At 41.4% G+C, this 144,179-nt stretch overlaps 3 protein-coding genes across 4 annotated transcripts; 2 read left to right on the top strand and 1 right to left on the bottom strand.

The window, feature by feature from the left end:
- Positions 1-41,340: 41,340 nt before the first annotated feature.
- LOC144608512 (torsin-1A-like) lies at positions 41,341-50,113 on the top strand. The gene is made up of 5 exons (XM_078426369.1): positions 41,341-41,583; positions 44,093-44,358; positions 46,580-46,755; positions 48,320-48,447; positions 49,794-50,113. Exons 1-5 carry the CDS (start codon positions 41,391-41,393, stop codon positions 50,036-50,038), a joined length of 1,008 nt encoding a protein of 335 aa, XP_078282495.1. The 5' UTR covers positions 41,341-41,390; the 3' UTR covers positions 50,039-50,113.
- A 5,318-nt stretch (positions 50,114-55,431) lies between these two features.
- On the bottom strand, positions 55,432-71,469 carry c31h9orf78 (chromosome 31 C9orf78 homolog). Its single transcript, XM_078426177.1, has 9 exons — positions 71,287-71,469; positions 69,388-69,447; positions 68,387-68,438; positions 67,349-67,419; positions 64,389-64,469; positions 63,027-63,224; positions 61,401-61,537; positions 56,921-57,019; positions 55,432-56,211 (listed from the first exon to the last, which is right to left on the bottom strand). The coding sequence occupies exons 1-9, from the start codon at positions 71,364-71,366 to the stop codon at positions 56,120-56,122; spliced, it is 870 nt and encodes a 289-aa protein (XP_078282303.1). The 5' UTR covers positions 71,367-71,469; the 3' UTR covers positions 55,432-56,119.
- A 2,716-nt stretch (positions 71,470-74,185) lies between these two features.
- usp20 (ubiquitin specific peptidase 20) lies at positions 74,186-121,448 on the top strand. Of its 2 annotated transcripts, XM_078426235.1 has the most exons (26): positions 74,186-74,278; positions 76,666-76,763; positions 83,471-83,524; positions 83,910-83,972; positions 86,709-86,840; positions 87,123-87,225; positions 87,423-87,492; positions 88,423-88,536; positions 89,727-89,805; positions 89,900-90,335; positions 90,967-91,104; positions 92,652-92,764; positions 93,010-93,099; positions 93,313-93,485; positions 94,648-94,742; positions 95,192-95,225; positions 95,412-95,457; positions 101,158-101,338; positions 102,739-102,865; positions 103,616-103,785; positions 104,563-104,644; positions 105,541-105,649; positions 108,321-108,423; positions 111,986-112,054; positions 112,646-112,836; positions 114,322-121,448. In XM_078426235.1, the coding sequence occupies exons 2-25, from the start codon at positions 76,683-76,685 to the stop codon at positions 112,801-112,803; spliced, it is 2,820 nt and encodes a 939-aa protein (XP_078282361.1). In that variant the 5' UTR covers positions 74,186-74,278; positions 76,666-76,682; the 3' UTR covers positions 112,804-112,836; positions 114,322-121,448. The 2 variants fall into 2 exon arrangements, with proteins under 2 accessions (XP_078282361.1, XP_078282362.1); XM_078426236.1 differs by lacking the exon at positions 93,010-93,099.
- Positions 121,449-144,179: the final 22,731 nt, after the last annotated feature.

Raw genomic sequence — 144,179 nt, 5'->3', positions numbered from 1 at the left:
CTAGGCTACATCTACTACTCTCTGTAATTTCTAGCGGTCTTGGGCAGAGCTGTTCCCAAACCAAGCTGCAATGCAACCCTACAATAAGCTTTCTATGGCGCATCTGTAGAGGTTTGAAAGAGATATGCTGAATTTGTTCAGACTCCTCAGGCAGTAGAGAAGTTGAGGTACCTTCTTAGTTCTTGCATTAATGGGGTTGGTCCACGTCATCATTGACTATATTAATGCCAAAGAACTTGAAGCTCTCAACCATTTCCACTTCCGCACAATTGATGCTGATTGGAACATGTGCTTCACCATGCTTCCTAATGTCAATTACTAACTCCTTCATCTTGCAAACATTGAGGGACAGGTTATTGTCCTGACACCATGTCACTAAGTTCTCTATATCCTTCCTGAACATCATCTTGTCATTGTTTGTGATTCGGCCCACCACACTGATGTCATCTGCAAATTTGTGGAAGGAATTAGAGCAGAATTTGGCCATACAGTCATGAGTGCATAATATAGTAGGGGATTGTGAATGCATCCTTGCGGGGCACCGATGTTGAGAATTATTGTGGAGAAGATGTCACCTATCCTCACTGGTTGTGATCTGTAGGTCAGAAAGTTGAGAATCCAGTGGCAGAGGGGAGAGCTAATTCTTACGTCCAGGAGTTTGGAGATGAGTTTGGATAGGATTATGGTGTTAAAGGAGGAGCTGTAGTCGATAAATAGGAATCTAACGAAGGAGTCCTTGTTGTCTAAGTGTTCCAGAGATGAGTTTAGGGTCAGGCAGATAGTGTCTGTTGTGGACCTATTGCAATGGTAAGCAAACTGCAATGGAATAAGGCTGGTTGGGAAGCTGAAGTTAATGTATGTCAAAGCACATCATGATGGTGGATGTCAGAGCCGCTGGATGGTAATCATTAAGGCACACCGCCTTCGATTTTGTTGGCACCGGTCTTTTTTTAAGCAGGTGGGGAGCTCAGAATTGAGTTGTGAGAGGTTAAAGATGTCTGTGAATACTTCTACCGGCAGATTCACACAGGTCCTGAGGACATGACCAGGGTCTCCATCCAGATCAGTTGCTTATTTTATCAAGCCACTTACATAACATGCTTTAGAGAAGAGGTTGTGAAAAAGCACTTCCTTTAGTCCCTTCTATACAGACTGCTGTGGGCCTCAGCTGGATGGATGTCAATGGGTGGATGGCCTAAATACTTATCTATTGTCCCGCCCCCCTGACATTAGTCTGAAGAAGGGTCTCGACCCGAAAAGTCGCCCATTCCTTCTCTCCTGAGATGCTGCCTGACCTGCTGAGTTACTCCAGCATTTTGTGAATAAATACCTTTGAATTGTACCAGCATCTGCAGTTATTTTCTTACACTATCTAATACAGGGAAGTAAGTTGAATTTGTGACAAAAGAGCAGAATCTTGTAGGGATTTCATCTCCCTTTGTCACCCAATCCCCTCTTAGTTTAATCTGGAAATTTCACTCTCCTCTCACAGCACACAACTTCCAATCTTTTGCCCCACACAAATGTGTAGCAAATTTAAAATTCAAGCATTTATCCAGTTTATTTGTTGAGTTACTGTTGAATTTACTTTCACTGCTCATTATAACAGGTAATAACAATTTACTGCATCAAACTTGATCCTTATCCGGCTTGCATTTTTTTAACAAATTATTTTAATTACATTTCCCCTGGTTATTGATCCTTCTGTCACTGGAACCACCTTTTGCCCTATTTATTCTGTTAAATCTCTTCATGGTTTTCAACATCATAATGAAATCTCCTTGGACCTTCCCTGCTTTAAAGAAAAGAAAATTGAATCATGCAGCACCAGAATACAAATTGTTCCCATTTGATGTTTAAAAGCTTATTTATTCCCAGAAGTGTCCTGGCTTTTGAGCTGGAAGGATAATTTTCACATCAGAGAAGGCAGCAGGCCAAGTGTTGTTGGCACTTCCTTGTGTGTGTGAAGCCCACTAATTCATCATCATATCATCATATATATACAGCCGGAAACAGGCCTTTTCGGCCCTCCAAGTCCGTGCCGCCCAACGATCCCCGTACATTAACACTATCCTACACCCACTAGGGACAATTTTTACATTTACCCAGCCAATTAACCTACATACCTGTACGTCTTTGGATTATGTGCAGTGGTATGGAATACTGTAAAATGTTTGTATAAAATTATTTCTCTGTGCAGAAGACCCATGGACAGCACAGCTTCAAATACTTGAGCAAGTCTTATCTCATGGAATAATGCCTAATTAGATGTCAGAGGTCTACATGCATCCCAATCTGAGCTGCTATTGCTTGTATCCTGGTGTCAATACAACAACCTTTCTCTCAACGCCAGCAAGACAAAGGAAACAGTGATTGACTTCAGGAAGCAAGTGGTACACATACCCTGGCATACATTGAAGGTGTTGAAGTAGAGATGGTTGAAAGCTTCAAGTTCGTAGGAGGAAATATCACTAGCAATTTGTCCTGGACTAGTCATATCGAAGCAATGGCCAAGAAAGCACACCAACGCCTCTACTTCCTTAGAAGGCTTAGGAAGTTTGGCATGTTCCCAACAACTCTCACCAACCTTTATAGATGAGACGTAGAATGCATTTTATCAGGATGCATCACAGCATGGTTTGGGGACAACTCTATCCAAGACCACAAGGAATTGCAGAGAATTGTGGACACAGCCCTGACCATCACACAAACCAACCTCCCTTCCATGGACTATATCTACATTTCACACTGCCTCAGTGAGGCCACCAGCATAATCAATGACAAGTTTCACCCCGGACACTCCCTCCACTCCCCTCTCCCATCAGGTAAGAGGTACAAAAGTGTGAAATGCACACCTCCAGATTCAGAGACAGTTTCTTCCCAGCTGTTATCAGGCAACTGAACCATCCTATCACCAACCAGAGAGCTATCCTGAGCTGCCATCTACCTCATTGGAGACCATCTTTACTCTTACTTTACTGGACTTTATCTTGCACTAAATGTTTTCCCTTTATCCGATATATTTATACTGTGGATGGCTCAAAAGTAATCATCTATAGTCTTTCTGCTGACTGGTAGCACGCAGCAAAAAGCTGTTCACTGTACCTCAGTAAATGTGGCAATAAACTAAACTAAACTAAGATAGGGTGTTTTCTTTAAACTTTCCACTGTTACTGGCCATCCTCACCAACTGCCTCTAAGTATCCAAATCCAGCCTCAGTCAACTGCTTGATCACCCATACCCATCACAAAGACATCACCAAGGAGGCGTTTCTTTCATGTCAGTCTGCAGTGCTTTGTGGAATACAGGAGGCCTTCCAGTGGAGCAATCTAGAGCATTGTTTGTCATTCCTGCCCTTTAGGCCTAACCTGACAGTTGGCAAGAAGTAGCACGGGAGAATATCTGAATACAGTCTACAGTTGCTCCCCGCATATGTAACAATGCTGGCGAATTTCTTGAGAAAAACACAAAGTGCTGGAGGAACTCAGTGGGTCAGGCAGCATCTCTGTTTCTTATGTGCTGTAGCTTTCTTTTTTTGAGTAATGAGTTAGTTGTTATCTTTGGAACAATGACCTTTTAAGAAACTAATTAATATCTTAATGCAAGAATAAGTTTCAATAAAAATGAGCACATTTCCATTCCCTTATAGAGTAAAACTCACATTAATGCCAACTCCAGCATATGGTAAACATTCCAAAACACATATAAAATCCAAATCTCTGGGTGAGATTTGATGTCCTTCAATCTCAAAACTTCCCAAAAAAAAAGTTTTTCCAATAACTGATCTCCTGCAGAGAGATGTTGTTATTCTTCCCACTATCACAGTGATTTGGGAAGATGTGTCAGCATTTGTTTAACAAGTGGGATTCTCAACTGCACAGGCTTCATAATCCAATATGGAGTTGAAGAGCTTATTAAGGGCTGCCGCATTGTCAGAGATATGATCCTTTGGATAAGATCTTAAACCAAAGCTCAGCCAGCAATGCCGTGACATTATTCCAAGTAAGGCGTGCATGTTCTCAACAGTTCCCTGGCCGATATTCACCCGTCATGTGATTTTACTAAATGATTATTGGGTTGTTCTGCTTCTTTATGGGAGTTTGTTGTGCATAGAGTGGCTGTGGTATTTTCCCACAATACATCGGTTGCTTCAGTTGAAAAATGTTTCAGAAATGATTTCTTGGAAACAGAATTAGCGAAATGGAAGGAAACTGGATGGTGACAGGTTGTTTTTTGGACTGGAGGTCTGGTGTGCCTCAGCGATTGGTGTGCCTCAGTGATTGGTGTTGGGCCCATTGCTGTTTATGGTTTATGTCAACAATTTAGATGGGAATGTACAAGGCATGATTAGTAGGTTTACAGATGACCACAAAGTAGGTAGTAGACATTGAAGATGGGTTATCAAAAATTACTGCAGCAGGATCTTGATTAGTTGGCAAGTGGACTGAGGAATGGCTAATGGAGTTTAATGCAGATAAGTACATGGTGTTGCATTTTGGGAAATTAAACCACAGCAGGACCTTGACAGCGAATGGTAGAGCCCTGCGGAGTGCTATAGAGCAGAGGGATCTTGGAGTACAGGTATATTGTTCCCTGAAAGTGGCATCTTAGGTAGATAGGGTGGTAAAGAAGGCATTTGACAAAATGGCCTTCATCACTCAGGGTGCTGAGTATAGAAGTTGGGACGTTACGTTACAATTGGACAAGATGTTGGTGAGGCAGCATTTGAAGAACTGTAGAAAACAGAGATGTTAGTTTACAAAAATAGACCCAAAGTGCTGGAGTAACTCTGCATGTCAGGCCGCATCTCTGGTGAACGTGAATAGATGACGTTTCGGATGGGACCCTTCTTCAGACTGATTGTGTGGGGTTGAGGGAAGAAAGCTGGAAAAGTGGAGGGGCTTGACAAAGCCTGGAGAGTGAAATGGTCATAGAGTAGGAGAGCAACAGGAATCACTGAGGGAGAGCAATGAGATAGGGTCTCACAGAACACCCATTGGCGGGAGGAGGAGAACATCTCCAAAGTAGGTATATCTTGAGGATATTTTGCTGTGGAACAGTAAAATGTAGAAATAAGGAACTGCAGATGCTGGTTTATCAAAAAGTGCTGGAGTAACTCAGTGGGTTGGGTGTTCAGTTTTGGCCACCCTCCGATTGGGAGGATGTCATTAAGCTGGAAAGAGTCCCAAGAAGATTTACGAGAATGTAGCCAGGTCTTGAGGGCCATTCCTCAGTCCACTTGCCAGGACTTTATTCCATGGCTTGCAGGAGGACGAGGGATAATCTAATAGATGTGTCAAGTCTTGAGGGAGTAGATAGGGAGAATACTCCAAAGATAGATACAAAATGCTGGGGTAGCTTAGCAGGACAGGCAGCATTTCTGGAGAAAAGGAATAGGTGACGTTTTGGGTCGAGACTCTTCTTCAGACTGAGAGTCAGGGGAGAGGGAAACTAGAGGTATGAAAAGGTACACAACAAATCAGAGCCAGCACCGATGACCAAGGAGCCCACAATGGTCCATTGTTGGCTGTGGAGGAGGTGATAATGAAGGGAAACACACGTGGCTGAGGTAGCGAGTCCACGTTAAAATGTGGTCGTAGTGTTGGAGAGCAGGAGGAATCACAGAGGGGGAGCAGCGAGAGAGGGTGTTGCAAAACACCCGATGGAGGCATACCTTGAAGAGATTTTGCAGTGGAGCAGACAAAATGTGTAGGATGGACCTGCAGATGCTGGTTTACACTGAAGATAGACACAAAATGCTGGAGTAACTCAGCGGGTCAGGCAGCATCTATGGGGGAAAGGAATAGGTGACATTTTCAGAGAATCAAAAACTAGAGGAGAGGGGCAAGATGTATTAGGAACCTGAGAGGCAGCTTTTTCACTCACAGGAGTAATTAAGTAACTACAGGTGTTGTCTGTACGGAGTTTTTTCGTTCTCCCCGTGACCTGCGTGAGTTTTCTCCGAGATCTTCGGTTTCCTCCCACACTCCAAAGACGTACAGGTATGTAGGTTAATTGGCTTGGTTGGCTTGGTGAATGTGTAAATTGTCCCCAATGTGTGTAGGATAGTGTTAATGTGCGGGGATCGCTGGTCAGCGCGGACTCGGTGGCAAAAGGCCCGTTTTCACACTGTATCTCTAAAACTAATAAAACTGAAACTAAAAGAAAAAGTGTTGAATTGCTGATACTCACATAACATTTAGTTAACCATCTTTAGCAGCATTGGAAATTTTGGTATATTTACAGCTATCTGGTGTTTGCTTAAACATTCGAATTAAGTGAGATTGATTAAAACTATTCATCAAGGATCCATACTCCAATCAAGCACAACTAACCATCTGCAAAATGTCAGGCTTATTGAGGGTCAGCAATAAACAAAAACCCACTGTTGAAAGTGTAAAGGTTTTGGATTCTGCTTTTGCAAAATGTTGAAGAGAATTCACTTAATCTAAACAAAGCTAACTCTATAAATTACTTGGATTTGAATTTATGCAAACATTTACTTACTGCGAACATACAGTTCAGGCTATTTGAACCACTATTAAAAGAGTCACAGAGAATATTTAGCAAGGCACGCTACATATATTAAAAAAATATTTGAAGGAAAGATACACAACTTGGGGCAGAGAGTGTAAATACCTTGCAAGATGGTTCCAAACTTGCAAGTGGCAAGGATTGAGTAAGGAAGAGAACATAAAAAAACATCGGAAAGAAGACTGTGCATAGAATTGAAGAGGAATGTGATGAAAAGGAGAGAACTGGTCTGGAAGAAGATAAACAATATACATTCAACTGCCTATGTTTGGTGATTTAAAGTGCTTTCCCAGAAAAGCATTAAGTGAACTGGCAAATGCACACTGGTGCTCCAACGCAATTAAGACCAAGAGAAATTAATGACTAGTCAATGCATCATCACTTGAATAATGTAGGCACATTTAATTCACATCTGTGTGCACTTAGCCAAAGTACAATCAGAGCTTTAATGTTCGGTATTTTGGCCTGGGAAAGGAAGCTGACATCGGTTTGTTTATTCGGCCCAGGGTGTTGGAGGATTTTGTTGAAATGGCGTTGGCTGTACCTCTCCAGTACTTTGAGGTTACCACTATAGGCAGTCAATGTCTCCAAAGCACATACTCGGGCAGGAATCATTGCCACCAGTAGATCAACTTAAGTCAGGTTTGCAATCTTGATCATCAAAAACATTTTGCCTCAAATGGCTGAAAGTTGTGCTGCTGCACTGAAGGCAATGGTGAGTTTCATCATCAATACCATCTTTACTTCAGAGAAGGCTCCCAAAAGATAGGAGATGGTCCATATTTTCATTGTGTATCATTATTGCCTGGTGGAAGAGTTGTGTAACTGGGGCAGATTGGTACTTTTTTTATTATTGGTCAGTGAAGTGAAGTGAAGCATGGTGCTTGGCTTCTGAATTTGTCAATACAAATATTGTCTGTGTTATGTCCAAAGTTGAGAGTAGTCACAGTTCTGGAGTGAAGATGATATATAGAAACATAGAAAAATAGGTACAGGAGTAGGCCATTTGACCTTTCGAGCCAGCACCTTCAATATGATCATGGCTGATCATCTAAAAACAGTACCCCGTTCCTGCTTTTTCCCCATATCCCTTGATTCCTTTAGCCCTAAGAGCTAAATCCAACTCTTTCTTGAAAACATCCAGTGAATTGGCCTTCATTGCCTTCTGTGACAGAGAATTCCACAGATTCACAACTCTCTGGGTGAAAAGGTGTTTCCTCGTCTCAGTCCTAAATTGCCCACCCCTTATTCTTAAACTGTGACCCGTGGTTCTGGACTCCTCCAACATCGGGAACATTTTTCCTGCATCTAGCCTGTCCAATCCTTTAAGAATTTTATATGTTTCTATAAGAACCCCTCTCATCCTTCTAAATTCCAGTGAATACAAGCCCAGTTGACCCATTCTTTCATCATATGTTAGTCCCACCATCCCGGGAATTAACCTGGTGAACCTATGCTGCACTCCCTCAATAGCAATAATGTCTTTCCTCAAATTAGACGACCAAAATTGCACACAATACTCCAGGTGCGGTCTCACCAGGGCCCTGTACAACTGCAGTAGGACCTCCTTGCTCCTAAACTCAAATCCTCTCGCAATGAAGAGGAACATGCAATTAGCTTTCTTCACTGCCTTCTCTACCTGCATGCTTACTTTCAGTTGCTGATGTACAAGCACACCCAGGTCTTGTTGCACCTCCCCTTTTCCTAATCTGACACCATTCAGATAATAATCAGGCTTCCTGTTCTTGCCACCAAAGTGGATAACTGTGCATTTATCCACATTATACTGCATCTGCCCATGATCTGCCCACTCACCCAACCTATCCAAGTCACCCTGCAGCCTCATAGCATCCTCATCGCAGCTCACACTGCCACCCAGCTTTGTGGGGTCATCCGCAAACTTGGAGATGTCACATTTAACTCCCGCGTCTAAATCGTTACTAAAAATTATAAATAACTGGGGTCCCAGCACCGAACCTAGGCAAAGATGTAAAGACCGTATGGATGAACTCCAAAAATTGTTCACCCCTGTCTGGCGAAAAAATAGAACGGGGAAGGTGGCTCAACTGTAGCTAACGAGGAAAATCAAGGATAGTGTTAAATCCAAGGAAAAAGCATATGAATTGGCCAGAGGAAGCAGCAAACCGGAAAACTGGGAGAAATTTAAAACTCAACAGAGGAAGACAGGGGGGTGAAAAAAGAGCATGAAAGAAAGCTTGCGGGGAATATAAAAACGGACTCTAAAAGCTTCCAATTAAGGTGCAACCCGTCCCTTTTGTACAGGTCACCCCTGCTCCAGAAGAGATTCCAGTGATCTAGAAATCTAAATCCCTGCACTAACTCCTCAGCCACACATTCAGATCCCCTGTTTCTACCCTCACTAGCATGAGGTATTGGAAGCAACCCAGAGATAACCACCCTAGCTCGGCCGCGGGATTTAACATCGCCGGTGCGGCTCGGCCGCGGGGACTTCCATCCCCTTGCGGGGGCTGAGCGGGTCGGTCGCCTCGGTAGGGGTCGAGGGCTGTCCGTGGGCATGGGGGAAGAGAGAGGAAGTTTTGTTGCCTTCCATCACAGTGAAGGGGTGTTTGGAGTCACTGTGATGGATGTTTGTGTTGGGGTCGTGTGTCTTGTGTTCTTTTTTTTTTGTGTTCTGTGACTGCTGGAAATGTAATTTCGTTCGGTATCTCGGTATCGAATGACAATAAAGCTCTGTATTCCTGTAGAAGTCCTACTTTTCAACCTCCTGCCTAGTTCTCTATATTCATGTCATTTGTGCCTACATGCACAACTACTTCCGGCTGATCACCTTCCCTCTCGAGGATGTTCTGAAGTCGGTCTGAGACGTCTTTAAATCTTTGCCTTTACATCTCCACTGTTAACCCTTTAAGTATAATTTGCCAGTCTATCCTAGCCAATTCATGTCTGATACCTTCAAAGTCTTTAAGTTCAGGACCCTAGTTTCTGAATTAACCGTGTCACTCTCCATCCTAATGCAGAATTCCACCATATTATGGTCACTGTTGCCCAAGGGTCTTTGCACAATAAGATCGCTAACTAATCCTTCCTCATTACACAATACCCAGTATAGGATGGCTTGCCTTCTAGTCAGTTCCTCTACATATTGGTTTGAAAACTCATCCCGTATATATTCCAGGAAATCCTTCTCCTCCGCACTGTTACCAATTTTGTTGGCCCAATCTATATGTAGATTAAAGTCACCCATGATAACTGCTGTACCTTTGCTACACGCATCCCTAATTCCCTGCTTGATGCTATCCCCAACCTTCCTACTGCTGTTTGGTGGTCTGTATACAACTCCAACAAGCGTTTTATGCCCTTGGTTATTTCGCAGTTCTACCCATACCGATTCTACAGCATCCAAGCTAATGTCTCTCCTCTTTAACCAGCAATGCAACCCCACCTCCTCTTCCTTGTTGTTTATCCTTCCTGAATATTTTTTAGATTTAGATTTAGAGATACAGCACAGAAACAGGCCCTTCAGCCCACCGGGTCCGCGCCGCCCTGCGATCCCCGCACATTAACACTATCCTACATACACTAGGGACAATTTTTACATTTGCCCAGCCAATTAACCTACATACCCGTACGTCTTTGGAGTGTGGGAGGAAACCGAAGATCTCGGAGAAAACCCACGCAGGTCACAGGGAGAACGTACAAACTCCGTACAGACGGCGCACGTAGTCAGGATCGAACCTGAGTCTCCGGCACTGCATTCGCTGTAAGGCAGCAACTCTACCGCTGCGCCACCGTTGCGCCACTATTGAATGTAGGTTGAATAGTTTCTATCTATCCTGCATGCTAGTTTCACTCCAATTGAAAGTTTTTGGAGGAGAGAGGCAGTGTTAAGGCAAGAGAGATGGAGCAAAGCATTGGAACAATGACACATCTTACTTGTCATTTGTCCCACCGAGATTATATCTGATATGGATTAGTTGATAAAAATCATGACTTGCATGCTGTCATGCTGCAATTGTAGGGTGGAGATGAACTTCTAACATTGTCTACACTGAGTAAGGATACTTCACAGTATCCTTTCAATTGACAAAGTCAAAGACTTTAGTACACGTGGGAAGTGCAGCTTCCTACATTGCTCATGGAGTTATGCACACAGAAAATCATGTCCTTTGTGCCTGTGGATGGATGGAATCTGCACTATGATTCTGAGTAACTTTCCGGCTACCCAGAGGAGATTGTTGAGCTGGGCCCCTGCCATGACATTCTCTGGAGCAACAGCAGGGGGGCACTTCAGTAGAATCATTTCTGGAAGATGGTGACAATTACAGAATCTGTAATGTCCTCTTTTTTCCAGATAGGTGTAACAAAGCTGTGAATTTGTCACTAAATTTCCTCTCCAACAAGTTTCATGTCCTCAGCGGAATATTGTATGGTCCAGAGATCTTGTGTTTGAGTTAGTCCATAACCTTATCAACTTCTTATCAATTTGGAGTGGTAACAAAACTGGAGCATAGAGTTTGTTGTGAAATAGAGTTTAAAGACACCAGTATCATGGAGAACATCAGGGTTGAGGAATTCTTTAAAGTGCTTCTTCCAACAGGTACTGATTGCTTTTACATCTTGATATGTACTTCTCCATTCTTGACTCTTGGTGAGATGCGCCCTTGGGTATTTGGGTTAATGAACAAGACCATAATAATCAAATATTTTGCTTTAGCACCATTTTCCAAGCTTTTGATTCACCTTTTGGCCAAAAAAACTGTCTTGGTCTATAATATGATTAATGGCTTTACCACAAAGCATACAAACACAATCTACAAACCCCAACCCCCACATTTTCATCCTTGTATCTTTGGCTCCCATCCAAGATCCTCAATTTGCTGTGTACAGAATTGATACTAACCCCCAACAAAATATCAAATGTGCATTGTGTAGTATGTAGAAAGATAATTACAGTACATTTTTTTGTGATTTTAAACAGTTGAATTGGATTGTTATATATAGTCATTATTATTTGGCCTTCAATAAATGTACAAACCATGCAGTCTTCAATTTCCCCCCCAAAAATGTCACGGGAAAACATTCCTAACTTATGTAAGATTTTAAATTCATTCTCTGAAAAGGGGCCTCACTGGTCGAGCTGGCACTTACGTTACTTCTTAGCTGCTACAAGAGTTTACACAACATGTGACCTCATCATCTATTTCAGAGGTCAGTTAAGAGCTTTCTTGGTGTTACATTAAAGGCGTCTCAACCAGGAAAGCACTGGAGATTTCACTCTCTCTAAAAATAAAATCACAAATCAGCTGGGCTTTTATTACATTCTGACAGCTTTGTGGTCATCTTTACCATTTCCAGATTTTTAATAATGAATTCAAATTTCCAAACTGGCATTATGGGATTGAAGTCAAGTTCTCTGAACTGTTAATCCCTAGATTTCTAGTCCAGTAACATGACTGCTACACTTTTCTACCCATATTATTCTATATTAATATCATATGTGATGATTTCACAACATTTTGTTATTTGTCGAGTTAACACCACATCTGCAGGTTTTTTTACATAGATCTTTTTATTCCTTTTGAAATATATTGCCTGTACCTTAAGAAAAGAAAATCTACTTTCAATTGCATTGGGAAATAAATGATCAAGGAAGATGGGTTAATGTTTGAAAGCCCATTAAACCACTCAGTGAGGGGCATGGAAAACAAATGTAGGAGCCAACCTTTGTCCTGGTGACGTTCCTCCTTCATAGAACATCAGGAAGGTTTTCTCCATCTCTCTGAAAAAGCTGAAGAACTCACTGGGTTTTACTTTCTCAACTTCAGCAAATCTCCTCGGTTTGCTGCATTTGTAGCCCATCCTAACTTTCCATATCTTAGTTCTGGTGTGAATGAGGCATTGGTGTATTCAACACGATCAACCTTTTATCATAAGCAACTTGTCCCAGTAGCAATCATGAAATCTGATATTGACAAAAGATTGGTCAAAGAGGTCTTAAGGAGGGTCTCTGGAGATAGAAAGAGAACTGTAAAAGTGATGGGAGATTGGAAATTCAGGGTTTGCTGGCATGGTTGACAATGGTAATAAAATGAAAATCAGGAATGCACAAGAAGCTAGGCCTGTAGATCATGGAAGATTGTCGGGACGGAGTGGGTAAGCTGGTTGAGTACCATATCTCATGTACTTAATCTTCTATGATGTCTAAAGGTTTTTCAGAAGCTCCATCTTCATGCAAGAACAGAATAAAACGGTTGCAGTAGAAGTCCTCAGTAGTGCTTGATACCTGTCTTTTCTCAGCTTGCTCCCAATTACGTTAGGCAAGAGGGCATCAAAATAAGAGCTGTTCACCAGGTTTAATAGAAAGAAGGATTCTACATGTTAAGGCAAATAGCTGCACAGTGATGTTAGCACTGTGATTTTGTAGCATTCATTATATAGAAATTCCATGTGCTCATTACTTGTAATAACCATTCTTTCCATTATTTATTTCCAAATTAATGAGGCCCCATTCTGAGAGTTACATGACCCAGACGTTCTGCCACTACACACACGATTTTTAAACTTTTACCCAATTCTTTGCTGGATTAACCTTGCAGCAAATGACATAAATAGGATGCATATTGAAAACACTTGAACTTGTCTACTGAAAATGTTCAGTTCAGTCTACATGTGGAGAAATTAAATCAAATCATGTATATATAAATGAATTAATCAGTTATCCAAAACTATTGCAGGAGAGTATGTTAAAATGTATTTTACATGACTGCCTAATGCTTTACAGTTCTAAAAAACGGTGTATGGAACTACAAAACACAATCCATCTTTTCAATCCAAAGTGAGAAATGTTATTTTTGTATTCAACCCAATAAAATTCAAGTAATAATAATAGCATTGAAAAAATGTTTCTGTGTCAGCCCATGTTTGTGCTGAGTAAATATACAATAGAAGGTTGCCAGGAAGTGTCAAGGTAGTAATTTAATATCAAATGGTTTTAATGGCGTTGTACACTGAAAAGCTGTTTCTCATTAGCGTTTCTGCTGGTGGCCCCTGTGCTGCTGAGCTCTTGTAGTTAGCAGCCACATTAACACTAGACAACTCATAGTGACACCACAAGTCCTTGGCCACAATAAAGATGGTTGGGTAATTCTCCTCCCTTACCACCTCAACTCCCATGCACCCAAATTCATTAAACATGTTTGGAGCCCACACTGCTTTAAGTAACTGCTTTGGGATTTATGTACAATTATTATGTAATTTTCTCAACTCATACCATTCTGTTGGAGAAATAATCCCACTTTTATTGGGAAACATTTCCATTTTTACACAAATTTTATTTGTAACTCTGTGTTGCTGTAATGGTAGTGATTCTGTTTGCCATTAAACCCTGCCGTGGTTCCATCTCGCTGCATAAATGGACTGTTGGTGAGACTGCAGCCGGAATATTATGTATAATTAAGGACGGATATACTAATATTGGGGTAGTTCTGAGATGATTCATGGGACTGATTCCTGGGAATTAAGTTCTGTCGAGAATGAGGAATCAGTGAGTACAACACAATTAACCTTTTACATAAGCACCTGTCCCAAGAGGTTTCACGGTGATGACTATGAAACAGAGTCTGGTACTCCATCACATAGGGAATTATTAGGGCACATGATACATGACCAATTATTAGGACAGATGACAGAGCTTGGTCAAAGAAGTCTCAAGAATGAGAAAGAGGGAGCATAGAAGGGCCGATGCTCGGAGGATCTATTCCTTTGGGTTTACGTAGAAATGGGGTATGTTATCAAAGTAAACAACTGCCCATTAAGGATGAAGATGACGACTTTGGTTTTCTCTCTGACGGATACGAATCTTTGTAGTTCTCTACCCCAGACAGTTGTAGAAACTGAGTAATTGACTATATTTTTAAACTTTAGAAAGTGTTTTGTTTACTCATTGGGGAGTGAAAGGTTGCAGAAACGAGCAATAAGTAGAGGTCAAGATCACATCAACCATGACCTTGTTGACTGCTAGAACAGGCTCGACAGGCTGAAAGGCCTCCTCCTCTCTTGTTCCTGATAAATCTGTGGGTTTGTGCATAGAGCCGCAGAATGAAGGGCATGTTTTCCTCTGTTGCTACCTTCTACCTGCCAAAGTGGATTTCAGTGATGGCCTGCCATGACGTGATTGTGCAAATACATTCCAATTGCAAGAGCTTTAGAACCAGTGCAAAGCCAGTGCCAATGGGAATGTGCTGTTAAAACATAAGAGTGCTCCCGGTTTGCTTGTTTCACAGTTATTATATTTGACGAACACTGTGACTGGTGATTTTTATTTGAAATGGACATTTCCAAGCCATAGAGAGGAGGTACAGGTATTGGAGCAAATTGCTCCCTCACACATTGACATCACTGGAAAACTAGTGCAATCTAACTGGCATTTCCTAGTCTCTCTCTGTCTTCCGGTCTATAATTACTCTAATGTTGTGCACTCTGGGCCTGCTTGGATCAAATCAATCTTAAACAAATCTAAAAATATCTCAGCACAGCTGATACCCTTTTTCAGGCCTCACAAATATAAGAAACATATACTCCAATCAAACTAGAAGCAGCACAGCTCAATTGCAGCAAGGGAAGAGAGGCCCTCCAAACTTAACAGCGTTACCCTTATTCACAAGGTATCTTGCACCACCCCTCGCAACAAAAGCTTCAAGTCATCAGCCAACATCTGTTTACTCTCTAAGGCCATGCAGAGAACATTATAGGAGGGAATCAAACTGGCAATCTCCTGAACACCGCCCAGAGACCTTGTTCATCACATCAGTCCACCTCAGAACCCTAGATATTTGCTCTTCACTAAATGAATACTTACCTTGATGAGTTGAGATAGTGGATGGAGGTACAATAAACATTTAAAAGCCATCAGGACAGATAGGTGGATAGGAAAGGTTTTGAGGGATATGGGCCAAACACAGGCAAATTAGATAAGCTTAGATGGGGCATTATGGTTGACATGGATAAGTTGGGCCGAAGGGCCTGTTCCCATGCTGTATGACTCCATGACAAAACTCTGGTGTCCCACATTCCAATTTACACCGCACCTCATTTACCCATAATGCCTAGATACTAACCTGCAACAACTCTTGATGCGCCAATTCTCAATCTTGTTTCCAAAATCCTCAATGGATTCTCCTGTCACTTCCTCAGTTGCACCCCCTGCATCCACTACTTTTTTTGTGATTGCTCCAATTGTATATCCCTAGTTTTCTTTGCTACTAAATTAATGGATGCTGTTTTGTTGGCACTAAGCTATATCCTATGTAGTCCTTCAATGCCTCTGCTTCGCTCTCCTTCTCCAAAACACTGCCTAAAAGCTATCTCCTTTGACAATCGCTCCCATCTTAAGGATTCTATTTGAGGGCAGATTTTTTGGTGTGAGAAAATTCAATGTAAAATTTTACTACCAGTGCAGCCCAGCATAAAAAGGCCCATTTCCACATGGCAACATTGCCTGGGCAAAAAGCTGTGCCACATAGGAGAGCTGCAGAAGCTCAATCAGATGCACACTAGACTATCCCCGTGTACTTATTTCAATAATAATTTAGACCATTGCTGACCTATACCCAACTGATTTTTATTGCATCCAGGATATTTTTTTAACATAAAATTTGCCATAATTAAGTGGCAACTTGCCCCAGAAATGTGTTGAAATTAACAGATTTGTCATGGGGCACATTGCCTCATTGCAGCAAATCACTTCACCGATCCCATTGAAATACAATTCTCTTTAATAACCTGCTGGATCTGCAGACAATGGATATTGGTAGACTGATGAATTAAAAGTCTATAATTTCTACAGTTCTTTCATTTAAAGGAATTCAGTAAGGGCTAATTTCTGGTCTCCAAATGAAGATCTGAAAGCAGGAGATATGGACTTTTGAACCTGGATAACCAATCCAGAGGTTGGGAGTTCAAATCCCAACATGTTGGGAATTTAAATACAGTAAATCTGGTCATCTCTGAGCTGCCACTAAATAGAATGTAAAGTAAAAGTCTCTTTAATTTAAGGTTTTTAAATCTGTAAAAAAAAAAAATCACTAAATAACTGCAAAGAAGTGTATCTGTCAGGATTAACCCAGATATTAATCTATTTGTTGCTCCAGTACCGCAGAGTTCTCCCCAAATATACATAGTGCACTTGGAATAGGCAGCAAGTGTGATACTGCCAGCAGAAGCCACATCCTGGGATGAAACATCTTTTAATAAAGTACAAGCTGAATTTAAACTACCATGTGTAGGAAAGAACTGCAGATGCTGGTTTAAATCGAAGGTAGACACAAAATGCTGGAGTAACTCAGCGAGACAGGCATCATCTCTGGAGAGAAGGAATGGGTGATGTTTCGGGTCGAGACCCTTCTTCAGACTGTGTTTACTCACCATGTTTACTCACAGAAGCAAATTATCTGTTACTGAGGGAATAGGTAATGTCAAACTGGAGAGTTGAGAAAGATTCGTTCTGTTGTGTAATTAAAGTTTATTGCGAGGATAATTGGAAAGAATGTCACCACGATTCTTGCCCATATTACATCAGATTGGGGAAGGTCAATATTGTGTGATAAAACATGTTTTCAAAAATAGTCACTTTGTGACCCACTTCTTCTTCTTTCGTATGTCAACTACAACAGTCAAAAGTGGCAATTGGTGCTTCAGAGTGCCGTCGTTGACGCTTTGCTGCAAATTTTGCCAGTTCCGTAGAACTACCCAGGGTGGACGATGAGGACGTAAAGCAGCTCCCACCCCTGTGACCCACTGCCCCAGCACAACTGAACTCTGTGACATTTGTGAACTTGATAAAATGGCATGTACTGATTGTTGATCACACAGACCAGACTTCCCCATCTATATTTCACGCTTCAGAAAAACAGCCAACATAATCAAAGATTTGTCCCACTCTGGTTATTCCTTCTTCTACTACCGTCCTGCAAAAGGTACAGAATCTTGAAAACGCACACAACCAGAGTCAGAAACAGCTTCTTCCCCTCTGTTCTCAGGCTTATGGACATTGGACTTTGTCTCAGGAACTGATGTACTACTATGTGCTACAATGCTGAAAACTATATTCTGCATTCTGAATCTTCCACTTTGCTCTATCTATTTCACTTCAGTTTGACTTGATTGTTTTCATGCATGATATATTTGATCTGTTTGGATAGCAAAACAAAGCTTTTCACTGTACCTCGGCAAGCATGACAATAATAAACTTAAACCTAAATCTTGCAGTTATAAGGGAAGTAGGCATTAAACACTGAAGTCGATTACACTTTCCAGAAAATCAATCAATGAATGTGCAAACATAATTAAACAACTGAACTTTTGCCCCTTATCAACACTTATTTCATTTTCCAGATATAATCCACATATGCCAGTATATTTAAAAACAAAAAAACTCACTTCAACCAAACTTAAAACAAAAACAATGCCGTCTCAATGGTACAAAAATGGTTTTCAGTACTAATTTAGAATAATTTCAACAGTTTTCAAAGAAATAAGTACAACATATTAAGCACAGTGCCTTGTGAATTTGGATCTTTGGTAGGTGAATGACTGACCATATCATTCCTTGAATTGTGATTTTGAAGTTAAAGGGTGTAGACTGAAAATGATTAATTCAACCTTGATGGAACGTACCCTGCTAAATCTACAGCCTAATTAATCAAAGCTGTTGCACAGACTGAAACTCCTTGGCAAACTGTCCGTTCAGGAGCAATCTTGGCACTGAGGAAATTGGCTCAATTACCTGGAACACGGCCACCAACAACAATATAAATAAACAATCACCTGTGTTTACTCATTCGATCTCTTACAATTCAACCACATACCTAGCCATAGAATAACACGAGATTTAAGAAAGGCTTCTCTCACTCGTTATGGTAATATTTTCTCAAACACATTCCTCACCGACAGCTTTCCTGCTGCCAACAAACTGCCCATTTCAGAACTTAGCAGATATTGTTAGTCGGAATATCAATAAAATAAACTGGACTAACTGCTTGCCATTTTATTAAATGCATCTACTGTAATCGCATTTCCAGGACAGCAGCCCAAGTTATTTTTGCACAGAGAAAAGGCTCTTTAATGCCTGTGAGTCGCAAATCAAGCACTAACTTAATTGAACGGGGACAGATTAAGGGGGAATTGAGATGGAGATAAAAAGTTTCAGAGTAGTCAAAATGAATAATAATTGCTTGTCGTGTGTCAGTCGAAGAGCATGGGGAAGAGGGGTGTGGGGGGGAATGAATTATACTGCCACTTACAGAGATTTCATAATTTATCTAGTGCATGGTTTTCAACTAAGTCCTCCTTCTCTGATCAGTTCCCTGTTGATTAAAGGGTTGACATTATGATTTCTCTTTTCCACGCAAGAGCTCTGTGGGGAAAATGAAGCTGCTGCAGATTTAAGAGCTACTGCTTTCCCCCTGAAATTTTGTTTCCCTGATTAAAAAAACACTCTAGAATTTTAACTGATGGGGACTAGGATTCAGCACAGGAAGTTGAAGTCCCCAGTTACATAATTTACCTGCCGTTCCTGGAGGAAAAACGATGTCAAGCAGCCTAAATAGGTTAGCACTGAGTATAGTGGAACAAGAAACAGCTGAGAAACATTCAGTAGAGGGAAGAGTGAGTAATATAATGACTTCACCAGTGGGATTTCACTCCGAAACTGTGGGAAGAATTTCACACAAGCAAAATATTTAATGAATACAAATATGAGACTGTTCGGAAAAAAAATGTGAACCTCCTTCAGGTCTTCCATTCGTCCTACTTTCCATGGGTTTTTAAAACTCAATGAATACCACTTTGATTCACCTTGCCTTTTTATATGTTTTTCATATTAAGCTGTAAACTCTTGCCAATGTGCAGGTTTTTCAGTGTCAGGTAAGTCATGGGACTGAGTCCTTTTCCACTGATCAGCATGTATTTCAGGCTGACTATGGTTGAGGATAATGCCTTTACTGAGGAAGAACTGCTCTGTCGGAGGTTTGTTGGATGAATTAAACTGAGTGCTTCCCTCTTGTTGAGCACAAAAGACCCCATGCACTGCTGGTTTATTTTGTCCCACCGCAAACATCACCAAAACAAGTGACCAGACCTCAGTTCCCAGCACATTCCTGTGTATCACGTTTGCTGCATTAAAACAGTAACTACATTTCACCTAATTAGATGTATATTAGGGGCTGAGGTTCGATTTTGACTTCATGGGTTTTCAAGTGGAGTTTGCACATAGAAAATAGGTGCAGGAGTAGGCCTTTCAGCCCTTCGAGCCAGCGCCGCCATATAATATGATCATGGCTGATCATCCAAAATCAGTACCTCGTTCCTCCTTTCTCCCCATATTCCTTGATTCCGTTGGCCCTAAGAGCTAGATCTAACTCTCTTGAATACATTTTCCCTGTGATGTTGTAGGTAGTTATCTGGATTCTCCCACAATCCAGTTATACTGGGAGGTTACTATTCCTTAGTGTAGGTTACCAGTTGAAAAGTTGAAGAGGAGTTAATTGGCGTGTGAGAGAAAATATGAAATAAGTTGCAGCACTACAAGGAAATAATGAGATGAGGAATGGGATTGCTCAGTTGAGAGCTGGAAAGGATCCAAATGGCTAAGCGTCCTCTTTCTGGCTTCTAATAAATTAATCCAAGTGCATAGCTCCATGAAAATGGCAACACAAGTAGACAGAGCGGTAAAGAAGGCGTATGGTATGCTTGCTTTATTGGTCGCACAATTGAGTATAAGAGTCAGGTAGTTACGTTGCAATTTTATAGGACATTGGATAGACTGCGTTTAGAGTATTGTATGCAGTTCTGGACGCCCTATTACAGGAAAGATGTAGAGGGTTTTGGGAGGGTGCAGAAGAGACATACGAGAATGCTGCCTGGATTTGAGGACAGGTTGGAGAAACTTGGATTGTTTTATCTGGAGCGTCGGAGGTTGAGGAAAGACCGGATAAAATTATGAAAGGCATATGACAGTCAGGATCTTTTTCCTAAGGTGGAAATGTCAAAGACTTGACGTTATAGCTTTAAGGTGGCATTTTACAGGAGATGTGCAGGGCCTGCTGTACTGTTCTACGTCCTGTCCATGAATAGTGGTTGAAGTCTAATTGTCCTTTGACAAGCCATTCACTGCAGGTGAGATTAGTGATGGCCGATCCGTATTAGCCTTAACAGCAGCATCCACATCTTGTGGGTGAATAAATAAAAGAGAATCACTGACATTTCCATTTACCAGCTAGGGTTCGTGTAATTTGGTTCAGCAAGGAGAAATTAAGAGTGAATCTTAAACACTTGTGCTTCTCCAGTACCAGCTGCTGCCCTGCTCGGAGTGGTTTGGGGTTTTTATGCATTTAAAGCTTTCTTCCTGTTTCTTGGACTTGTGCTGAAACCCTTTAGGAACTGCTTCACAGTTCAGTATTATGCTCGACCGAGAGTTTATCACTCAGCTGTAACAAAATAATCAAGAATATAAAAGCAACTCTGTAAAACAAAAATCTAAAAAGAGTGTATTACAGTGGCTGCCAGTCTTTAATGCCAGAAGCAATATTTTCACACGAAATGTTGGAAAATTGCACCCATTTCTTTATTGCTTCCTTTGTCTGCTGTTAGCTACCAGGACTTGAACACAGTGTTACACTCATCCCAGTGAATGCTTACATTAACTCCATCCTGTTATGTTGATGTGGGAGTGCCGGATTAAGTCACATGCTACAGCTGCTGATACAAAACAAGGCCGAGCTTATAGCTCCTGTACCACAGAGTCCTGGCTCACAGATCTTGCTGAACAAACATGCCTGAGAATGTTTGGATTTTTTCTGACCTTGATACCGTTCAGCCTTCAGGCCCATCCACTGCATCACATCAACTTGCACCTTGATGCGTAATGAAGCAAAACTTTCCAAACAACAACCACTAACTGATGCGAAGGCACATATTAAGAGAGACCACCAAACCTTTGGTAAAAGCAATAGGTTATAAGGAGCAGGTGAGTGGGGTATAGGGGCAAATGTCAATGCTTAATTTCCTTCCATCTATAATCTGAGCTGCAAAATGGTGAAGAGATTAAAGTTGGCCAAGAGGCCAGTCATAGAAGTGCAAATTAGAGGAGTACAGAGGTCAAAACTGGCAAGGAGATATCCTGGAAGATGAGATAATAATAATAATAATAATAATGCATTACATTTATATAGCGCTTTTCAAACACTCAAAGACGCTTTACAGGGATTACTAGAACATAGAGAAGTAAATAAATAGATAAATAAACGAATAGAAAAAGGAGACAGAAGGTGAGGTGACGGTCAGTGGTTGAAGGCAGTGCTGAACAGGTGAGACTTCAATGATGTTTTGAATGTGGTGAGTGAGGAGGAGTCTCTGACGGTTTGGGGTAGTGAGTTCCATAGGGTGGGAGCAGCGATGGAGAAAGCCCTGTCCCCCCAGGATCTGAGTTTGGTCCGGATGGGGGGGACGACAGGAGATTGGCAGCAGCAGAGCGGAGGGTGCAGGTGGGAGTGTGCCTGTGGAGGAGGTCAGTGAGGTAGGATGGGGCCAGGTTATGGAGGGCTTTGTAGGTCATGAGGAGGATTTTGTATTGGATTCTCTGGGGGATGGGGAGCCAGTGGAGCTTGTAAAGGACGGGGGTGATATGGTCACGGATCGGGGAGTGGGTGAGTAGACGGGCAGCGGAGTTTTGAATGTATTGAAGTTTACTGATGATTTTTGAGGGTGAGCCATAGAGGAGGCTGTTGCATTAGTCCAGACGGGAGGTGATGAAGGCGTGGATGAGGGTTTCTGCAGCTGTGGAGGAGAGGGATGGACGGAGACGGGCGATGTTTTTGAGGTGGAAGAAGGCTGTCTTTGTGATGTGTTTGATGTGTTTGTCGAAGGAGAGGGTTTGATCAAAGATGATTCCAAGATTCCGGATGTGAGGGGAGGTGGATACTGGAAGACCATCAATATTGAGGATGAAGTTTTGGGTGGATTTGGTGAGCGTTTTTGGACCAATGATGATGATTTCAGATTTGTTGCAGTTGAGTTTGAGGAAATTTGATTGAAGCCAAGATTTTATTTCAGTGATGCAGTTTGTCAGTGTAGAGTGTGTGGTGGTGGAGATTGACTTGGTGGAGATGAAGAGCTGGATATCATCGGCGAAGCAGTGGAAGTTGAGACCATGACGGCGGATTAATTGACCAAGGAGGAACAGGTAGAGGATGAAGAGGAGGGGGCCAAGGACTGAGCCTTGGGGGACACCTTGGGGGATTTACAGTTGTTAATGGAGATGAACTGGTGCCTGATGGCTAGGGGAAGATGAAGAGATGGGGTGGGGGAAGAGTGCGGTGAGTTTGGATAAGGAGTCACTCAGGTTTGAGCCAACATAGGTTTAGCAAGCACGTCAACCCTTTTCAATGCCAATCAGAAGGGTAGCTGGGCTATGGCGGGATCAAAGATTACAGAGGAAATCGGCACAGATGAGTAGTGGCCCCACAGCGCCAGAGAGCTGGGTTCGATCCTGACCTCGGGTGCTGTCTGTGTGGAGTTTGCAGGTTCTCTCTGTGACTGTGTGGTTCGTTTTCCTCCACATCCCAAAGACATGCTGGTTTGTTGATTAATTGGCCTCTGTAAATTGGCCCAGTATACAGGAGGTGGATGCAATGGTGGGATAACATATAACAAGTGTGTGTAGGGGTGATCAATGGTCAGCATGGACTCGGTGGGCCGAAGGGCCTGCTTCCATGTTGTGTGTATCTCTAAACTAAACAATACATAAGGTCTGAAGAAGGGTCTCGACCCAAAACGTCACCCATTCCTTCTCTCCAGAGATGCTGCCTGTCCCACTGAGTTACTCCAGCATTTTGTGTCTCACTGGCAAATAAATGCCCTTGATGGATGAAGCAGAACAGACACAATGGGCTGAACAGCTTCCTTCAGAACTGTATCACCTTAGCAGATGGTGTACTTAACTGCAGTTTCCTTCCAGTACAGGATACTAATTTGGGTTGATCGGGTCACTGTCAAAAGCAATAAAGTTTGGACTAGTTTGCCTGCTAGACAACATTTCCACATGTGAAAATGCAAAGCTTATCCATAATACTAAGGTGATAAATCTGCAATCACTATCTTCTGACCCAAATACAAGTAAAGACTCTCATCAGCCTAATGATGTTTTCTGTACAATTTAAATTTGAGGTTGTCTGCACCAAGGAAGAAATTGCTGCTTAGACTTTGTTTCAAAATCCAGCCTCTTATCACTGCCCTATTCCAAACAATATAGTCCAACTCCCCAAATCTTAATAAAAACTCTTCTTTTAACCTTCCGATCCTTTTCTCCTTTAAACAACAGTTTCTCTCATCCAATTGCTTTTAACACAACTCTCTCTTTTAATTCCACTCTAAATGCCATATTTTATCTTTCTTCACTCTTAACCTTTCTTAAACTTATCTCTCTATATCCTCCATCTCTCAATTCCAGTTCTTCCTTGCACACTGTCCTCAACCTCCTCAGGTTGCCAGGTCCACTACTCAACCCTCTATCTCTCTAGTTTTCTCATAATCTCGTAAAATACAAAGTGCTGGATTAACTCAGTACATGCGGCAGCAATTGTGGAGGGAATGGATAGGCAAAATTTTGGTTTGGAACCCTTTTTCAGAGCGATTGTAGTTGAGGGATGATAGCTGGAAAAGAGAGGTTGGGGCAGGACAAAGCCCGGCAAGTGATAGGTGGATACAGGTGAGTCAGGATTGATAAGCTGATAGGTGTAGTAAATGCTAAAGGCTAGAGATGAAAAGGAGACAAAAGGATGTCAGATAACGAGCGAAGAGGAGTGAAATATAAAGTAAGAGGGAGGCATATATCTCTGAATCTCAGTTCTCTCATGTTTTCCGTGCAGTTTAATTAATTTCAATATGAGATTATTATAAAAGCAAATTAAAATAAGAATATCTTTGCTCTGCTTGCACCTTCCAATCTAACTCTTTCCTTGTCTTGGACGTTTAAACATGGTGCACTCCACTGTTACCACTGACCCTTTTTTCTGTCAACAGAAACTGGTTCCACTGACTAGTTGGCTTCAGAATTTAATAATAATAATAATAATACATTTTATTTATATAGCGCTTTTCATATACTCAAAGACGCTTTACAGAGATTTTGAGAACATAGGGGAAATGAATAAATAGATAAATAAGTAAATAAATAAATGAACAGAGAAAGGAGACAGAAGGTGAGGTGACCTTCAGTGGTTGAAGGCAGTACTGAACAGGTGAGACTTCAGCGATGTTTTGAATGTGGTGAGTGTGGGGGAGTCTCTAACGGTTTGGGGTAGTGAGTTCCATAGGGTGGGAGCAGCGATGGAGAAAGCCCTGTCCCCCCAGGATCTGAGTTTAGTCCGGATGTGGGGGGATAGGAGATTGGCAGCGGCAGAGCGGAGGGTGCAGGTGGGAGTGTGCCTGTGGAGGAGGTCGGTCAGGTAGGATGGGGCCAGGTTATGGAGGGCTTTGTAGGTTATGAGGAGGATTTTGTACTGGATTCTCTGGGGGATGGGGAGCCAGTGGAGTTTATAAAGGACGGGGGTGATATGGTCACGGATCGAGGTGTGTGTGAGTAGACGGGCAGCGGAGTTTTGAATGTATTGAAGTTTATTGATGATTTTTGAGGGTGCGCCATAGAGGAGGCGGTTGCAGTAGTCCAGACGGGAGGTGATGAAGGCGTGGATGAGGGTTTCTGCAGCTGTGGAGGAGAGGGATGGACGGAGACGGGCAATGTTTTTGAGGTGGAAGAAGGCTGTCTTTGTGATGTGTTTAACTTCTTTTGTACACCAAACATGTGTTGAAAGATACTCTCTCACCTTCCTCAGCCTTCTCACTGAATCTCCCTCTCACCTCCTGCTCTTCTCTCACTATATCTCTCTCTTGCAGCTCTCTCGCTCTCACTGTACCTCTCTCGCCACCTCTCTACCTGCCAGTTTAACATTATTGCTGAAGTTTTTTTAGAAATTTCAAAATAACTACTGGAGTGACGAACACCCTATGTTTTCTCCCTCATTTACACACAAGATCAATGATTGTTGGGGAAAAAAACAGACATCACGAATTTCACTAAAATCAAACTTCTAATTTGTGGGCTTTTGTTTTCCAAATGAGTGACTGAAGATAGCCAAATAAGCAGGAAGTTGAAGAAAGGAATTACACACTACTGATAGATGTGATGCACTCAATTTCCCCCACTTGCAGAGTGCAGGACCCAATAACTCGTGCTCTTGCATATCTAAATGAAATATCAACTGCAAGCCCAAATTATTGCTTGAGGCTAAAATCTTTGTGAAAAAATTAATGCAAATGTTAAAACAGAATGGATCATTGGGTCATTTTAGATCGCCAAGAATTTAAACCACTGGGATGTTCAAACTATTAGCTACAGGGGGAAACGATGGGTTCTGATTAAAGCTTTTGGGAAGCAATTTGAGAAAAGTAGGGAAACCACTGTCTAACCTGCTGAGTTACTCCAACACTTTGTGTTTTGCTCAAGATTCCAGTATTTGCAGTTTCTTGGGTGTGGGAATATGTGTGCATTCCCATTGGAAAGGTGAAAGCAAATTTTCACAGAAAAAAACAAACTGTCACCTAGACAATGAGAAAAACGTGATGAAGTGTGAAGAGATACAGCATGAACATGGATGTAGGCATGAGTGTTTTTTTAAGGCAGAGAGAGGTTTCACTAAACCAGCTGCTAATGCAGATCAGCAACAAAACTAGTCAAGAGATACTCTGCCTAGAACTACCTCATTAACAACCAGACACTCACCCTCACCCCACTGATCACACTCTCTCTTGCTCTCCCACCTCCATTAATTCAAATGAAAAATACCAGTGCTTTAGGGTTTGCAAAACGTGCTATATTTCCATGACTGGATGAGAAATAATACCCAGATAGTTTGAGTTTTACCAGATCACCGCTAAGCTCTTTAAGTGCGAAGATTTGCAACAATGGTAAACAATTTCAGTTCTGTCAAATTAACCTAATCCCCCAAACTGAAGATAAACAATGCTATTATGTGTTATTGCACAAGCATCATCACTTGGCCCACTCCTCATTCCTGCAGTGTAGGTCAAAATTTTCCACAAGGCGCCCAGGCCTTGATCATAGCAGTTACCATCTAACCTATTTTAGAATCAAGACCTCTGCTTTGCTGGCAACTACAGCCCAGTCACTGTATTTTATATTGCCAATATTGCTGCTTGCCATTTAGCCTTTGTGAATACGTTAGGTTTAGAAAGTTACAAATTAAGACTTTTCATATAATTTTAACTGTCACCCAAAGAAATATGCGTGTGTGTGCGTCAGAAGGTCCGAGTGCAATCTCCACAATACAAAGCAGCTAAGGCACATAATCCAGGTTTATGTCTTTTGGATGAGTTGTTAAACCTGTCTTCTTAAGTGGATACAAAGTGTTTGTGGCACGATTTCAAAAGGCAGGGGAGCTTTGAGTGATGATTATTTCTTAACTAATATAATTTTTAAATGGTTAACTAGTCATTCTCTCATCGCTGTTAGTGGGAGCTTGCTATTTGGAAAGTGACTGGTGCATTTCCAATATTACAACTGATAAAAAACATACTTTGGTCCAAGCTTCATAGCACCCAGTGTCCTAGAAGTGAAAATGTCACTATAATTGTCCTTATTTATTCACTGTAACTGTCCACGTTGTGTCAAAACAATCAACTGAAAAAGAACCCTTAGTTTTTCTTTCAAGTAATCACTTTTGCCAGGAACTCAATAGAGAACTATGCAGACCTAGTGGGCTGTTCACTCTTTGTGTCTGATGCAAAGTGTTTGTGGCACGATTTCAAAGGGCAGGGGAGCTTTGAGTGATGATTATTTCTGAACTAATATAATTTTTAAATGGTTAACTAGTCATTCTCTCATTGCTGTTAGTGGGAGCTCGCTATTTGGAAAGCGATTGGTGCATTTCCAATATCACAACTGATAAAAAAACAACTTTGGTCTAAGCTTCATAGCACTCAGTGTCCTAGAAGTGAAAATGTCACTAATTGTCCTTATTTATTCACTGTAACTGTCCACGTTGTGTCAAAACAATCAACTCCCACAAGATATTGCTAATTTACTGCAACCTTTCCCATGGCGGTTTAGGTTTACGCTTATTATTATCATGTGCACCAAAGTAAGTGAAAAGCTTCTGTTTGTGTGCTATCCAATCAAATCAGATAATGCTGTACAAAGCAATTCACAAAATGTTTCTTCTATGACCAAGTTCTGGAATAAAGTGTAAATTCAAGTCTAAACTACTGTTCCAATGAGCAAGTTATGTGATAATTTGGGGAAATGCAAACCAATAATTTAAAGTAAAGTATCTGAGGCCCTCTAGTGACGCTAAATAAGAAAACTTTCCACACACAAAATGAGCTCCTCTCCAAAGCCAAAGTGCAGAAATGCAGAACTCAAAACTAAGTCTACAGGAAATCAAAGGGTCTTTCACTTTTAACAACACACTAAGCACACTGTTATGAAAAAACTTGATCTTGGTGCCACTTACAGATTTCAATCAATGCACAAGAACAAATTGTCTATCCTCTGCATCTGCGGGGGTCATCAGAACATTCGGGAGGGTCACTAATCTTGTTTGTCAAAAAGCCTTTATTGTCTTGATAACGGAAAGGGTCAGGGCACCTTAACTGCTCCAGTCTTATGTGTTTCTGTGCTGCCCCAATTTATGATGAGTAATGCTCTGTTTAATAAAACAACTGAAAAAGCACCCTTAGTTTTTCTTTCAAGTAATCCCTTTTGCCAGGAACTCAATAGAGAACTATGCAGACCTATTGGACTGTTCCCCCTTTGTGTCTTCTACTTAAGGGATTAGTGATTAAGAACTGCAGTATTTAAAAAAGCAAAGATTTCAGGGCAGATGTTGCCTATTCTGCCGCACTGCTGTCACTCCATGCAACCCTTCGCTGTCTTCAGAGCCATGAATGAAAGGGAGGCATTGAGTAGCTTTCAGTACTAAAACCCAGAGCAGTCCAAAGTAAACCCCACAGGGAATCAATGTCTTCTCCAAGTTTGAAGGGAGAAAAATAACCCCTGCTCAATGATTTCAGTGATTAGGAATATTAAGAAGAGTCGCCACCCAGTAAGCCAGCTTTGCCATTCAAGTGGATTCTTGTTGATCTATGCTTCACCTCTATTCATCGGATGTGCCCAGTACTCATTCATACAAAAGCTGACAAAAATCTATTAAACTTGGTCTTTAAATCTTCAAAAATGACCCAAGCATGCAAGCTTTTAGAGAAGACATAAAGAACTCCAGATGCTGGAATCTTGAGCAAAATACAAGTGCTGGAAGAACTCACCATTGTGAGGCAGCATCTGTGGAAGGAATGGACAAGCAGCGTTTTGGGTCAGTACCCTTCTTCAGAATGATTGTAGCAGGAGATAGCTGGAAAAGAATTGGGAGCAGGACAAGGCTTGCGGGTGATAGGTGAATAGAGACGAGAGGGGATTTGATTGGCAAATGGGTAGGCAAAGGCTAGAGATGAAAAGGTAGTATAGGAGTGTCAGATATGGAGACAAGAAAGATGAAATGTAAAACCAGAGGGGAGGGATATAGTGGAAGATGGGCAAGATAGTGAGAGATGTTGATGCATACTGGGGTGTGTAGAGATAGGAAAGAGAGGAGGGAGGGGGGGAGGGGGGAAGGGGGTCGTTATTTAAAAGGTCCAAATTTTCGCCTTTTGTTTTCTGAAAACAAATCAGAAAGAAAAAAAAATCTGGATATTAAACGAGTCTCCTTCCCTGACTGAGAAACAATCTGAGATAGTAGATGTCTTTGGCAGATGTTACATCCCATATCAGTAATAAGCTCTCCCAGTTTAAGTACATCCCCTGCAAATGACGGCACCGTCCAGAAAATCTTCCCTCGCAAGCAGTCAAATTCTATACAAGCCCTCCCCAAGTCATTAACAACAGACTTATGGACATCCGTACATATGAATAAGGTGACTTACTAATCTATTAAACTTTTTGAAGAGTTTCCAATGAATTTTTAAACAAGTTCTGAACCAAATTAAGCTTCCCTAACTTTACAGTAGAGCCTCACAGGTGAGTGTGAGGAAAATCAAGCAATTTGCAGTTAGCCAGTGTGGTCGGAGCATGAGGCAGAGGAGATATTTTCAATGGGAATTAGTGCTTTGAGCTGCTGTGCCGGCTGTTCAAAGGTCTACAGAATGGATTGAGCAGCACTTTGGGAGTTTGCAGTCTTTCTCGGGGTCGAGCGGGGTATTTTCCTGGGCATTTGGGAGACTGGTGGGATGGATGGGGGCGGATTTGCCAGCTGTCTGTGGTTGTAGGCATTTTCCCATAATGTTTGGGACAAAGACCCATCATTTATTTATTTGCCTCTGTACTCCACAATTTGAGATTTGTAATAGAAAAAAATCACATGAGGTTAAAGGGCACATTGTCAGATTTTATTAAGGGTCATTTTTATACATTTTGGTTTCACCATGTAGAAATTACAGCTGTGTTTATACATTTCAGGGTACCATAATGTTTGGGACACATGGCTTCACAGGCGTTTGTAATTGCTCAGGTGTGTTTAAATACCTCATTAATGCAGGTATAAGAGAACTCTCAGCACCTAGTCTTTCCTCCAGTCTTTCCATCACCTTTGGAAACTTTTATTGCTGTTTATCAACATGAGGACCAAAGTTGTGCCAATGAAAGTCAAAGAAGCCATTATGAGACTGAGAAACTGGAATAAAACTGTTAGAGACATCAGCCAAATCTTAGGCTTACCAAAATTAACTGTTTGGAACATCATTAAGAGCTTAATAATTGCAAAGGGACTGGTGAGCTTAATAATTGCAAAGGGACTGGCAGGCCAAAAAAGACCTCCACAGCTGATGACAGAAGAATTCACTCTATAATAAAGAAAAATCCCCAAACTCCTGTCCGACAGATCAGAAACACTCTTCAGGAGTCAGATGTGAATTTGTCAATGATCACTGTCCGCAGAAGACTTCATGAACAGAAATACAGAGGCTACACTACAAGATGCAAACCACTGGTTAGCCGTAAAAATAGGATGGCCAGGTTACAGTTTGCCAAGAAGTACTTAAAAGAGCAACAACAGTTCTGGAAAAAGGTCTTGTGGACAGATGAGATGAAGATTAACTTATATCAGAGTAATGGCAAAAGCAAAGTATGGAGGAGAGAAGGAACTGCCCAAGATCCAAATCATACCACCTCATCTGTGAAACATGGTGGTGGGGGTGTTATGGCCTGGGCATGTATGGTTGCTGAAGGTACTGGCTCACCTACCTTCATTGATGATACAACTGCTGATGGTAGTAGCATAATGAATTCTGAAGGGTATAGACACATCCTATCTACTCAAGTTCAAACAAATGCCTCAAAACTCATTGGCCGGCGGTTCATTCTACAGCAAGACAATGATCCCAAACATACTGCTAAAGCAACAAAGGAGTTTTTCAAAGCTAAAAAATGGTCAATTCTTGAGAGGCCAAATCAATCACCCAATCTGAACCCAACTGAGCATGCCTTTTATATGCTGAAAAGAAAACTGAAGGGGACCAGCCCCCAAAACAAGCATAAGCTAAAGATGGCTGCAATACAGCCTGGCAGAGCATCACCAGAGACGACACCCAGCAACTGGTGATGTCCATGAATCATAGACTTCAAGCAGTCATTGCATGCAAAGGATATGCAACAAAATACTAAACATGACTACTTTCATTTACATGATATTGCTGTGTCCCAAACATGCCCTGAAATGGGGGACAATGTATAAACACTGCTGTAATTTCTATATGGTGAAACCAAAATGTGTAAAAATGTCCTTTATTAAAATCTGACAATGTGCACTTTAACCACATGTGATTTTTTCTCATGTGAGTTCAAGTTCAACCCTTCGTGTGTGCTGATTCCAGTGACAGCCTCCCAATACCCTGCGCGGCAAGCTCTGACACACTTTATTTCTAAGAAGAAACAAAGTTCTGGAGTAACTTAGCAGGTCAGGCAGAATTTCTGGAGAATATGGAGAGGTGACGTTTCGTGTCAGGACTCATCTTCAGGTCGGAGAGAAAAGAACAATTTCTGCAAAGTAAGTATACATTGAGGACATTTTGCAGTGGAGCAGTAAGATGTATAAACAGAGAACTGCAGACACTGGTTGTCGGAGTACAAAAGATGTTATTTTTCTAAAAACCATTAAAGGTGATCACAATTATTTGTTTCAACATTTATATTCATTACTTCTCTATTATTCTCATCCAGGTGGGGTTTGGCAGACTTGCCTCATTCATGCCATTCTCTCTTTCTACTCTGGTAGTTTAAACATGTAGTTTAAACATGAGATGTTTGGGAGCCGAACTTGTATCCAGAGGTATAAAAAACAAGATTGTCCTCTGAATAATAAGCCAAATGGTGTGCATTCCAAAAGAGGAAAAGCTTTAATTTATGAAAGGCTGTAAGACCGTGGCTTCCAAACTGAACTTTTTAAAGAACATGATGCCAAATTAAACCAATTTCTTCTATCTGCAAGTGATCCATATTCCTCCATTCCCAGCATATTCATGTACCTATCTAAAAAACTCTTAAAAACCTAAACGTCACTATCGCATCTATTTCCACCACCATCCTAGGTGGCACCCACTTTTCTGTGCAAAAGAAAATTGTCCCGCTCATCTTCTTTAAACTTTGTCCTTCTCACCTTAAACCTATGCCCTTTAGTTTCTGCCATTTCCATCCTGGGAAAAAGGTTCTGACCATCTACCCTATCTAATGCCTCTCATAATTTAATGTACATCTATCAGGTCTCCCCTCAGCCTCCGATGCTCCAGAAAAAGCAATCCATGTTTGTCCAACTTCTCCTTATAGATAACTAGTAAAGGGTGTACCCGTTGGGCCCAAACCTCATTGGGTTCCCATTGTGATGTGGGAAAATCAAGTTTTTTCTTTAAAATAAATGGCGTTTAAAAAAAAAATCTCACTGAAAATCGCGTTTTTCCTTTAAAATAAATGGCGGGGTTTTTTTTGCATTTGTCCAGCACCCTCACCTCCCCTCTTCACCTTCCCCCCCCACTCACCCACGCCATCCCCCCTCAACCCGGGCATCAGTCAGACCCCCCACATCCCCCCCCCCCGCAAGGGATTAATATATATTAAAAGACATACAATATAACATTTTATATTCTTACATTATTATATTTTAAGTATTATTATTATTATATTATATCATTATTACTTTTATTATTACCCTGGAGGTGTGTGTGTGTGTGTGTGTGTGTGTGTGTATGTGTGTGTGCCCTGCTGCCCGCTGCCTGCTGGGGGTTGTAGTCCGATGATGGTCCGGGGCACTGGGGCCGGGCAGAAGCGGGGACGCTAAGACACCATTGGTTTAAGCGTGTGCTGGAGGAGATGGAGAGGAACCATGAGACGATGGGGACGACGACCATCTGCCTCCTGTTCGGAGTCTCCCCCGGGGCTGGGGGCGGGCGGCCGTTGGTTTAAGCAGGCGCTGGAGCAGACGCAGGAGAAGGAGGAGAAGTTGCCCGCTGGGGGGTTGTAGTCCGGTGGTGGTCCGTGGCGCTGGGCGGGAGCGGGGACTCGACGACACCGTCAGTTGAAGCGGGCGCTGGAGGAGACGGAGGGGAACAATGAGACGACGACCATCTTCCTCCTGCTCGGAGTCTCCCCCGGGGGTAGGCGAGGGGGGAGAGGAAAGGGGAGAGGGAGCCACTAACCTTGGCCCCCAGCCGCAATCACAGCGGCCTGCAGCATGAGTGGCCTGCCAGCGGCCATTTTCTTTCGCCTTCTCTTTGATGCCGCGCTGCAACACGGAAGGAAGGTCCACGCTGCACCACAGGAGGAAGGTCAACCTCCCCCAACTGCGCATGCGCAGAACCGGCGGCCATCTTACCGTTGTGACGCAAGATGAACACGTAAGTATTGGATCAACGGGCCTCAACTGCGCAGGCGTGGATGCGTTGCGTTCCCATTGTGACGTCAAACATGCGGACCCGTTGGGTTCCCATTATGACGTCGAACACGGCTGATGGGCAGGGCAGGTGCAAAAGGGACTTTTAAAGTTTAAAGAGGTGATTTTTATAGTTTAAAAAGTGAAAATCTTTTAAAATATAACAAACATTTGAACCCCAGGACAATGGTGAATAAGACGGGCCTAAAATTGTCGCGCTTTTTTTGTGTTTTGTTTTTAATTTAGTGTACCGTTTTGGCTGTATTTCAAAAACAAATATATCCATATATTCATATACCCACAAACCAGATGAGAGTCTTAGTAATATAAAGATAGATAACCTCTAATCCAGGCAGCATTTTGGTGAACTGCTTTCACACTCTCTCCCACATCCTTCCTGTAATGGACGACCAGAACTGTACACAAACTTTCAAATGCAGATTAACCAAAGTTTTATAAAGCTGCAACGTGACTTGTAAATTGAACAGTTTACAAAATTAAGGCTTCATTTGTTTTTAGTGTGCGTAAAACACCTGGGACTGGTTGATGAGCTATGAGGGTTTTGTTATCTGGATGCGAATATATTTTTTCTTTGGAAATCACAATAAACTACTTATTTTGTATTTAATGTCTCAGTCATGCATATGTTAAATAGTTAATAACTTGGTCGATATGGCCAAGGTGGGCCAAAGGGCCTGTCTCCAAGCTGTTCAGCTTCATGGCTCTCTGACTCTCAATGGATTCTGTGCTTCTTTCATGAAAAAGGATCAGCAATACTGACACTGGAATTGTTAAATAGCTCATGGTTATTTCAGAAGAAACAGCCTAATTCATGTTATATGAAAAGATTTTTTTTGTGTTTTGTTTTTAATTTACAGAGGAGAGGTGTTAGACCTTTGTGTTCAAATTTCAAACTGAGATTTGGTTTTAAATCTTGTGAAAGCAAATATCTAATTGAAACACTTGGCCCAAGTGGAGGTGTTGCTTTTACTTAAGCAGTCCCTCAGGTTTGGGGATAACTTGCATCCATGCCACTTCTTTGGATTCTGATGAGATGGATGAGGAACCACAGATATTTGCTTGTATACACTGGAATTTAGAAGGATGAGAGGAGATCTTATCGAAACGTATAAGATTATTAAGGGGTTGGACACGTTAGAGGCAGGAAACATGTTCCCAATGTTGGGGGAGTCCAGAACAAGGGGCCACAGTTTAAGAATAAGGGGTAGGCCATTTAGAACTGAGATGAGGAAAAACTTTTTCAGTCAGAGAGTTGTGAATCTGTGGAATTCCCTGCCTCAGAAGGCAGTGGAGGCCAATTCTCTGAATGCATTCAAGAGAGAGCTGGATAGAGCTCTTAAGGATAGCGGAGTCAGGGGGTATGGGGAGAAGGCAGGAACGGGGTACTGATTGAGAATGATCAGCCATGATCACATTGAATGGCGGTGCTGGCTCGAATGGCCGAATGGCCTCCTCCTGCACCTATTGTCTATTGTCTATTTCCGTAGATGGGACAGGAGGTGCTTGACAAATCCAGAATACACAGTCCCTGTAAATCCATATTTGAGTGTTTTAAAGAACAGCAATGATGAAGAACTCGGGTAAGTGCAGACTTTGTACTGAAATGGGACTAGAGTACACAAATGTAGCAAAGAAAAACAATGCAGCAGACTCATTGCAAAGAAAGAAGAAGACATGCATATATGTAATACCTTTTGCCACCCTTTAGGCCCCGTAACACTTTACTGAAGTGTTTTTGAAGTCTAACTACTGTGGTAATACAGTGGGCGAAAACCATTCTCCAGTATATTTCAATTGTGTATTTGCGATCTTGAGACTCTTACCAATTTATATAAATGCACCACAGAAAGCATCCTATCTGGGTGCATCACAACTTGGAATGGTAATTACTCTGCCCAAGACTGCAAGAAATTGCAGGGAACTGTGAATGTTGCCCAAACCATCATAAGAACCAGACTCTCTCCACCATCCTGTCCTCATTGACTCCATCTATACTTTCACATCCTGGTCATTCTCTCTACTCCCTTCTCTCATTGAACAGAAGATACAAAAGCTTGAGAGCATGTACCGCCAAATTCAACAACAGCTTCTTCCCCACTGTTCTCAGACTCTTGAACGATCAAATGTTAGGGATAAATTCCAGATCTTCCAATCTATCTCCTTAATGCCCTTAAACTTTTTTAAAAATCTGCTCTTTCTCTATAGCTGTCACCCTACATTCTGCACTGTGTTTATTTTCTCTTTTGCACTACATGATGTACTCATGTATGGTATGATTTGTCCAGATAGCACGCAACCCAAACGTTTGCACTCTATATCAGTGCCGTGACAATAATTTTAACTTCAAACCAAAAGCGATCGCTTTGGTGAGGTCCTGGCATTTTGGCATTGAGCGGATGTCCAGGTTTGGAAAATCTTTACACAATTGTGTTTACCTTCCTCTATTTGCCTTCTCCCCACCCCCAATTTATTTTATGAATGCTCTGCTGATTTAAGTGGTTATATAATTGAATTCCCAGATACAACACTGATTTGATGAAGTATGATTCTAGTTATGTAAAAGACTTCACCCTATGAGGATACCTTCAATCAGTGCCAGATGTGCAGATTCTATTGCCTAATGGGACGTAGCGCTCACAGTTTTTTGGGCTTGATGGATAGTCTGGACATTTTAGTGCTACATCGTGGCTTTTGCACCGTATAGCTGCCTTGACTAAGAACCTGGTTGACTGCTTAAATTGAAAAATATGTTCCGAACTGTCTGAGACAAGAGTTTCCTATATGGACTGTTGGGAATCGGAAATGATTTAATTGTTCCCTTGGCTCAGTCAATAGTACCTCAGTCGTTTAAGTCAGAAAGTCATAGGTCAGAGACTTAAGCATATCATCTAGGTTGACATCTCAGAGGTCGAAGGGATGAAAAAAATCTCACTGTGCCATTTCCAGTGAAGCAGGTAAAGTCCTTCATGCCTCCCAACATTTATCCCTTACCACTAAAACCAGATGATCGGTATTTATCTTAATTCTATTTTAGGATTCTAGTGTGCACAAATTCACTGCTGCGTAGAAACAGATTTGACCTCTAACTTATTTGAAATACTGTCAAAATCTTGAGTGCATTACTGGTGCCAAAAATGTTTCAGTTTTCATTTTGCTCATTAAAGTTAATAATTTTATACGCAGGGATGAAATGGAATGCATCAATGTGGAATACTGTAAGTGACTGGTGCTACACTCTTTGTCTGTGCGCTAGAAATGAAGGATCTGGAGACTAAGAACCTGCAAATTTACTTAAAGTTAAATGAAGTATTAAGAGAGGAATGTACTTAAAAATCACATAAGTTTTCCTGGGTAGGATCTTGGTTAGACCACGCTTAGAAAGGCACGGTTACAAAGTCCTCCTCACAAACATCTGGGAACACAAAACCATTTGTTACAGCGAACATGGCAAATTCTTTCATCAAATTCCTTGGATACCAAATATAAAAGTGTATCACCACCCCTAGCTGAGCTGGCTCAATCATATGTTAGGACCAGGCATCCTGAAATCTGTTCCACCATTTAATAAGATCATGGCCACTGATTGTAACCTTGACTCTGTATGCCTGTCTATCTCCAGTTACCTTTTACCATGCATTCCTGCCCCTTCTGCACTGTATAATAAGAATCTATCTATTTATGCCTTAAAATATTCAAAAGCACAGCTTCCATTATCCTTTTTAAGGAGTTCCGAAACATAACCTTCTGGGAAAAAGTAAAATTGCCTCATCTCTTTTTCAAAAGGGTGACCCTCATGTTTTTAATCAGGATCTTCTCTAGGTCTGAATTCTCCCTCACAAGGGTGTATCCTCTCCACATCCACTCTGGCAGATCCCCTCAGGGCTCCATGGGTTTCAATAAGTACCTCTCATGCTTCTGAACTGAAATGAATACTATCCAAACTTGTTCAACGTTTTCATATAAGAACCATGCCCATTCAAGAGTCAAGAGTGTTAAATTGCTATTTGTACTGACAACGGAAGAGTGACTTTCTCAGTGGCAGCTTAACATGCCGTTAATGCAATGACACACAGATAGTGTATTGGTAATCAATATTTACCTAAATCAATGTTATCGAAAATTGGAGATTATTCATATCATTCTATCATTATTCATATCGTTGAGTTGTATGCTAAATAACATCTTACAAATGCGATTGTTTAACTTTCTCTTTACTTTCAAAATAGCTTGAAGAGTGGAGATGGGGAGTAAACTGTTTTGGCAACACATTGCAATGGATGCAATTCTGAACTTTATTGAAGTCGTCTTGAATAATTCAGAAGCAACAAAGCCTCTTGCCTTATCTCTACATAGCTCGCATTAAAAAAATATTGTCACTAAAATAACAGCTGAAAGTCTTTATAAACACAGACTGCACAGCAAAAATGTTCATCAGTTTATACATTTTCTGCATTTTCTCATTGCTAATCACCTCCATCAGTACAAGGTAATTGTCATGTTTTTACATTTTCTTTGTGGTTACGGTAGTGGTGGTTGTGTTTTTGCAACATTTAAGTCATTTAGACAGACACATGAACAGGTAGGGAACAGACGAATATGCTGACCCTTGTCACAAGGGGAATTGAATACAAAATTAGGAAATTCATGCTGCAGTTACCCGCATGTCTTTGAGGTGCCTGAGGAAACTTCCACCCTCCCACCTTAAAGCTCTTTCATCTAGTCTTTGATATTCCCACCCTGAGAAAAAGGTTCTGTCCACCCTTTCTGTGCCTCTCATAAGTTATATACTTCTGTCAGGTCTCCCTTCAAACTCTTATATTCCAGAGAAAACAATCCAAGTTTGTCCAACCTTATAGCAAATACCCTCTATAATGCAAGCAAAATTGTGGTGAACCTCTATTGTACCTTCAAAATGTTAGTGGAGCAGCCTAGGCAAGTGCTGTGCATTGTATAGATAGCACATACAGGTAGTGAGGAAATTAGTATTTAGGTAATGGATGGAATTTAAGAGCTGCACTGATTTCAGGCAAGTAGAGAGTATTTCATCATGCTCCTGACTTGCGCCTTATTTTTATTCCAACGTGTTCATGCTGTCTCTTGTAGTATCTCTTTTCAGCTTCTTCCACACATTTTTCCTTCACAGACCTATGTAATCTTTTGTATCAAGTACTGAACCAATTCACTTTTGAAAATCATTGAACACTGCCCAGTTTTTTATAACATATAATAGGTTTTATATTTCTATTTCCAGATTTTGCCAAAAAGATGAGTATTAAAATGCTTTTGAGGAATTTGTGCATCCTCTGGATTTTCTTTCCTCTGAGATCATATTTCAAGTCCAACAAAATTGTTTTATTCACAAAATGCTGGAGTAACTCAGCAGGTCAAGCAGCATCTCGGGAGAGAAGGAATGGGTGACGTTTCGGGTCGAGACCCTTCTTCAGACTGATGTCGGGGGTGGGACAAAGGAAGGATATAGGTGGAGACAGGAAGATAGAGGGAGATCTGGGAAGGAGGAGGGGAAGGGAGGGACAGAGGAGCTATCTGAAGTTGGAGAAGTCGAAGTTCATACCACCGGGCCGCTAACTGCCCAGGCGAAATATGAGGTGCTGCTCCTCCAATTTCCGGCGGGCCTCACTATGGCACTGGAGGAGGCCCATGACAGAGAGGTCAGACTGGGAATGGGAGGGGGAGTTAAAGTGCTGGGCCACCGGGAGATCAGTTGCGTTAATGCGGACCGAGCGCAGGTGTTCAGCGAAGCGATCGCCGAGCCTGCGCTTGGTTTCGCCGATATAGATAAGTTGACATCTAGAGCAGCGGATGCAATAGATGAGGTTGGAGGAGGTGCAGGTGAACCTCTGTCTCACCTGGAAAGAATGTTTGGGTCCTTTGATGGAGTTGAGGGGGGAGGTAAAGGGACAGGTGTTGCATCTCGTGCGGTTGCAAGGGAAAGTGCCCGGGGTTAGGGTGGTTTGGGTAGGAAGGGACGAGTGGACCAGGGAGTTGCGGAGGGAACGGTCTCTGCGGAATGCAGAGAGGGGAGGGGATGGGAAGATATGGCCAGTGGTGGGGTCCTGTTGTAGGTGAAATGTTGGTGGATGATATGTTGGATCCGCTGGCTGGTGGGGTGGAAGGTGAGAACGAGGGGGATCCTGTCCTTGTTGCGAGTGTGGGGATGGGGAGCAAGAGCGGAGCTGCGGGATGTAGAAGAGACCCTAGTGAGAGCCTCATCTATAATGGAGGAGGGGAAGCCCCGTTTTCTGAAAAACGAGGACATCTCGGAAGCCCTAGTCTGAAACACCTCATCCCGGGCGCAGATGCGGCGTAGACGGAGGAATTGGGAGTAGGGGATAGACTTTTTGCAGGGGACCGGGTGGGAAGAAGTGTAGTCCAGATAGCTGTACAAGTCGGTGGGCTTGTAATAAATGTCCGTCACTAGTCTGTCTCCTGTGATGGAGATGGTGAGGTCCAGAAACGGGAGGGAGATGTCAGAGATAGTCCAGGTATATTTAAGGGCAGGATGGAAATTGGAGGTCCTGCGTTTGACGTGTGCCTGAATCATCAAGCTCTGTCAAGGCATTACGGTTCTGAGCAGAAATCAAAACTGGGATCTTCCTCCTTTGTATGTTTGGAGACTCATCCCAGAAATAAATTCAGCAAGGGGGGACAAATATGGATGTGTCTAAAACTGCGGGAAACAGATCGAAGTTAACGGTTAACACATCCAGAACATTGTCATATTATTAGTAGATTCACGTAAAATGAAACTAAAATAATTAGGTGAGTAGGGAATAGAACAATATGTTGATTGGATTAGATGTGTTTCTTTAATCTTAACTTTATTAGTTCCAAGACTTACTTGTTCTTTTCTCTCTCTCGACACACAAATGCTGCTGGACTTGCTGAATATTTCCAACTCTCCAGAAAATGAGAGAGAGAGTGAGAGGGAGAGAGTAGAGGGAGAAAGAAAGAGAGAGAACGAAAGAAAGAGAGAGAGAGAGAAAGAAAGAAAGAGAGAAAGAAAGCGAGAAAGAAAGAGAGAGAGAAAGAAAGAAAGAGAGAAAGAAAGAAAGAAAGAAAGAGAGAAAGAAAGAAAGAAAGAGAGAAAGAAAGAGAGAGAGAAAGAAAGAAAGAGAGAAAAAAGAAAGAAAAAAGAAAGAAAGAAAGAGAAAGAGAGAGAGAACGAAAGAGAGAGAGAAAGAGAGAGAAAGAGAGAAAGAAAGAGAGAAAGAAAGAGAGAAAGAAAGAGAGAGAGAAAGAAAGAAAGAGTGAAAGAGAGAGAAAAAAGAAAGAAAAAAGAAAGAAAGAAAGATAGAAAGAGAGAAAGAGAGAGAGAGAGAAAGAAAGAGAGAAAGAAAGAGAGAGAGAGAAAGAAAGAGAGAGAGAACGAAAGAGAGAAAGAGAGAGAGAGAGAAAGAAAAAAAAAAGAGAGAGAGAGAGAAAGAAAGAAAGAGAAAAACAGAAAGAGGGCGAAAGAGAGAGAGAAAGATAAAGAGAGAGAGAGAGAGAGAGAGAGAGAGAGAGAGAGAGAGAGAGAGAGAGAGAGAGAGAGAGAGAGCAAGAGAACGAGAGAGAGAGCAAGAGAACGAGAGAGAGAGCAAGAGAACGAGAGAGAGAGTGTAAAGGCCAGTTGACTGTTGTCAGCACCAATTCCTGCCTGTGTGGATGCCCCTCACAAACATGTCTGGCTGAGTGTTGGAGGGGGGAAAGGTCAGAGGGGCGGATGTGACGACGCCTGCTCTTCCGCCGGGTTGCCGGGGCTCGCTGCGTCTCGTCGCCTGTTCAGGGGCGGCCGCCAGGAAACCGACAACATGAAGGTGATGGTCCGGGCTGTGCTGCTCATGTTCCTGTCCACCCCTTTTATGGCGGCCATGGAGCCCATCAGTATGGGCATCGCATTCGGCGTGGCCACCGCTCTGACCGGCCTCTTCACCACCTTCCCCAAGCTGTACTGCACGTTCCAGGAGTGTTGTGAGGACGAGTGGGTGAAACTCAACCTGACAGGTAAATCGTCGTGACATCTCACCGCGATACTACCGGCTATTGTGCTGCACCCACAGGACTTTTGCATGCAGATTGCTTGCTTACACAGGCCACCTTGCAACACGTCTGCTTTCTCCATGGTAGTTGTGCGAATGAACAATGCACAACACACATATTTGCTGATGGGAATTACAATGCAAATTCAGATTTGGATACAAATCCAGTAATAAGCCAGTAATAACTTGGCCCTAAATAAGAGGGAGAAGAAATTGATTTCTTTAATCTTAACTTTATTTCATATGAAGAAAGACTGGATAGACTAGGCTTGTACTCGCTGGAATTTAGAAGACTGAGGGGGGATCTTATAGAAACATATAAAATTCTTAAGGGGTTGGAGAGGCTAGATGCGGGAAGATTGTTCCCGATGTTGGGGGAGTCCAGAACCAGGGGTCACAGCTTAAGGATAAGGGAGAAGTCTTTTAGGACCGAGATGAGAAAACATTTCTTCACACAGAGTGGTGAGTCTGTGGAATTCTCTGCCACAGAAGGTAGTTGAGGCCAGTTCATTGGCTATATTTAAGAGGGAGTTGGATGTGGCCCTTGTGGCTAAAGTGATCAGGGGGTATGGGGAGAAGGCAGGTACAGGTTACTGAGCTGGATGATCAGCCATGATCATATTGAATGGCGGTGCAGGCTCGAAGGGCCGAATGGCCTACTCCTGCACCTATTTTCTATGTTTCTATGTCTCTTTTGATGGGTGGAGAGTGAAAAGTGGTCATTGATATAGCGTTGTTTCTATAATAATGTCGTAAATAGATAAAACAGCACACCACAGGAAGCCTCATAATTTGAATACTTTTATTAAGTCTCTCCTGACCTCCAACGCTCACAGAACATAGAACACCACAGCACAAGAACAGGCCCTACAGCCCACAATATACCTGCTGAACATTGATGTTGGGCTAAATTAATCTTCTCTGCATGCACGTAACTCATATCCCTCCATTCCCTGCAAATCCATGCGCCTGTCTAATTGCTAGGTTCTGGCTGTGATCCTCATTTATTTGTCTGAGATGGTGGTTCTAGTTATCAGTAATTCTAAAATGAGATTGTACTTCCACACCTTGTGGTTGTTGTCTGGGTGGAGTTTGTGTGTTCTCCCTGAGACTGCACGAGTTTTCTCTGGGTGCTTCGGTTTCCTCCCACATTCGAAATCATGCAGGTTTGTAGGTTAATTGGCTTCTGGGAATTGCCCCTCTAGTGTTGGATGCAAAAGTGGGGTAACATAGAACTAATGTACAGGTGATTAATGGTCAACATGGACTTGGTGGACCAAAATACGCTGTATCTCTAAAACTAATACTAAAAACTCTGCAATTAAGATGTTCAAATCATTTGCTTTCCCAATTGCTGATACTCACTTATTTACATTTATTTACAAATTTACAAGATTATACTGTACATCACTATTTACCAATCTCTTAATGTTTAAAATGTTTGTTTTTATATCTCCTTTCAAAGGGAATAGATTCCCTTTGCCCCCTGCTTCCAAGTCATGTAATTTGTCCATATCTATCATGATTTGAAGTTTCTTAATCTAATATGTAATATCAATTATGAAGGGCCAACACTGATTCCTGTCACAGCCCAGCAACAGGAATCTGCCTGCATTGAAAATTCCAGATGTGGGGATAGAAGACTTGCCAGGAGGTGGTTGGACTGGAATCTGGAGTGACAGAAGTAAATGAATGAGGTTTTCCTAAGGATATTAGATGAAGTAGGACAGATGATGAAACAAAGGTGGAAGTAGGCGGTCTTTGTGACGTTAAGAATGTCAAAAACAATTACGGGGTAAGAAAAGAAGCAAATTTAAGCAGATGTTACGGAATGGCAGATGTGTAACTGAGCACAGAAACTCCAAGGTCAGAATGTAGACATTTTCACTCTTTTGGGGTAGGGTATGATTGTGTTTTTATTGGACTGTACTCAGACTGAAGCACTTCACATTAATAGGATGCTTTCATTTTTAAGCAATGAATCGCTGGCAAATTGATCAGTATCAGCTCCTGCAGTTGTAACAACTGAGGCATGTTCTATACAAGGCAGTGATATACAGGAAGTAAAATAATAAATTGTATAGTGGTTCTCATATCCTTGGGCTATCTCAAAGTGTTTCATCAACCAATGAAGTATAGCCTCTATTATAAACCTGCTTCATATGCTAGCCAATTTGTGTAAAGTAAATATGCACCAAAGAGCATCATGACTCGGTCATTGCTTAAGGGTAGACATTGGCCAGGACACAAGGGATAATTCCCTCTTTCCTCATGCTTTGGGATCTGTGATATCCACATTAGAAAGCAAAGTTCCTCCGCTTTATGTACTGATGGAGAGACAATATCTCCAAATGTTTAACATCCCTTTAGATTTGCACTAAAAATGTGGAAAATATGTGTAACAGTTGTAAAACGGCATTTTAAAGAATTTGGGTCTTTGTGTGATAATCTGAACCTTTTATTTCCATAAACAGGTTTGAAGATGGACTTGGATAACAAACTATTTGGACAACATATTGCCAAGCAAGTTGTTTTGAAGGCTGTCAATGGTTTCTTCACAAATCCAAACCCTAAAAAACCTCTAGCTTTGTCTCTACACGGCTGGACCGGGACAGGCAAAAACCTAATTAGTCAAATAATAGCTGAGAACATTTACGCTAATGGAATGCGGAGTGCATATGTTCATCAGTTTATCGCCACTTTGCACTTCCCTCACTCTGAATATCTCAGCCACTATAAGGTAACATCAGAGTATGGTTACATTTTAAATTGCTAGATGGGATATTTTGTGTGGGGCAATGCTCCTCACAGTTAAAGCATCAAAACGCGAAGGGTAACATGGATAGTATTGGATATCACCAGTGAGTTATGTATTTTAATTAAAGTGTTGAAGGATTATAAATGAAATGATGGTAATTTGTTGCATGTTGAATACTGTTTTTTAATCATGCGGTTTAAAAAGTTTTAAAATAAAATAATGGATCTCCAAAGTGAATTATGGTTTTAATCTAATTGAAGACTTTTGGTGAATGCATAAGCAAAAATATAAGTAGTTAAACAACCTCCAAACCTTGAGATTAAAGTGGTGCATGAAAATCAATTCTATATATTTATTGTTTCATTATATCAATTTAAAAAATACTGTTTATTTGCTTCTATTCCTCTCCTGCATGTCATCACAATAGCTTCATTATAATGTGCCTTTTTAACATAGTATAAAGTCCTAAGGCATTTGAGAGGAGTGTTCTCAAACAAAGCAATTGAAATCATACATTGGGAAAGATGCCCCCAAAAGTGACGGTGTGATTAACTGGGTGGTCATAAGATTACTGAAGATAAAACAAATGAAGCTGCCTGGGATATCCCACCCAACTGAATGTTGAGCACTAAATCCTCAGTGCAGATAACTTGGTAGCATACTTATTGAGGAATTGACAAATATGTCATCAATTTTGTTTTGGTTAATTGATAGGACTTAATCATAAAAAGTTATTTATCAAGACCTTCCTTATACTAGTTTTAATGCAATGATTGAAAATCATTCACAAGGGACTATCAGTGCAAAAAAATAGCCAATTTTATTACAAGCAATAAATGTGGCATTGATGAAAATAAAAATTATTTCATTTTTAAAATTTCATAACACATTGAGGCCACCCACCCTTGCATTGGGAGAAGCGATCATGCAGCTTGGTGCCTTTGAGTTAGGTAGGAGAGAGTCTGATAAATTGGTTAAGTTTGATGACCAGATTGTCATTTTTGATGCCTGCTGGTATCAGGGAGAATAACCTGTGCACATGTAGTGACGGTACATTCTGAGAGCTATTGGAACTGGTACAGTGCCTTGGAGGTAGACCATGGCAGATGTAGGAACGAATATTGGGAATGGGTAGCGCATTAAATCAGACCATTAACCCTCCAAATAATGGTTCTGGTTACATCCCCAAGTACTTCTGCTTAAATTTGTAATTCTTGTGAAGTTTATTGACTTGAGTGCATATTAATTTACTGGATGCTCCTTGATACTGTATTTACATCCTTAAAAATGGTTGCCCCACAGCTGAATGATTTGATGGAATAAATTGCTCTTTAATCTCTTCATGGAAATGGCATCAACGACAACTGAGATCTTTATAAGAAGCAGAAATATCCAAAAGTTTGGTAGTAATAAACATAAAACATGCATTTGAGACATTCTATATGTAGGAGTGGGTGATTCAAGTAGAGACAATATTTTTTTCCCAATGGTTTGGATCATATTGCCCAACAGATGAGAGCGGTGCTGAACTACTATCTACCTCTTTGGTGATCCTCGGACCATCCTTGATTGGACTTTGCTGGCTTTACCTTGCACTATTCCCTTAGCAACGTTATTCCCTTATCATGTATCTATAAACTGTAAATTGATCAATTGTAATCATGTATTGTCTTTCTGTTGACTGGTTAGCACACAACAAAAGCTTTTCATTGTACCTCGTGACAATAAACTAAACTAAAAGGGAACTAGGAAACAAATCAAATCACACTTATAACGAGAATCCGATTTAATGGCCATTGTAGCAAAATATTAAAAACAGGGTAAGAGCAGAAACTCAGATTAAACGAGATCATTCTCTTATGGAGTGAAATGGGCAGAATCGACCAAACTAACCCTATTCAGTACTTAAATTTCTTCGCTTCACCAGAGAGCAACATACTGTAACAATATGTGCATATCAAATATCAAGTTTACTTGCTTCAGCAGCCAACCAATTATTTATAGTGACTGTTCTTGCCGCAATGAGGCAAAGTCCTGTAATATCAATCAACCCTGGCTTGGAGATAATATATAATCATCTCAGTGATGCTGTATGAAACAGTGTTGGTGTTGAGAATAGGTGTGTTTGGGGATTTATGGTGGCGGGGTGAAGAGTTGTTGCTTCTGTGAATATATTTCATACAAAATAAATATCTATCCTTAGGAGCAGCTGCAGAAATGGATCCGTGGTAATGTGTCCATTTGTGACAGGTCCATGTTCATTTTTGATGAAATGGACAAGATGCAACCAAGCCTTATTGATGCCATTAAGCCTTATTTGGAGTACTATGATAACATTGATGGAGTGGTGTACCGGAAGGCAATTTTCATTTTTCTGAGGTAAAAGATATATTTATAGTGAATCACATAAACAAAGTCTATCATTAACTTTAAGGAATACAAATACTGAATTTGAAATAGAAATGTAATTGGGTACATTACTTTATTGACAAATATTGCACATTTACTGAAGGCTTTGCCGACATATATTGTAAATGCTATTGAAATTACAATGGAGGGAATAAATGTAATGCATGATCAGTCATTGTAGAGCAACAGACAAAGCAAACAGTGGTCTAAGCGCTGAGCAACAACTGAAGCATGCCATTTTCCATGAGGTTCAAATTATACCTCAAGACTCGTATTTGTGTTTGTTCATAAGTTCAAGGAGCAGAATTAGGCCATTCAGCCCATCAAGTCGACTCCGCCATTCAATCATGGCTGATCTATCTTTCCCTCTCAACCCCATTCTCCTGCCTTCTTCCCATAACCCCTGAGCACCAAACAAGCATTCTTGAAGAACTTTAAGAATTAACTTGCATTCATGTAATATCTTGTTATATAATACTGACCAGAATACTATACAGTGAAACATCTTGGAAGTGGTCATTTCCATATTTCCAAATGGAAGGAATCTATTTCAACCTATGACCAGCCAGAAGTCCCATTTCCCCCCACTAATTTTCCCTATTCACCTACACTCTCATTAATTCCCTCCAGATTCTCCCACCCAACCCCACACAAGGTTAATTAACCAACCATGCAGCACATTTTTGGGATGTGAAAGAAAATTGGAGACCCCAGTGAAAAATTCGTTGTCATAGGAAAGAATGCAAGCTCCATAGTCAGCACCCGATCAAATTTGAACTTGGGCTACTGGAGCTAAAGCAGAAACTCTCATATCTGTGCCACTGTGCTGCCCAGAGGAAACAGGGCAGCTGATCTGAGCACAACAGCTCCTACAAACACATTTGATAATTAGTCAGATCATTTCTGTGCTTGAAGTTGATTGTGGGATATGTATTGGTCAGGACATGGGAGAGAGCTTCCCTGGTCTTCTGCAAAATAACACAATAGAATATTCTACAATCAGCTTGGAGGGCATATTTAACATTTTATTTTAAAGAAGACATCTCTAACTGTTCCATCACTTCATCAGTACTGCAGTGAGATGCCATCAGAGATTTCATGATAAATGCTCTGGAGCCTCATGATGGAGAGAACGATGGGGTAGTTATGTTTTGTTGAGTTTGAGGTGTGTTAAAGCCTCATATTTACAAGCCCCAGAGGATACCCTTTGTGACTTGTCATAGAGCTGTACACCATGAAACTGGCCTTTTGGTCCACCGTGTCTATGTTGACCAAGTTGGTATACAGGCCTAGTCCTGTTGGCTTGCATTTGGCCTATAGTCCTCTGAACCCTTCCTATCCATATAGATGTCCAAATGTCTTTTAAAAGTCATCATTGTTTACACTTCTACAGCTTCCTCTGGCAGCTCATTCCAGATGCAGACTATACTCTGAGTGAAAAAAATGCCTCTTAAATCTCTTCCCTCTCACCTTAAGCATATGCCAGCTAGTTTTTGTTTCTTTGTTATAAATCACTATTGTTTGTTATGAACAGCAATGCAGGTGGAGAGAGGATTAATGAGATTGCACTGGACTTTTGGAATAGAGGAAGCAAAAGGGAGGAAATTCAATTGAAAGATCTTGACAGTAAACTGTCTAATGGAGTCTTCAATAACAAAAACAGTAAGTATATATGCTAAATTTTGGCAGTTTGAAATGAGCTGCACTGGTCCAACTTGGAATTATTGGAATCTTTTTTGTACAATTTGATTAATATATGCTTTTTGCTTAAAATGAGATATGTGCAATGAAGAACACTGGAACAAAATAGGCTCGCCAATTGGAAATCTGCAACCATTGTTGCGGCACAGTGGCGCAGCAGTGAAATTGCTGCCCTACAGTGCCAGGGACCTGGGTTTGATCCTGACTACGGGTACTGAATGTATGGAGTTTGTACATTGTCCCTGTGACAGTGTGGGTTTCCTCCCTCATTCCAAAGAGGTGCAGGTTTGTAGGTTAATTGGCTTCTGTAAATTGTCCCGTGTGTAGGATAGAACTGGTGTACAGGTGAGCGTTGGTCGGCGCGGGCTTGGTGGGCCGAAAGGACTGTTTCCATGCTGTATCTCCAAACTAAACATCCGTGTCAATTTTATGAAGGCTATGCCAGACGTTTTTGGACATTGTGCCTTTGTTTATCTGTTCATAGCTTTTGCCACTTCCACGAGTATTCTAGTTACCAGTGCACATCTATGGCATTCCTTATACAGGTTTGACAGGCTCATGTTGGGAGCTGCATGGATCTAATTCTATTCTGACATGCTTGCTGTTTGCATTTATGTGCTTTCCAGTATTGACTACTTGAGGGTAATCAAAATACTGAAAGTCCTGCTCTGAGGATCACTGACTCGAAACGTTGACTGGTTTATCTTTCCACAGATATCGCTTGAGTTCTTCTAGTATCTCCGTTTTTGTTTCAGATTCCAGCATCTACAATTTTATTTGTTTTCCATCTAAAGTTGCTCTGCTGGCTGATTGCCTTTTCTTCTTGTAGTCTCAGGAGCACAGACATTTATTGCTAAGTTTCCAACAATGTTTGGTTGAAGGCTAATTCAGTACAGCAGGAGCGTGAAGCTTGTAAAATATTGGAAAGGCTTCGCCGCTATAAAAATTGTTATCAAACAAAGGTTTGAAATTGAGTCACATAATGGTAATAGCACAGGTGATCAAATGTTTGGTCAATGAAGCATGTTAAAGGCAGAGGTTATGGGAAGGAACTGGAGGATGCTGGTAGCTGAAAAAGATGGTGTCCAGTGGTGGAATGATTGTGCAAGACTTAAAGATATCCTGATGGATTTATGGTTTGGTCAAGATTATCTAGATTGTGATGTGTTTAGGGCAATGAAGGATTTTAAAACCATGCAAATTGAAATGGTACATAACCTGAGCTCAGATATGAATGGCTGTATGATATTGCCGCTTTGCCTGATGTGATCGTTGTTAACTAATGTATTTTTGTTTTAATTGGATAGGTGGGTTCTGGCACACCAGCCTCATTGATAGAAACGTGATTGACTACTTCGTCCCTTTACTTCCTCTGGAATATAAACATGTCAAGTTGTGTGTCAAAGAAGAACTGGTAGCCAGGGGTTATCAGGAGGATGAGGAAATTATTACTGCTATAGCTAATGAAATGACATACTTTCCAGAAAATGAAAATATCTATTCAGACAAAGGCTGCAAAATCGTAGCCACCAAGGTGGATTTTTACGTGTAGAATATGTGTTTTTTTAAATTGTATATGTTGCTTTTTGACACTGGACACTTTTTTAATTAAAAAAAATAAAATTGATGGGGTCATTGGTTGCTGCGATTGATGGATTTACCTGGGGGGTCACAGGTTTGTACACCAGTTCTATCCTACACACTAGGGACAATTTACAGAAGCCAATTAACCTACAGACCTGCAACTCTTTGGAATGGGGGAGGAAACCCACACAGTCTCTCTTGTTTTGCCAGTTTGTTCCTGTAGTGATTTTAAGCTATTTAAAGAATGAGAAATGATGACGAGAAGACTAATTTATTTTGCAATGCACTAATAATCCATTCATGCACAAGATTCTCAATTTCTCCTTCGCAGCAAACATGGAAAAGCATATCCAACATGGGCTTTTTGTTCAACAATGTTCTTGTTTTTGCCTTTACTGATTTTTGTGTCAACATTCTTACAGGTCAAATCATGTAAAGTGTGTAACTTTTTTTAACTAAGGCCAGTTAAGATAGACACTTTCTAAAAAGGCAAATAGTGTCTGTTTTTGCGATTACTTTTACTATACAAAATATTTCATACAAATACCAGAATAATCTTATTACTTTGTTATAGTGCCCAGTTATGTGACAGGCTCATGATTAAAATAGATACATGTTACTTGGTAAAACGTGAAAGTCTATTATATTTTTAACTACATTTTTTCCACTATAAAGAGGTTTTGTTTAAAAAAAAAAAAATGTCACCATGTTATTTCTCAGATTCTTTTCAATTGGAATTTTGTTTTTGTGAATTGCATTTTTTTAAAAGCAATTTCACCCAGTTTGTTTTGTACTTGCCCACTGCCCAATGCATGAAATCCTTCACCACGTTCTACGGTTGGTGAATGGAAACAGACCACACCTCTAAGGCCCAATAGTTTTCATCAATGATTTGGCATTGTGGACATGAATGTTTTGACAATTGGCAAGTTTGAATCCTTTAAAGATGTAGCCTTTACTTGAATGCAAAATGTTCTACTCTCAATGAACAGACTATATCCGGTACTACTGCACTAAAGATTTGCATCAAGCTACAGATTTCACCTTGTCACTCAGGATCAGTTTGTTGCTTCTTCTAAAGCAAAACTAAAAATCTATGAACACTTCATTAAACGCCAGACAGTATATGTACCACATTATAAAACTGCCCTCCCCACTTAAACATTAAATGTACCAGAACCTGCAAGTTATTTCAAAATTTGTCATCCATTTGAGAGACGTGGCTCAACACGCTGGTCCCCGACGGGGCTGTGGAGCTAACGAACCGCTCACTACATCGTGCTGATAGAACAAAGGACTAGCAAAGTAACAAAGTAAGAGCAAGGGCGGTGGGCTCTGCATCTACATTAACAATGACTGGTGCACCAACCACACTGCAATAGAGAGCTACTGCTCCCCAGACCTGGAGTACTTACTGCTCAAATGTAGGCCATTCTATCTGCCGCGGGAGTTTACGGTGGTCATCATCATGGCCGTATACATTCCCCCACAGGCTAATGCTAACCTAGCACTAGCACAGCTGCACTCGGCCATCAGTAAGCAGCAGGATGCCCACCCCAACGGTGCCTTCATTGTTGCAGGGGACTTCAATCAGGTCAACCTACGAGCCTCGCTCCACAAATTCCATCAGCATGTGCAGTGCCCTACCAGGGGCTCAAACACACTGGATAAGGTGTACACCAATGTAAAGGACGCCTACAGAGCTCTCCCCTGGGACAATCCGATCACCTCTCACTGTTTCTACTGCCCGCATACAAAACCCTCATCCGCAAGACCAAACCCACAATAAAGACGGTCAAAATATGGCCCGAGGATGCCACCCTACAACTCCAGGACTGCTTTGATCGCACCGACTGGGACCTGTTTGCACAACAGGCCACCGACGGTTCAATAGACAATAGACAATAGACAATAGGTGCAGGAGTAGGCCATTCAGCCCTTCGAGCCAGCACCGCCATTCAATGCGATCATGGCTGATCACTCTCAATCAGTACCCCGTTCCTGCCTTCTCCCCATACCCCCTCACTCCGCTATCCTTAAGAGCTCTATCCAGCTCTCTCTTGAAAGCATCCAACGAACTGGCCTCCACTGCCTTCTGAGGCAGAGAATTCCACACCTTCACCACCCTCTGACTGAAAAAGTTCTTCCTCATCTCCGTTCTAAATGGCCTACCCCTTATTCTCAAACTGTGGCCCCTTGTTCTGGACTCCCCCAACATTGGGAACATGTTATCTGCCTCTAATGTGTCCAATCCCCTAATTATCTTATATGTTTCAATAAGATCCCCCCTCATCCTTCTAAATTCCAGTGTATACAAGCCCAATCGCTCCAGCCTTTCAACATACGACAGTCCCGCCATTCCGGGAATTAACCTAGTGAACCTACGCTGCACGCCCTCCATAGCAAGAATATCCTTCCTCAAATTTGGAGACCAAAACTGCACACAGTACTCCAGGTGCGGTCTCACCAGGGCCCGGTACAACTGTAGAAGGACCTCTTTGCTCCTATACTCAACTCCTCTTGTTACGAAGGCCAACATTCCATTGGCTTTCTTCACTGCCTGCTGAACCTGCATGCTTCCTTCAGAGGTAGACTTGGAGGAATACGCATCCACTGTGCTCTCCTACATTAACTGCTGTGTGGAGAATGTCACGGAGGACAAGGAGATAAAGATGTTCCCAAACCGGAAACCCTGGATGAACAAGGAGGTACAAAACCTGCTGAGGGCACGCAACAATGCCTTTAAATCTGGTGACACTTGAGCATACAGTGTTGCCAGATCACACCTGAGCAAAGGTATTAAAAGGGCCAAAGACACCCATAGGCAACGGGTGGAAGACCACTTCAACACCACGGACACCAGAAGCATGTGGCAGGGTGTCAGAGACATCACTGGCTACAAGAGCAGCCCTGCCTGCCCCCACAGCGATATGGCACTGACCAACGAGCTTAACACCTTCTTTGCCCGCTTCGAAACTGGCAAAACCGCCTTGAGTGAAAGAACCCCAGCCGAGGCGGTGGGACAGGTCTTGCAACTGAGCACACAGGAGGTACAACGCGCTCTGCAAAGGGTCAACCCACGCAAGGCTGCAGGACCGGATGGAGTTCAAGGAAGGGTACTGAAGGACTGTGCTGAACAGCTGGCTGAGGTATTCACCAGGATCTTTAACCTGTCATTATCTCTGGCTACGGTCCCCAAGTGCCTCATATGTCCGGTGCCGAAAAAAGCAAAGATCTCCAACCTGAACGACTACCGCCCGGTTGCCCTAACGCCGATAGTCATGAAGTGCTTTGAGAGGCTGGTCCTCTCACACATCAAATCCAGCATCCCTGACTCACTGGACCCACATCAATTTGCATACAGGGCAAATAGATCCACAGAGGACGCCATCTCTCTGGCTCTTCACACTGTCCTGACTCACCTAGAGAGACAGGGCACGAACGCGAGGATGCTATTCATAGACTATAGCTCCGCCTTCAACAGGTCATCCCCACCAAGCTCATCACCAAACTCCACCAGCTCGTCATTATGTGACTGGATCCTGGACTTCCTGCGGGAACGACCGCAGGCGGTGAGAATGGGCCCGCACCTGTCCTCCACTATCACCCTGAGTACCGGCACACCACAGGGCTGTGTTTTGAGCCCCATGCTCTACTCCCTCTTCACACACGACTGTGTTCCTGCATTCGACACCAACACCATTGTCAAGTTTGCAGATGACACAACGGTGATCGGGCTGATCACCAACGGTGATGAAACAAACTATAGAGCGGAGGTGCAGAACCTGGCGGACTGGTGCTCAGATAACAACCTGTCCCTAAATACCACCAAGACCAAGGAGCTGATCATCAACTTCCGAAGGTCACATAACGGGGAATATGCCCCGATCTCTATCAACGGGGACAGTGTGGAGTGTCCAGCTTCAAGTTTCTGGGCACTCACATTTCGGAGGACCTAACATGGTCCAATAACACTGCTGCGCTGGTCAAGAAGGCACAACAAAGACTGTTCTACTTAAGAACACTGAAAAAGTCTGGTCTACCCCAACAGCTGCTGACGACCTTCTACCGCTGCACCATAGAGAGCATCCTAACGCATGGCATCCCTGTGTGGTACCTCAGCTGCACGGAGGCAGAAAGGAAAGCTCTACAGCGGGTAGTCCATAGAGCTCAGAGGGCCATCGGAACACAGCTACCAGACTTGGAGGGCATCTACAACACACGATGCCTCAGAAAAGCCACCAGCATCCACAAAGACTCTTCACACCCCTGCAACAGTCTGTTCGAACTCCTTCCATCGGGCAGACGATACAAGGCCTTCTATGCCCGCACCTCCAGACTCAGGAACAGCTTCATCCCCAGGGCCATAGCTGCTATGAACCGGTCCTGCTGAGCCGGATGGCCACAACGCATAGATCAACTTGCACTTTACCCTGTCCAAAACTGTTACAACTGTTTCGTTTCGTTGGGTTGCTGCTGTCTAAATTACCTAAATTATTGCATCGTATGGGAGGCGCATTCCCAATCTCGTTGTACCCCTGGGTACAATGACAATAAAGATATATTGTATTGTATTGAATAATTAACAACTTGGAAGCCAAGTCAATCTATATTTTTAAGGCAGAGATTGACACGATTATTGATTCGGAAGGGTGTTCGGAGTATGGGGAGAAAGCAAAAGAATGGGATTGAGGGGGAAAAGATAGATCAGCCATGATTGAATAGCTGAGTAGACTTGATGGGCTGAATGGCCAAATTCTGCACCTAGTTCTTATGAATGGTTTTTCCTCTATGATTTTTAAATATTGCTATTAAGATCTATTTGCAACCTACTCTCCTTCATAGAAACAGTCCCAATTACTCCAGTCTATCCATCAACCCTGGAATGATTTTCTGCAGTCTTTCCAAAGCCTTCGCATCTATATACTAAAACTCATTTGTTTGTTTCTGAACTACAGCCAAAACGGTACACAATAGCACAACAATTTTAGGCCCACCTTAATCACCGTAATCCCTTTGGTGCTAATGGAAGAAGTTTAATTGAAATCGGTGTTATATTTTTTAAGTTATTCACATTTTAAAATTTAAATCTATCTCCTAGGGAGGGAGGATAAGGATGGTTGAGGGGGATGGAGTGGGGGGGGGGGGGGGGAGGGGAACGGGGAGGGAGAAGTGAGGGGGGAGGTTGGGGTGGGGGAGGTGGGAGGATGGGGGAAAGAGGGGGAGAGGGTGCTGCACGATGCAGGAGAGGTTTGGGGCCAATGGGTCCACTTGGTCTAGTCTATCCTAAAATTGCAGCTTCTTGAGCAAAGCACAATTTCTCAAATATAGTATCAATTGCATACAGAAAGGCCAAGCAAATTAAATTTAGAAAAGCATTTATAGAAAATTATTCAACAAGAAATTTACCTTGGATACATTTACTACAGACAATCCAAAACAAATCCATAACTTAATCTAAAGAATTTTTGCGAATTTGCAGGTTTGTAGATGATTAAAATAGAGGAATTAAAATCCTATTTTAAGAGATAAGATCAACTAGCTCTTACAATAGCAGTGTTACTGTGGAACACTATGTGTGACAGTGCTGCTTTTAAAGTATCACTCAGATTACAAACAGAAGCACTGGAACAGAAGGTATCAATGGCTTTTTATAATTTTTGTGTTCTACCACATTCCTGCAATTCAAGTTTTACACAAAATTCAGGTGAGGAAATTGTCAAACAAACTGGAGTAGGTTAGTTAAATTAAGTTATTTTGCTCCAATTCTCCCTCACCCATTCAGTCTATATATTCTCCACACCATTCAACTCAGATACAAAGCAATGAAAATAGTTCAGAATAGTATGGAGTGACCATTTATCAGGGTGATTGCGGTTTGGTCCGCATTGTTATACCGATATTCTGTAGTTTTGATATTTTGACAAACATTGGATAAAATTATAGGTTCACTCTTGAAAGATAAACTCCAGTTCACTTTTCGGTCTGCAGTTTCGTTGCCACAAGACATTTAAAATACACCAACACCTGGAATAGTTTGAGCCACCCTTCAATATCTTCTGCTCATTTTCTTGAACTTTTCATAATGGTAGTCATCTGTTGCTTTTTCATTTGAAGGCCGTTTGCGATTTGGAGGAGTTTCTGCAGATGGAAGAGCAACATTTTAATAGCTTTGTTGTTGTGACATAGATCCAGATTTATGTCAATATAGTTACTCATAATTACTCTTTAAAAGGGATAGAACATAAATATCAGCATTTGAGTGATGTGCTTTAAAGGACTCTTGCTGTTTAATGTGGAAAAAGCTCAGAATAGAAACAAACAATATTGTTTGGTTAAACCCATTTGTATTTTAGGATACATCAAGTAGGACTTACAATGATTGCCAGTGAGTTGCAAAGCAAAAGAATAATTTCAGATGGAATTTTAAAATCACTGAAGATGGAAAGATCTGGGTGTAAATAATGGGTCATTTGCTTTGCTGGGAAATGTCAGCAGTTTGTAATTATTTTCACCACACTCCAATATTGGAGAAATCAGAATCGAGTGAGGCTTGCAGCAGTTCCCATTTGCAATTTACAGTGGAGAATTTGTTCTTCCATATTGATTTCAATGAGAGAGACAGCTACAGATAGTGTTTTAGTGTAAATGTTATTTGAACAGAACTTCGTACTTCCACCCTGAAAGACTGCAAAGCACAGAAAGTGACAAAGCATACTCCACATGACCAAGTCCCAAAGTAATTACAACCAGGTAACTTATTTTAAGTTGCAAATCATTAGAATGATTCTAATCACATTTTGTTGTTGTCATCTATTGTTGTGCTGTTCCTTATACAGATGTTACTTACGTTCAGGCTCCGGTTTATCAGTGTCTCCCACTCTCAAGGGCCGAGGTTTGGCTTCCTCTTTGTGCCGTTTTGCAGGTGCATGCAATTCCTCTCGGTAGACTACAGGAGAACAAAACAGCAATGCTGAAAGCAGTTCCATACAGTTGGCCAAAAGCAACTGCATACTGCAGTTTTAAAACCGGTATTGAAAATGTAATTCAATTGTCTGTATTAGCAACAGTCCTAAGAACCAGATGACTCAATTGACTAATAACGGAAAACTAATTTTGTTTCCATTGCACAACTTTTCGCTGCAACGATCCTTATTCTTTGACTGACAAATGCAAATTGCATGAGGTTGCACTTGGTTATGTAGGACCAAAGAAACTGGCAGGCAAGAAAAGTTAGGTTGGTCCATCAGGTCTGCCTCACAGCTGATGACTGGAACATTGTTAACCAAACACCTCTCTCTTTCTCCACACCATTGTAAACTCGCGGGAGAGACAACGAAACAAAGAAAAAACTATGCAGCCAAGTATCTCTGATTTCTTCTGGTGACCCGAAGAGAATTAAACTACTCACTCAGCAGCAGTAGAAACACAAGGCAGCACCATTTAGGGGCATGGCATGTGTCCTTGTGATAGGTCAGGTTTAGAAGCTAACAAGTGTTCAAAATAAAATCTCTGACAAGAACTGGATAATCACCCAATGCCCTCTCCTTACTGTGCAATCAGCTCCTAACAGACAAGAACACAATCTATTTACTCTCAGGTCTTTTTGGTTTTCGGACAATGCCTTTGAATCTGGAAATTCATAATACAATGACCGAGTGAAATTCATAATACAATGAAATTCATAATATAATGACTGCATTAAGTGAACATCTGAGCATTTGAGGGCGTGGCTGGTATTAAGGGCATCACTCCATACATTCAGGGGTCACTAATATGCAAGGCCATGTACAAATTCAGTTCGATAAAATAGTTGGTACTTCTGGATTTAAACTGACGTTGTGGCAGGCCAGCATTCAAACAATAGCTTATCCTGCATCTCAAAAGGTGAAGTGGCAAGATGGCGGCCCATCCAGACGCAGCGGCGTTGCACTCTCCAAATCGATGCTATTAATGCTATTTACTTATCTTCATTATCTTAATGCCAAGTTTAGCTGACAGTGCGAATCGCTCATGTAGCCGACGGAACTGCTCAACATTGGACGAGCTGTGAACAGCAAGCTTTTAACACTTCACTAACATCCTGATAGAGCTAGTCAGAGCACCAGCAGCTCCTTGGACCACCACACCGGCGGGAAGGAGATGGAGGCGGCGCCGCGAGAGAAAGCAAAAGCGTGGACGGCGTGCTGGGGTGCAGGCCAGGCTACGAAGGGCTCCACACAGACCATCTTTACCACGCGTTTTCCTCGCAAATGTCCAGTCACTCACTAACAAGCTGGACGAAGTAAGGCTATGGCTCAACATACAGGGACCCCTGAAAAACTGCTGCGCGCTGATTTTTATGGAGACGTGGCTCAACGCGCTAGTTCCCGGAGGGGCTGTGGAGCTAATGAGCCGGATACTACACCGTGCAGAGTAAGAGCAGGGGCAGTGGGCTCTGTATCTTCATCAATATTGATTGGTGCACCAACCACGCTGCAATAGAGAGCTACTATTTCCCAGATCTGGAATATCTACTGCTTAAATGTAAGCTGTTTTATCTGCCTCGGGAGTTTTCCGTTGTTATTATTATGGCTGTATACATTCCTCCACATGCTAATGCTAATCTAGCACTAGCAAATCTGCACTCGGCCATCAGTAAACAGCAGGATGCTCACCCCAACGGTGCTTTCATTGTTGCAAGGGACTTTAACCAGGTCGACCTACAAGCTGTGCTCCATAAATTCCATCAGCATGTGCAGCACCAGGGGCTCAAACACTGAATAAAGTGTACACAAACATTAAAGACTCATACAGAGCTCTCCCCAGCCCACCCTGGGACAACCTGATCATCTTTCACTGTTTCTGATGCCAGCATATAGACCTCTCATCCACAAGTCTAAACCTGCAATAAAGCCAGTCAAAATATGGCCTGAGGAAGTCACCTTACAACTCCAGGACTGCTTTGATCGCACCCACTGGGACCCATTTTTCACAACAGGCGACCCATGGCACAGAGGTAGACTTGGAATACACACCCACTGTACTTTTCTACATTAAACAGCTGCGTGGATAATATCACAGTAGACAAGAAAATAAAGATGTTTCCAAACCAGAAACTGAGGATGAGCAAAGAGGTACAAAATCTTTTAAGAGCATGCAATAATGCCTTTAAATCTGGTGACACTTCAGCATAGTGTTACCAGGTCAAACCTGAAAAAAGGCATAAAAAAAGGCCAAAGACTTCCACAGGCAACGTGTGGAAGACCACTTCAGCAACACAGACACTAGAACCATATGGCAAGGCATCAGGGCTATCACGGATTACAAGAGCAACCCTGCCTGCCCCCACAATGATGTCACACTGGCCAACGAGCTCAACGCCTTCTTTGCTCGCTTTGAAATCGACAACACCACGAGTGGAAAAATCCCAGCCATGGAGGATGAACAGGTTCTCACACTGAGCACACATGACGAAAAGCGCATGCTGTGGAGGGTCAATCCACGCAAAGCTGCAGGCCCGACCGAGTCCCAGGACCGGTACTTAAGGACTGGGCTGAACAGCTTGCTGAAGTATTTACAAAGATCTTCAATCTCTCTCTATCTCTGGAAACAGTCCCAAAGTGCCTGAAGTCAGCCACCATAGTGCCAGTGCCAAAATAAAAACCCATCAGCAATCTGAACGACTATCGTCCGGTTGCCCTCACACCAACAGTAATGAAGTGGTTTGAAAGGTTGGTCCTCTCCCACATCAAAGCCATCATCCCTGCCTCACTGAACGCGCATCAGTTTGCTTACAGAGCTAACAGATCTACAGAGGACGCCATCTCTCTGGCTCTTCATACTGTCCTGACTCACCTGGAGAGAAAGGGCACATACATGAGGATGCTATTTGTAGACTACAGCTCTGCTTTCAAAACTGTCATCCCCACCAAGCTCACCTTCAAACTCCACCAGGTAGGCCTCGGCTTGTCACTATGCAACTGGATCCTGAATTTCCTGTCGGAGCGTCCTCAGCAGTGAGATTGGGCCCCCACCTGTCCTCCACTACCACTCTGAGTACTGGTACACCACAGGGTTGCGTACTGAGCCCCATCCTCTACTCCCTCCTCACACACGACCGTGTTCCTGCATTCACCACCAACACCATCGTTAAATTTGCGGATGACACAACGGTGATCGGGCTGATCTCCAACGGCAATGAATCAGCCTACAGAGCGGAGGTGCAGAACCTGGCGAGCTGGTGCAGCAACACAACTGCACCGGTCAAGAAAGTACAGCAATGGCTGTTTTTCCTGAGGATGCTGAAAAAAGTTGGTCTGCCCCAACAGATGCTGGTGACTTTCTACCGCTGCACCAGAGAGCTTCCCAACATACTGCATCTCTGTGTGGTATCTCAGCTGCATAGCAGCGGATAGGAGAGCTCTTCAGCAGGTCGTCTCCAGAGCAGATCACTGGGATACAGCTCTCAGCCCTGGAGGACATCTACAACGCACGCTGCCTCAGAAAAGCCATCAGCATCTATAAGGGCTCCACATACCCTTGCCACTGTCTGTTTGAACTCCTTCCATCTGGCAGACGTTATAAGGCCTTCTACGCCCACACCTCTAGACTGAGAAATAGCTTTTTCCCCCAAGAGCTGTAACTGCACTCAATCAGTCTGCTAAGCACCCCCAATAATCTATCTTTGCTGCCAGAATCAACTGGCACAACTGACTTTATCACAACACTGACAGTTGCTGTAATTTTTAACCTCAGTTAACATGGACCTATTTGTACTTTTACCTTATTTTTTATTTTTGTTTTACCTTATTTATTTTATAGCATTTGTACTGAGGTTGCAATCTTAATTTTGTTGTTCTTGTACAATGACAAGACATATTATTATTATTACTTTGATGTGAAGCAGTTGCATTGAATGCAAAATGACAGTGTACATAGTGAGATCCCAAAGACAAAATTGACTGATTAGTGGCAAGGAGATTGTTGGCTAGGCTACCAAGAAGATTCCCTTTAGTCAGGTTTCCAACATCTTTAGTCTTCTCGCTTTTGCTTTACATCTACAAAAACCACAAGTGCTGAAATCTCACTAAAAACTAAGTGCTGGAGGAACTCAGTGGGTTAGGCAGCATATATGCCACACTGTCTCGACTTATTCATTTTGCTTACCCACTCGAACCTCACCTTCTCCGAACACACTGCCTTCCACTCACTCAATACTAATCCCAATATTATAATGCAGTCTGAGGGATCGCGACCCATATTGTTGTCTGTCCATTCCCTCTACAGATGCAGTCCAGCTCGGTGCATTCCTCCAGCACTTTCTTAGTCATTAAGTAGGTTTTACTTACACCGATTATGCTGGACATAGTTGACTGCAATATTCGTGGGTACAAAGGAGGTGCTGGTATCCTTCTTTTTGTTGCGTTGTTCAGCCAAGAGCAGGGCTTTTGCCTCTTCAGTGCTGATAATATTCTTTATTTTTGCACTTAAAAATAAAAGAACATAACAATTTAAGGAAAAAAATGTCATGCAGTAGATGAAAATCTGACACGCACCGTAAAAGAATGGTTGAAGGAATTTCTAACGGGATAAATACTTGAAATGAAAATATTTTCAGGACTGTAGGGAAAATATAGTGAATCAATTGGACAAGTAAATTCAGGCTTCCTGAGCATACATGGTCTTGAATAAGTTCCCATTTGTGCAGCAGTGCAAAGTCAATGTACCAATGCACATCATCATCAATGCACATCATCAGTTTGTTGAATTGTTTTTCCGCTTTAAAAAATAAACTGAAAATCACGTTTCCCTGTGCAAAAGCACAAAATTGAAGAATATAGGATCACTTTTCAGAGTAAGAATAATATAATTGAGTGGAAATTCAGCCAAGAATTTATCAAAACAGTGGTAAGCGTTGAACAGACCATCTGAAAGGAAGGTAGTGTCCAGAAAGAAGTCAATTTTTAAAAAGGGACTGGCCATGCCTGTTAACAAGAATAATTCTGGACTACAGAACTTTAGGAATGCATCAAAATGATTTTGTGAGGAAACTCAATGGATAGAGTGGGTAGATTAAAACCACACCTGCACAAATGAATGTTTACAGAGAATCTCATATTGGCAGAATATGGAACTCCAGTCTCAAGACGCAGAGCATGAAAGTTACATTTCTTGTGCTTATTGCCTCCGTGTCAGTCATTGAGTTCAGAGCAGGAGTAAAGCAGGCATTTAATAAATCTATTCAAATAGAATCTTTAAACCACCGCAACGTGATCAAAACTGTAGAAAATACTTTTTTCCCCAGAAGACTGCAGTGAACTAAAGTGTGTGAAATTCATCCCAGTTACAATGAGATGTACAACACAGTGCGCAGCCTCACAGCAAGATAGATACGGGTTCAATTCAAACCTCGGGTGCCAACTGTGCGGAGTTTGCATGTTCTCCCTATGACATCGGGTTCCTCCGAGTGCTCCGGTTTCCTCCCACAGCAAAAAGACATGCTGTTTTGTAGGTTGATTGGCCTCTGTAAATTACCCCCAATGGGAAGTGGATGGATGAGAATGTGGATTACATAGAACTAGTGTGAATGGGTGATTGATGGTCGACATGGATTTGGTGGGCCAAAGGGCCTGTTTCCATGCTGCATTTTTCAATCGTTCAATTAATGACAAAGAAAGGTCTACCCAAATATTTCTACATCAATGGGACTTATGATTGAGTATCTACAATATATTGTATATAACCATGTTAAATAATTGGTAAAATGTATCCATTCTTTTGAACGTTTTGGCTAAAGCAAGATAAATTCTGTAATTTACTATCTGTTATGATTATTGCTGCTAGCCCTTGTAGGCCAATGAGCTGGAGTAGTTCTCTGGATGAAGTGTATTGTGCAATAGGAACCATGCAAACCAGGATTTTCAGGGAGATTTCAAATGGCTCTCACTAGGACAAAATAAATATTGAACACTTACTCGATCCCCAGATCAACCTCCGGAATGCCACTGAGCATCTGATTGGATAGCATTTCTTCTGTACGCTTGGCAGAAGAAACATTGATATTATCGGGCAGTTCATACAGCATATCTTCTGGATTTTTCACCTTTGGCTTCTGTTCCTCATTTTCCAGGATTCCTTTCCTCCTCTTTAATTCTGTCTCAATATACTTCATCCTGAGACAAAGCAAAGGGATCAATTTTATCCGACCTTTCTGTCCTGGGCTGCCTTCATTACCAGAGAAAGGGCAAACACAAACTGGAGCAACAGCACATCGTACACCACTCGAGTAGCTGACAACCCAAAAGTATGAACACTGAATTCTTCAATTTCAAGCAATATTCCCCCTCATCCTCTCAGTTTCCTGTGTCCTACCCCCATCATTTCTCCCACTACCCTACCTCATCTCTCCTCCACCAATATTGCCTTTATATTTCATTCATCCTCTCTCCTTATCTGACACCCTTTTATCGACTGTGCACCTAGACTTTTAACTCTAGTCTTTGTCATTTACTCCACTCAATCGCAGCCCTGTCCCCTGAATCCACCGATCATTTGCCAGGCTTTGCTCTGCCCCCAAAAGCTCTTTTCCAGCTTCCCCCCCCCATGACAATCATTCTGAAGATGGGTCGTGACTTGAAACCTCATCTCTCCACCGGATCTGCCTGACCTGCTGAGTTACTCCAGCATTTTGTGTTGTGCTCAGTATGCAATGACAGGTTAAGATTCTAAGTATTGGGGTGTCTAATTAGACATTTAACAGAAATTAGATCCATCTACTATTGACATTCCCCAATGCCCATTGCAGAAACATCAATATATCAAGCAACATATCTGTCCTCCTTATTTTTAACATTAAATGGGATGCCCGGCATTAGAAATTTACCAGGATGATACAACAGACTTTATATTGCAGAGACTATGCAACATATGTAGTTCAACAAGGAAGTCAAGATTTTAAAAGAAGTTTGTAAAATTATGGCGGGTTTTGATGTAGTGAATACAATAAAAGTACTTCCACCAGGAAAAGCATCAATAACTTGGAGATCAGGATTTAAGGTAACTATCAAAAGTTTTTTGTTTTTGTTTATAAATTACAAGTCCCGATTTGGAATTCACTGACTAATGAGTGGGAAAGCAAATGGAATATTAATTTACAAAAGGGAACCGGATAAATAATTGAAATAAATGGCAAGCCAATGGATAAAGTGCACTAGCCAAAGGCAGGATGACCTGATGTTTTCTGTTTTAATCTCAAATTACAAACACCTGCAGTTTCTTGTTTTCTAGGAAAAGGCTATTTTTCATTTCAAAAATGTACCACACAAGGCCAGACATACATGTCAGCATCCTCGTCACGTCTATTGGTCTCCACTGAAAATGATGTGCCCAAGTTCAAGTCTGTGTCTTCCTCCTCTACCCTGGAAAAGGGAATAAAGGTTATTTAGTTTCTAGGAACCAAATACATGGTAACTGCAGTAAAAGGGTCAGTTGCACAATTACTCCCCAAACAGATTAATCAATATTCTGCTCCAATGGCGCTTCTGGGCTCCATTGGCACAATAGCAAGATTGGAAAGTTTATCATGATCACAATGCCAGCAACTGATACCAAGGGCTGAGAGCTTGCATTTCATTCTTAATACTTTCCCAAAGTTGCACAAGAGTGCAGAAAATAGGCCAAGTCCTTTCAGACAGGTTAAAGGCAGGAAGGTAGCTACAAGAACATGTTGGACAAACTTGGATTATTTTCTCTGGAGTGTTGGAAGCTGAGGGGAGACCTGGTAGAGGTTATAAAAATTATGGGAGGGCTAGATAAGGTAGATGGAGGGCTAGATAAGGTAGATGGAGCCCTTTTCCCACCAGGGTGAAAATGTCAAAGGCTAAGTTAAAGGTTTAAGATGAGGGGAGCAGAAGTTGAGAGATGTGCAGGGCAAGTTTTTTTTACCCATATTGGTGGGTGCCTGGAATGCACTGCCAGGGTTGTGGTGGATGTAGATACAATAATAGTATTTAAGAGGCTTTTGGATAGACACATGGATATGCAGGGTATGGCAGGATATGGATCACATGTAGGCAAGAGAGATCACTTTAACTTGGTGTCATGTTCAACATGGACTGAAAGGTCTGTTCCAATGCGGTACCGTTCTATGAATGGAGGTACAAAGAGAGACGTGGTGGGGAAGGGGTAGGAGGGAAAAAGGGGCATCAAGCCTAAATTATACCAAGGCACCTCACACCAGCTTGCATGAGTTGTACTTCACTGTCTTCTGCCCTTCAATTACAGTCTTCTTAGGCCCCCTCGGTCATGGCTGACCATGGGTGATGCATCCTAGTTGGCTGCTTGTTCTACACTTCGGCTAGAGCAGCATCGCTTGTGGCTGAAGAGACCAATGCGGGAGTGATAGTCTCTGTCGCAAAGGTCACATTTGTGTGTGAACTCAGGTCTGTTGAAGTTGCTGCGCTCCTTTCTGTGTGCCTGCTTTTCTGCCGCTGCGTTCATCAGTTTCTCTTCCCCCGTTGGTTCAGGGTACCTCTCCACCTTGTACGGTCAGCTGCAAGGCTCTCCCAGAACTCCACATCGATGTCGAGCACCTTCAAATCTCTCTTGCAGACATCCTTGTAATAGCTGGGGGCGGCCGATGGTTCTCCTCACAGATGTTAGCTCTCCATAGAGGGTGTCTTTTGGGATATGGCCATCCTCCATGCGGTGGACATGGCCCAGCCCCCACAGCCTGCGCTGCCTGAGTAGTGTACATACTCGGAAGGCCAGGGCGAGACAGAATCTCAGCGTTGGACACTGTCTTGCCAGGATATACCCAGGATCCGGCGGATGCTTCTAAGGTGGAAGGTGTTGTGTCTTCGCTCCAGTCTGGCATATGTAGTCCATGTCTCACTGCCGTACAGCAGCGTGCTGATGACACAGGCGTTGTAGACTGCTATCTTTGTCTTCACTGTCAGCTTTGGATTGGTCCACACTCGAGTTGTGAGGCGAGCGAGAGTTGTAGCTGCCTTCCCGATCCTCTTGTCAATCTCTGTGTCCAAGGAGAGGTTGTCGGTGATGGTGGAGCCGAGGTACGTGAACTGATGGACGGCATCGAGTTCGTAGTCGTCGATGGTGATGACAGGCGGTGCCTCTGTATCCTGTCCCAGGACGATCGTCTTCTTCAGGCTGATGGTCAGCCCAAAGTCCTTGATAGCCCGATAGAAGCGGTCCATCAATGACTGTAGTTCCTGCTGGGTGTGGGACACAACTGCTGCGTCATCGGGAAACAACATGTCTCTGATGAGTGTTTCACGTACTTTTGTCTTGGCTCGGAGGCGGGTACGGTTGAAGAGCCTGCCGTCTGATCTAGTACGCAGGTAGATCCCCTCTGTTGCAGTGCCGAATGCATGTTTCAGGAGCAGAGCAAAGAAAATCCCAAAGAGTATGGGAGCGAGGACGCAGCCTTGTTTGACGCCACTGCGGATGTTGAAGGGCTCCGAGAAACTGCCATTGAACTGCACTGTCCCCTTCGTGTTGATGTGGAAGGATTCTATCATGCTAAGTAGTTTTGGTAGACAGCCGATCTTTGGGAGAGCCTTGAATAGGCCATCTCTGCTGACGAAGTCAAACGCCTTGGTGAGGTCAATTACAGTAAACTCAGATAATTCAGCACCTTCGACACTGTGGTGCATAACTGGCAAATTTTTTGGACGGTTGGGTTGTGCTCCTATTAGTACATCAACATATCTCTAATTCACCTTCATTACAAAAAAAAGGGTGTTGCAGTAAAATAATCATTTTTCCAATGAAGCAGGCAAGTTTGAATGGAGTGTGGCAAAATGGGACCCTGGCCAGTCTAAAGGGTGTACAGCAAACACAATCAGGTGAGCCAAATATTAGGCTATAGTAATTTCCAAACATGCAGATAGCAGACTATAGAGGTTTTAGTCCATGTAGTTCGTTCCTGTTTCATACGCATCTTAAATGAATAAAACTTCTGTTTTATGTACTTTAGATTTTTTTTGCCATTTGGGCGAATGAATTGAAATTAAAAACAGTAAAGCTACATATTCTTCTATACCACAGAAACAGCATAAATCCACCTACATAACTGTACCGGCGAGTATGACAAACCATATAGTTACATGATTGCTAATTAGTCTAAAAGCTGCAACAGGCTTTATTTGGGCCTCAAGTATAGCTTTATTTTAAAAACACCAGGTAGAAGTAGCACGGGCTGAAATGCTGTCTGCTGTGCTATATTATTTTGTATAATAATGAAATGAACAAGTAAATGGCTTTTCCAATACCTCACCTTTCTCGTTTTCGGTCCTTTAGGATCTTCATATCAATCATACCACCCGTCTTCAGTTTAAAGGGGTCATCCTATCCAAAAGGAAAAAAAATGCAGCAAAACAGATGCTAACCAAAAATATTTTCTTGCAAGTTTTATTTTCCCTCAAGTATAGAAATCAGATAAAGCAGTCAGGTTAACCTCCCAGCTCAGTGACAAATTATAACAATCTCAGTAATTTAACTATTTGCTTTTATACATATTAGTCATGTAAAAAGTCACCCGTGCTGTACAAGAGGGTGACAGTAGTGCCAAGAAAGATCGGGAGGGAAAATGCAAACATTGATGAAAATTCATGTTCTGAGTAGGATTTTGATGGAAGAAACCAAAACAACGTTTATTTGCTACACTTTAGAGTCACAGTCACACAGCATGGAAACAGGCCCTTTGGCCCAAATTGTCCATGCCAACCAAGATGCCCCATCTACGCATCTCACCTGACCACATTCGATCCATATCCCTCTAAATCTTTCCTATTTATGTACCTGTCCAAGGCATCCAGGCAGTTGGTGGACTAACTCATGAACAACTATTACATTTCAGGTGGACCTATTGCCAGGTGTACAAACAAGTGTGGCAATGCATTTACTAATAAGGAAGTATAACAGTGGATGAAGTCTTGATGCATCTGCCCTTGGCCAGTTATTCTAGCACACAAATGTAATCATGAGCACCAAGACCATTTGTGCTATTTCATCTGCAAATTACTGTTCACAAGTTATTTCCTGGAGTAAAATTTGCACAATAATGACAGAAGATGATGGATCGATTTAGATAAATAACAGTCAAAGAGCTGGAAAGGGACAATAGAATGAATGCCTTATTGTTGTGCTCTATGGTTATATAACAGTGATAACTGTGGCACTGTATCTTTGGTAGCATTGACTAAACTGCTAGTACTCTCCAGGGTTTGTACTTTTTATTTTGCCTCATGTTCTAAATAAACAGACCCTTCTCTAAATAGCTGCAGTGACATTGACAAACAACGTAACAACTTACCGCATTTGAAGTTTCTTCCGGTGTTTGTTCCCCAACCAGCAGGGCGGCAGCACTGTGACAAGCAGAGAATGAGTCGACTTAAGGCAGGCTGGCATTTTACAAAATCTGACATTAATCAGACACGGGAACATTCGATGACCAAGAGCTTGGTCAAAGAGATCAACTTAAAAGAATAGCGATACAGTGAGACAAATGTTCCAAATATGCCTTTGAGTAGGAATCAGTATTAATTTTGTAACATTTGTTTTAAAGATCATATTATCTATTTTCACCTATTTTATGAATGGCTTGAAAATGTCATTTTATTAAAATAGCACAGGCTTTATACTTGGAGGCAAAGGAGTGCAGATGTTAGAATTTTGAGCAAAACACAAAGGGGGGGGTTTGAGGACTTCCGCTAGACACGCAGCATCTGTAGAGCGAATGGACAGGTGACGTTTCCGGGTTGGGTCCTTTCTTCAGACCAAGTCTTTAAACCTGGAATATTTGCGTGACATGTATACTCATTGATCCATTGGATTCACCTCCTTGTAGGAAGTTCCTCCACCTTCCCAGGCAACATTCAAACTGCATAGGCCCACTTTGCCAAGGCTTAGCAAACAGTTAACATGGAGTCATTTATTCTGGGGTTCTTTATTATTTGTGATTTTTAATATTTCAAATGTAATCATACTAGTCATTTATATTTAAAACCTCACCCACCTTTGGGTACAATGCCAAAAAGGAACTGTGTTGGTAGATATAACTAGCTGACGTGGCTCCTCCACAATCCATTTTCACTGGCTCCACCAAATAAAATAATTTATTTTTAAACCAGGCATGTCAAGTCAAGTCAAGTCAAGTCAAATTTATTTGTCACATACACATACTCGATGTGCAGTGAAATGAAAGTGGCAATGCCTGCGGGTTGTGCACAAAAAGAATTACAGTTACTGTAATTTGGTGCACACACCTTGTATGTAATATTCACACACTCTTCACACCACGTGAATTGTACCTACCTCACTCCATTTTGTCTCTTCCTTAAACTCTGAATTTCCTTCAGTTCATCTAGTTTTGACCTAGGAAACAAGAAGATTTACAAAAACTGATTTGGAACATTGTTTTGTTATAAAAAAAAATTAAATCAAGATCTGCAGAAAATGTTTAGAAAGCATTATTATTTAGATTGCATGTCAATCAGAATCATTGACTCCATGTCTCCAACAAACTTGAGAAAGCAACAAAAAAAACCTGATAAAAACATGACCTGTTATTACAATGCCCAAAGCTAATTTGTTACAAAGCAATAGAGATCAGTAACCTGGCAACATTGACCCATTGACCACACAACTGTGTGTCATGCATAACAACATCTTGTATTTAGAGATTCGAGGAACTACAAATGCTAGTTGACAAAAAAAAGCACAAAGTGCTGGAGGAACTCAGCGGTACACGCAGCATCCGTGGAGGAAATGGATAGCCGATGTTTCTATTCAGGACCCTTCTTCCGACACTGTATTTACAGTCTTGGCAGCTGAATGATAGGATTATTAAATCTATGGAACAAAAGGCCAGAATCAGAGCTAATAACTGAAAAAGGTTGTGAAAAAGTGGGGACATGTTGGAATCTAAATACATGGCAAGAGTTGTAAAAACCAAGAGCCAATGTTAGTCAGCAAAAATAAAGGTGATGGACAAATAGAATTTGGTACAAATTAGGACATGGACAGCAGATTTATGGATGACTTCATGTTTACAGAGAAAACAATGAAAGAGTTAGAAGGGAAATGCACTGGGATTCTCAAATGTAGAGGGAAGGTAGGTTTGAATGAAGGTTTTACAATATAAACTGAAGCAGAAGCAGACTGCACAAAGTCAAAGATAAAATAATCTGTCTAATCGAGGGAAACGTGATCCTGACTTCATTCCAGGGGCATTAATAACAATGCATCTGTAAATAGCCTGACATTTTCTAGGAGACTGATGGGGAATTGAATTTGTGGTTGGTGATTGGAAAAGATAGTTTCAAACACATTACCAATTACAGTATCTCAATGTCTTCACTTTCTAGTTTGAAGAAGGCTCCTGACCTGAAATATCACTTATCCATTCTTTGCACAGACATTACCTGACTTGCTAAGTTACCCGAGTAGTGTTTTACTCAAGATTTCAGCATCTGCAGTTCCTTGTGTCTTCATTTTCTCTATGCAACCACAATGTGTCAGTCAATCAATGAGAGAATATGCCTCCATGCTTCCCATATCTAAATAACCATTAAACAGACAAGATTATCAACTTAAAGGACATATTACAGGAAAAGTAGTAACTTTTCCCAATTTCTCCAAGCTGAAGGATATTTTGAGGATGAAGACTGGATGAAGTATAGAGCAGTTACATTTAAATCAACGAGCAGGAGGAACTCGGCAGGGCAGGCAGCATCTGTGGAGGGCAGCTTACAACCCAGTGGTATATTGATTTCTCTAAATTCAAGTAACCCTTGAAACACTCTCTCCGTCCCTCCCCCGCCCAAGTCGTGTACTAGCTTCATAGTCATCTTGTTTAGTCTCATTGTATATATTTCATTCGTTTGTTCTATATCTCTCTATATCACCGTCTATATCTCACGTTTCCCATTCCTCTGACTCTCAGTCTGAAGGGTCTCAACCGGAAACGCCACCTATTCCTCTCCAGAGAGGCTGCCTGTCCCGCTGAGTTACTCCAACATTTTGTGTCCATCTGTGGAGGGAATTGACAAATGTTGTTTTGGGTCGGGACCCTTCTTCAAATCAAGGCCTATTTTAGGTGTCGAGAAATTGTAGGGAGCCTGCCTGCATTAATCAGTGGTTCAGCCAAAGGCCGGCCGGGCTGGACTGGACTGTTCTCCTGTTGACCAGCGCATCTGGGGTATCTGCTCCTACCTGACCTCCACCACCCTCTGCTCATCCTCTTCGTCCGACTCCTCCTCTCGCCTCTTCCTGTAACTTTTCCCCGCCGCCATTCCTCCTGCGTTTCTCTCTCTTCGGTTCAGTGACGACCGTCTTTCTACTCCGAGCTACGTTGCTCATCAACACCGCGGAGAAAAGTGCTGGCAGACGGACACATTTCCGGTCTGCTAAAGTACTTCCGGTGTCAGGGACTACATTACCCACCAGGCACTGAGCGTGACGTCCCCAGGAGCATAACGGGTTAATTTCAAGGCAAAGGACTTGTTGGCGAGGAACGGTGTCTCACATCTTCTTGAGGAACACATAGAGCGTTTTATAATCAATTAAACATTTATAATCAATTAAAAATATAAACATTTCGAAATACACAGAGCATAAAAGGGAGGCAGTTTCCATAGAAGTTTTAGATAGGCACATAGATATGCAAGGAATTTGTGTGTGGGGGGGGGGGAATATGGAAAATTCTCTTAATACTGTTTTTAAACATTAGATATTTGCACATGAACAGGCCCCCTTGGCCCACAATGTCCATGGAGAAAATGACTTGCTTGTTCAGTTTGGTAAAGAATTGCATTGAATCACAAATTCCTGGGAGGTAATTGTGTGTGGACAGAGACCATTTTTTCTGGTTCTGCAAAGAAAGCTATCTAACATAATAATAATAATAATAAGCATTTATTTTATATAGCGCCTTATCGGGTGCTCAAAGCGCTTTACAAAAACAATCAACATAAAAACAAACAGACAAACTATCCTAACGGAAAAGCGGCGAATAAACAACGCCAGCGTCCTCTCACGTCAGGGTCCGGCAGTAGACAACATAAAGCACAGGACACACAGATACAATTTTTACACAAACAGCCATCACAGCGATTGCTCCAGGCACACCCTCACTGTGATGGAAGGCAAAGTCTTATCTCCTCCTCATTCTTCTCCCGTGGTGCCACGAGGTGATCGAGGCTCCCAACTTTTTGAAGCCCCCACCGGGCGATGGAAAGTCCCAGGGCCGAGCCGAGCAGGCCGATGAAAGTCCTGAGCCCCCACTGGGCGATGGAAAGTCCCAGGGCCGAGCCGAGCAGGCCGATGAAAGTCCTGAGCCCCCACCGGGCGATGGAAAGTGCTGCGGCCGAGCCACGCAGGGTGATGAAGGGCCTGCGAGCGGGTCGATCGTACCTCGCGCTTCGGGGCGGTCGAAGCTGCTACGGCTGGAGCTCCCAAAAACCGGTCGCCAGCCAGGGACCTGCGAACTCCCGATGTTGCGGTCTGCAGGGCCCACGGCCGAAGCCTCCGAGATGGTAAGTCCAGGCCCTGCGACCGGAGTCTTCAAGGTCGATCCCAGCTGGAGGCCGCCGACTCCACGATGTTAGGCCGTAGCGCGAACGGAGATACGACACGGTAAACGTCGCATCTCCGTTGAGGAAGAGATTAGAAAAAAGGTTTCCCCCAACCCCCCCACCACCCCCCCCACATACACAGAGTTAAAAATAGAACAAAACGTACATTAAACGATGACAATAGACAAAAAAACAAAAAAAAGACAGAGAGACTGCCGTTGAGCCGCAGCTGCATAGCTTCAGTGTTTTCCAGTCAGTATAATTTTCATTGAAGTAGTAAATTTGTCAACTTTTTTTAAAAGTCCCCATGATTGCAGGCCAGGCTTTCAGTGTGCACATTACCCAGGAGATGCCAGACATGACACATATGATTTTATCAAATATCCTAATGTTAGCCTGTGAACTCCACCCTGTGGTCTTTTAGTGACAGTGCAAATACTCCCTCAGTGCTATTCCAGTGTAAGCCTGGGTGCTCCTTCAACACTGTCCATATCTCATTCCAAGCATTCCCTCAACATTATCCTGAAGTTAGTCTGCTACATCCTTCAACGCCAGCCGGGTGCTCTCGTACTACTGTCCCTCCACGGGCTTAGCCATTCCAGTTCCATGTCAGTTTGTAACATGCTGGATAATCAAGCTTTTTTTGTGATTATAATGCTTTGAATTCTCCCAGAGATGAAAACAAATCTTTTGTTATTGCTGTCCTACCCCTCCCCACCTACGTCAATTATATACTATAGTCTGTGGTTGCAGTAAGGACTTCAGGATTTAAAAATCTAATATTGGGGTAATTAATTGTAAAATGTTGGTATCGTATATTATCTATGGATATGTTGTTTATATGCCTGTAACTGCTGCTGCAAGTAAGAACTTAAATGTTCAGCTGTTGGTACATGAAACAATTCTTTACCTTTTTTGCAATGGGAATTGCCTTCTGATAAAAGGTAATCGCTCTGAAACGTTACACGTCGTTTTTCTCTCTATCTCTCTCTATCTCTCTCTATCTCTCTCTATCTCTCTCTATCTCTCTCTATCTCTCTCTATCTCTCTCTATCTCTCTCTATCTCGCTCTCTCTCTCTCTATCTCTAGGTATTTATTCACAAAATGTTGGAGTAACTCAGCAGGTCAGGCAGCATCTCGGGAGAGAAGGAATGGGTGATGTTTCGGGTCGAGACCCTTCTTCAGACTGAAACGTCACCCATTCCTTCTCTCCCGAGATGCTGCCTGACCTGCTGAGTTACTCCAGCATTTTGTGAATAAATACCTTCGATTTTGTACCAGCATCTGCAGTTATTTTCTTATTCTATCTATATCTATCTATCTCTATCTATCTATCTATCTCTCCACAGATGCAACACAGCCAGCTGAGTATTTAGTGTTTTATCTCAGATTTCCTGCATCTGCGTGTTTTTTATTGGCCGCTGGACTCCCAGAACCCTTCCCTTCACACCTTATGGAGGGTGATTGTAGTTCATTTGGCATTAATGGAACTACAATTCCCAGACCGCACCGAGGTACATTACCTTTTCCAATATGGCGGAGGTGGCAAGCTGTGCATCGTTAGTAGGAGAATAATAGAGGGTGAGGAATAGGGGGTGACGGCGGGCCCCACACGGCCCGGAGAAGGGAGGTAAGATTTGGAATCTCGATCTGTTTGAACGTGATAAATGTCTTTTTAAAAATAATATTCGGCGGCGCATCTGCTGAGTGCTTTTTGTCTGGTGCCTACCCCTGTGGGCACTGGGTCTTGACAGCTGTTGGGCTGAGGACTTGCTGTCGCTTCTTCCTCCGCCACACCCGGCCTCACTACGACTTCATGATTGCAACGCTCATTTTGTTGTTGTCTGAAACCAAAGCAATTAATAAAAAAAGACACGTCCTCCTTACGATTTCAATGGACTGTGATGTTGGGACGGAGACATGTCTGCGAATGAATGGCGATGGGGCTTGAATTCCAACATGCGTAATAACTTGGAGTCACAAGGAACTGCAGATGCTGGAATATGGAGCAAAACAAGGATTATTCAGCAAAATAAAGAAACACAAGTAATCTTGAGCAAAACACAAAGGGCGGGAGTGACTCAGCGGGTCGGGCATCATCTGTGGTGGGAATGGTTAGAATATTTAACGTTGTGATATGCATAATTATTTGATTACCAGCATCTGTAGTCTATTTTGTCTACATTACTTAGGATGCAAGATGCACCATACACTAGCATTCTCTTTATTCTATGTGAGGATGCTGGAACAGGATTCTACCTGCAAAATGGTAATCAAAACTACAGTTCCTTTCTGCATACAATGTCATTCTGACCAGGGGGCAGATTTTCTATTCCTCTTGGCTTGGCATCACAGTATTGGATACAATAGTGAAAATTGAGAGGCTTTTATATAGGCACTTGGATAAGTAGGGAATGGAGAGATATGAATCACATGTGTACAGAGGAGATTAGTTTATAGGTGTGTCGGAAAGAACTGGTTTAAATTGAAACTGGTTTAAATCAAAGGTAGACATAAAATACTGGAGCAACTCAGCGTCTCGACTCAATGTCACCCATTCCTTCTCTCCAGAGATGCTGCCTGTCCCGCTGAGTTACTCCCATCATTTTGTGTCTACCGGAGATTAGTTTAAGTTGGCATCGTATTCCGCTTGGACATTGTGGGTTGAAGGGCCTGTCCTATGCTGTACTATGTTTTGAATGGGTTTTCAATGAAGAAATCTCAGGCTATAATCAACATATTTCTTACCCCACCCTAAAACCTGGATCAGCTGGACATCTGTACTTTGGAAGCAATATAGTTTGCCTGTGATCACTCCTGACCAGAATCATCCCTCCCTAGATGCTGCCTGATCTACTGAGTTCCTCCAGCACTTTGTATTTAATTCAAATATTATCTTTGAAGTAATACTAAAGAAACAACAATTTTGTAACTACATTACAAACTGCTTATGGCAGTCTGATTGGGGATAGTAAAGCAGCTGCCTGAAAGCTGTCTTTACTCAAGGATCAAATCAGCATTAGCACATTAGTCCATCACTAGTCAGAGCATATAAAGTAAAAAGAGTTTTTAACAGCGACTTAACATAAGTCAATAAATAGAAGTAAGAGTAGACCAATTGATCGCTCATGGCTGCCCTGCTATTCCAGAAGATCTTAGCTCCTTGCCAGTTTCCCTTACTAAATAATGTCCCCTGACTGAGGTTTCTAAAATCATGCACTCAAGGCTCAGGAAAGATTAAAAAACTTCATCCAAAGGGTAGTAAACATTTGGCATTCTCTCTGAAGAGGGTTATGATGGCTCAATGCAAAGAAGACTGAGGACGATAGGTTTTCCGATATTAAGGAAAGCAAGATATATGGGATCCCTTTAATAACTCCATATGCTGGGCTCCCTTAATATCCAAAATCTATCGGTCTCTGCCTTTTTTATATTGATAAACTACACTCTGTATTTATGCTCTTGAATGGGGAGAAATGATTCATTCAATGTATGAACATTCTTAACTGGAGTTAAACTATTTAGCAGAAAATTTAAAATGTTTACTACCCTTTGAATGAAGACATTTTTCTTTTTCTCTATCTTGAATGTCTTTTCCCTAACTCTAAGCACCATGTCTAGGCACCATGTCCAGTAAACATCATCCCTGCATCTACCCTTTCAAGATTTAGAGCAAGAACAAAATAAATGTTTTCAAGTTTAGAGATTTCTAAACTCTACGGAGACCTTGCTGGGGAGTTGGCAGATCAGTATTAGTTAAGATGTCCATGCATTAAATGTCTCTTTTCCCCCCTATTCTAGAACATAAATACACCATTTACCACCAAATATATCTCACTGGATGTAAAAAAAGGCGAAATGATATTTTGAAACATGTAGGAAACTCCATATTGAGTAAACTGGCTAAGGTGAAGATGGGTTAAGCCAATATTTTTGCTGAATATCTGTGTCAATAATGAGCTTGCTTATAAATCTATGTACTGTTTTTACTTTTAATAACCATATTTTGTGTTACAGCTTCAAAGTTCCATAAGATGTCTAACATAGGTGATATCTGTCCCCATTTGGATTCTGTAGGAGAAATCACCAGAGAGGAGCTATTGCAAAAATCAAAGGTAAAAGAGTTGTTAAACCTACAGATTGAGTCGGCTAACCTTGATATGTGGTCTCATTTCATGTTGAAACCTTGTGTCTGTTTCCAATACAAGATGATATTTGCACTGCCAAATTGTATCCATATCATGGCTTTTATTGATTGATGTTCTTTTTTCATACTTTTGGCTCTGCTTGGTCCTAGTAGAATTTGTACTTAACCTCCACTACAAATACTTGGGCATGTAATGAAGATTTTCACACCATTGCAGAAACGAAGGCACTGTTTGAAGCATAGATTTGTAATGCTGATAAGAACATTTTCCTTCAGCCAGTACGACCAGAAGAATTATGCGGTCATTTATTAAATTGTTGTTTATATCCCTTGCTGTGTAATATTCAGGAATGTTGCCTGCCTAATTGGCACCCCACCCACTTAAAGGTTTATTCCTTCACCATGCAGTTCATGTCATCCATACAATTGACCTGGGTGTCATGGTGCACCAGTCATTGAAAGCAAGCGTGCAGGTGCAGCAGGCAGTGTAGAAAGCGAATGGTATGTTAGCATTCATAGCAAGAGGATTTGAGTATAGGAGCAGGGAGGTTCTGCTGCAGTTGTACAGGGCCTTGGTGAGACTGCACCTGGAGTATTGTGTACAGTTTTGGTCTCCTAATCTGAGGAAAGACATTCTAGCCTGAGAGGGAGTACAGAGAAGGTTCACCAGATTGATCCCTGGGATGGCAGGACTTTCATATGAAGAAAGACTGGATAGACTAGGCTTATACTCGCTGGAATTTAGAAGACTGAGGTGGAATCTTATAGAAACATATAAAATTCTTAAGGGGTTGGAGAGGCTAGATGCGGGAAGATTGTTCCCGATGTTGGGGAAGTCCAGAACCAGGGGTCACAGCTTAAAGATAAGGGGGAAGTCTTTTAGGACCGAGATGAGAAAACATTTCTTCACACAGAGAGTGGTGAGTCTGTGAAATTCTCTGCCACAGAAGGTAGTTGAGGCCAGTTCATTGGTTATATTTAAGAGGGAGATAGATGTGGCCCTTGTGGCTAAAGGGATCAGGGGGTATGGAGAGAAGGCAGGTACAGGTTACTGAGCTGGATGATCAGCCATGATCATATTGAATGGCGGTGCAGGCTCGAAGGGCCGAATAGTCTACTCCTGCACCTATTTTCTATGTTTCTATGTTTCTAATTCATTGTGCAGTTGCTGATCTCATCAGGTCATAAGTGATAGGGGCAGAATTAGGCCATTTAGCCCATCAATTCTTGTCTGCCATTCAATCATGGATGATCTATCTCTCCCTCCTAACCCCATTCCCCTGCCTTCTCCCCATAACCCCTGACACCCGTACAAATCAAGAATCTATCCATCTCTGCCTTAAAAATATCCATTGACTAGGCCTCAACAGTGTTCTGTGGCAAAGGATTCCATCTAGGCTTTTCTGACCATAAAGGAGGGCAAGGACAGCAGGATCATGGGAACACTATGATCTACGGAGTCCACATTTAAGTCTCACACATCATAACTTGGAAATATTTTGTTGTTTCTTGAATCCTTGGATGTAAATCCTTGAACTCATTTCCCAAAGGCATTGTGAGAATATAGGTCCACTCATTTTCAGTTTTCACAGAACATTGGAGGGCTGTTAAATGAAGTTTAATTCCTTGGCACTAGTTATATTCCAAATTCTATTTAATGAAATGGAAATTGGTTTTGCCCATTGCAGTAAATCTATGGTCTGATATTCTCGTACACAACATAAATTTCCCTGCTTTATGAAACAGCGAACTTTTGACTCAATAAGTTATTCAATTCAATGGGAGACTGACAAATCAAAAAAACTGCAAGTGCTATGCCACCAGATTCTGGGACTGATACTACTGTTGGAACAGATCTCTCGTAAACTAAGGGGGTAATCTTGGGGTTATGAATACCCCCTTATTTAATGAGAGATCTGTTCAACTTGTTGCGGCTCTTGAACATTTTTGTATCTGCATTTTCTCCGCAGTTGTAACACTATATTTTGCATAGGAAAGAACTGCAGATGCTGGTTTAAATCAAAGATAGACACAAAATGCTGGATTAACTCAGCGGGACAGGCAGCATCTCTGGAGAGAAGGAATGGGTGACGTTTTGGGCCAAGACGAGATGGAAGAAGGGTCTCGACCCGAAATGTCAGAAGAAGGGTCTCGACCCGAAAGGTCAGGAAGAAGGGTCACGATCTGAAATGTCACCGATTCCTTCTCTCCAGAGATGCTGCCTGTCCTGCTGAGTTACTCCAGCATTTTGTGTCTACTATATTTTGCACTCTGGTTATTTTTCTCTTTGTACTACATGTTGTATTTGTGTATGGCTTGATTGTACTCGCATATGGCATAGCACATAATTTCTTTTCCCACTGTATCTCGAAAGACATGATAATAATAAACCAATACCATTTCTCCTAAACTGGTACTCTTGCTGTGGATGTGGGTGCTGCTGGCAAAGTCAGTGAGTATTTCCCATCCGTAATTCCTTTAGAAGGTGAGCCATGTTGAACTGTTGTAGTCTGTTGTACACCCAAAACAATGCTGGATAAAGGGTTCCAAGATTTACAAGTTAGAAAGAACAGCAATACATTTCCAGGTTAAGATGGTGTGTAGATGGAGATAAATCTGCAGGTAGTTATGTTGCATTTGCTACCTTTGACTTTCTTGGCTTTAGAAGTCACTGGTTTAGAAGGCACAAAAGACTTCAGGTGCCGGAATCTATAGCAAAAAAGGAGAGCAATTGGAGGAATTCAGCAGATCAGGCAACATCTGTGGATGGAAATGAATAGTCGATATTCCGGGTCGAGACTCTTCATGTAGACTGAATGCGTAGAAGGAACCTAGCTAGTATAAAGAAGTGGAGGGTAAATGGGGACCAAGAGCTAGAAGTGATAGGTGGATACATTTGAGAAGGGGTTGCTTGGAAGGTAAAAGTCAGATGGAGAAAGGAAGGTTGGTGATAACAAGAGAGACTAAAAAGTGATGGGTGGAGAACAAAATGCACAGATTCTGGAATCCAATGAGAAAGGGAGGCGAAGAATGGAATTGAATTAGGGGTGACGGGAGATGAGAACAGCAGGGAGAGGAGGGGCTGGTTAAAGGAGGGCAAAGGGAATCCATTGGGGGAGTGTATGATGAGTGGCAGAGAATAAATAGTGTTTGGGGACAAGGTGGGTGTGAGAGAGGACCAGGGTGGAAAGGAGGAGAGAGAAAGGGATGGAGCAGTGTAGGATACCTGCTTTAGAAGATGATGTTGGTGGAGCTGAGGCAGGTAATTGTTTAATGGTGCATGTTGCAGCCACAATGCAACAGTGATGGGGAAAATTAATGCTTGTGTGTGAGGAGCTAGCTTTGTATATTTTTCTTTTATTTGTGGTATAGACAGGTGTCTGCTCATTGAGATCCTGGTTGGTTTGTAGAACTAGCAGTTGAAGAAAAGGCCTGTGTGAAATGCAGCCAAATTTACTTCTCAGATTTCGCTATTGCTGCAGTTCCGATCTGCCACCATCCCTCAGACGATTTTGTTACAAAACCAAAAAGATCATAAATCTGGACACTTGGACAATTTGTGCAAGGAACACAAAATTAGCCTGAGGAAGGGTCTCCACCCGAAACGTCACCCATTCTTTCTCTCCAGAGATGCTGCCTGTCCCGCTGAGTTACTCCAACATTTTGTGTCTACCCACAAAATTGGTAAAGCAAGCTGTAGAGAGTGTTATCAGTTTAAAAGTTTTCCATTTCTCCTTTAGACATGATAGCAGCTGAATAAATATTTGTAATGAATATGTTGGGTTACTACCAAATGGGATGCAAGATGCACTCTGCATTATTTTAGGTGCAGTTTCTGCTGATTTTAAGTTTCTCTCTGATAGCCATTTGTTACTGTCTCTCCAGTCCCAGATCTGATTAATTGTTGATACGTTAGATGCACGGCACTTATTTTTAGTAACCACCCGACAAACAGCTGATGTTCACTTAGAGACCAGGACTTACATAAGTGTATTTTGGTTTTATCCCTGTGCTAATATATCTTTCCATGCTGCAGTAGAAATAATTGACTATATGGTTGAGGCAGAAAGAGAAAAATACTAATATTTCTCCCCACCACCACCAACCACTCCATCCCTCACACCCCCCCTCCTCCAACTGTATCCACCTATCACTTACAGCCTCTGCTCTGTCCCCTGACAACCTGAACATCATCTGTCTATTCCCTCCAGAGATGCAGACTGACCTGCTGAGTTCATTCAGCACTTTGTGTTTTGCTTAGTTTTTCCAGCTTTTTATGGCTTGAGATCTTTTCTTGGGCCATATGGCCCCTCCTTGAATTGTACATAATATTATTGTCCGGTCACAATCAGATTTTGGCCAGTATTATTCTTTTTTTTAAATGAAATGCTAAAAATACTCGCAGTACAGGGAGCACCATGCAGAATGGCAGAGTTAATGTTTAAGTCATCTGACCTTAAAACTTTGCTTTGGGATCATACTTATTGTTTTTTTTAATGCATCTTGTAATTTCATTTATTTGGTATTGTCTGCTCATTCACTCGTATCAAAGTTAAATTGTGATACACAGTTCTGAATATGTTATTAATCCATGTTTATTCCATTATTTTCAAATTAAGTACTGCCATTAAAAGGTTGTGGTCATCTGACTGCAGTGTCCTCGGAGACTGATCAAATGCAAAGGGTAGTTAAAAAGTTTCCAGGAAACAGAAATTTATGATTTGAGCTTTCGAAATAGGATGGAGGGCAACTATATACTAAAACACTCGTTTGTTTGTTTATTTGTGATCGAACTACAGCCAAAACGGTACACAATAGCGTGACAATTTTAGGCCCACCTTACTCACCGTCATCACTTTTATGGCAGTTTTATTGAAATCGGTGTTATATTTTTAAAGTTATTCACATTTTAAAGTTTAAATCTATCTCCGAGGGAGGGAGGAGGGAGGAAAGTGGGGGGGGGGGGGAGGAGGGAGGGAGGGGGAGGAAGGTGGATAAGGGGGGTTGAGGGGGATGGAGAAGGGGATGGGGAGGGAGGTGGGAGGGGGATAGGAGAGGGTGCTGCACCAATGCAGGAGAGGTTTGGGCCCAACGGGTCAACTTGGTCTAGTAACAGATAATATGGATGAATTGTGTCAAGCATGGAACCAGACCACTCAACTCACTTGTCCATGCAGACCAAAATGTCAATCGACATAGTCTCATGCTCAAAGACATAAATTGGCATGAAGAATGAGCAATCAGGGACAAATTGGGGCAGACTTTCTGACTGCCAAGTCACCCAAGCTGCTGGGAGTACAACGTGCACCTGGATGCAATGTGCCGGCAGACAGCAGGCTTCCGGCTGATTGTTTTGATGTGATCATCACAGAGCCTTCACTGGATTCCACTGTCATTTCAATGGAGCTAGAGAAGAAGGCTGGAAAGAGACTGGACATCAAAAAGGTGAGGGAGGTTGTACATAAGTCAGGCTGGGAATCAGGAGAGCAGGCGGGCCAAGGCTTGCGTCGGGAGGCTTAGGGGCTATTGGGAAGTGAGCCTGGGAGTTGGAAGGTTAGGTGGTGCTGGAGGGAACTGCTGGGTTAGGAGTGCCTGGAATGTGCTGCTGGTAGTAGTGACTGAGTCAAATACATTGGTGGCATTTGAGACTTTTGGATAGGCATATCTCTCCATGCAGGTAATGGAGATATATGAATTATATGGAGGCAGATAAGAGTTGGTCTTGGTATCATATTTGGCACCGACATTGTGGGCTGAATAAAGCGAATGGTATGTTGGCATTCATAGCGAGGGGATTTGAGTTTAGGAGCAGGGAGGTTCTGCTGCAGTTGTACAGGGCATTGGTGAGACCACACCTGGAGTATTGCGTACAGTTTTGGTCTCCTAATCTGAGGAAAGACATTCTTGCCATAGAGGGAGTACAGAGAAGGTTCACCAGATTGATTCCTGGGATGGCAGGACTTTCATATGAAGAAAGACTGGATAGACTGGGATTGTACTCGCTGGAATTTAGAAGATTGAGGGGGGATCTTATAGAAACTTACAAAATTCTTAAGGGGTTGGACAGGCTAGATGCGGGAAGATTGTTCCCGATGCTGGGGAAGTCCAGAACAAGGGGTCACAGTTTAAGGATAAGGGGGAAGTCTTTTAGGACCGAGATGAGAACGTTTTTTTCACACAGAGAGTGGTGAATCTGCGGAATTCTCTGCCACAGAAGGTAGTTGAGGCCAGTTCATTAGCTATATTTAAGAGGGAGTTAGATGTGGCCCTTGTGGCTAAAGGGATCAGGGGGTATGGAGAGAAGGCAGGTACAGGATACTGAGTTGGATGATCAGCCATGATCATATTGAATGGCGGTGCAGGCTCGAAGGGCCGAATGGCCTACTCCTGCACCTATTTTCTATGTTTCTATGAAGAACTGTTTTGTGCTGTACTACTATGTTTATGTTCTATGTAGCTGTTTCATATGTTCTGAATGTATCCCATCTAACCTGTGGCCCGATGAAAGTTGTTCCCAAGTTCTTTGTATCTGCCATAATCCCAGTCCAGTTATATATTTATAGCTTGGTTTGTTTGGTCATTGCTAATCCCACTATTGTTAATATGCTCTTGCTAATGGACTTTGATGCTAGATGTAATGATTTGAAATAATTGTACTTAAAAACTCTTTTTCAGGGAACATGCCAATCCTGTGGAGTTGGTGGACCAAACCTATGGGCTTGCCTTCAGGTAAATGTCAATTATTTTACAAAATGTTCATTGTTTAGAAGTTTGTTTTAACTATGAAGTCATTTAAGCTATCGGATTAAAATGTTTATGCCCCTGATTGGTTACAAACTAGTCTAGGTTAATAAATCAAGGAGTTTAGTATATTAATGTGGATTTTTTTGTCATTGTTAGCATGCAAATTTGTAAATATGGCTTATTTCATGGGCAATTCCTTTATGCTTTTTGTCATGCTCTAAGGAATAAGTCATGGTGTGTAATCATTGCTTTTTATTCAATGCTATAACATTTGGAATGTCAAAAATAAGAGTAGAGGACTGAATAGTTGTTGCATTCATTAATTTTCCTTCCCTGAAATCCATCTCCTTTTACCTTTTTCCAAAAACAGAATGGCTGCTCCTATGTCGGATGTGGGGAATCGTACGTTGACCACAGCACATTACATTCACAGGTAATTGAGATCTTTGTGAAGGAGAAAGTGGGGCCACGTGCATGCTCCCTTCATCTCTTTGACACTAAGGACGTCATATATTAAGCAGTTAGCATCATCAGTTTATGTTTTGTGTGAGGAGATATTAAGTTTTCCTTTTTTCCTAATCTTCCTTTATAATTCATGTAACACCAGGCTCGATCACACTGCATTTCACCCACTTCCTAAAGTAGTATTCCACGAGCATTAATCTGATCTGGATATGGAGGGAATGCTCCTAATCTCAGTGGAACAGGCTGTGCGCATTAACTAGACCTGCAATATCATATCATATCATATCATATCATATATATACAGCGCGGAAACAGGCCTTTTCGGCCCACCAAGTCCGCGCCGCCCAGCGATCCCCGTACATTAACACTATCCTACACCCACTAGGGACAATTTTTACATTTACCCAGCCAATTAACCTACATACCTACAATAGAATGGTCTTCTAACTGTCTGACAGTTCTCTAGCACCAATGATGTTTGAACTGGAACTAAATGACTCTGATAATCAAAGATATTAAAAAAATGTTCAAGTCTCATTCAATAATTTCTTAAACATTGTCCAAAAAGAGTCATTAAAATGCCTGCAAGTACTGGAATTAATTAAATATATTACGATCAAGTAATACAGAACATTTACCATTTACTTGTCCTTAAGCTTTGATCTTCAGAAAAACGTTCTTTAAATTAATTTAGTTTCATTTAATATTGTCACGTGTACCAAAGTGCAGTGAAAAGTTGACTCATAGAAAGACTATACATGAATACAATCACCTGAACAATAAACTGGACTGGACTGATAATATTAATACACAGTACAAGATAGACCAGAGCAGACTGTACCTGCTGAGGAGAGTCTGGTCCTTTGGAGTGCAGGGGGCACTCCTGAGGACCTTCTTCGACACTGGTGGCATCAGCCATTTTCTATGGAGTGGTCTGCTGGAGCAGCAGCATCTCAACTGCTGACAGGAAGAGAATTAATAAACCGATCAAGAAGGCCAGCTCTGTCCTTGGATGCCCCCTCGAGTCAATGCAGGCGGTGGGAGAGAGGAGAATGATGGCAAAGCTATCATCACTGCTGGACAACGACTCCCACCCCATGCAGGACACTGTCACTGCACTGAGCAGCTCCTTCAGCGACAGACTTCTTCACCCCAAGTGAGTGAAGGAGAGATATCGAAGGCCCTTCCTTCCTGCTGCCATCAGACTGCACAATCAGCACTGCTCCCAGCAGACCAGTAAATAAAGATAATTACTGTTATTTTATTTTTTAATGAATGCTTATTTATTTTTGGTATCCACTTTGCTGCTGTAACCCTGCAAATTTCCCCGTTGTGGGACGAATAAAGGATTATTATTATTATGATATTATTAATCGTCATCCACAGCGCAAAAATAAAAGATAAAGGGTACAACATTAAGTGCAAGATATGACATTGAAGTCCGATTAAAGATAGTTCAAAGATCTCTAATGAGATAGATGGAGGGTCAGGACTGCACTCTAGCTGATGATGTTCTTTCCTCCGATATGCCTCAATGGAGACTTTTGAACTATCTTTAATCAGACTGCATCAGTTGCCTGATAACAGCTGGGAAGAAACTGAATCTGGAGGTTTGTGTTTTCAAACTTCTGTACTCACTTTCTGACCCACAGACCTCAATCAGTGAGGATAAGTGCCTCCTCCGCAATAATTCTCAACACCGGTGCCCCAAAAGGATGCGTCCTCAGTCCCCTGGTATACTCATCATACACTCACAAATCTGGCTCTAATCCCATCTATAGGCTTGCAGATAACACCCCTGTGGCCGGCCAAATCATGAGCAATGACGAGACAGAGTACAGGAAGGATATAGCAAACTTAGTGACATGATATCAGGACGTTAACCTCTCCTGCAGTGTCAGCAAGACGAATGAGCTAGTTATTGACTTTAGGAAACATGGTGGAGTACATGCCCCAATGAGCATCAATGGTACGGATGTGGAAATGGTTGAGAGCTTCATGTTCCTTGGCGTTAATATTACCAATGATCTGTCATGGATCAACCACATTGATGCGACAGCCAAAGCACACTAACGCCTCTATTTCCTGAGGGAATTTGGCATGTCTCTAGTGACTCTTACCAACCTCTACAGATGCACCATAGAAAACATATTGTTGGGTTGCATCACAGATTAGTTTGGGAACAGATCTGCCCAAGACTGCATGAAATTGCAGAGTTATAGATGTAGCCCAGTCCATCGCATTGACCAGACTTTCCATCATTGACTCTATTTGCACTTCCTGCTGCCTCAGAAAAGCAGGCAACATAACCAAAGATTTGTCACACTCCAGTCATTCCTTCTTTTCCCTGCTCTGGCAGAAGGTACAGAAGCTTGAACGTGCACATCATCAGATTCAGGAACAGCAGCTTCTTCTTTACTGTTATGAGGCTTCTGAATGTCCTTCCATACGCTATGTATGGGTACTGTCTGATTCATCTCTACCCCTTTGAGGACATTGGGCCACATGTTTGGATAGCATGCAAAACAAAGCTTTTCATTGTACCTCGGTACATGTGACAATGATAAACCTAAACCTGATGGAAGAACAAATGCCTTGCGTTCTGATATTATAAAAGTATTTAAAGTGACAAATGACATTTTTGAGATTTTCTAAGTTTCATCGAAATGTTAATTGACCTAATTTTCTGTTTTTGCCTACATAGGCTAAGAAACATAATCTGACAGTGAACCTAACTACCTTTCGAGTTTGGTGTTATGCCTGTGAGAAGGAAGTGTTCCTGGAACAGCGACCTGTTGTGCCTAGTCCAGCTCCATCAAGCAGATCAACAGAGCAGGTAATACAAAGGCAGACTACTATTAAAGTGTATGTATTGAGACATTTGTGCTATTTGTAAAATAAAATTATTTTCCCATTTTAGACTGGTTATTTGAGGCATTTAAGTTATCCAGAGACAGTGCGTTCCTAAGCAAAAATGATGGTAGCTAGGTATTGTGGACGCATTCTCGGTGATATGTAAATAGATTTCCTATGAAAGTATAAAATATTATTTATGAGCAATAAACCAATAGGTTTACATTTTATATCATTGCAGTAACATAGCTTTTTCTTTTATTAGGGCTCTGGCATATCACTTGGAAATCATCCATTCAAAATTGTTCCCATTGCTGTTGCAGATGAAGGAGAATCAGAGTCTGAGGATGATGAGTTAAGACCAAGAGGTACTTGGAGCACAGATGGTACTGAATGCAACTGAAGCAAAAGAAATTGCTAATGTATAAACCAGGAGTTTCTCTCAATAGATAGAATGTAGTATGTTAGTGTGGAAAGTTTGAGTTCAAATGCATTGTAGTGTTGCCCCTGAAATTGGCTGATTTGGGTTTTTTAATCGCTTTTTCTGTTCAAATCTCTCCATTAGGGCTTACTGGGATGAAGAATATTGGAAACTCTTGCTACATGAATGCTGCACTGCAAGCTTTGTCCAACTGGTAGGACTGGAGTTTTATTGACCTTGGGTTACAATTAATAAATATTTGCTAGACGAAAAAATTATTAACTTTAATGCAAATTCCTGGTCAAATGGTACATGGGGGGGGGGGCACAGGTTATTGGGTAGTTAGGTTAAAATGTGTTTCCATTTCAATATTTTTTTTTCATAAATTAGACAATTCCATGGAATAACTACTTTAAGCATTACATCAAAGAGAATGATACAACTCAGGATGCCCATTTTACTTCTGCATACTTATTGAAAGCAGAGTTCATCTACTCTCTCAGAATTGTAAATTCCTCCCTTAAACCACCCCTCTTCTTTATACTATATATCCAGTGCCCTTTTGGAAGTTGATCAGTCTGCTTCCATTTGTGTAGGTAACTTAAAGATGAGAAATGTTAACTGTAACTTACCTTGGCGTAGCCATTCAAAATAATATGTACAAATGTGTAACTTATGGAAAAAGTTAAAGGTTTTGTGAATGTGGATTCAAGAAAGAAGTATTTGGCCTCAGTCTTCTAAATCTTCCAATATAATATAAAAGTACCGTCACGACTATAACAGATAGCAGGTACACCATAACATTGCACAACAAGCATTTGCCTTCTCAAACCAGTCTAAGCTACAAATAGTAAGGTCCAGCTCCCACTCTTTATGGTCGGTGACGATGTTTCATTTTGGTTGATTGACTGGATGCCTCCTTAAAACTTTATCTGTCGATTTTGTCTTTAAACTTTGTGATTTACATTAAAACTTTTTTCCTACAAACTTAAAATGTTAATAAAATCCTTTTAAAGTCAGTGTGCCACCTGAGATCTATTGCAAATGTTATGTCTTTAACTCAATAACGAGAATTTATTAGTTTGCTGTTTTTGGTGATGATGTAAAAGTTAATGTTAATTCAGTTGCCACTTTTCTGTTGCAGCCCACCTCTCACCCAGTTCTTCTTGGAATGTGTAGGTTTGGTTCGTACAGATAAAAAGCCAGCTCTTTGCAAAAGCTATCAGAAGCTTATCTCTGAGCTATGGCACAAAAAACGGTATGTGTCCATTTATGACTGTGGATCTGTTTTTGCACATAATGCTAAAATGCTGCCACTAAGTTTTGACAGAAAGTAAAAATCTTACTGCTTCGATTCAGACACTGTTGGGTACCCCTTTAAGTTTTCTACAAGGAACAATATCAATGTCTATTTAAAACAGAAAATGCAGGATAAACTTAGCAGATCAGGCAAGATCTGTGGAAAGGGAATGAAAGTTAATTTTCCAGTCAAAGACCCTTAAGGACTGAGAGCAAAGAGAAAATAAGCTGGGTTGAAGTTGTGGAGAGAGGGAGAGATGAATAGGGCAAAGAAAAATCTATGATAGGGTGTATTAAGATTTGCATGTATTTAGGCCGTTTGTTTCATTAAAACTGTTGAATGGCCATTTACTTATGTTGCAGTTCATCAACCGTGAGGGTATACCACTAAAATAAGCTCCAGAGTTTGTAGTCCATTTAAGCATGTAACTGGGTCTTACTAAGTAGTGTTTACATGCAGCCAGCAGAAGGGGCATTTGTGAAAACATTTCCAAGTATGCACCTTCAAAAATGGTAGAGCATTGGGGATTTGGACCACTGACTGTCATATAATTTAACAATATACTTTAACATCTGTAATACAAGATCTAAACGAATAATCACTTAACTACATTCTATTTACCTTGGGTAATAAGTATGGTTCTATTTATAATTGTTTTGTAAATTCTTGGTTGACATGTCATTGAATTTGATAGTGTAAATGAGGGGAGGGAGAGGGCATTAATACCAGTGGATCGATGACCAAATGGGACCAGTTTGCTTACTGTGAATGGGAATATATTTGAGAAATAAACAGAATTTAACAAGCCTGGAATAGTATAGCTGCCTTTTTGTGCTAAATCCTGTAAGTTTGCTATATTTATAATCCACAAGCAAGCCACCAGCTAACTGCTCAATTTGAAGGAAAGGATATGTTGATCCGATTAAGATCTAAATGCAGGTGGTTATATCCCCCTTCAACACAATAATGTGAATTTGAGAAAGGTATTGAAATTGAAATAGAAGGGTCAAAGAAAAAAGGAAGCTGATGTGACTTGACCATATGAAGTAGAATTGATTGGAATGATGAATGTAAAAGAGCATTTGATTATTTGAATTAAGAATCATTGATTACTCCTTTCTAATTTTCTATTTTTCTTTTTTGTGCAGTCCCAGCTACGTTGTTCCTACAAGTCTTGCCCATGGCATTAAATTGATCAATCCTATGTTCCGAGGTTATGCACAGCAGGTTGGCTGAGAGATTTTGTCTTAAAAGAGATAAGTAATTTTACAACAGGTACTCTGAGACTAGTGTCCTCTTCGACTTCTGATTTTTTTTCCAGGACACACAGGAATTCCTCCGTTGTTTGATGGATCAACTCCATGAAGAGCTTAAGGAACCCTTGACAGAGAGAGACTGCGACTCCTCGAGTGACACAGAGGAAAAACGAGATGGTGACAGGAGTCCTTCAGAGGACGAGTTTCTCTCCTGTGACTCTGGAGCGAGCAGCGACAAAGGGGAAGGGGAAAACAGAAGCAAATGTTCTTTTGAGAAGCAGATTGAAACGGAGCTGCTGATCCAGGATGAATGTGGAAAAGGAATTTCAGAAAAAGAAAGGCAAAAGGACAGAAAATTTTCATGTGGGCACCACAGGCTGGGATTAGTCGATGCAATTGATGAAGATGCAGATGTAGACACGTCTTTGAGTTCAGGAGATGCTGGAGGCTCCGGCGATGCCAGAACTGCCATGGTTTCTCATAGTCCTTGCAGAACACCAGGTGTTGTATTTAAGACTTTTCTTTAAACTTAATTTGACCTGTTCAGTTACTGAATTATGCTTAAGCAGTTTAATATAATTTTAATATTTTACTGTTAGGTGCAGCTGTTTTAATACTAGCTATTGGCAATAAATTGTATTATACCTTTGGTGTCATTTTTGCACAAGGTGGGAAAGCAGAATGATATCCAATGAGCAAAACAAAATGCTGGAGTAACTCAACAGGTCATGCTGCATCTGTGGAGAGAAGACGTTTCGGGTCAGGACCCTTTTTCAGAGTAGAAGAAGGGACCGTTCCCAAAACATCAACTATCCGCTCCCTCTACAGGTGCAACATGACCCGCTGGTTTACTCCAGCACTTTGTATTTTGCTCAATATACCAGCATCTGTAGTTCCTTGTGTCTCCATGACATTCAATGATCTGGTTTAGTTGGGGTTGAATTCAATTTTTTTTTTCCTCAGGGAATTTTAATAGAATCTGAATCAGATGGGAGCACTGAGAGCTTTATTGTGATAACTGAAATGAATCAAATGGTTCCTGACATGGTGCAAACTACTGTGACTCCAGCCATCCTGCTTTACTGTTGGACAAGATAACCATTTTAATTTTATTTTTATTTGCCTGACCCAGAACCTGACAACGATGTAAACATGCGTCGTACATCACGATCATGCAGCCCCATCCATCAAGGACTTCATTCCAAGTTGTCCAGCACCCCACCTCGATCGAGTCCAAAGCGGACAGGACCACCGTATTCCCTCAAGAAAGGTATTTTTCTCCGCAGTGGCTTTGCCACCACTATTTTTTAATTTTTTTAATTAAATTGGCTTAATACTCAAACATAAAACATACCAGCAAATCCTGAATGTCTCAGTTGCTTTGGTCACACGATTTATACAAATTTGACCTTTTTCTAAATGTTAATTTGTAGTTCAGAGCAATGTTTATTACGAGTTTTTATAAACATTCTTCATTAGCTGAAGTTACCAGATTGACTAAATGATAATTTTGCAGTAATGTGCCTATGAATCACCAAAACCACCTGTTTTGCCTTTTGAAGACATAAAGTTTTATTTTAATCAAATAATGCAAATGATTGGTCCTGTATTCCTATCTGCATCTTCATGATATTGGTATTGAAATTGTTGTATTTTGTTTTATATTATTTTGATATCATGAAGAAAATATTGGTTTATCTACAGACTTTAACATACCAACCTCGTTAGAGACCTCTTCACTGCCATCCAACTTGGTGGGCCTACTTTCATGAGGTTCTAGTTGTAGCCAGAGAATCATCTTTATTGGATTTGCTTCCTGTTCAGCCTTCAGTGTTAGCTCTGCTGCTCGATGGATGTATTGTTAATCTTTGTTTACCACCCTCCCCTCATCACCTTTTCTTTCCTCCTTGCTCTGTTGTGGCAACATCATGTGAAAATGTAATCCGTTTCCAATTCTATGCTGGCAACACTCAACTCTACCCCATGAGCTTCTTGATACCAATTTGAAAAAGAAAATCAGATTTGGTTACCACTGACAGTAACAACGAGCTTTGGAATGTAGGGAGAAAACTAAACACTTGGATTAAATCCATGCAGTCATATGTAAAATATGCAAAATCCACATGGACAACACCAGAAGTCAGAATGAAACCTGGATCACTTCGGTTGCGAGATAGCTCTATACCTCTACAACATGGCCTGATTCTGCACTTGCCTCATTTCATAAATTGCTGAAGCTTTTCTTTCGTGTCTCTGTTACTCGCCTAAAGCAATATTTCACAGCACTCCTGGCCAGACTACCTCACTATTCATCAATAACTTGGAATCAGTCAAAACTCTAACCTTCAGTTTTCATATTCGCATTGTCCAATTCACATATCAGCCCTGTGCCTGCGACCACAAATGGCTTTAAGTTAAGTGATGCCTTAGTTTTAGAATGTCCATCTTTGTTTTTATATACCCCCATGCCTCTCTGTTTCTCTACCCTCAAGTGCAGAACATACCTGAAGATACCAGCGCCCCTCCAATTAAGTATTTATTTTATTTACTTCATTTGTGGCCATACCTTATTGCACAATTGCAAAGTATAGAATTCCCTTAAACCCCATCTAGCTTTCCAAGTCTCATTTTCGTTAATAACTTGTTATGTGGTTTGATGTCAAATTTTGTTTAGTGATACCCCTGCATAGCACTCTGGAACTCTGCTGTACAATAGCGTTACACAAGTCCAACTTGCTCTTGTTAATGTGGAATTGTGTTATTTTGGTTTAGCCATTCTTCAAAATGCGATTCAGTTTTTCTTTTTGCCTCATTCAGCCCAACTTCTGTCGTCAAACAAGAAGAAAAAGCAACACAAGTATCGCAGCGTGATTTCTGATATCTTTGATGGGTCAATATTGAGCCTGGTCCAATGTCTCACCTGTGACAGAGTAAGTTTCATTTTCACCTATAAATTGTAATTTGGCGTAGAATCTTATATTAATTTGCAAATTTACACAATTATCATAGAGTGTGGGATTAAATTTTCATTTTTAGTGTTGTCATCAACAGTAACACAAGATGCATTCAGTGGAACTATAAACCCAACTTGAGTGATATGTGGCACTAAATTTTTGTATTTAATGGGAAATACAGCAAACAACACTGCCTGTTTGATTTGGTAACATTATTTCAGCTTCTATGTGTGGAACACGGATTATTGGAATACTTTAACCCTGGATTGAAAAGAGCCACATGTTATCAAATGGCTGCTGTGATAAACAAGGTAAATAAATGTATAATTGAAATTAACAAACAAAGGCAAAGGCTAGCCATACAGAATAATGGATGTGGAAAAGAGGTTTATCGATAATGTAATGTTGGTGAAGATACTGTATGAGGCACTTGGTAATTGAATTGCAATAAAACATCAATAATGTTAGATTTGGTGTAAATATTGAATCTGGTATTTTAACATGATGGTACTATGCTGTTACAGATTTCTTCCACAGTGGAAACATTTCAAGATCTGTCTTTGCCAATCCCTGGAAAAGAGGACCTGGCCAAATTACACGCATCCATCCACCAAAACCTACCTGTGAAAAGTGGCACCTGTAGTGATGCCTATTCTACACAAGGATGGGTCGCATTCATTATGGATTATATTAGAAGGTAAATAGTGTTTGTAAAAAGAGTTCAATTTTCAGATATTATAACCTTACGCCCATTTCTTGTAATTGGAGGATTCTACTGTTACTGTAGTCCATTTTTGTTTAAGCTACTTTCTTTTGATGCATTTTCATTACTGAACAATCGCAATATCAACTTACATATCATTATTTCCTTGATAATACCACCAAGGAAAAATCTCATATGAAAAAAATTAATGAAACTATGTTGAGAAGAGCAGTGCAAATCATATAGGGGACCTTGTGCACATAGGTCTGCCATTTGTGTTGGAAAATAACTGCAGATGCTGGTACAAATCGAAGGTTTGTCAGTCTGAAGAAGAGTCTTGACCCGAAACGTCACCCATTCCTTCTCTCCAGAGATGCTGCCTGACCCGCTGAGTTACTCCAGCATTTTGTGATACCTAGGTTTGCCATTTACACTCAGTCAAAACTTGATGTTTCACCTTTGCACGATCTGACATATTTGGTGATTTGGATGTTTTGCCTTCTTTACTCCATTAAATTTACAGTAATGCATTGAACATTTCAGCCATCACTTTCAAATAGAATCATTCTAAAATTATTGAATATTCCGCTTCGGTGATCATTGTATTGAACTTGCTCATTCAGTCGGCTATTCTACTGATCACACGTAAGCTGCAGAATAATTTTCTTCATTCATTCCATAGCTTCAAATGCCCATAGTGTAATTAAGAGTTCAAGGATAAGTCTATAATATAACGTCCACTATACGTCCTCCACTCGTCTGGCCCCGGGAGAGTTTTAAGGGGGGTTGAGGGGATGGAGTGGGTGAGTGTCGTCAGTTGGGGCAGGGTTGCCGGGCCTGCAGGAGAGATTTGGGCCCAATGGGTCCACGCCTGGCTAGTCCTTTATAATATCCCCTATATATGAATATTAGAGCATATAAAAATGAACTTGTCAATTTAAATTTGATTTCAGAATTTTACTTTATATTTTATATAGATGAACAGAATTTAGGATTATGCCAACCTTTTCTCAATGTGCATGTCAGACTTTGTGTTTTATCTGATTTTTTTTTCTACTCGCATCCAGGTACACAAATACCAGTTTTAACTCTTGGTTTCATCTCAAAATGAAATGATCATTTTGATAGATCAATACTTGCGCAATTTCCATTGCAGATTTGTCGTGTCCTGTATCCCAAGCTGGTTTTGGGGTCCTGTTGTAACATTAGAAGATTGTTTAGCTGCTTTCTTTGCCGCTGATGAACTGAAAGGTGAGTTCAATGCAATACGTAATACATAGAAATCACATAATGGTCCACTTAGCTTGCCATGGCAGACTAAAACGTCCCTCCATGCTTTATGTTCTCTCATGTACTGACCAATATTTTTTTTAAAGGATCTAATCAATGCCTCACTGGAGTTTGCAAGTTTCCTACTTTAATTCCAAAAATACATTAAAACTTAAAAAAAAATTCTTTGGAGGGCATTGACCGTACAAAAGTGGCTGTATCACTGCATGTTTTTCTCGTGAACATTCCTTTTAACCTATACATACATAGATCTCTTGAATTGTTTGCTTTTGTTCCTAAATTGAAGCCCGAGTTTCACATTAATTACACTTTTCCGATAGTTAAATTATTAGTGTCCAGATCTTTGTTATTTGAAGTCTTTAAAAGTGGATCGCACCCATGTTATTTTTCCATACGTTTTTGTTTTGCAGGTGACAACATGTACAGCTGTGAAAAATGCAAGAAGTAAGTTTGGAGATATATCTGCTTTTCCTGGCATTGTTTCTCCACTTGTTTTTGATTGTGTCTGATCTATGTTATTAAAAATAAATTGGAATATCAGACATTATACTAGCAGTAACCTCTGGGGGGCATGATGTGGTTTATGTTTGGCATATACAATGGTTTAACTTCCCATATTTCCCCTTTCAGGTTAAGGAACGGAGTCAAGTACTGTAAAGTCCTTAAGCTACCAGAGGTAGGTGATTAACCCATCTTAAAAATCCTAAAATCTTTTGTTATTGAAGTGGTTATCTAGTTTATTAAATACTTGTTCTTTAAAGCCATTCTTATTTTATATCTGAGCATGTCCAATACAGATTATTGCTTTCTGGTTACAAATGGTAATGCAATTTATATCTTCATTGAATTTGATTTTAATTTGAGTTTCTTCGCAAAAAATATATATTATTCCCCCCCCCCCCCCCCCAGGTTTCATCTTGCCAGCATAAAATAGTTCTTACTATGAAATTGTGGAACATTTTGGAAGTATTTTATGTGTGTTGATACATCATGTACAGTGCAATCCTTTGGTGCCCTGAAATACTATGGTGCTCCTGGTCCTTCACCAGGAATCCCAAAGATGTGTGAGCCTATAGGTTAACTGGCATCTGTAAAATTGCCCCAAATGCATAGCAAGTTGATGAGAAAGTGGGATAACATAGAACTTGTTTGAAGGGGCAAGCAAGTTTGCTTGTGAACTAATGGGGCTGAAGGGCCTGTTTCCACGCTGTATCTCTAAACTAAACTAAATATTTACAGCTAGATTTCTATTGCAAACTTGGACTGCAAACTTCTATTTATAAAAGTATACACCTATGTGCTGCACGCGACTGTGCCAGTAATCAAGCATGATTCATTGCCCCTCAGCTGCTGTACACTTTGTGTCGGGTACCAGTTTCTGGGAACTTGAGGGTGGCACATTGGTACAACTGCTGTAGCTGCTGCCTCTTAGCACCAGGAACCTGGGTTCGATCCTGACTGAGTTCTGTCTGTGTGGAGTATGCGTGTCCTCCCTGTGACCGTTTGAGTTTCCTTCAGGCGCTCTAGTTACACATCCTAAATATGTGTAAATGACCCTTACTGTGTAGGGAGTGGATTAGAAAGTGGGATAACATAGAACTAGTGTGAAAGGGTGATCGATGGTCAGTGTGGACTCAGTGGGCTGAAGAGCCTATTTCCATGCTGTGTCTTTTAATCAATCAAAACACTTTTTCTTCGTGTGGTTCTATACTCCAGCCTGAAACCTGGTTCAGAAACAATCCCAATAGTGCTCCCACAGACCTATGAGAGAATTGTTCACCACAATGTTCCTGCGAGTTAGTGTTGGGTTGGTTGAGGGAGAACAGCTGTGCTCTTGGTGAGATGCAAGACTGAAATTGTAAGGGTAAAAAGACCCTAATGGGAGTTATCTATAGGCCCCCAAACAGTAGCCTCGACATAGGGTGCAAGTTGAATCAGGAGATAAAATTGGCGTGTCAAAAATGTAATGCTACGGTGGTTATGGGAGATTTCAACATGCAGGTAGACTGGGAAAATCAGGTTGGAAATGGACCCCAGGAAAGAGAGTTTGTAGAGTGCCTTCGAGATGGATTCTTAGAACAGCTTGTACTGGAGCCTACCAGGGAGAAGGCAATTCTGGATTTAGTGTTGTGTAATGATCCTGATCTGATAAGGGGACTAGAGGTAAAAGAGCCATTAGGAGGCAGTGATCACAACATGATAAGTTTTACTCTGCAAATGGAAAGGCAGAAGGGAAAATCGGAAGTGTCGGTATTACAGTATAGCAAAGGGGATTACAGAGGCATGAGGCAGGAGCTGGCCAAAATTGACTGGAAGGAGGCCCTAGCAGGGAAGACGGTAGAACAGCAATGGCAGGTATTCCTGGGAATAATGCAGAGGTTGCAGGATCAATTTATTGCAAAGAGGTGGAAAGACTCTAAGGGGAGTAAGAGACACCTGTGGCTGACAAGGGAAGTCAGGGACAGCATAAAAATTAAGGAGAGGAAGTATAACATAGCAAAGAAGAGTGGGAAGACAGAGGATTGGGACTCTTTTAAAGAGCAACAAAAGTTAACTAAAAAGGCAATACGGGGAGAAAAGATGAGGTACGAGGGTAAACTAGCCAATAATATAAAGGAGGATAGCAAAAGTTTTTTTAGGTACGTGAAGAGGAAAAAAATAGTCAAGGCAAATGTGGGTCCCTTGAAGACAGAAGCAGGGGAATTTATTATGGGGAACAAAGAAATGGCAGACGAGTTAAACCGTTACTTTGGATCTGTCTTCACTGAGGAAGATTCACACAATCTCCCAAATGTTCTAGGGGCCGGAGAACCTAGGGTGATGGAGGAACTGAAGGAAATCCACATTAGGCAGGAAATGGTTTTGGGTAGACTGATGGGACTGAAGGCTGATAAATCCCCAGGGCCTGATGGTCTGCATCCCAGGGTACTTAAGGAGGTGGCTCTAGAAATAGTGGAAGCATTAGAGATCATTTTTCAATGTTCTATAGATTCAGGATCAGTTCCTGTGGATTGGAGGATAGCAAATGTTATCCCACTTTTTAAGAAATGAGGGAGAGAGAAAACGGGTAACTATAGACCAGTTAGTCTGACATCAGTGGTGGGGAAGATGCTGGAGTCAATTATAAAAGACGAAATTGCTGAGCATTTGGATAGCAGTAACGGGATCATTCCGAGTCAGCATGGATTTACGAAGGGGAAATCATGCTTGACAAATCTACTGGAATTTTTTGAGGATGTAACTAGGAAAATTGACAGGGGAGAGTCAGTGGATGTGGTGTACCTCGACTTTCAGAAAGCCTTCGACAAGGTCCCACATAGGAGATTAGTGGGCAAAATTAGGGCACATGGTATTGGGGGTAGGGTACTGACATGGATAGAAAATTGGTTGACAGACAGAAAGCAAAGAGTGGGGATAAATGGGTCCCTTTCGGAATGGCAGGCAGTGACCAGTGGGGTACCGCAAGGTTCGGTGCTGGGACCCCAGCTATTTACGATATAAATTAATGACTTAGACGAAGGGATTAAAAGTACCATTAGCAAATTTACAGATGATACTAAGCTGGGGGGTAGTGTGAATTGTGAGGAAGATGCAATAAGGCTGCAGGGTGACTTGGACAGGTTGTGTGAGTGGGCGGATACATGGCAGATGCAGTTTAATGTAGATAAGTGTGAGGTTATTCACTTTGGAAGTAAGAATAGAAAGGCAGATTATTATCTGAATGGTGTCAAGTTAGGAGGAGGGGGAGTTCAACGAGATCTGGGTGTCCTAGTGCATCAGTCAATGAAAGGAAGCATGCAGGTACAGCAGGCAGTGAAGAAAGCCAATGGAATGTTGGCCTTCGTAACAAGAGGAGTTGAGTATAGGAGCAAAGAGGTCCTTCTACAGTTGTACCGGGCCCTGGTGAGACCGCACCTGGAGTACTGTGTGCAGTTTTGGTCTCCAAATTTGAGGAAGGATATTCTTGCTATGGAGGGCGTGCAGCGTAGGTTCACTAGGTTAATTCCCGGAATGGCGGGACTGTCGTATGTTGAAAGGCTGGAGCGATTGGGCTTGTATACACTGGAATTTAGAAGGATGAGGGGGGATCTTATTGAAACATATAAGATAATTAGGGGATTGGACACATTAGAGGCAGGAAACATGTTCCCAATGTTGGGGGAGTCCAGAACAAGGGGCCACAGTTTAAGAATAAGGGGTAAGCCATTTAGAACGGAGATGAGGAAGAACTTTTTCAGTCAGAGAGTGGTGAAGGTGTGGAATTCTCTGCCTCAGAAGGCGGTGGAGGCCAGTTCGTTGGATGCTTTCAAGAGAGAGCTGGATAGAGCTCTTAAGGATAGCGGAGTGAGGGGGTATGGGGAGAAGGCAGGAACGGGGTACTGATTGAGAGTGATCAGCCATGATCGCATTGAATGGCGGTGCTGGCTCGAAGGGCTGAATGGCCTACTCCTGCACCTATTGTCTATTGACAGCTGCATCTTGTTGAGTGCAGGTGTTGCCGGCACATACATCTTCTGCTAAGGTCGCTCTCATCTAGATGGGTGTGATGAAAGCTGCTGTTATCCTTCTTGTTGAAATGCACTGCTGTCTGCAGCCCAGAGATTTCTATGGTAACAGACTCAATGGCCAGCGACCAGTATTGCAGTTGCCATGGGGAAATCTCCAGGTGCTGGAAAACTGTGTGGCCAAACACAAAGAGAGGGAAACTGCAGCTCCCTCATTGAACAGCAGCTAATGAAAGGAGTTTTAGGATCAAGGCAGCTTTTCAACAGCTGAGGCGGCAGCCAAAATAACCCTCAGCAAAGGCCTGCACTCACCTGGCCTTTCACCCTGTGCTCACAGGCTGCCTTTTCACATTATCTTGGTGATTGACCCTGCACTGACTCATGTGACAATCACACTTTTATTGCCACGGGGGTGCCAGTGGAGGACAGGGATTTGTGTCAGGCTTGTGATGTGGCAGAATCCAAGCATGTGCCATTTTTAAAGTATGGTAGTGCATTTATCTGTAAATGTTTGGGATCCAGGACCAAGTGCTGTAATAAATCAGCACTTTGTGAGGTCGCAAGACACCTAGTACTAGTAAAATACTAATAACATTAATTTTAATAATGTTCAATCTTTTCAAAGTTTTGTGCAAAAAATATATTTATTCTCAAGAAAAAAAACATGGAAAAGTAACTTGGGTGTGATCCACTTTGAAAGACTTCAAATAACAAATATTTGATACCTAATAATTTAACTATCTGAAAAGTGGAATTAATGTGAAACTCAGTCTTCCATTCAGGAACAAAAGCAATCAATTCACGAGATCTATATATTTTTAAGTTGAAAGGAATGTTCACAAGAAAAACATGCAGTAATACAGCCACTTTTGTAAATGAAGTAATTGGAGTCAAATAAGAAAAATAAACTAATTTTAACATGCCATTCTCACTACAGTCATTTTTTTGCGTTTATATCATTGCGTTCATTGAAGTAATAGTGCTAGCTGAGTGGCTGGAAAAGAAAATCTGCATTGGCCCATTGGACTGTGAGGAAGCTATAGAAAGAATGCAGATGTCCTGAGAACAGCATTTAGTCGGAGTAGGAGACTTACAACAGACAACCTCCATCTTAGAATTCCAAGCTTCCACCCATATAAGTAAAGGGAAGTAGAAGATTGGGGTCCATAATAAACATCGACATCGTTCGACCCAAAACATCAACTGTCCATTCCCTCTATAGATACTGCCTGACCCACGGAGTTCCTGAAGCACTTTGCTCCAGGTTCAAGCATCTGCAAGCATCCTTGTGTCTTTATAAATATGTTGACAGTAGGTAGAAGCTAGTACTTTTAGAGCCCGCTGATTCAATGAGTAAAGAGCGTGGGCATCGAATTGAGTAGACAGCTCTTTAAAAGGGTTTAAGTATGGTGGCTGATGGCATCTTTAATGCAGCATTACTCTGTGTGATGAGAATAGCATTAAGAACAATGGACAAACACCTCACTGCAGCCAGGCAGGAAAGACAAGAGTGTAGATCGGTATATACTGCAGTAATAGAATTTACTTTATAAATTTGTATCCCCCAGTAAATTCACCAGTGCCAGTAAATTTACCAAGACAGGTACATGTACAGGATGGTAACATGTTAAGAGAATCCGTGCACAAATCTGGTTCATGAGAGTCATCTGATAGCCAGATCCTGAAACACATGATAGTTGGCATAGAAAAAATGAACAGGAAATGTTATATTGGCTAATATTGACACAATAATATCATTAAATCATATCAATGCAGTTTAAGGTTTGTTCATATAATGTTTGTAGTAGATGCAAGCATTGCAATCGACTTTTAATTGCTGCTCATTTTGAATTTTTACCATCCCCTTACAGATTCTGTGTGTTCACTTGAAACGCTTTCGACATGAAGTGATGTATTCCTTTAAAGTAAATAGCCACGTATCTTTCCCACTGGAAGGTCTTGATCTTCGACCCTTTCTCTCGAAGGAGAGCCCTTCCCAAATTACAACTTATGATCTTTTGTCTGTTATTTGTCATCATGGGACCGCAGGCAGTAAGTAAACACAACATCATTCTTTGAATCAAGATCACAAGTAGCTTATAAAAGAGATTTGTTTGACTAAAAATTGATTAAATCGTCTGATTATCCCACTGAATTATCCCGCTTGTTCAAATTGCATTCTGAATTATCTATCCATGATTTAAGTTACTAACCTTAAATAAATTGTTACATCAGCTGATTCAAGTTAAATAGGTAATAACATCAAGTGCTTTCCAGTGACACTGTCAATTTACACAGCTCTGGAGAACAGGAGCTAGAATGAAGAACATGGAAAACTACAGTCAAAGTGAAGTCACAATATGTGAAATAGATGTAATTTATCCAATAGTTTGAGCAACATGAGTTCAACTGGGTAATTATGACTGAAGTAAAATAACTTGGTTTGGAGAATTTTAGAACGTATTTTCTCATCTTTTGTGCATAATGGGTGCCATTTAAAAATAGTGTCATACAGCATGGAAGCAGGCCCCTCAACCGAACTCATCCATGCCAAGCAAGCTGCTCCATCTAAGCTTGTCCCATTTGCCTACGTTTGGCCCATATCTCTCTAAGCCTTGAGATAGACACACAAAGCTGGAGTAACTCAGCGGGACAGGCAGCATCTCTGAAGAGAAGGTTTGGGTGACATTTCGGGTTGAGACCCTTCTTTCTAAGCCTTTCCTGCCAAGTGTCTTTTAAATGCTGTTATGGTACCTACCTCCTCTGGCAGCTTGTTCCATATACCAAACATTGTCCGAGTAAAAATTAAATCTAATCCTGTCAAGTTGGAAGTTTGTCGTTGGGACTCTTGCAACGTTTGTAATATACATGCTAAAAATGTGTATTTGTTGATCAGAAATAATAGATGCTTTACAGCTGGAGTGTGCAAGCTTCTACAATTGGCCCTTGAGCTTTTGGAATTACATACGCTGTTTACATTTTCCATTTCCATTAATTTTCCAAAACTAATGGTTTTTGGTGTTCTAATTTAAGATATATCCATCATTTGAAGTGCCCATCTTAAGAAGACCTCTTTCCAAACTTCCAGGGCCCACAAAATTCAAGAAGATAAACAGTGAGTAAGAAATATACAGTCTACTCCTCTTAATTCAAAATTTCTAAATTCAAGTTAGTATTTGTTTTTTTAAAGTATCCAATCCCCACTTTGATTAATTAGAATAACTGAATTATTCAGCAGTTTCAGAAATGAGTTTGAATTGTCAGGAGTAGACAAAACCCAAATTGAACTAAACTGGCCAACTTCAAGGGCCAAGTTGTTTGGCTCACTGCTTGGGCACTCCTGTTTTAAAGTTTTGAGGAAGGAAAATCATGTAGTCTTGTAAAGTTGAACATTTGAACAGGGCTTTTACAACATTTTAATATAAACATGCTAAGAACTGGTGTTTTTACAGGTGGTCACTACATAGCTTATTGCCAGAATGTAATTAATGGTCAGTGGTACGAATTTGATGACCAATATGTCACAGAGGTCCATGAGACAGTTGTACAGAATGCTGAGGCTTATGTCCTTTTCTACAGGTAAGGAACACTTAAATTGTTGAAATGTGCATTTACAAATTAGTGATTTAGAAATGTATACTTAATCTGCCTAACGGGGGATTTAAATGTTGGAAGACCGATAGAGTTATACAGCAGGGAAATGGGCCCTTCAGCCCAACTCTCCCACGACAACCAAGATATCTACCTGAGTTTGCCCCATTTGCCTGTGGTTGGCCTGAACCCCACTAGACCTTTTCAACCCATGTACTGTCCAAATACCATTTGAACATTGTACCCACCTATACTACTTCCTCTGGCAGTTCATTTCACATAAGCACCACATAAGCCCCGTCCCCTCTTAACTAAAATCTGTGCCCTCTTGTTTTAAACTCTCCTACCCTGGGAACAAGATTGTGACAATTCACTTTATCTCACTCCACATGATTTTATAAACATTTTTTTAATGTCACCCCTCAACATCCTACGCTCCAGGGAATAAAGACCCAACCCATCTAGCCTCTTTAGGTGTTGTAAAGACACAAATGTTAACTTGGATTTAATCTCGCTAATATTTAATGGTTAAATAACACTTTTGTGTTTTGTGTAACAGTTTAATTTGGTTTACTTTTGCAGGCAAACTTTTTTTAATTAAGCCACTTGGCTGTGTAGTACTATTATTCATTTTGAAACTGATCTACAACCATTTTGTGGGGAACAATCAACATTTCAAATTTAACTTGTGCTTCTGCACCGTCTCTGTTCTAAGCTAATGTCTCTTTATGTGTGCAGAAAGAGTAGCGAGGAAGCAGTGCGTGAGAGACAAAAGGTTGTAGCTTTGGCAAACTTGAAGGAACCCAGCCTCCTCCAGTTCTACGTCTCCAGAGAGTGGCTAAACAAATTCAACACCTTCACTGAACCAGGCCCAATCACGAACCACACCTTCCTTTGTGCACATGGAGGTCAGTATCCTGGAAAGAATGGCAGATCTAGCATTTGCACTTGAATGCCCAAATAATTTGCTGCTTTTTGTTCTCTTCTATCCCCACAGAGTATTACTCTAGCTCTTTCTCTTGCTTTCACTTTCTTCATTTTTTTGCTTTAATCCTCCTGATTTTGTGAGTGCTCTGAAGGGATTTCAAGACCTGGTTAATACGACAGTAGTAGTATCAAATGACTTGATTCTGGAAGGGCAAGTTCAAATCCCTCTATAGCAGGAGGGAAATTTAAATTCAAATAGTTAAAATAAATCTGGGATTTTAAGTAAAATCACTATCATAATCGTTGCGGCTACTTGGAATGTTATGAAATCTGACCTGGTTCACTCATGCCCTTTGGGGAAGGAAATCTATTCTTACTGAATTTGGATGAAATGTAACTACATGCACATAGCAGTTACAAGTCGACTACTTTGCTATCTGAAATGACTGAGCACCCCACTCTGTTATAGAGAGGTACAGCATGGAAACTGATCCTATGGCCAGCTGTGTAGGAAGGAACTGCAGATGCTGGTTTACACCGAAGTAACAATCTAGGTCTTTGTTCTAAAAACACATTTTTATAAGTAAATCTCGGATGTTTTTGAGAAATGTAAAGTTACAGAGGATATGCTTATTTGCCATTAGATGTGTTGTTCAAGAAGTGCAAAATACTTAAAGATGCCGATTTTTTTGCATTTTCAGTAGTGATTTAGTTTCCTATTTTCTAATGATTGTGGGTGACACTTTATTTGCTTACAGGTATTCCTCCAAATAAATATAATTACATTGATGATCTGGTAGTGATTCTGCCCCAAAATGTATGGGAATATCTCCATAATAGGTAGGTGTGAAGAAACTCCTCAGATTTGATACGTGCAATGTGTTTTAAAATTTGAAGTATTTTTTTGCTTTTAGATTCAGCTGTGCTATTTTGGAGAGGCTGAACAGAGAGCATCTAATCCCTCATACAAAATGGTGTAATCAATGGTTTTATTTGTATGGCTGTCAGCCATTATAGACTCACTCAGAGTGTCGTGTGCATTTGGCGTTCCTATCTTGGAATGGATAAATCTCTGTTCATGATTTTGAGGATATGATAAGAGACTGAGTAAATCTCAGTTGCGTTCAATAGAGATGAGGAAAAGTTGATGTGATTAAGATACAAAGAACTGCAGATGCTGGAATCCTGAGTGAAACATAAAGTGCTGGAGGAACTAAATGGGTCGGGCAGCACCTGTGGAGGAAATGGACAGGCAACATTTTGATTTGGGACGCTTCAGATTGATTATAGTTATGGGGAGACAGCTGGAAAAGAGAAGTGAGGGTGAGAATCCATGTTTACTGAAGAAAGAAAACATCTCGGATGTCCCATGATTGAGATCTCGAAATGATTGAGTTCTTTAAAGTAATTTAAAGAAATTGGCAGGATAGGTACGATTTCCTTTAATTAGAATTGAACTAGAATTATGCTACTTGAAAAATAATTCTGCAAAAATATGTTAATTGATGCATGATGATTATCCTGGTATGTCCAGAAGATCACGAATGTTATTTAGTCAAGATGTTTAAAAATACCATTTATTTGGCAAGGAAGGATATCGAGGAATAAGGAGACAGTTCGAAGAATTGGGGTTTAACAAGATAAAGGTGGCCATGCCTAATGTTACATTTGGCATTCTTCCTGATCAAATAACAAAATTGCTACATGTCTCAATATTCTTGTCTTGATTGTGGCAGGTTTGGAGGTGGCCCTTCTGTGAACCATTTATACATCTGTTCCATTTGCCAAGTAGAAATTGAGGCAATTGCTAAAAGGAGGAAAATGGAAGTAGACACTTTTATAAAGGTCAGAGATCACTGTACATCATCCTAAAGGGGGAGCTAGATTTGTAACTGAATTTATAACTGTTTATTAATTGTACAATTGCCTTATAAATGTTTGAGAACATTGAATTTGTTTACACCTATGATCAGTAAATTTCTTGTGCGTGAAATGCCGGTACTCTATCCTGGTACAATTGGTAAACGTTCCTCTGTCTCACCCATACATCACATCAAAGTAACATTCTGCTCCTGACTTCTGTCTCTATTTCCGTCTTTAGCTATTGCAGGAGTACAGCCTTGGACACTTTCCTCTGTCCCAGCTGTGGGCTGTTAAATATCAGTGCCACCCTAGAGATAATAATTAGTGATGAAAGCTATTATGTATAAAAATATAACATTTGTACTTCTGTTAATTTGTATACTGCTGTGTTTTGAAATGAAGTTCTCTACATTAGATGTAGATTGAGTTAGAGCAAAGCAAGTATTTTTTAGCATATACCACCCAACAACAAGGGCACAGCGGTATAGTTGCTGCATTACAGCGCTTGCTGTGCCAGAGACCCGGGTTCGATCCCGACTACAGGTGCTGTCCGTACGGTGTTTGTACGTTCTCCCAGTGACCTGAGTGGGTTTTCTCCAAGATCTTAGGTTTCCTCCCACACTAAAAGATGTACAGGTTTGTAGGTTGATTGGCTTAGTATAAGTGTAAATTGTCCCTAGTGTGTGGGCTCACTGGTCGGAACGGACTCAGTGGGTAAAAAAGGGCCTGTTTCCGCACTGTTTCTCTAAACTAAACAAAAGAATGATCTAACTTGGCGTTGTGTTGCTTTCAGGGTGACTGTTATTGAAAAGAAAGCTAACTCTATTTACGAGAACATTGTTTTTCAAATAGAATCCCTTGTTCCTCATTAAAAAGCTTATCAGAGCCATGGTCATAGAACAGCACAGGACCAGGCCGTTCGACCCATAATTCCCATGCTGAACATGATGTCAAGTTAAACTAGTCTCCTCTGCCTGCATCCATCCAATCCCTGCATTTATGCATGTGGATATGAGCATCTGTTTTGGAATTTTTTGTAACTGCCAATTTGACCGATTTGTTGCAAAATTAAAAGATTTATGATTTAAAATCTTCGTCCAACCAAACAAATTTTCAGCTGTTGGAGAGGCCCAGAGAGTATTTGGAGAAATGTCAGGGCAGGCAGTTGTGCTGGGTGGGGGTGGTTGGAGTCCATACACTCAGCATTAAGTTGTCAGGATGGGAATGTAAAATAATCAAAAAGGGTAATTGAATGCTGTCCTGGTATGCAGCCGCCTACTATAAAAGGATAGAAATTATGTTGTAGAAATAGAAAGCTACAGTTAGACCACACCAAGAAAACGGCGTTTACAATAAGAATAAGGTTATGGGGTGTTTAGATTAAAATGTTTAAGATGTGAAAGAAATCTAATGTGGGAACTATTTCTAATGATTGGAGAACAGGACTGGGGAACACATTCTAGAAATAGAGCCATACCTTCCTGAAGTGAAGTTAACATGCATGAAATGGTGGTAGATCTTTGAAACTCTGATCCACATACCAATGGAAAACTTTAAAAATGCTGAGTTTAAACATGCGGATAAAGATGAAATGTAGGCTCTAAATAAATCTTTCCATTTAACGCAAAGTGAAAGAAAAATGAGTGTTTCATATGGTCCTTATCCAGGGACAATGATTAATTAAATGAAGAAAGCTTCTGATTTGTACAGTTTATTAGAATAGAGTAGAAAAGTTTAGAAGTACAATTTCATATTAGCAGTGGTTTGAGAGCATTGTTGTGAATGAGCATTTTTGGTGGATTAACTTTAAATTTGAGACTGCTAAATTTTGGGTAAGTAAAGTTATTAAGAGGTGTCAGACGAAAATGGCAGATTAAAAATTGGTTTTGATCTTTGAATAACCGAACACATCGGGGGAACAAATAGCTTGTTCATGTTCGAAATTCCCGCATCATTTCATGGAGATGTAATTTTATATCAGAATTTCCTGATTTCATAAAAATAAACTTGCTCAACACATCTCCTTTAAATTTTAACCCTCTCATTTTAAAACCATGCCCTCTAGTATTTAATTTTTCCATCCTGGGAAAAATAATTCTGACTGCCTATCCTATCCACGCCTCTCATAATTTTATATACTTCTGCCTGTAACATGGCATTCCAGAGAAAACGATCCAAGTCTGTCAAACCTTTCCCTGTAGCTAATGCCTCTTAATCCAGAATTCTGGTAAACCTCCTCTGCACCCTTTCCAAAGCCTTGCATTCTTTCTGTAATGGGGTGATCAGAACTGCATACAATACTCCAAATTTGTTTTCTAGTTGAATTTGAACAACTGATAATTTATTATATATTTGTTGCTGTCATTGCATCTAATGTGTCTAAAGTTGCGGTTAGAAAGAATTTAATTGTTCTGGTTCATATCTGTGCATATGACAAATAAACACTCTGGACTCTTGGTTGACTTACATACTTTCCAATTGATGATGGACACTTGAAGCACACGCACTGCAGTCAGTTTACATACAATAAGTTCTCAAAGACAGAGTAATCATGAATAGATTAACTGTTTTATTTAGAACTGTTTTATTTAGAATGATGATGAAGTAAACACAACTTTTTTGTGATATTTCTTCTCATTATCTTTCCATCTAGCTAAACAAAGCGTTCCAGGCTGAGGAATCTCCCGGTGTTATATACTGCATTAGTATGCAGTGGTTCCGCGAGTGGGAAGGTTTTGTTAAAGGCAAAGATAATGGTAAGAAATATTAGATGGAAATGTTTCCAGTAAGCCAAATAGATTAGCAATTTCCTTGAATCCCAGTAAAATTCACATGTAGAATCTGTATTTTATCTGAACAATTAAATAATTTAAAAAAAATGATATCATTTTTTTTTTAATTGCCGTCACTTAATCACGTGATTTTAAAACCAGGTTCACCTTTGAAAAGTATATATAGACAGCCAGTCCTAAGAATGCAAACTTGTTTGCCTTATAATTCCTAAGAACCATAGATTCGCCAACCTAGCAGTTGTACTATATGCAGGAAATGGAGTTGTAGACAAGTATAGCATTCAGAAACCCGTGTGAGATTTTTGTGGTTAACTATCTCCAAAATTCTGCATATTTCTTTATGGTTACAAAAATATTATGAAATCTTTGGATTTTCTTTTCTCTGAGATGTTAAGGAAAGTACAGCATTCCTTGAAGTAAGGAATTAAAAGTATTGTATATGAATGCGCGAAGTATAAGAAGTAAAGTAGATGAGCTTGAGGCTCAGTTAGAGGTTGGTAGATATGACATTGTGGGGATTACAGAGACGTGGCTGCAGGAGGATCGGGCCTGGGAACTTAATATTCAGGGTTATACATCCTATAGAAAGGACAGGCAGGTGGGCAGAGGCGGTGGGGTAGCTCTGCTGGTGAGGGACGAAATTCAGTCCCATGCGAGGGGCGACATAGGGACTGAAGAGGTAGAGTTACTGTGGATTGAGTTGAGGAATTGTAAAGGCAAGAAGACACTAATTGGTGTTATCTACAGATCCCCAAATAGTAGCCCGGATGTAGGGTGTAAGTTGCAGCAGGAGTTAAAACTGGCATGTAAGAAAGGTAATGCCACTGTGGTGATGGGGGATTTCAATATGCAGGTAGACTGGGAAAATCAGGTTGGTTCTGGACCCCAAGAAAGAGAGTTTGTAGAGTGCCTCTGAGATGGATTCTTAGAACAGCTTGTGATGGAGCCTATTAGAGAAAAGGCAATTCTGGATTTAGTGTTGTCCAATGAACCAGATTTGATAAAGAGAACTTGAGGTAAAGGAACCGCTTGGAGGTAGTGATCATAATATGATTAGTTTTAATCTGCAATTTGAGAAGAAGGTTAAATCAGTGTCAGTGTTGCAGTTGAACAAAGGGGACTATGAAGCATGAGAGAAGAGCTGGTCAAGGTAGACTGGAAAGGGATCCCAGCAGGAATGAAGGTGGAACAGCAATGGCAGGAATTTCTGGGCATAATCTGGAAGATGCAGGATTATTTCATTCCAAAAAGGAAGAAAGATTCTAAGGGGAGTAGCAGGCAACTGTGGCTGGCAAGGGAAGTTAGGGATGGAATAAAACTAAAAGAAAAGATGTATAACACAGCAAAGAGTAGCAGGAAGCCAGAGGATTGGGAAACTTTCATAGGACAACAGAAGGTATCAAAACAGGCAATACGGGCTGAAAAGATGAAGTTCGAGGGGAAGCTGGCCAAGAATATAAAGAAGGACAGTAAAAGCTTCTTTAGATATGTTAAGAGAAAAAGAGTAAAGTCAAATGTGGGTCCCTTGAAGGCAGACACGGGTGAAATTATTATGGGTAACAACGAAATGGCAGAAGAGTTGAACAGGTACTTCGGATCTGTCTTCACTAAGGAAGACACAAACAATCTCCCAGATGTACTGGAGGACAGAGGATCTAGGGGGGGTAGAGGAACTGAAAGAAATTTTTATTAGGCGAAAAATAGTATTGGGTAGACTAATGGGACTGAAGGATGATAAATCCCCTGGGCCTGATGGTCTGCATCCCATGGTCCTCAGGGAGGTGGCTCTGGAAATAGTGGACGCATTGGTGATCATTTTCCAATGTTCAATAGATTCAGGATCAGTTCCTGTGGATTGGAGGATTGCTAATGTTGTCCCACTTTTCAAGAAAGGAGCGAGGGGGAAAACGGGGAATTACAGACCAGTTAGCCTGACTTCGGTGGTGGGAAAGATGCTGGAGTCGATTATTAAAGAGGTAATAACGGTGCATTTGGATAGCAGTAAAAGGATAAGTCCAAGTCAGCATGGGTTTATGAAAGGGAAATCATGCTTGACTAATCTTCTGGAATTTTTTGCGGATGTGACAAGTAAAATGGATGAAGGGGAGCCAGTGGACGTAGTGTATCTAGACTTTCAGAAAGCCTTTGATAAGGTCCCGTGACTAAAATTAGAGCACATGGTATTGGGGGTAGGGTGTTGACATGGATAGAAAATTGGTTGGCAGACAGGAAGCAAAGAGTAGGAGTAAACGGGTCCTTTTCAGAATGGCAGGCAGTGGCGAGTGGAGTGCCGCAAGGCTCGGAGTTGGGGCCACAACTGTTTACCATATATATTAATAATTTGGAAGAGGGAATTAGAAGCAACACTAGTAAGTTTGCGGATGACACAAAGCTGGCTGGCAGTGTAAACTGTGAAGAGGATGTTAGGAGGTTGCAGGGTGACCTGGACAGGTTGAGTGAGTGGGCAGATGCGTGGCAGATGCAGTATAATATAGATAAATATGAGGTTATCCACTTTGGCGGCAAAAACAAGGAGGCAGATTATTATCGCAATGATGTTAGGTTAGGTAAGGGGGAGGTGCAGCGAGACCTGGGTGTCCTTGTACACCAGTCACTGAAAGTTGGCGTGCAGGTACAGCAGGCAGTGAAGAAAGCTAATGGCATGAGGTACAGCAGGCAGTGAAGAAAGCTAATGGCATGATGGCCTTCATAACAAGAGGATTTCAGTATAGGAGTAAAGAGGTTCTTCTGCAGTTGTATAGGACCCTGGTAAGACCACATCTGGAGTATTGTGTACAGTTTTGGTCTCCTAATTTGAGGAAGGACATCCTTGTAATTGAGGCAGAGCAGCGCAGGTTCACGAGATTGATCCCTGGGATGGCGGGACTGTCATATGAGGAAAGATTGAAAAGACTAGGCTTGTATTCACTGGAGTTTAGAAGGATGAGAGGGGATCTTATAGAAACATATATAAAATTATAAAAGGACTGGACAAGCTAGATGCAGGAAACATGTTCCCAATATTGGGCAAGTCCAGAACCAGGGGGCACAGTCTTAGAATAAAGGGGAGGCCATTTAAAACTGAGGTGAGAAGAAACTTTTTCACCCAGAGAGTTGTGAATGTGTGGAATTCTCTGCCACAGAGGGCAGTGGAAGCCAAATCACTGGATGGATTTAAGAGAGAGTTAGATAGAGCTCTAGGGGCTAGTGGAATCAAGGGATGTGGGGGGAAGGCAGGCACGGGTTATTGACAGGCTGGCTCAAAGGGCTGAATGGCCTCCTCCTGCACCTATTTTCTATGTTTCTATGTTTCGATTGGATAATAGTTCGGCGGGAGAGTTCGCAATAGAATATTCACACGCACATTTGGATAGGAGTAGACATGGATTAATTGACCTTTTCTGACTGCAGACTATTTCAGACTCCTTTGCATTGAAAGCAACTGGAAATACTGGAAACTAAGTATTTATGGTTTTGAAACAGCTGAGATGACCTCTCAATGCATTTATCTTCTTTTCTCCCCCAGAACCTCCAGGTCCAATAGACAACAGCAAAATTGCGGTCATTAAAGGTGGTCATGTCCAACTTAAACAAGGTATGGATCCAAATGGTTTGCTTCCTATGCAATTGTGATTGAAATATAAAATGTTTCAAAATAGTATTATTTTCTTCAAATATGTACCCCATTTAAAAGCATTGATTTTTTTTGTGGTGGCATGCGGCTATACTGGCAATTCTTAAAGATTTAAACATTGTTTTGTTTTACAGTCATGTGACATGTTTTTATTAATTGTGTACTGGCATTTTATTGAATACATAAAAAAGTACGGTTAAAAGAATGGAATATTGGCATCAATGATAATAGAGATCGAAAGTGGTGGCAAGTGTAAGATGGAGACGCAAGGAACTGCAGGTGCTGGAATCTTGAGCAAAACGCACAGTCCTGGAGAAACTCTGTTTGTCAGGCAGCACAGGGAATGGATAGATGACATTTCAGGTCGAGACCTGAAAAATCTGAAGGGTTACCTTTACATTCCCTCCACAGATACTGCCTGACCTGCTGAATACCTCCCAGCACTTTGTGCTGTGCTGGTTGAAGATGTAAATCTTGTACTATAGATTGAGATTGCTTTGCTGAGTTCTCTCTCATTGCAAACCATAATTTTAATTTCTAATTTTAAATTAGGTGCTGATTATGGTCAGATTTCCGAGGGAACCTGGAACTACCTGTTTACTCTCTACAGTGGTGGACCGGAAATTGCCATGCGGCAGAATGTCATTCAAGCTGATTTGGACAGTCCCCAGGGAGAGCGGAAAATAGAAGCCGAAACCCGTGCTGTGTGATGATAGAACTGGCTTCAAATAACTGGTTGAAAGGTACATTTGTGCAGGAGGAGATAAATGTCTCAGACTTTCTTATGGAACCAATGATATTGTTAAGAGGTTAATTGACCTTTTTCTTTAAAAAAATTGAATTTGAGACCGTTTTGAGTGGGCTCATTGGTCTACATCCCCTGCTCCAATGTTCCCCTGATTTGTGCAAAGATTTTACAAACTTCTGATAACTCTTGGTAGGGTAGGAAAGTTAACATCAATTAACTGCATTGTAAACTTCAATTTAGCAAAATATCTCAATGCACTTCATAGGAACATGACACAGGAGCATCGGACATTCATCCACACAGAGAGATATTAGGATAAATAACCAAACGTTTGACCAAGGAGCAAGGTTTTGAGGAGCTTTGGGGGTGGAATTTTAGAGAAAGAGCTTTGGGGGTGGAATTTTAGAGTTTAAGACAACTACAAATCGTGGATCCATTTTTTAACTGATAAGACCAAAATTGGAGACATGCAGAGAGCCTTAATAGGTTGTAGGGCTGGAGGATGTTGCAAAGTTGAGGAGATATGATGCTATGGAGAGATGAGACTGTAAGGAGATTTAAAAGCACAGATGTGAATTTTAGAGCTTCGTTATTGCTGGTCTGAGTAGATCTGTGGATTTTGCTTATAGATGAAAGAGATCAAATTAGGCTGTGTTTTAAATGAGTTTTATATTTATTGCATGTGGATGAGGATAATCAATTTTTAGAGTTCACAAAAGGAATCCTTATTAACTATCCCATCTTAAAGAATTGAACTTCTGCTAACTTGCTCAATATAACACACTGACTTTCTCATTAATGTGATGTGGGCATTCCTGGCAAAGCTAATGTCCATTCTTAATTACCCTTCAGAAACCAGTGGTTAAATTGCTCCATGTGAGGTTTTGTCACAGAGACGCCAAAGAAAATGATATATTGGTTCTCGTCATGGAACTTTGTGATAGAAGGCTGTCCACTGAGTGAAAGAGTTTTCAGTTTTAGTAGATGTTGTCAAATTGCCACATTGCAGCAATTCAAGCTAGATTTTTTTGTCAAGTGGGTCACTCGCTGATCTTCTAGTTTTCTCTTGGAGCTACGGTATTTAGCTGGTTCAGTTAAGTTTCTGGTAAGTAATGATGCTTGGCTTAGTAATTGGAGGATATTATTATTGGAGGATTGGAAATAGAAATGCAGTTAAATGTTAAAGGAGCTAGTTAGATATCCTGCTGTAGTAATGGTTAGCACCTGGTAATCTGGTGCCACGAAATGATTTATTCTACTTGCCATCCCAAGATCTGCCTTCCCTTTTTGTCAGGTGTGCTAATTATCTCAATGACTTCATTTTGCAAGTTGTCTTTTTTCAGCAATGAAGTTTAACAAACCAAAAATTAAAGCAACAGATGGAAATAAAAGTAGAACTGATCAGCAGGGGAATCCTAATGCAATGGTTCAACCAAAAACCCTAATGGACTAACAAGGGATTAACCTTTTTGTTTTGCAGGTTATGATACTGAGCTGAAGGTTGTGAAAACTGCAACTTTTGCACCTGTGATGAATCTATGTGAGCACTTTGTAATTTAACTGTAGAAATTATCTTTTTTTTAAAACAAAACATTTTATTTCTTCTTGACTAATTGTATAGCTAAATCAAAAGAGTGCTTGACATTATACATTGTATAGTAAAGAGTGCTTTGGGACCATTATGCTGTACCAGCCTAAACCCGACTGTATTTCTTTAGAGGCTACATTTTTGTCTATCCAATGTGTATCGATAAAAGTTCATGTGTTCTGTTAAGTAGGTCAGCCATTTTTATTTTTAAAAGCGCCTCTGTGGCAGACCTATGACGCATGCGACACCCAGCTGAAGTGATCTTGAACCTGGCACGTTAAGTGTATTCTTCACGTAGAAGATTTGTTTGAGAAAATTTGGTTGTTTACTGTACAGTGAAGAAATGGAAAAGTGGTAATGTTGTGACGACAATTGACAGCTGTGTAAGAAATAACACAGAAGACCAGTGTGGAGACAAGAAACCGCGGATGCTGGAATCTTGATCAAAACATAAAGCGCTGGAGTAAGTCAGCAGGTCAGGCAGCATCTGGGGAGGCAGGCAACATCAATGTTTGCTTCGGGACCTTCAGCTTGAACAAAGGTCCCTACCTGAAAAGTCGTCTGTCCATTCCCTCCATAGTTGCCACCTGACCGGCTGAGTTACTCCACCACTTTGTGTTTGGACAGAAAAACAGTGATCAGGTTAGCTGCAGAGAACTAGTTCTTTTCTCTTCAGTGTGATCTTAATAAGCTTCATGTAATTTGGTGCCATGAGCTTTCTACTGAAACTTGGCTGTATTGGCTTTATGCAGAAATAACAGGCAAATTTGTCTTTAAATGTCTGCTGAATGTATTGTTCAAGCTATTGAAAATGTTGCTTTGTTTCACTTTAACCTAAGCAGCAGCAATGGATTTCTTAAGCAGACAAGCAATTATCAATTTTACTTGCTACTTGGTTTTACCATTTCTATGCATCATTTCTTATACCTTGAGAGACAGGCAGCTCTTCATGAGTGCTGCTTTATGACTGGAGGTCAGGCTTGTAAGAGTTTGTGAGAAGGCAAACTTGTTCTCATTTTATAATTTCAACTTTGTTTTTCTAAAAGTAAACATTATCGAAAATCTCTCACTAGATTCGCATAGAAGATCAGGAATTCTTCAGAACAAGCTGCTTGCCTGACAAAAGTTTAAAACAGTTCGTTAGGGAAAAGCATATAATTTAAATTCTGCCTGATAAAGCAATTGGAAGGAACCACAGTTCCACAATTCCAATTAATTAAACAGAGCAACCATGTTTAGAATAAACACAGATCTTGAGAGTAGCAATTTAGAATGAGATGTGGGATTTGTGCAGTATAGATTGATAGTAAACTGCATAATATATTCAAGCTCTATGTACAAGTTGTTTTGAGGCTGGTATGGCAGCCCCGAAATCCCAGCTAGGGAGAATCCTTGGATTTTTCTGCACCACATGTTGTAGATGCACATGTCAAGGGTATGTTCAATATTAGAGATTATTTTTTGCACCATGGGATTTGAGAAATATGGGGAAAAGATTGGAAAGTAGAATTTGAGTAGATCTCATTGGTATGATCCTCGTGAATGTGAACCAAACTCAAGAGATCTCTTGTTATATTCTTCTTGACAAGTCATCGGTTGTTTTTGAATGGGCAGGTTGGTATGCTGACTTGCCTCGAAATTTAATTGGAATCTGAAGCAGTCATAAAAGATGATAATTTTAGAAAAATCAAACATAACTATTGATACAGTTACTTAACGTAACCCATAATTCAAGCACTACATTTTGATTTTGCTGTATTTCTTTGTTTAACTGAAATTATTGGATCTGTTATTTTAAATAATAAATTATCAGTGTACTGAATTGCTAAATTGTAGGATCTTGTGTGAATTAGTGATAATTCAGAAATTGATGTGCACTAAATTCACACATATATCTGAACCAATTCAAGGCTGCATCTGGCAGCTGACCAGCTAATTACAACATTTACATTGTTGGGTTTATATGATGGACTGTGCAATGAAGAACTGTAAATCTGGTCATTCTTATTTTTAAAAAAACAGGGAGCTTCTTCCTATTTAATCAGCAGTAAATGTCCTAACATCGGCATAACCTGTTTTGAATGTGATGTTTGGTTTTGCCTCACCTAAACGGATCTACATTCAGTCTGACAGAACGTATTTGGTTAAAAAGGAAATGCACAGTTCTTTTCAGCACAGTGCTATTAACTTGCATTGTAAAGATGTTGATGCATGTTCACAGTCTCTCCCCCACGCGTAGGAATTCAGTATATTACCAGTTAGCAGTAATATTAATCTGTTTTGGTAAAGTTGGACCTTTTGTTCAGGTTCTATTTGCATACTTAAATCTGCTTTAATACCACTTTCCCTGGCAAAATTCAGCTTCCAGTTCTTAGTCAATCTAGTTTCTATCCAGGCAGTCGAGTCCAAGAACATGGGAATTCAGTTTACTTGTATAACCACATATGTGCAATGTTTTTTAACAATCCATCATAGATAATTTAGCTGACTAATTTGTTTTTAATAATTGAGTAATAATTTTAAGCTTTGTGGTTAAGCACTATGTCAGTTTGGGTTTACTGAAAGTTTGCTCTCTGGTTTTGCTGTAAAGTTAGGGGTTCAGAGTTTGTTATCCAGATATTTGTGTTCAAAACGTCCTTGACCCCCGAAACATGACTTTCTTTTAGTTTTGTACTGAGGAGGGAGTAGGCAGAAGGCATTGGAATTCAAAATAGAAATGTTTGTAGAGCAAGCATACCAGTAAGTTGTGTCTATGTCAAAAAAGAGACGTTGGTTTCTGATAAACTACAATTTTAAACAGCTGGTGAGCATTTTCAATTATCTTTTCATTTCTTTCACTTCAAATGTTATTAGATGTTCGAGCTGGTACTACATCTTTCAAAAGAAATAATTTGGTGGTTCAAATATTCTGGTCCAAATATTCTGGTCCACTTTACTTTTTCTCAATACCAGATTGCTACCAATGTATAATTGTAAAACAGCTCTGATATTCTGCCCATGCAGATTGAGTTATTTCATACTTAAGTTGTCAAATGATTTTCCCCACCCACAAAAGGAAAATGCATGGTTCTGTATTTCCCAAGTAACTCGTTAACAAAAAACAATTTTGTTTTGAAAGGGAATCTAGAAATTGAGTGAAGGTGGGGGGAGGTGTTGGAGGTTGGAAATCCATCAACATTTACATATTTGTGTTTGAATCAAATAATAATAGATTCACCTTGCCTTTGCTCAGAGTTGTAATTTATGAGGGACATTACCAAAGTCATTTTAAAGAGCTGAAAAATTTACAAAATCGAGTTCCAACATTTTAAGATGCAGAAATAGTTAAGTGTAAAGCATGCTGCATGCAACGTGTAATGTATTGAATCATTTACAAAATGTGAGATCTACTGGTGAACTGTTGGGAGAGGGCTTTTGCAAATTAATAGTTATGTGGTGGAGGGATGAATATTAATCTGCACCATTTGTGTTGCATTTAGAAAAACATTCTTCTCCCTTGTACGGATTTGCTGGAGAAGACAGTGCCCTTTAGATTTTGTCTTGATCCTTCTCTGGTGAAAATTCCCTAATTCTTATAAGGCAGTACAATATTCACAGCTGTATCTTATTTGCAGAAAGGCAATTGTGTTGAGTATTTCCAGGCTACTTGAAACAGCCACGAGTACCATCCAAATGTAATGCATACAGTGCACAATAGGAATCACTTGTCTGTTGCAAAAGTGTATATATATTTCAATGTGATGTTTCTAAGAAATAATTTTCTTTTAAGCTCTTCGTGAAGGATTCTGATTTTATTGCAGAGGTACTTCAGAAGTTTGTAAGATAAAACATTGCACAAATTTATTTTTCGTAACTAAATATTTGTTCATAGCCTCCAGAATTTTCGTCACGATGAGCATCAACAATATTTGTTGCTCACATTTTAAAGCTTTTAATTTCTGAATGTAATTGAAGTAAATCAAACTATAAAGGCATTTTATGGGGTAGGTACAAGAAACAATTACCAATGTTTACAATTTTTAAATTGCAGCAAGTCCATTCCAGACTGAAATCAGAAATCATTTTTCCACATTGGAATTCACTCTCCAAAAGAATGTGGAAAAGTAGGTTAATTGTTTTTTTAAAATTGCTGAGGCCAATAGACACTTAAAATGGCATGGAGCAAAGATAGGTACAAATCAGCCATAGTTATCTTAAAAAGACAAAATTGCTCTGGAGACTTCTCATGTTGCCATGTTTCATACGTGGTGTGCTCCTGTTCAGAATTGGGGAATAGAGAAGCAATCTTCTCATGAGTCTTAACCCTGAAGTTTATTTGTTGCGTACGCTACAACTGGAGATCTACCCCTAAAATTGCTCCCAGTATCATTTGCCTTAAGAGATGGCAAATGTTTTTGGATTGAGGATTTGCTGTATCAGTGACAAATGACGATGTGGGGAACTAGGATTTGTACCCTGAGGTAACAAATTGTGACTTGAGGATGTTAGCAACAGACTGCCAAAAATGTTTTGAATTCCCCTTTGCAGGATTCCATTTGCTTTCATAAAGTCACTTTTAAGTGTTTTGAAACTGATGGTGTAATCAGTGCATATTAACTAATTTATCCCAAATATATTGAGGAAATCCTGTAAAGCTTTTTATTAAGTGCGCTATAGTTTGGAAGTCTCTAAAGATTTCGGTATGATCAAAGTTTGCTACTCCAGTTATAAAATGGAATGTGCATCACTTACATTGGCCAGATTGCTGATTTAATATCTTAACCTGCTACCTTGTAAAGGTGGAAATAATCTGCTGTAGTCTTTATCTTGTATAGTGATTACAAAATTGACACTTAAATTATTCTCACAATTACAAAACTTAGTATAGAGTTCCATTGTTGCTTCATAAGTAATGCAGATCTAAGTGCACAAGATATTTCAATAAAGTGAAATAAGTGGCATGAATAGTTTTGTTAATTCTTTCATTCCTTTTGTACAGTTTGAACTATTAACAGCATAACTAAATTTTACCAAAGTTGTGCAAATGATTTTAGTTTACTTTTTTCCTCAACGGTGTCCATTTTTTCCGTTCATTAGGCAATATCTTTTGGATGCACTTTACAAAGTTCCGTGTTATCCAAGCAGAACCTGCAAGGAGACTGTTACAGTGTCATTCAGAGCACGTACTGGAGGGTTTGTCCGCTGAGGTGGTATAGGTGAAGCTTAGAAATAAGAAAGGTTCAACCACTCTAATGTGATTGCATCATAGGCCCACAAATTGCAAGTAGGAGATAGAGGAGCAGATATGTAGACCGATTAATGAAACATGCCAAAGCAACCGTGTTCCCAATGTTGGGGGAGTCCAGAACCAGGGGCCACAGTTTAAGAATAAGGGGTGGGTCATTTAGAACGGAGATGAGGAAAAACTTTTTCAGTCAGAGAGTTGTAAATCTGTGGAATTCACTGCCTCAGAAGGCAGTAGAGGTCAATTTTCTGAATGCATTCAAGAGAGAGCTAGATAGACCTCTTAAGGATAGCGGAGTCAGGGGGTATGGGGAGAAGGCAGGAATGGGGTACTGATTGAGAATGATCAGCCATGATCACATTGAATGGTGGTGCTGGCTGGAAGGGCCGAATGGCCTACTCCTGCACCTATTGTCTATTGGGTTGTCTCAGTGGGTGGTTTTAACTTTTGCAATATTTACCGGGACTTGCCTAGTGCCAAAGTCTTTGACGGGGCAGAATTTGCGAGGTGTATCCAAGAGAGTTTCTTGAAATAGTATGTGGATAGTCCAACCCATGAAGGTAACATACTGGACCATGTGTTGGGAAATTAGCCTGGCCAGGTGACTAGTGTTTCTGTGGAAGAGTATTTTGGGGCAGGGAATTGCAGCACCTCATGTCAGTGGTAAGGAAACTATTGGAGAGGATTATTTGGGATAGGATTTACTCCCCTTTGGAAGAGAATGGGTTAATTCGGAACAGTCAGCATGAGCATCGCTTAATGATAATATGGCAATAAATTAAAAAAATCTTAACTCATTTGTCAAAAGATCTTTCTCTATTCAAACTCTGAGCTACTGTCCGACTAGTCAATGTCTCCACTTGATTAGCATCGTTAGCACACAATTATGATTGGTACGCAAAAACAACAATGGTCTTGCACTACAGAACTAAAATGGGTAATTCAGCTCTTCCATCATGCGATATGCTATTCAAATAAACACAATCCTTGAAGCAAACTAAAAAATGTGTGTGCGTTTTAATTGTTTTTAAAAAACATGGTGACACAAGGAGCATGTTGGCTTATTAAAAAAAGCACAAAGTGCTGGAGTAACTGAGACAGGAGCCTTCTTCAGTCTGACTCAAGGCATCCCCTGTTCATGTCCTCCAAAGATGTTTTCTGACTTGCTGAGTGACTCCAGCACTTAAAAAAAAAAAGGATGATGTTGATTTAAGGGAATGATCTTTTGAACCTAGTTTGCATTGACCAGACTGATCAGTGTTGTAATGGTGGACATCTGCAGGTAGATAGGACACTCTTTCTGCCTAAACTAGGGAACAATAGATTTAATATTGCTTGTGAAAGGGAAGCAAAAAAGGACACCAAATCAAACATTTAAAAATAATGATGGGGGTCTGAATTTTCACTGCCACGGACAGATTTTATGCTTTATGTGCTTTAATGCTGAGAGTGATGGTATAACTCTGAAGTTTGATTCCATGAGAACTAAAGCCAAAAGTGAGCTGCACTTAACAAATGACTTGTTGTGCATTTCAGATGGCAGTTCTTCGTACTGGTAACCATCAATTGCTGCGCAATTGCCTTGGTTGCTTTTTGCACAGTGGGAGCATGTTTGCATAATTAAAATGTGCTTGTTTCTTTCAGATAAATAAAAATACCATTTTTTTTTTTAGAGGGTGTGGGAACTTTTGCTTCCTTGACCTCTGAATCGTCTATAACATCTGCCTACTCTGTGCCTGTCACCGTTGTGTTGGATGTGGTTAATACTGTTAACTGAGTGGATTATTATTAAAATTTGGTTCAAACTTGACTCTAATTTAATCTTGCATCATTGTTTATACCATTACATTTTCATGCATGGGGAAGAGATTTTAAATGCATGCATATATCTCAATAGTTTAGGTGCCAAGGATAATAATCTTTTACACCATTGAAGATCAGATCAATAATTTCATGCTTTATGATAGTTGTGTATTTCCTTGATTTGATTCTTCTGTACTTTACTATGATTCTGAACATATTTGTTCACTTTTTGAGTCCTAAAGTGCTGCTCCCAACAACCTTTTATAATAAATGTTTAATTTAACGTGCAAAATCAGCACATTGCTTATCAGCTGCACATTTTTTTCTGAGTAGATTATTCATTTTAGAATAATCTGTCCTCAGTCCAGTGTGGTGTTAAGGAAGCATTGTACAAGATTAAACTTAAACGCAGATACTGTCTGCTCTCTCAGGTAGAATTAAATTACTCCACATTACTATTTGAAGAAAAGCAGTTATGTTTTTCTAGGTGCCTTGATCAATATTTATCTGTTAGTCAACACTTCTAAAACAGTAGGCACTTAAGAACACTACAATTAATATGCTTAAATTAGCTGCTGAAGTATCGCAGTGCCTAAATGTTGAAAGTAAATTCTTGGTTATAAAGCATTTTAATACGTCAAAGTCATAAAAGGCTCTATATAAATCCACACATTCTGTTAGATCGTGCTTCATCTGGCTTTACGACACTGTGCTGACCTGTCTGCAGCTCTTATGGAAACCCCTTATTCTAATCAGATGGCTGTGAAAAAGATTTGAATGTTTTAGGTGGCTTATTTCCAACCAGATGAACAATATTTCCAATTGCTACACTATTTTTATTTCGGTGTTTTTATTTGCATAGAACAGTATAGTCCGATAATCAAAAGCTTATTACTCTTTAAGATGACCAGTTCTTTCATGCTTTCCAACTGTATGTACTATTATTACATAACATGTAATGAACATTCCTTGTCATAGCATTTCCATTCCTTTGTTCAGATCCTTTTCTTTCTTTTTTCTCTCCCCATTAACAAGTGACTTGAATGATCTCCCAGCACTTTGCATTATTAGCAATATTCCCTTTGTCCTATCCATTTCTCCCCATCTCTGCAGTCTAGAACTAACTTATCTCTCTTACCTATATCTGATGATTTTTTTTCAGCATTAACACTGATTTTCTTGCGACAGATGCTGCTTGGTTGCTGATGTTTCTATCTTCTCCTGTTTTTAATGTTGGTAATGTTGAATATTGTCACTAGGGGGTGCAGTAGCATGATCCTTGGACTTTTAGTACTAACTCCATAGACAGTGGAGTCAAAATTGCATGGGTATAGTTAAATTAAGGACTGCTACTCTACAATGAAAAAACCTCCTGTGCTGTTTACCTAAAACAGCAAAATAGCAGTAAGTGTGTAGGTAAATTGGCTTGGTAAATGTGAAAATTGCCCCTAGTGTGTATGTAGGAGAGTGTTAATATGCGGGGATCGCTGGTTGGCACGGACCCAGTGGGCTGAAGGGCCTTTTCCCAGGCTGTATCTCTAAACTAAACTAAAATGAATGGAATAGACTCAAGATAGATTGAATTTTAAATAGTCAGTTGACACAGGTGAATTTTTTATTAGTGATTTAAAAAAAAAAGTTTCTCATGTCTTTGCAGGCTGACAATTAACAGAGTGCGAGTTCAATTGCAACTTGAATGCGTCATCAATGTCCTGATCTGCCCAGATCCAAGTATTCCCAAGCTCTCCTATCTGGCTTTGTGTCATTGATCATTCAAAGCTCCCTGCATGTATTCCGTCATGTACCAGTCTTCCTCATCCACCACTCCATCCTCTGCCTTATTGCCATCAGCTCAAACTCAAAACTTCTCTTTGATTTTGCTCTTGTTTCGTCTACTTGTTCAAGTTTCCCTTCAATGGACATTCATCTGACCGTAGCATCTTCTCAATCCTTTATAATGCGATGTCATGAACAGTTCTTTAAGCCCAGAGGGTTGAAAATCAGGAGTTCATAGTGTCGAAACAATCTCTACATCTTCCAACATTCTCAATCCGCTTCAAGTCTCTCCTGAGTGCCCTTCTACTACATCCTTTATTGGCCTATGAATAACTTTTTTTAGGATAATGCCTCTGAGAAGCAGGGTGCACATCACAGTATGTTGTTTACTTGGTGTGAATTTTTGGGAGAATGAAGGGTGAGGGTTGAATAGCAAAACCAAGTTCAGCAGGAAAGAAACTTGAGAGAGTGCTGTTTAAAACAACTATCATCTTTTTATAATATGTAAATGCTAATATCTTCTGGTTTTATTTTGAAAACATCCAAAGCACCATTTTAAAAAAGTTATCAAAGAAACTTTGATGCCAATCCACATAAATAAGTTTTAAAGTAATTAAATGATTGGTCAAAGGTTGGTTTTAAGGACCTGAACAAGGAAAGCATAGAGTGCAGCCACAGGTTCCAGTGGCAGTGTGAGTATAAAAGAGATCAGATTTAAGGAAATACGAAAATGTAGATGCTGAAATCTTGAGCAAAAAGCAAAGTTGTGGCGGCACCCGGGGGCTAGGCCACTCCCATGGTCATTCCACTCGGCACTCAGTGGACGGGAGGGATTAGGTCACTTCCTGGGTCAGTCCCCTTGGGTCAGGTGGTCTGGGACTATAAAGGGTTTGGGTGTGTCGACTCACGTTATTCTTGAGTGCGGTGTTTGATACCACAGGTAATAAAGTTATTAATTACTCACCTGGCGTCTGGCCTGATTACCGCGGTGACCGCACCCACTACCAGTGCTCATTGTTGAAGTAGCATCTGGGGAGGAAATGGATTGGTGACATTTCAAGGTGGGACCCTTCTTCAGATTGATTCAGAGGAACACAGATTAAGGACAGGTCTCACTAGATTGCAGGGCTGGATGTGGTCACAGCTAAAGAGTGCTGCAATGATGGATGATTTTGAAAAACAAATGACAATTTTAAAATTGTCTAAGTGCAGATAAATTATTTTATGTGACAATAGCAATTCACAAACTTTAATTCAAATTGGTTTTTGATGAGACTACTCACACTGAAATATACACCGATCAGCTAAAGGATTGGTGCTAAATATATATAAGCTAAAAGATTATGACCTGATGAGCCAAAAGATTATGACCACCTGCCTAGTACGCTGTTGGTCTTCCGTATGCAGCCCCATATGCAGTATGGTGCGATGCACGGTGTATTGTGACAAATTCCTCCCGTGACCCCCATTAAAATTTTCTGTGACTTGTGCCACAGTAGACCTTCTGTCGGTTCGAACCAGACGGGATAGCCTTTGTTACCATCACGCATCGATGAGCCTTGGGCGCCCATCACCCTGTAGGGGGTTTTTAGTTTGCCCCTCCTCGGACCACTGTCGGTGGGTACTCACCACTGCTGCCTGGGGGAACCCCACAACCTTTGCAGTTTCAGAGATGCTCTGACCCAGTCGTCTGACCATAACAATTTGGCCCTTGTCAAAGTCGCTTAGGTCTTTACTCCTGCCCATTTCTCCTGCATCCAACATATCAACTTCAAGAACTGACTGTTCACTTGCTGCCTAATCTATCCCACCCCTTGACAGGTGCCATTGTAACAAGATAATCAATGTTATTCACTTTACCTGTCAGTGGTCATAATGTTTTGACTAATTGGTGTGGATGATTGTTAGGAAATTAAAATCAGCCTTGAACTGACCTTTAAGAATAAATAAGTGTAGTATTCCCATCCACCTAAACTCAATAGGCAATAGGTGCAGGGGTAGGCCATTCGGCCCTTCGAGCCAGCACCACCATTCAATGTGATCATGGCTGATCATTCTCAATCAGTACCCCGTTCCTGCCTTCTCCCCATACCGCCTGACTCTGCTATCCTTAAGAGCTCTATCTAGCTCTCTCTTGAATGCATTCAGAGAATTGGCCTCCACTGCCTTCTGAGGCAGAGAATTCCACAGATTTACAACTCTGACTGAAAAGGTTTTTCCTCATCTCCGTTCTAAATGGCCTACCCCTTATTCTTAAACTGTGGCCCCTGGTTCTGGACTCCCCCAACATTGGGAACATGTTTCCTGCCTCTAACGTGTCCAACCTCTTAATAATCTTATATGTTTTGATAAGATCCCCTCTCACTCGCTCGCCCTTCAATTACATTTTCCCTACAGCAATGTTCTCTACCCACGTCTGATCTCACCAACTGAACCTTATTGTAAAAGCTAACTGGGAGAATATGAAACAGGAGGGTTGAATCATAAAATTAAAGCCAGAGCTCTTTAGAGGGTGATGTTAGCAAGGATGCCTTAAACCAGAGGTTAGTGGAAACTTTGAATATTTCACTACAAAGAATGTTAGTCATTTTTAACCATTTGTAGAAACATGGAACCACAGGAAATTTAATTGTTAACACAAGTGGTAGGCTTTAGTTAGGAAATGGCAAAAATAAATGTGGAATCAAAGTTGGGTGGATGAAATTCAGAACAGTCATGATCCATCTATTCCATGGTCAACAATTAAATAGCAGGTTTCCCTGTTGCTATCGATCAGATTGCTAAATGTGTAAGTGTGGATATTAGTTACATCAATAGAAAATACTGAATTGATCTGGATATCTTCCAAAAGAAATGTTAGAATTAGCTTTGACATGAAACTCAAAACATTAGTTTCATTTCCCTTCCCTGCCTGCCCCCCCCATCTTTTGGACACAAGTAACTTAAGAGGAAGATCCCCAGATGGTAGCACTGACATTCTTCACTGAAAGGAAGAGAGTATCAGACACTGGATGTGTAGATTAGGAATTGCTCTGATGTGACCTTGGAATTTGAAATACCAACCCTTATTCTTCCTGTGTAATAAAAAGAGAGAAAAGAAGAATGAAAAAACAATGATACCTGAAAGGGAAACACAGCGACATGTCTAGTAATTCTGATCTCAAGCCAAAGGCTCATGAGAAGCATAATTGGGCAAAGTTAATCTAACGTGGCAACAATGACAGTGTAACATCACGGGCTTGCCAATTATTTTGAAGGATTGAAGAAACAACTTTGAAAATGTGGCATTGGGTTCAGGCGACAAGTGAGTCCTGTTTGAGGCCCTGGTAAAAGATCGCAGGTTCATGACTCTCGTAAGTGTCCCTAATCCAAATGTGCGATCTGTTACGTTGCAATTTTTCCCTTCATTACAGCATTGACTGCACTTGAAGATTGAATTGTTTTGGGTTGTGTAAATGGTATAAAAGTTTATCCATTGGACAGAGGGTCATGCTAGAGCTTTGGCTGCAATGCTTCAGCATGTGTCATGACAAATGTCCATTTACAGAAGAATCTTTTTTCGGCTGGAGGAGCGGTGCCTGCAGCACTGAATAAACTGAGTATTGGCCTTACTCGGTCTCCACTCAGACTGGGTTTGGTTCCCAGTCTGTGCTGAGTATGGATACTGGGTAAGGATGCTACTGTTCTGGTCTGTTATATCATATCATATCATATATCTACAGCCGGAAACAGGCCTTTTCGGCCCTCCAAGTCCGTGCCGCCCAGTGATCCCCGTACATTAACACTATCCTACACCCACTAGGGACAATTTTTACATTTACCCAGCCAATTAACCTACATACCTGTACATCTTTGGAGTGACTCTGTTAGTGTTGATCCTAAGCTAGTGGGGGCAATTAAGAGTGAAGTGTAGCTTTATGTTATGACAGTTCTTAAAGATTTCCCAAATCAAACAGTCACATTGAAATAGAGTGCAGAAGAAAGCCCTGCAACCCATCAAGTCCACACTGACCATTTCCACTCCTTTATACCAATCCTACATTAATCCCATTTTTATGTCCCCACATTTCCATCAACTCCCCCGCCCCCAGATTCTATTGCTCAGCTCCACACTAGGGTTAATTTACAGTGCCCAATTAACTTATTCACCTGCACTTCTTTGGGATGTGGATGGGAACTGGAGCACACGGAGGAAACCCACACATACACAGGTAGAACATTGAAACTCCATGCAGGCAGCACCGAGGTGAGGATTAAACCTAGGTCTCTCGTGCTGGGAGGCAGCTGTTCTACCAGTTTGGTTGTAAAACCTTGCTGACAAATAAATACCTGTACTTATCTGGGTTGCATGTAAAGATTGGCCACTTGACCTGAGTCGAGTGTTTTACTTTATTAGAAGTAGACAGTATGATCCTATAACTGCAGAAGAGGAACGATGCAGGGAAAAGCAGGGAACTATCAGTAATACAATTTTGAAGGCAGTATTAGCGGCCATTATTCTTGGAAATGTGTAACACTATGTGGGATATGAGTATTACTGTGCTGAAGAGGCTGCTGGTGTGATGATGGATTATACTAGTGTTTAAAATAGAGCTAATGTATATTTAATGCCGACTCATTTAAAGATTTGAAAGGCTAATTTTTGCATCAGAATCTATAATATTTCTGCAAATGAGGACCACTGTAGGCAGAATATTGCACCTCAAAACATGCTGTTTAACAGACCTTGAAACTTGTTCACTTCCTCCTCTTGTGGAGTTCAATCTGCACAGCACAATAATTGGTTGTGGCTCAAATTCCTTTGTTCACCAGATTATTTGAACATGTGCAAGGAATCCACCCAGACACATACAGACTATTAGGCTGCCCTAAAAATCACATCTCTTACAGTGGTAAATATACCCTCAGCATAGTTACATGGTGGACTAACCCTATTTGAAGATCATGGAGGAAGGTAGTGATGAGGGTTCGAGTCTTGGCAGGGCCTTAACTGCATAAGTCCCAACACGTCTGTGGTGAAGAGGTTGATACAGGCCCATCCTAAAAAATAGCTGAATGAGATCGACAGGCACTACCCCAAATGTAACTGGCTGTCAACGACAATTAAACACTCAACGCCTCTGCATGCATCTGGCGATCAGAAGTACATGATTTAAAGCTGAAAGGTAAAATAACTAAAATAATTTAATATATTCTAAAATACTCATACTTCTCCCACAAATCTGTCAGCTGAAACCCAGTGTAGGATGTTGAGTGAATCACCCTGTGTTGAGGAGTTGTCACAACACTGGTTAATCTTTGGAGCCCCAGAGGAATTCAGCATTAGATTGCAGTTGTAGAATCACCAGTGAACAGTTGACAGCATTTGTGGGTTTTAGGTTGACTCACCAGTAAGTGCATTGCTGTGGGAGAACAATATTGATGGAAGTGGCATCATCCAGGAGAGACATTAACTTCAATCATATCAGCTCTCTCAGATGGATGCAAGAGATCCAATGGCATTAGTTTGGGGGAAAAACTCAGTATCCAATCATAATGTCCCATTTTGACATTTGTATTTTGCCCACCAACACATGTTCTCGCCTTAGCTTTTGAAAGAGTTTGACTTTCACTCTGTCTATTCACCTCATGAACTTATACAACTCCATAAAATAAGACTTCTTTTCAATCCCTGGGATGAATGCATTAACTATAAATGCAAAGGAGATGTTAGATCAAACCTCCAGAGATACAACAAAGTTGGCAGCATTACGAGGAGGAAAAATCTTGCAGTGAAATTAATGAAGTCCCAGCCTGCCCAACCTCTCCCTATAGCTCAGGCCTTTGAATCCTGCAAACATACTCGGAAATCGTCTCTGTACACTGTCTGTTGTCAGTGTGAGCCTGCGTTAATGGAGACATTAAATGAAGTGCTGCAAACTCCCTTATCTTTCCTTTTCTATATGTCAGCAATAACAAAGTCATATTGCTGATGGCAAACCAGTAGATTAATCTCTCAGAAAAGAAAATGCTTCATTTTCTAACCAGATTAGTGTTTCCTGGTGCACTTTTGAAGATTTTGTCTGCTGCAGTGTAAAAGAAATGACTTTATCTAACCCTACTTAGTATTGCTTATCTTCCCAGTTCTAGGTCGCACAATATTGAATGATTACCAATGATTTGTTGACAAAAAGACGCCAGTACAAATATCAATTTTCTGCACTGTATCTCTCAACTAAACTAAAATGAAGCTACATTTATCAATAATTTTTTATATACCTCCCTGGTCCAATTTGTTTTTTTGACCAATTAACTTCTAATTGATCAAAATCAGGGCAGCACAGTGGCACACCTGATAGAGCTGCTGTCTCACAGCGCCTGATACTCATGTTCGATCCTGACCTCAGGCATTATCTGTGTGTGGAATTTGCACAATTTCCCCAAGACCCTGTGGGTTTCCACCCAGATCCCCAAAACGTGGGTTTGTAGGTTAATTGGTCTTTGTAAATTGCTCTTAGTGTGCAGGGAGTGGATGAAAAAGTGGGATAACATAGAACTAGTGAGAGCAGGTGATCGATGTTCAGCATGGACCCGATCCTGGTTCCTGGTTCCATGCTGTATCTTTCAATCAATTAAATCTATCAATCTATTAATAGCTAAATTCAACTGGTATCAAATCAAGATCAAGAAAATTGAGTTTTTAAACTTTTCTGAGATGTTGATAAGCCATACCAGCACGTACCTTCACACAAAAAAAAACATTGGTTCGACCCATGGAACAGGCCGGAAACTCATAATCAGGGTTTATAATCTATGATTATTGCTGAACAACAACTTGACTTTCAGATCTGATAATTGCTGTACGTGCTGTTCCTATGTAGATCAGAATTGAGATCCAATCTCTTACAAACATCTACAGATGCACCATAGAAAGCATACTATTGGCTTGTATCACAGCTTAGGTTGGGAAAAGTCTGCCCTAGACAGCAAGAAATTGCAGAGTTGTAGACGTAGCCCAGTCCATCACACAGACCAGACTCCCCATTATTACCTCCACTTGTACCTCACGCTGCCTTGGAAAAGCAGCCAATATAATCAAAGACTTGTCTCACCCTGGTCATTCTTCCTTCACCCTGTTCCTGTCTGGCGGATGGTACAGAAGCTTGAAAGTGCACACCATCAGACTCAGGAACAGCTTCTTCTCCTCTATTATCAGGCTTCTGATAAGCTAGGGTACTGTCCGAATCACGTCACCCCATTGTGGACATTGGATTTTGTCTATGAAACTGATGTGCTACAATGCTGTGAACTATATTCTGCACTCTGTATCTTCCCCTTTCTCCTATCTATTGTACTTGAGTTTGATTTGATTGGAATTCTACATATGGTATATCTGATCTGTTTGGATTGCATGCAAAACAAAGTTTTTCACTGTACTTCATTTGCAAAGATGGTGGAGGATCTTTATCCTGAACCCTTTTTGTTGATTGTAGTCCCTTGGAGTGGAAAATTCCAGGATTCTCTCCAATCAATCTTGGATTAGAAAGGAGAAACTTGCCCGCGTAAAGCATTTAACAATCTCAGGATGCCAGTCGACCAAGTACTTTTGAAGACACAAGGAACTGCAAATGTTGGAATCCTGAGCAATACACAAAGTGTTAGATTAACTCAGCGAGTCAGGCAGCATCTGTGGAGGGAATGGACTGAGGACAGTTTGGATCAGGACCTGGAATGGTGACATTTTGGGTCAGTGCCCTTTCCAATCCAGAAGAGTCCCAACCTGAATCGTCATCTGTCCATTTCCCTCCACAAATGCTACCTGACGCTCTGAGTTCCTCCAGCACTTTGTGTAAGTATTTTTGAACTTTGGTCAACATTGTAATGTAGAGCGTACGGCATTCAATTTGTGTATTCAAGTTCCCGCAAGGATCAAGGGCACGTTCCCATCCTTATCTCGCATCCCTTGTACATGACCTGTCTCAAAATCTATTATCACATATTTAATATTCATTAATGGTTAATGAACCCGCAAAGTCAGGGAGGTGAGGACGGTTGTGGCCCTGTTGGTGTTGGAGACGCAGAGAAGGGAGTCGTTGTTAAAGTCATCTTGGGAAATAGCAAAGATGATCATCCCACAGAAGGGGAAACAGGATATAAACCATGTGTTATTGTTGTATCTGAGCCTCATACTTGATTGGCAGTGCTATATGTTCCACACCTTACCTCTTGCTATTTTGCTATCTTGTCTCAGTATAGCACAGAGGGGTTATGCTGTAAGACATTCTCATTGCAATCAGAGTCACCAGTTTTAAACATATTCAGCAAGACGGTTGGTTTACCCATTGGGCCAAAGTTACTATGGTTGGACGTCCCTCTTATTGAAGTGACTTAAGCTGAACAGTCAGGCTAAAGGGCCTGTCCCACTTTAGGCGATTTTAAGGCGACTGCCGGCGACTGTCAAAGTCGTAGCAGATCGCCGAACTTTTCTTTTAACCGACGACAATGACCACGACAATGCCGAATCAGGTCGAGATTACAGCGTCTTCGGAAAATTACAGCGTCTTCGCAAAATTCCAACGCTGTCAATGCTTCCCCGGCGTCCTAATTTTCGCTGAAATTACTGACAAGTACTTGAGAGTTTTGAACTATAACATCCTCTCTGGGTTACTTAAAAACCAAGCATCACTGTAACAAGGCATAAACTGGATTTACTTCCAGTTTACTAATAGCTGTATTAAAAAAATTTTTTAAGTGGTTAAGTGGATTTTTGTGAAAACTGTGTGGGCATTCTTTGAAAATGTACTTGAGATGCATATCTGGTTTCTGTGTTGTATATCTGGGTTTGGAGCCCACTTTAAATGTAATGGCTGATGGCCATAAACATCGCAAAAATTCCCACGCTTACCTGACCGTCAAACTGTCGCCTCCAATCTACCTGTCAAATGTCCTGACAGTAAATAAATTGGTTAAACACAAGCATTTTATAATATTTTGAAATTACTTTACTTATTTTAATATAATGTGCTTCTAAATGCATCTAAGAGAACCTAGCAAACCTGGGGACAGCAGGCGACAGCGCCCGCAATAAGCAACGATACCTGCCGACAAGCCAGCTGTCGCCGAGAAATTTCACTCCGGATGATTTCTCAGCGATCCACTACGATTCTTGGAAGACTCCTCACGATCATGCCCGCGACACCCGGTGAACTGTGGCGACAACCTAGTCGCCGGCAGTCGCCTTAAAATCGCCTAAAGTGGGTCAGGCCCTTAAATCATTGGTGAAACTTTGAGCGAGTGCTCCACTGAGGAAGATGCTTTCTTTTGGATGCATCACTAAGGCACAGCTTATCCTATATCTCAGATGGACCTTAAAAGATATTGTGGCCACTATTTAAAGAACACCACAAGGAAATAAATGTTACCTGTTTTCCCTCCTAAGTAGTCTAATCTAATTCTGTATTGTCCCTTCATCCTTGACTTCCTCTACCCTGGCTCCTTGATTAATATTTTAAGTACCTTGATCAAAACATCCCCTTTAACATTCCACAATCAAGGGAGTATGCATTTATGAAATCTCCCCACAGAACACCCAAAGCCCCAAATAATTTTCATGTGAGTCTGATCAGTCCTTTAAAATACAAGAATTAATATTAGAATAATTCAATTCCTGGTCTATCTATTTAGTTCCACGGTTGTGACGTTCAGCTGCTGAAGCACATCAAGATGTAATCATGTTTGTTTATTTCCTGGGGATAAATTGTCTGCTGCTGTGGCCGGGAGGAGATTGGTTGCTTTGTTCAAAACTGTTAAAGCAGTGCAGACTCGGCTGAGCACACACGATAACGTTCTTCACACTGTTTTAGACAGAGTTTGTACACAGCTTTGCAAAGAGCGACATAAATCTGGAGTACAGGCGTATGATTGCTCATTAAATAAATGGTCTTAATGGTCCTGCAATAATATTAATTGAAGCATAAAGCAGAAGCTGCACGATGACATTCATTCTCCCAAGGTAGACACAAAATGCTGGAGTAACTCAGCGGGTCAGGCAGCATCTCAGGACAGAAGGAATGGGTGATGTTTCGGGTCGAGACCCTTCTTCAGACTCCCACATTGTTTAAACAGTGCTCACTTCGTGGTCACTGCGTACTACCCCATAGTCTCAGTTGGCACCCTTCCCATTATTGTCCAGCGCTCAGTCTTCTTGTGTCTGGGGATGTGGTAGAATGGGATCTTGGGGTGCTGATGCATTGGGTTGAGATGGAGCATAGAAAATAGCTGAGCTTAGACTTCTCCAACTTTAGATAGTTCCTTTGTCCCTCTTTTCTCCTCCCCTTCCCAGATCTCCCTCTATCTCCCTGCCTCCGCCTATATCCTTCCTTTGTCCCGCCCCCCTGACATCAGTCTGAAGAAGGGTCTCGACCCGAAACGTCACCCATTCCTTCTCCCCTGAGATGCTGCCTGACCTGCTGAGTTACTCCAGCATTTTGTGAATGAGCTTAGACAAATGCATTTCCCTAAGGTAGAAGCAATGCACAAAGTGCTGGAGGAACTCAGCGGTTCAGGCAACATCTGTGGAGGGAATGGACAGACTCATTTCAGGTCGTGACCCTTCTTCCAACCCTTGAGTCTTAAACAGGGTCTCGTCCAAAAAGTCGTCTGTCCTTTTCCCTCCACAAATACTGCCTGACCAGCTGAATTCCTCCAGCATTTTGTGTTTTGCTCAAGATTCCAGCATCTGCAGTGTTTCCCTTGAGTAGAAGATTGATCTGTGTGCCCCAGACTTAGACCCAAATATGAAGAGACAGCAATTTAGAAATATGATCTTTCAAAATACCTTTGATCGTACTATTTTCAGGAATGAAGCACTGGAATTTCAACTTCTTTGAGCTCCTCTCATGATTCCTGGTTTGGTTGTCAACTTTGTCCTTACACTGACTTGAGTAATCACATTAACTGCATACACTAATAGACAGTAGCTTAAACCATCTACACAAAAATCAATAGGCAATCTGCTGAAACTGCCCACTCCTGATTGTTTTCCACACATCCGTGCTAGTCCATTTCAGTATTAATGCAGCTACATTGTCCCTGGGCACCGGATCATGTGTTTGGAGCACAGGTATTGTTATTGAACTCAGGACTAGATATTGACACCCAGAAATTCCAATGCTGATGTCTGAAGTACCTTGGCATGTTTCTATTCCATGTTAAAAATAGTGTAAAAATGAGAATAGATGCTGTTGTCAGAAATATTTAGTGATGTGATCAGGCTTTATGGGTATTTATTCACAAAATGCTGGAGTAACTCAGCAGGTCAGGCAGCATCTCAGGAGAGAAGGAATGGGTGACGTTTCGGGTCGAGACCCTTCTTCAGACTGATGTCAGGGGGGCAGGACAAAGGAAGGATATAGGTGGAGACGGGAAGATAGAGGGAGATCTGGAGATTTATGGGTGCTGCCTTCCAGGCACGTAGGTTTAATAACCTCTGCAATGGCTGATGAAGTGGGTGCCACAGCTGGTAGAGCTGCTGCCTCACAGCGCCAAGGACCCAGATTCGATCCTGACCTTGGGTTCTGTCTGTGGAGTTTGCACGTTCTCCATGTGACTGCGTGGTTTTCCTCTGGGTGCTCTTATCTTACATTTTATCTTATCTTTTGATTTTATAGAGGTGTATAAGATCATGAGAGGAATAGATTGGGTAGATGAACAGAGACTCTTGCCCAGAGTAGGTGAATCGAGGACCAGAGGACATGGGTTTAAGGTGAAAGGGAAAAGATTTAATAGGAATCTGTGTGGTAACCTTTTCACACAAACGGTGGTGAATGGATGGAACAAGCTGCCAGTGGAGGTAGTTGGGGCAGGGACTATCCCATCATTCGAGAAAGAGTTAGACAGGTACATGGATAGGACAAGTTTGGAGGGATATGGATCAAATGTTGACAGTTGGGACTAGTGTAGCTGGGACATGTTGGCCGGTGTGGGCAAGTTGGACCGAAGGGCCTGTTTCCACACTGTATCACTCTATGCTCTGGTTTTCTCCCACATCCCAATGAGGTGCTGGTTTGTAGGTCAACTGGCTTCCGTAAATTGCCCTTAGTGTGTAGTGTGCCGTGTCAGATCGGCACGCTCAGCCCCCCGGGGTGGTGCCTGATCCAAACGAGCCCCAGGCTGTTGCACGACCTCCAGCGGCCCACTCCACCGACACCTCGATCCCAACACATCGACCCCCGAATGCACCATCCCTCCCCTCACACGCCCACTGCTCAACTCCTGCAGCCGCTGTCATTTTGTATCAAGAGGTCCTATTTAACCTCAGCATTGCCTTCCAGGCGTATTTCATTTTGCTCTGTTATCAGCCCATTTCCCATTCATTACCGCACCTTGTTATTACTGCAAGAACAGGATGTCAGTAACGCAAATCGCAGAGAAGATGAAAGCAAAAGTGACAAGAGGGGATGGTAGTGCAGGGTTGTAATTCCATCAGTGTATCATCTATTAATTATTATAATAGTAGCTTCATGTGCAATGAAGCATCCTGTGCATTTTCTGGCTATTTCAGCAGGGAACTGTTTTGGGGAATGTCAGATAACATTGCAAAGCCAAGAAAAACTGTAGACACTGGAAATCTGAAACAAGTGCAGGAAAAAAATGGAAATACTCACCGTGTCAGGCAGCATCTGTGAAATGAGAAACAGAGTTAAAAGTAATTCAGCAAAACCTTTAGCTTTGTTTTTCTCTCTCCGCAGGTGCTGCTTAACTGGCCGGGCATTTCCAGTAGTTTCTTCTTTAAGTTAAACCCAGTCTCTGCTGCTTAGAATGTCCCCACGATTTCTGAAGAAATGATGTGTAGAGGCTCAAACAGGGGCAAGGCCAGCTGGGCTGGGAAACAGTGGGAAATGGAACAGCATGGAAGATGTTTTTAGGCATTGTTTAATTTTGAAATACAGTGTTAGAAACAGGCCCTATGGCCCATTGAGTTCACACTGCCCATTGATCACATGTTCACACTAGTTCTGATGTTATCCCACTTTCTCATCAACTCCCAACATACTAGCGGCAATTTAAAGAGGCCAATTAACCTACAAACCCGCATGTCTTTGGGATGTGAGAGGAAACCCACGCAATCACAGGGATAAAGTGCAAATCCCACACAGACAGCACTTGAGGTCAGGATCGAACCCACATCTCACGCATTGAGAGGCAGCAACTCTACTAACTGTGCCCCCGTTAAGGCCTTTTGTTCTGGAGACTTTTGCAGATTAGAGGGAACCTAGTTCCTGCCATCCAGATGCTGGAAAATGATGAGGGAGTGAGGGGGATGGCTCTGTAGCCTTGCTGGGACTGAGCTGCTTTCAAGGCTCTAAGAATTTCAATTACTCCACACTCATGGGCAAGATTAATAAATACATCTTCAAATCCCTTATCCCTAGAACCTGTAGCTCTGTGATGGTGACACTGCAGGAATCACTACATTCCACCACTGCACCTCCTGAAGTGGTGATGTGTGGTTAGGCAATGACATTGGCTCCATGAGCAAAGCTGAACTGGGGAACAGCGATGAAAGGCAGAACTCTGGAGAGTGTGCACCATCTCCACTGTGATCCTTGTCCCTGCAACTGTATCTATTATCCTGCAGTCCCACCCCATCCCACAGTTTCCAGTTGTGTTCCCCTTGACCTGTTCGTGAGGGGCAAGTGTCAGTGGGACACGCCGTGCTGGAGGGACTCAGCAGGAAAGGCAGTATCTGTGGAGAGTAAGTGCTGGAGTAACTCCGTCTTCAGTATTTGTGGAGGGAATGGACAGGCAGACTAAAGAAGGGTTCCAACTCAAAACATTGCCTGTCCATTTCCCTCCACAGATGCTGCCTGATCCACTGAGTTCAGCACAGTGGGTTTTGCTCAAGGTTCCAGCATCTGCAGTTTCTTGCGTCTCCAAGTGTCAATGGGAGCCGTGCTGTGTGATCAGGTGATATGCTGTCAGGTTTGAATAAGTAACAGTGTACAATCTGTGAGAAATGGGCCTTTGGCTTACAGCGGCAGGACATGAGTGAGGGAGTGACGGGGTGTATGAGTGTCAGGTACAAATGCTGATTGGCTGGTGTAGCCATGTTCGCCTGGTCCATTCATTTAACATCTGGCTGTTAGCAAAAGAAGGTGCTGAAGAACATCTGGGTGGCACAGCTGGTACAGCTACTGCCTCACAGCCCCAGAGACCCGGGTTCCATCCTGACATTGAGCGCTGTCTGAGTGGAGTTTGCATGCTCTCCATGTAATCCCTGTGGGTTTCCTCCGGATGCTTCAGTTTCTTCCCACATCCCAAAGACATGCCGTTTGTAGATTAATTGGCCTCTGTAAATTGACTCTCGTGTGTAGGGAGTGGATGCTACAGTACGATGACATAGAATTAGTGTGAATGGGTGATGGATGGTCAACATGGACTTTGTGGGCCAAAGGGCCTGTTTCCATATTGTATTTTTCAAACAACAACATACTTACAATTCGTTGTGTGACACACATCGTGATCAGTTATGTAATAAAAAGAGGATGTGTCGGAATCATTCAGCAGGTCAGGAAACATTTTATGTTAGATTTCCAGCATCTGCTTTTTTTTTGGTTTTCAAAATCAGTTATGATTTTAATTGGCCTGCTCTCCCAGCAAGATGAATTATATCCTTAAAGTGAGACAAATGTCACTGTCAGGAGTGTGATTAATTAACACACTTAGTAGTCTGGCACCTCTCCATAAGACAATCTCTTTGCATCTAAAATGAGAAGAACCTGTCGCACTGCCTTCATTACAAGGTTGTCTTGTCAACCAGATGATGTTTATTGTTCGAAGACACAAAATGCTGGAGTAACTCAGCGGGTCAGCCAGCATCTCGGGAGAGAAGGAATGGGTGACGTTTCGGGTCGAGACCCCACACATGATTTTCTATTGTTGCTCAACAAATGCACACCACAGGTTTGCACAAGTTTTATAATCAGACAATGGATGGTTACTTTGGATTGCACTAAATTAACCAGGAGTAGATTAGGTCCACTCTTCCCTTCCCACCCAAACCGCCTCCTCCCCAGGTACTTTCCCCTGCAACCGCAGGAGATGCTGGCTTTAAACCTGTCTCTTTACCTCCCTCCTCGACTCCATCCAAGGACCCAACAGTCTTTCCAGGTGAGGCAGAGGTTCACCTGCACCTCCTCCAACCTCATCTATTGTATCCGCTGCTCCAGATGTCAACTTCTCTACATTGGCGAGACCAAGCGCAAGCTCGGCGATCGTTTCGCTGAACACCTCCGCTCAGTCCGTCTCAGCCAAACTGATCTCCCGGTGGCTCAGCACTTCAACTACCCCTCCCATTCCCAATCTGACCTTTCTGTCCTGGGCCTCCTTCATTGTCAGAATAAGGCCCAGCGCAAATTGGAGGAACAGCACCTCATATTTCGCTTGGGCAGTTTACACCCCAGCGGTTTGAACATTGACATCTCCCACTTCAAGTAGGCCCTGCTTCTCCTCTCTATCTCCTCCCCTTCCCAGTTCTCCCACTAGTCTTCCTGTCTCTGTCTACATCCTATCTTTGCCCCGCCCCCTTCCCTGACATCAGGGCCGTTTTTACAGCATTATGGGCCCCCGGGCAAAGCAGTGTACTGGGGCCCCTACCGTTACTCTCCCCCACCCCCCTTTCCCTACCAGCCCCCCCCTGTCGTGCCGGCAAAAAGCACTTACCGAAAAGCACTTAGCGATGGACTTAGGGTGCTACATTGTTGCGAAAAGCACTTACAGATCGCTGTGAGAAGCACTTAGTGACCGAAAATGTTGCGAAAAAAGCACTTATTGAACCTACATTTTTAAAGTAATATTTATTTATTGCAAGTCACTTAACATACACAGATCAGCATGGGGCCCCTATGCTCGTGGGGCCCCGGGCAAGTGCCCATCAGGCCCATGCGTTAAGACGGCCCTGCCTGACATCAGTCTGAAGAAGGGTCTCGACCCGAAACGTCAATCATTCCTTCTCTCCTGAGATGCTGCCTGGCCCGCTGAGTTACTCCAGCATTTTGTGTCTACCTTCGATTTAAACCAGCATCTGCAGTTTTTTTTCCTATACACAGATTAGGTTAGACTGGATTAGATGGAATCAGCTTGTATTGTGTGTGGTGTAAGATCTATGGAAGGGAGTCTCGCCCTGTATTGAAAATTCCCATTAAACCTCCATAAACCTCAAGTCTATATAATCCCATAGCCAAACCTCTATCTTATTGAATGGCTGTCTGTTAAATTTATTTTAACGATGGGAGCTTTTATCCATCCCAAAGGTTAGATTGATTAATTTCATAGACACGATACAATCGCTATGGGTTTTTTTTGTTGAGAGGATAAAGAAGCTTTATTTTAGTAACATCATGTTGAACTATGATTTAAACTTCCTGCACATAGATCAATTTTTTTCATAGTTTATGAAATGGCAGTGAAGATTATTACAACAATGACAGACATTTACGATTCATGGGATTCGTTCCCAGGCAAACGATAAAACTGATCTTCCAACACTGAGAGGGAACTGCAAGCCGAATTCTATTTTCTTCGGAGCAACCCAGATTTTAATGGGCATGCAACAGTTTTTCAGACAGGAGAAGGGTCTGACTCAAAATGTCACCTATCCATTCACTCTGCAGATACTGTCTGGTCAACTGTGATTGTCCAACACTTTGTGTTTTGCTCAGAATTCCAGCATCCGCGGTTCATTGTGTCTCCCTGGATTTCAGGAGATTGGCAAAACAACAGTATCTTGAGGGAATTGTTCATTGCTCTTTACTTTTGCTTGGGATTTGTAATGTACTTCCTGACGAAGGAAGTAAATTGAATGGCATCTTTCGAAAGGAAATGAGATAAATTGTAGAAGGAAAAAAAAAAATGCAGGAGTCTGAGAAAAGAAAGGGCAAAGACCAGGGCAAACCGCGATTTAGTTTGAAAATACAGTGTTGACAGGATGAGCTGACTGGCAAGATCCTGGACAATCCTGTTCCATGATTCTTATCCTGGGGCAATGGGAAAGTCGTTAAGGCCTCATGTTTGTGAGCAATATGTGCTTAATGTTCCCCTCCAATGGCAGTCATATTAAAATCTTCCACATCACATTACAATTCCCTGCAAATCTTCAGGACTTCAGGCTGAGGATTCTGCCTAACGTTAGAGAAATAATGAAACAAATTGTGGCATTACCAATTAAGTGTGATATAATATCACAGAGTAATTCAGCTGCCATGATTCATTCTTGTAATTGTCCTCTGATTTATCTCAAAATTTAATCTATTCCAATCCAGCATTATTTTAAATAAATTCTGCTCGTGTTTTATTTTTAGAGCGATCGCTGCAAACCAGACCTGCCCTCACCCTCTCCACAGTGACCCTGAGCCTGGACCTGAAGGGAGGGTGGCCTCAGCAGTGGCTGGTCCTCAGCTGGTGAACCATTGAAGCCCTGTCCCCAGGTCCCTCTGTCAGGCTTTGATAGGAGACAAGATTGGGCTGGAGCCTCAATCTTCGTGGCCCATAAGGCTTTAAAATCATAGCCATTCAGCATAGAAACAGGCCCTTTGGCCCAATGTGGCTGCATCAACCTTTTACATTAACTCCCTTTACATTTCATTCCTCTTTTCTCCTCATGACACCCTTTTGTCTTTTCACCTCTAGCCCACATCACTTACTCCACCCTCTGACGATCACCCCCACTCTCACTTGTATCTATCACTTGTAAGGCTTTGCCCCACCCCAACCTCTCATTTCCTGCTTTCTCTCTCCTCCACCAATCAGTCTGAAGAAGGGTCCTGACCTGAAAAGTCATCTGTCCTTTTCCCTCCACAGATGCTGCCTGACCTGTTGAATTCCTCCAGCACTATATGTTTGCTCAAGATTCCAGCATCTGTAGTCTCTTGCTTCTCACTAATCCCACTTCATTCCCATCAACTCCCTCTCCAGAATCTACCACTCACCTACACACTTAATTTACCTGCCAATCAGGTCTGAATCAATTCAGAAGAAGTCTCTCAACTTCTGAAGGTCTGAAGAAGGATCCTGACTTGAAACATCACCTTTCCCTGTTCTCCGGAGATGCTGCCTGAACTGCTGAGTTAATCCAGCACTGTGTGTCTTTTCTCGTACACCAGCATCTACGGTTCGGTGTTTCTACGCCAGAACAAGGAGGCAGTAACTTACTAACTACACTCTTGTGCTGCCGAACTGAGGTTTTCAAATGACTCTCATGCATAGCATTATGTAAAAAATATTTACATATTTCGATCACTAAATATTTAATGGTGTTCAAAAAGTGAAATGTATTAAACCTTTAATAATTAATTGATAAGCTAACAAAAATAACAACAAAAACAGTTGAAGTTACCCTTTCCTTTCTTAGCCCTAGATCTAACTAGCGTCAGGGTCACAGAGCCAGATGCCGTGTTATGATCAGACTTCTTGGCCTCATTAGCACAACACAACTCACTCAGTGTGAGACAGCGTTCTTTCCAAGTGGCTTGATGTTGGCTGTTTCATTAGGAACTGCTGGCCACAGTAGCTGAACCCGGGCTGGATCTAGTGCGATCCCCCTTTCCCATCCATTCAGTTTTAAAGTTGCCTTGGCTGCACACAGACCAAAGGAAAATTAGGATCTGTGTCAATTAGCCCACCTGGTTAGAGAAAATGGAGCTAGTGTTATTTTGGAGACACAAGATGCTGGAGAAACTCAGCGGGTTAGGCAGTATTTGTGAAGGGAATGAACAAATTACTTTTCGAATTGGGATTCTTCTTCCGACTGATTGGAGTGGTGGGGAAGAAGTTGGAAAAGAGAAGTAGGGGGGAGAGGGGGGACAGGACAAAGCCTGGCATGTAATTGGTGGATACAGGTGAGGGGGGTTAATTGGCAGAGGAGTGGATTAGGTGACAAAGGCTGTGGGGGAAAAGGAGACAAAAATGTGTCAGACAAGGAGAGATGAGGAGGAGTGAAATGTAAAGCCAGAGAGAGGGATATGGATTGAAGGAGACAGAGGGAGGGTAAATGGGGGGGGGGGGGTAAAAGGGAAAACATGCATTATTTTAGTGCCTTTCATTGGGCCAGCAGTTTAAATCCTTTGAAATAGTTTGCAGTATGACGCAGTATTGAAGACGCCAATTTGTGTGTGGCTTGTTCATATCATATCATATCATATATATACAGCCGGAAACAGGCCTTTTCGGCCCACCAAGTCCGTGCCGCCCAGCAATCCCCGCACATTAACACCATCCTAGGGACAATTTTTACATTTACCCAGCCAATTAACCTACATACCTGTACGTCTTTGGAGTGTGGGAGGAAACCGAAGATCTCGGAGAAAACCCACGCAGGTCACGGGGAGAGCGTACAAACTCCTTACAGTGCAGCACCCGTAGTCAGGATCGAACCTGAGTCTCCGGCGCTGCATTCGCTGTAAAGCAGCAACTCTACTCATGTACAGCATGATTTGATTTGATTGGATAACATGCAAACTAAAAGCTTTTCATTTCGGTTCTCGGTTCACATGACAAATATAAACCAATACCGTATGTTGGCAATGCATGCTCTGCAGCTCTCTCTGCAACAACATGGACTCATTCAACCAACAACGTTCACAGTGATGGACCAAATGGCAAGATCAACAATGGAGGGTTCAGAGAAGGAAAGGTCAGAAGGGATGGTGAAAACACAGCAAGTGGCGTGATGGGGGAAACAGAGATGGGAAGTGAGGAAAGTGAAACGGGAGAGGGATGTTGGTGTGCCAGAGCTATTAGTTTACAGCCGTTGACCTCTGAGAAGAAGGAGTAAGATTGACTAACTAAATTCAGTGAAAAATAAAGTGAATAGGCAGACTGCAACAGCTTTGAGGTAGAATGAGTCTGTTTTTGCAGAGAGAGCTGAAGAGCATGCACTGCCTACACATAGTATTGGTATGTGTTATTGTTATCGACATGTGTACCAAGATTCAGTGAAAAGCTTTTAGTTTACATGCTATCCAATCAAATCAAATCATACTCTACAGGAGTACAATCAAGCCAAACACAAGTACAACAGATCGTGCAATAACCAAAGTACCAGAGTGCAGAATATTGTGTTACAGCACAAGAAGTACAAGTTTTGCGTGGAGGTAGGTTGGAAGCCTAGCTAATTGGAGGACGGTAGTCTGATAACACCGCGGAAGAAGCTGTTCCTGAATAGGGTAGTACATGCGTCAAACCTTCTGTATCACATTGAGAACGGGTCTAGAAAGTGAAGAGAATGTGACCTCATGAGATATTGGACAGTTTGAGCATACCTGAGATTCCGGGAGGGGTAGAATTGCAAAGGATAGAATTTCAATTGGAATCCATATGGGATGAGATGGAGGCGGAAACATTTGCTAAAGGAAGAGATATGATGTGATGTGAATGTAGAATGGGTTCTGGTCAAAATCTTATCGAAGTTGAGAACGGATAGAGACAGCACTGAGGGCAAACAAGACGAAAGAGCCAGAGAGACAGACAGGAGCTCGAGAGGCAGATGGAAATCTGACTGTCAGGGGTAGACTGAGTGATGTAGTGACCTGGCGAGCATCAATGTGGTGAATCAGAGCTTTAACCTTACATATTGTACAGAGAGAGAAGTGACCCAACATTAATAGTAACAGCAAGTGACATAAAACAATATACTGTATGTTAAATGGAGAATCCAGCCACAATTTTCATGAACTATACTGCCTTTCTGCACTCTCCCTGCACCTTTTACAGATGCATCTAAAACATGCTTTATTGGTGTTTGTGGGAGAGATAAACTCTCTTATTGGTGTTTGTGGGAGAGAATGATAGCATCATTCTCATTTCTACAATACAGAAGCAGGTCCACCTTGTGAGTTAAGTCAAGAGAGTCGAGAATGGGGGATGTTTGCCTTCTTCAGGCTGATTGTGTTTGGGGAGAAAGCTGGAAAAG

This window comes from Rhinoraja longicauda, chromosome 31 (genome assembly GCF_053455715.1).
Source record: "Rhinoraja longicauda isolate Sanriku21f chromosome 31, sRhiLon1.1, whole genome shotgun sequence".
Lineage (NCBI taxonomy): Eukaryota > Metazoa > Chordata > Chondrichthyes > Rajiformes > Arhynchobatidae > Rhinoraja > Rhinoraja longicauda.
The sequence above is the reverse complement of the archived record's forward strand: the minus strand, read 5'-3'. Positions and strand labels throughout refer to the sequence as shown.

What these genes read in the sequence shown, in the direction of transcription:
- LOC144608512 (XM_078426369.1), top strand. Translation starts at nt 41,391, where the DNA reads ATGAAGGTGATGGTCCGGGCTGTGCTGCTCATGTTCCTGTCCACCCCT. An exon ending in AATATCTCAGCCACTATAAG is followed by an intron (nt 44,359 to 46,579) that starts GTAACATCAGAG and finishes ATCTATCCTTAG; the next exon opens with GAGCAGCTGCAGAAATGGAT. An exon ending in GCAATTTTCATTTTTCTGAG is followed by an intron (nt 46,756 to 48,319) that starts GTAAAAGATATA and finishes TGTTATGAACAG; the next exon opens with CAATGCAGGTGGAGAGAGGA.
- c31h9orf78 (XM_078426177.1), bottom strand. Translation starts at nt 71,366, where the DNA reads ATGGCGGCGGGGAAAAGTTACAGGAAGAGGCGAGAGGAGGAGTCGGAC. An exon ending in AAGGACCGAAAACGAGAAAG is followed by an intron (nt 64,470 to 67,348) that starts GTGAGGTATTGG and finishes TCCCTTTTCCAG; the next exon opens with GGTAGAGGAGGAAGACACAG. An exon ending in CTATGTCCAGCATAATCGGT is followed by an intron (nt 57,020 to 61,400) that starts GTAAGTAAAACC and finishes GTTCTCCTGTAG; the next exon opens with TCTACCGAGAGGAATTGCAT.
- usp20 (XM_078426235.1), top strand. Translation starts at nt 76,683, where the DNA reads ATGTCTAACATAGGTGATATCTGTCCCCATTTGGATTCTGTAGGAGAA. An exon ending in AGCTATTGCAAAAATCAAAG is followed by an intron (nt 76,764 to 83,470) that starts GTAAAAGAGTTG and finishes ACTCTTTTTCAG; the next exon opens with GGAACATGCCAATCCTGTGG. An exon ending in CTGCAAGCTTTGTCCAACTG is followed by an intron (nt 87,493 to 88,422) that starts GTAGGACTGGAG and finishes TTTCTGTTGCAG; the next exon opens with CCCACCTCTCACCCAGTTCT.